Below are 128,320 nucleotides of genomic sequence, written 5' to 3'. Positions count from 1 at the left end.
TTAATTTACTTATATATGACAACCATTCCGTTTTAAGTTACTTGTATGTGACAACCATTCCGTTTTAATTTACTTATATGTGACAACCATTCCGTTTTAAGTTACTTATATATGACAACCATTCCGTTTTAATTTACTTATATGTGACAACCATTCCGTTTTAATTTACTTATATGTGACAACCATTCCGTTTTAAGTTACTTATATATGACAACCATTCCGTTTTAAGTTACTTATATATGACAACCATTCCGTTTTAGTTTACTTATATGTGACAACCATTCCGTTTTAAGTTACTTATATATGACAACCATTCCGTTTTAATTTACTTATATGTGACAACCATTCCGTTTTAAGTTACTTATATATGACAACCATTCCGTTTTAGTTTACTTATATGTGACAACCATTCCGTTTTAATTTACTTAGATGTGACAACCATTCCGTTTTAGTTTACTTGTATGTGACAACCATTCCGTTTTAGTTTACTTGTATGTGACAACCATTCCGTTTTAGTTTACTTATATGTGACAACCATTCCGTTTTAAGTTACTTATATATGACAACCATTCCGTTTTAATTTACTTATATGTGACAACCATTCCGTTTTAAGTTACTTATATATGACAACCATTCCGTTTTAATTTACTTATATGTGACAACCATTCCGTTTTAAGTTACTTATATATGACAACCATTCCGTTTTAATTTATTTAGATGTGACAACCATTCCGTTTTAGTTTACTTATATGTGACAACCATTCCGTTTTAAGTTACTTGTATGTGACAACCATTCCGTTTTAAGTTACTTATATGTGACAACCATTCCGTTTTAATTTACTTATATATGACAACCATTCCGTTTTAAGTTACTTGTATGTGACAACCATTCCGTTTTAATTTACTTATATATGACAACCATTCCGTTTTAAGTTACTTGTATGTGACAACCATTCCGTTTTAGTTAACTTGTATGTGACAACCATTCCGTTTTAGTTTACTTAGATGTGACAACCATTCCGTTTTAATTTACTTAGATGTGACAACCATTCCGTTTTAATTTACTTAGATGTGACAACCATTCCTTTTTAAGTTACTTGTATGTGACAACCATTCCGTTTTAATTTACTTATATGTGACAACCATTCCGTTTTAAGTTACTTGTATGTGACAACCATTCCGTTTTAATTTATTTAGATGTGACAACCATTCCGTTTTAAGTTACTTGTATGTGACAACCATTCCGTTTTAATTTACTTATATGTGACAACAATTCCGTTTTAAGTTACTTGTATGTGACAACCATTCCGTTTTAATTTACTTATATGTGACAACAATTCCGTTTTAATTTACTTATATGTGACAACCATTCCGTTTTAATTTACTTAGATGTGACAACCATTCCGTTTTAAGTTACTTATATGTGACAACCATTCCGTTTTAATTTACTTATATGTGACAACCATTCCGTTTTAATTTACTTAGATGTGACAACCATTCCGTTTTAGTTTACTTGTATGTGACAACCATTCCGTTTTAAGTTACTTGTATGTGACAACCATTCCGTTTTAATTTACTTATATGTGACAACCATTCCGTTTTAAGTTACTTGTATGTGACAACCATTCCGTTTTAAGTTACTTGTATGTGACAACCATTCCGTTTTAGTCTACTTAGATGTGACAACGATTCCGTTTTAGTTTATTTATATGTGACGACCATTCCGTTTTAGTTTACTTGTATGTGACAACCATACCGTTTTAATTTACTTATATGTGAAAACCATTCCGTTTTAGTTTACTTAGATGCGACAACCATTCCGTTTTAAGTTACTCATATGTGACAACCATTCCGTTTTAATTTATTTAAATGTGACAACCATTCCGTTTTAATTTATTTAAATGTGACAACCATTCCGTTTTAGTTTACTTTGATGTGACAACCATTCCGTTTTAAGTTACTTATATGTGACAACCATTCCGTTTTAAGTTACTTATATGTGACAACCATTCCGTTTTAATTTATTTATATGTGACAACCATTCCGTTTTAATTTACTTAGATGTGACAACCATTTCGTTTTAGTTTATTTGTATGTGACAACGATTCCGTTTTAGTTTACTTGTATGTGACAACCATTCCGTTTTAATATGGTTTTGAGCTATAATGATCAATCTATTAAGAAAACAAAAATACTATACATGTATTATGTGGTGGATAATATTTCATTTAATATTTGATTTTTGTTTTAAAACAAGACCGACTTTCAAGTTTCATTTGAGCGACACAATCGTTAAAGCCACTCCAGTACATTAACAGATCGTTTACACCTGGGTAGACGTAATTGAAAAATAAGTTTAAAAATACAATAAAGATTAAATGTGTTTATAACATGTTGGTATAATTATCAGCTAACCTATTTATTAATTCTAGATAAAGGGATCATAATAAACAATTAACATACCTACAGGTCATTAAATGTCCAACAAGATCTAGGATGGATTGATAACCGGATCATTTCATAAGCTGGTCTCCTGTACTTTTACCCGAATATAGTGTACAACCATTTAAAAGATACTTAAATACGACTTATCATAGGGGCGGATTGACCGCCAATCCTATTATTTCTGATACAGGGCATAACATATATTAATTATAAAGACATTGCTTTTCACAAATAAAATGACAGATTAAACAGACGAAAAACCGTCCAATATCTAAGTCATGTATTTGTAGTTATAAATTGAATTATGATTGTAATGAACAACATAGTACTGGTCTGTATATAATAAAGATAGGATGAATGGCGGTCATTTGACGGGAAAAAATTAAATCAGTTTTCCTGAATTTATATTTTTTCGTCAAACTACGGACGTCATATGATTATTTCCATAAAGTTACGATACTCAATTAAGGATATTTACTGGATTTGTTTAATAAAATTAAGTTCTTGGGACCTAGTTAAACCAAACTGAATAACGCACTTGTGCTCACTTTAACGGTGTTCAATGGTATAACATCCCAAACACCTACTACAGCTAGCTAAAGGTCTCTGGCCATCTTTTGGTTCTGACGCCAGCCGACATTTAGCAACCGAACCCTATTTGACACTGCGCAAGTTCCGTCCTGATTTCAGGGCGGAAAGATTGAGACAAAGATATCAGTATGTATAAGTTGGCATTGGTTGTAAAAAATACGGAATGTGTATACCAAGCGAAACAAATATAATGTACATACATGTACTTTATATTCCATTTTTGTATTGATAGGGCCGCCATTTTCAATCCGAGTTGTTCCCGGAATGATACATGAATATGTAAATAATCGTGTTAGTGTCCTTGACTGTTATTTTTGTGAATTTAATGATGTATTCACGAAAAAGAGGTAATAACATGACACCGTTAAAAACTTAAACGTAAATCAGCTGCTTGACATGATCAAAATCCTGACTTTGAAAAAATTGACATTCTGCGCAGTGTCTGCCTTGGGAAGTTAGAGGTTACACGGCGCCTGTCATAAGTTTCTCTCTGTGTTATCCTCTAACATTGTTGGAGTACCCAAACACCAAAAGTCCTATCACTGACAAAATCAATCACTCTATATTGACGGAAGTCTGCGGCATCTTTAACCACGTGATATCAATTGTCGCTTATTGTTTATAGATCAGACACGTTGAAGACAGGGATAACTGATATCGAAACTATTATGTCTGGAGTAGTGGACTTCAGTGGATTATGTCTGGAGCAGTGGACTTCAGTGGATTATGTCTGGAGCAGTGGACTTCAGTGGATTATGTCTGGAGCAGTGGACTTCAGTGGATTATGTCTGGAGCAGGTGACTTCAGTGGATTATGTCTGGGGCAGTGGACTTCAGTGGATTATGTCTGGAGCAGTGGACTTCAGTGGATTATGTCTGGAGCAGTGGACTTCAGTGGATTATGTCTGGAGCAGTGGACTTCAGTGGATTATGTCTGGAGCAGTGGACTTCTGTGGATTATGTCTGGAGCAGTGGACTTCAGTGGATTGTCTGGAGCAGTGGACTTCAGTGGATTATGTCTGGAGCTGTGGACTTCAGTGAATTATGTCTGGAGCAGTGGACTTCAGTGGATTATGTCTGGGGCAGGTGACTTCAGTGGATTATGTCTGGAGCAGTGGACTTCAGTGGATTATGTCTGGAGCAGTGGACTTCAGTGGATTATGTCTGGAGCAGTGGACTTCAGTGGATTATGTCTGGAGCAGTGGACTTCAGTGGATTATGTCTGGGGCAGGTGACTTCAGTGGATTATGTCTGGAGCAGTGGACTTCAGTGGATTATGTCTGGAGCAGTGGACTTCTGTTAATTTCCTTTTCCGTTAAAACCCACAAAGTAAATTTGCTACAATCTTGGATCAAAGTTGACCTAGAGGCACCAGATGTTTTGTGTAGTAAATTGACAACAGTTATTACCGAAGTGTTTCTCCAGATGTGTACTGTTGTCAATATTTCACCAGATTTGTACTGTTGTTGATATTTCACCAGATTTGTACTGTTGTTAATATTTCACCAGATTTGTACTGTTGCTAATATTTGTCCAGATTTGTACTGATGTTAATATTTCACCAGATTTGTACTGTTGTTGATATTTCTCCAGATTTGTACTGTTGTTAATGTTTGTCCAGATTTGTAATGTTGTTGATATTTCACCAGATTTGTACTGTTGTTAATATTTCACCAGATTTGTACTGTTGTTAATATTTCACCAGATTTGTACTGTTGTTAATATTTCACCAGATTTGTACTGTTGTTAATATTTCTCCAGATTTGTACTGTTGTTAATATTTGTCCAGATTTGTACTGTCGTTGATATTTGTCCAGATTTGTAATGTTGTTGATATTTCACCAGATTTGTACTGTTGTTAATATTTCACCAGATTTGTACTGTTGTTTATATTTCACCATATTTGTACTGTTGTTAATATTTCACTAGATTTGTACTGTTGTTGATATTTCTCCAGATTTGTACTGTTGTTAATATTTCACCAGATTTGTACTGTTGTTGATATTTCACCAGATTTGTACTTTTGTTGATGTTTGTCCAGATTTGTAATGTTGTTAATATTTCACCAGATTTGTACTGTTGTTGATATTTCACCAGATTTGTACTGTTGTTAATGTTTCACCAGATTTGTACTGTTGTTGATATTTCACCAGATTTATACTGTTGTTGATATTTCACCACATTTGTATTGTTGTTAATATTTCACCAGATTTGTACTGTTGTTAATATTTCTCCAGATTTGTACTGTTGTTGATATTCCACCAGATTTGTACTGTTGTTGATATTTCACCAGATTTGTACTGTTGTTAATATTTCTCCAGATTTGTACTGTTGTTGATATTTCACCAGATTTGTACTGTTGTTAATATTTCACCAGATTTGTACTGATGTTAATATTTCACCAGATTTGTACTGTTGTTAATGTTTCACCAGATTTGTACTGTTGTTAATGTTTCACCAGATTTGTACTGTTGTTAATATTTCACCAGATTTGTACTGTTGTTGATATTTCACCAGATTTGTACTGTTGTTGATATTTCTCCAGATTTGTACTGTTGTTAATGTTTCACCAGATTTGTACTGTTGTTAATGTTTCACCAGATTTGTACCGTTGTTAATATTTCACCAGATTTGTATTGTTGTTAATATTTCACCAGATTTGTACTGTTGTTAATATTTCTCCAGATTTGTACTGTTGTTGATATTTCTCTAGATTTGTACTGTTGTTAATGTTTCACCAGATTTGTACTGTTGTTAATATTTCACTAGATTTGTACTGTTGTTAATATTTCACCAGATTTGTAATGTTGTTGATATTTCACCAGATTTGTACTGTTGTTAATGTTTCACCAGATTTGTACTGTTGTTGATATTTCACCAGATTTGTACTGTTGTTGATGTTTCACCAGATTTGTACTGTTGTTAATATTTCACCAGATTTGTACTGTTGTTAATATTTCTCCAGATTTGTACTGTTGTTGATATTTCACCAGATTTGTACTGTTGTTGATATTTCACCAGATTTGTACTGTTGTTAATATTTCTATAGATTTGTACTGTTGTTGATATTTCTATAGATTTGTACTGTTGTTGATATTTCTCCAGATTTGTACTGTTGTTGATATTTCTATAGATTTGTATTGTTGTTAATATTTCACCAGATTTGTACTGTTGTTAATATTTGTCCAGATTTGTACTGTTGTTTATATTTCTCCAGATTTGTACTGTTGTTGATATTTCTATAGATCTGTGCTGTTGTTGATATTTCACCAGATTTGTACTGTTGTTGATATTTCTATAGATTTGTATTGTTGTTAATATTTCACCAGATTTGTACTGTTGTTAATATTTGTCCAGATTTGTACTGTTGTTTATATTTCTCCAGATTTGTACTGTTGTTGATATTTCTATAGATTTGTGCTGTTGTTGATATTTCACCAGATTTGTACTGTTGTTAATATTTGTCCAGATTTGTACTGTTGTTTATATTTCTCCAGATTTGTACTGTTGTTGATATTTCTATAGATTTGTGCTGTTGTTGATATTTCACCAGATTTGTACTGTTGTTAATATTTGTCCAGATTTGTACTGTTGTTGATATTTCACCAGATTTGTACTGTTGTTAATATTTCACCAGATTTGTACTGTTGTTGATATTTCTCCAGATTTGTACTGTTGTTAATATTTCACCAGATTTGTACTGTTGTTAATATTTCACCAGATTTGTACTGTTGTTGATATTTCTATAGATACGTTACCGTAAATGGTGTTATATATAGATACGTTACTGTAAATGGTGTTATATAGCGACACGTTACCGTAAATGGTGTTATATATAGATACGTTACCGTAAATGGTGTTATATATAGATACGTTACCGTAAATGGTGTTATATATAGATACCCTACCGTAAATGGTGTTATATAGCGACACGTTACCGTAAATGGTGTTATATATAGATACGTTACCGTAAATTGTGTTATATATAGAAACGTTATCTTAAATGGTGTTATATATATGGTGTTATCAAAGGATATGTAACCGTAAATAGTTAAATAGGATACGGTATGTAAATGGTGCTATATAAGGACAAATTACCGTAAACCATACTGTAAAGAATAAAAGATAAAACATTGGATTTAAATAAATAACAGTTTATTATATTATGTCCAAGAATCTGTAATATCAACGCACAAAGCCAGTAATGAGAAGTGAGTGAGTGCTAGCAGTAGTACCTCACGTGGCATGTCAAGTTGTACATCACGTGGCACCTCAAGTGGTACATCACGTGGTACCTCAAGTTGTACATCACGTGGTACCTCAAGTGGTACATCACGTGGCACCTCAAGTGGTACATCACGTGGTACATCACGTGGTACCTCACGTGGTACATCACGTGGTACATCACTTGGTACATCACGTGGTATATCACTTGGTACATCACGTGGTACTCAGTTGTTCCAAGGTACAAGGTAATTCTATCAATCTCTGTATAGAAACATTAAAGGGATTCACCAGTTTGAGGGTTTTGATCTTCAAATAAAGATATTTAAAGGAAGACAACTCAATATTGATTTGCTATAATAATAACATATCACGTGACCATCACATGGCTGTCACATGATAGAGATTTTCTGATTGGTAGACATTATCTTGTGGACTTGGAACAGCTGGTGCTGATACAGCACTTTGTACCAACTATCCTAGACTGGAGTAGACCCGTTTGGTTACAGCAAGTGCTTCCATCTTTTTATCACCAGTTCGTTTTAATAAATGTAGGATGAAGAAATATCAATGTAACACACAGACTCCGATAGTTGAGCCACACAATTTGTATTCGGAGGTTTTCAGTCCTCGCTTCTAACACAATGTATACATTTTGTTTTTGTATATGATCCATTGTTTTTAACAATTTTCGACAATGAGTGCCCGATAAGTTATTTTGAGAAGTACCATTGTGGATCGTCAGATCTTTTTATGTAAAGTCTACTCCTTTCTAGTACACCACTTTTGATCACAAGCCGTAACAATGATACACCTCTACAACAACCGGTATTAGTCGTCACCCAGGAATCCCGGAATACAACATTGATACATTGTTACCATTGTCATGGTAACCCTCAGCAGATACTGGTAGTATGATGCTACCGCATTGGTGTGTAAAACGTAAACACAATATTACGTATGTTATACCGACATTCAGCCTGGATTACCTGCCTTAGTACCAGTTCTCTCCGCTAGGCTGCGCTCGTGAAAATTTTCGAAGCGAAACCTAGCGGAGAGTGTAAAAACCACGACATATACTCCAGTCTATACTGACTTGTCATTAGATGTATATATGGGATATAGGTAACACAATTCAGCAATGTCTTACCAAAAACATTAATGAGAGTGCTGGCGGCACGAGTGACAGTCAACCGTGAAATGATGAGACGAAGTAACGAATGCACGAAATACTAGTGAAACTCTGTGTATATAACACAACGTCATTAATTATGCAAATAATGTAAGGTTCGAAAATACGCCCAGTTGGTTTATGAAACATCCTCAGGAAATGATTACAACAGAGTCCCAATAGGACACTGGGTGCTATTGACATCACTGTAACAGGATGTAACGGAATCCAACTTAACTACCTTCAGAAAAAAAATCGACATGTAAAATGGTATTGCTTTAATTATGCATACAGTTTTGATAACTTTGGATTTTAAATCCAGATATAATTGATTTAAAATCAGATAAAACAACGTAGATATGTGTTGGTTGTCAGCAGTAGCAGATTACAGAATTTCCAATAATAATAATAATAATGAAAAAATAAGCAAAAAAAAAATATAATCAAGTCTTGGGATCTTATATTGGAAAACATTGACAGATAATATTTCATTTTATAGACATCGATGTTGTAAAAATGTCGAACGATTTGGTCGAATATTGAATAACTAGTGTTTTAATAACAACTGACGATCTGTGTCAACACCCAGGACGTCATCACTACCTTGTTATACCGACTCTGTGTTAACACCCAGGACGTCATCACTACCTCGTTATACCGACTCTGTGTTAACACCCAGGACGCCATCACTACCTTGTTATACCGACCCTGTGTTAACACCCAGGACGTCATCCCTACCTTGTTATACCGACTCTGTGTTAACACTCAAGACGTCATCACTACCTTGTTATACCGACCCTGTGTTAACACCCAGGACGTCATCACTACCTTGTTATTCCGACTCTGTGTTAACACCCAGGGCGTCATCACTACCTTGTTATACCGACTCTGTTAACACCCAGGACGTCATCGCTACCTTGTTATTCCGACTCTGTGTTAACACCCAGGACGTCTTCACTACCTTGTTATACCGACTCTGTGTCAACACCCAGGACGCCATCACTACCTTGTTATACCGACCCTGTGTTAACACCCAGGACGTCATCCCTACCTTGTTATACCGACTCTGTGTTAACACCCAGGACGTCATCACTACCTTGTTATACCGACTCTGTGTTAACAACCAGGGCGTCATCACTACCTTGTTATACCGACTCTGTGTCAACACCCAGGACGCCATCAATACCTTGTTATACCGACTCTGTGTTAACACTCAGGACGTCATCGCTACCTTGTTATACCGACTCTGTGTTAACACCCAGGACGTCATCGCTACCTTGTTATACCGACTCTGTGTTAACACCCAGGGCGTCATCACTACCTTGTTATACCGACTCTGTGTCAACACCCAGGACGCCATCACTACCTTGTTATACCGACCCTGTGTTAACACCCAGGACGTCATCCCTACCTTGTTATACCGACTCTGTGTTAACACTCAAGACGTCATCACTACCTTGTTATACCGACTCTGTGTTAACACCCAGGACGTCATCACTACCTCGTTATACCGACTCTGTGTTAACACCCAGGACGTCATCGCTACCTTGTTATACCGACTCTGTATTAACACTCAAGACGTCATCACTACCTTGTTATACCGACCCTGTATTAACACCCAGGACGTCATCGCTACCTTGTTATACCGACCCTGTATTAACACCCAGGACGTCATCGCTACCTTGTTATACCGACTCTGTATTAACACACAGGACGTCATCACTACCTTGTTATACCGACTCTGTATTAACACACAGGACGTCATCACTACCTCGTTATACCGACTCTGTATTAACACACAGGACGTCATCACTACCTTGTTATACCGACCCTGTATTAACACCCAGGACGTCATCGCTACCTTGTTATACCGACTCTGTATTAACACACAGGACGTCATCACTACCTCGTTATACCGACTCTGTATTAACACACAGGACGTCATCACTACCTTGTTATACCGACTCTGTGTTAACACCCAGGACGTCATCACTACCTCGTTATACCGACTCTGTGTTAACACCCAGGACGTCATCGCTACCTTGTTATTCCGACTCTGTGTTAACACCCAGGACGTCATCGCTACCTTGTTATACCGACTCTGTATTAACACCCAGGGCGTCATCACTACCTTGTTATACCGACTCTGTGTTAACACTCAAGACGTCACCACTACCTTGTTATACCGACTCTGTGTTAACACCCAGGACGTCATCACTACCTTGTTATTCCGACTCTGTGTTAACACCAAGGGCGTCATCACTACCTTGTTATACCGACTCTGTTAACACCCAGGACGTCATCGCTACCTTGTTATTCCGACTCTGTGTTAACACCCAGGACGTCATCACTACCTTGTTATACCGACTCTGTGTCAACACCCAGGACGCCATCACTACCTTGTTATACCGACTCTGTATTAACACCCAGGGCGTCATCACTACCTTGTTATACCGACTCTGTGTTAACACCCAGGACGTCATCACTACCTTGTTATACCGACTCTGTTACACCCCAGGACGTCATCACTACCTTGTTATACCGACTCTGTGTTAACACCCAGGACGTCATCACTACCTCGTTATACCGACTCTGTGTTAACACCCAGGACGTCATCACTACCTTGTTATTCCGACTCTGTGTTAACAACCAGGGCGTCATGTCATCACTACCTCGTTATACCGACTCTGTGTTAACACCCAGGGCGTCATCACTACCTTGTTATACCGACTCTGTTAACACCCAGGACGTCATCGCTACCTTGTTATTCCGACTCTGTGTTAACACCCAGGACGTCATCACTACCTTGTTATACCGACTCTGTGTTAACACCCAGGACGTCATCACTACCTTGTTATACCGACCCTGTATTAACACCCAGGGCGTCATCACTACCTCGTTATACCGACTCTGTATTAACACACAGGACGTCATCACTACCTTATTTCACTGACCACGCCTAACCAGAGGAAGTGATATCCACACCAATCGTCGCCTTTATTGCTACATTAAATTCATTCCCTCACACAATATCCGGTTCATGCTGCTCACGGAGGCTGCGGCCATTATAGTTAATATTTATCGTCGTGGACAGTACTCATCACGTTATCAGGTCAGTATCTACAGCATGGAATTAAAAAAAAACGTTGATGACATCTTGTCGTATTTGTAAATCTTTCAACAATATTCAATTAAAAAGGTATGAAATCCCTTATATGCGAGACATATATATTATTTCTACAAGCTTTTTCTGAACCCTAATGTCACTTCAGTATGACCCCACGTTAGTTTCGATATACCGTAGATAAAACCCTATTAGTCAGTAGAATTGGATCCTGGCGGTTGTTATAAATCTGTTTGTAGCGGGGATATATTGTAATTTTATCAGCGATGTTATCATACTCCTGTTCGTCCGAAAATAACAGTGTCAGTAAATACATCTAAGTTTGTCAGTTGACTGGGTACGTCGTTAACCAGTACAAAGTGACCTTACACCCCCAGATTACACAGGTGATGAAATGTTCGCCATTACGATGTCATTCGATTCCCAGTTCATATATATGAAATATCCTAGAACGATCGATAATGATTTAACATACACGTACAGTCCCGCGCGCTTATCTATGTTATTCTTTGAGCTGAAAGAACTTTTGAATTGATCCCAGAACATGAGAAGAACTGGTTATTATAATACCGATAATTTGGTTTTCAGCCAATGCTGTGTAAATGTGTCAATGTCTCAACATTGTTAACACGACGGGAAATCTGGCCTCACACCGGCGATGTGGGGTCGAAAACTGGCCTCACACCGGCGATGTGGGGTCGAAATCTGGCCTCACACCGGCGATGTGGGGTCGAAAACTGGCCTCACACCGGCGATGTGGGGTCGAAATCTGGCCTCACACCGGCGATGTGAGGTCGAAAACTGGCCTAACATCGACGATTATGGAGTCAACATTAACTGGTATATCTTACAGATAACAAAGCTATTTACAATAATTTTTCGATAAAAAATCGCAAACAATTATGACTCATTGATATTATGCTTTATAATCGTGCCGTAATGTATAGACCACAACTAATGAAGGTATTCATTGATATTTCCCAGGGCCAGCACTCTCTGATGTTGAAAAAATGGCTAAACATCATTTTTGTGTGACGTACACATCGTTTTTTACATTATGTATTACATGCATGAACAATTTATGACGATGATTGGCCTCTTAGTCTACAGAGTAAGCTTAGAACTCGTTTCAATTAAAACATTCAAAACATCCAAGCAAACAATTGTCATAGGGTCTACGATATTCACGTGAGAAATAAATTTCCAGTTTAATGGGAATTGATAAATTAAAAAAAGAAAAGTCACTTTGTTTTTTGTTTTAGTGTCGGTGTCGTAATTAAGAAAATTTTGACGATTGTTTTCCGTCAACTCATCATCGCACCGATAATAATTAACTACCAATTTTGAACATATACAAATCGCATTTCACGAGTTAAACTCAAGGTAAGAGAAACTTTCACATTTTTTGAAATTACATTACATTGGTTACATCAAATAAAAAGGACGATGTTTTGGTGACGAAATATCGTAGATCATATGTTTTTTTTTAAAATATTTGACTGAAGAATGGCTGACATCTTCCTATTGTTTCATTAACATCTAACTATTAAATCAAAAGTAAGCGGAAACATATTCAATACGCACAAATACGAACATATTTGTCTGGCAATAAAGTATAAACAGTTACCTAATTAATTATTTAAATTGCATTGAATAAAATCGGTTGCACTAGTTTGTATCACTGTCACACATAAACAATGTCAATATACACGTATATCGGACTAATGGGACAATGTTCTAAGCAAACTTTGTAATGGACAAGAGGGCGCTTCGTGGACTCACTGTTTGTATAACTCTAAAAAAACATGGCAAGGGCAATAACTCTGGCGTATAAGTCTAACAACAATGTCTTATAAACGCTTGATGGATAACAAGGTCCTATAAACGCTTATTGATGGATAACAAGGTCCTATAAACGCTTATTGATGGGTAATAGGAGGGGTGCCATCAGTTATGTAGTTTTAAGATCTAATCGTTACTGTTCATGGGTCCAAAACATAACCAAGTGTATGGATTCGATTTTTTTTTCAATTCAATTTTTACGTTTGAATATAAAGAGTGTGGATTAGCGTTATCACATAAATGTAGACACCCCGCCAATCTATCACAGTACATCAACAATGGCAACAGTAGACAATTTAATCTGAAGCACATACTTACAGTGCACGTCACCCATTCAGGCAATTTAAGGCATAACGATATACTTTCTATATACAACATGACGTCATTCGTGACGCCGAATGTCAATGACATCACAGAGATATATTTAATATATCTCTGCAAGTCGTATTGCTCTTTACTAACAAAACTCGACAGAGTGACGTTTAATATGTCTCTAATATTTATAAGTTATGGTGTGTATGTGGTTAGAATCCTAACAATTGGCACATTCGTATTTACCATTTGATGGCATTGCTTTCACTTTCTATGACAGTATCGTTTTAAATAAATACGAGCTCGTCACAGCTTACTCTCATCCGGACATGCATTACCGTTTCCGACATGCACAATAGTGTGTCCTTGGCTGTTGTACCTGACGATCGTCTCCGTGGGAGGCCGTAAACTGTCTCGGAAGGTTGGATCGGGTCCGTATTGTTCCACATAACTTTCCGAGCGAATGCGAGAATTTATACCCTTACATCGGAAGCATAAAATTTCTTTAAATGGAGTTCTAAACTCTCTATTGAAACGTGCGTAGATTAAAGGGTTTAAAAATGAGTTAAAATACCCTAGCCACACGAAAACACTACCTAACCACGGCGGGATGGAACAGTATTGCTCCTGGGCACCGCAGAATGGGCGGATTACCGCCAGGATGAAGAAGGGAAGCCAGCAGGCAACAAAGCCACCCATTATTACCCCAAGTGTCTTTGTAGCTTTCGCCTCTTTTGAGGACGACACCATCTTGGTACTTTTAGTAAGGAACGACCTCAGTGTAAATCTCCTCTTCCCGTTACTCGCCTTTACATTGTTAGTGTGTCCTAACATCTCCATCGATGGGTCGTCACCATCGTAATTTCCGTTTTTCAGATTTCCATTGCCCACTATAGTATTTTCACTTATTCCGCTACTTTTCGATGACTTTTTAGAAGGTAAGTATATTTGGTCATTACCTTTATCAATGCTCCCCAATTTCGATTTGTTTTCCGATTTCATAAGTCTTGAAGATACTTTCCAGATTCGGAAATATACGACTAACATAACAGTAAGAGGGAGGTAAAAGGCACAGAGGGTTGCATAGATTTGGTATCCTATTTCTTGGCTTATTAAACAATGCCATGGCGGCCGTTCTGTTTTCCACCCCAGTAAAGGCGGGATAGAAATAACGACAGAAGTGCTCCACACACCGGCAATCATCAGACCCATGAGACGCGGCGTCCTTCTCATGGCGTATTTGAACGGCCTGGTGATGACGAAGTAGCGGTCAACACTGATCATACAGAGGTTCAGAATGGAAGCTGTACACAAGATAACATCCAATGACGTAAAGAGGTCACACACGACCTCACCTAGTGACCAATATGACATCACCTCGTAGGCGGCATTGAAAGGCATCACACAAATCGCCACCAGCAGGTCAGACACCGCCAGTGACAGGATGAGGAGGTTGGAGGGCGTCTGTAGGCGCTTCACAATGCCTACTGCTATACACACGAGCGAGTTTCCTATCACAGTCCCCGTGGTCAACATTACAAGGACCATCGTGATCAGCACTTGTTGCCAAACCTCGTACCGAGAATCGGGACGAGGGGGGTACCCTTCGGCAATTGTCGTATCATTTCCTGGAAATGCCGAACTGTTGCCCGATAAGCTAGAGTTAAATCTAGTTGTGTATATCACCGCTGTGTCGTTATCCAAGGCAAGGTCTGGTAAAACTGCTAATGTTTTATTGAACACCAAATTTGCCATGGTTTTTCTCTTCCTCAGGAGCTATTGGCAAGAATGGAAGTGACAGAGGTTTGAATCATCATAGAAAAAACTGTCCAAACAGCAGTATTTTACTGTAAGAAGTCATAATAGCACGAAGTTACGATCCACGTCACAGAATATCCGAACACACGAGATTGTTTACATTTCAGTACAGGCAACAGCCGAGGACATCTAACGGACATTTCTGTCATGGAAAGTAAACAAACACACTTTTCCAGATAGTTATAAAAAGTTTAACAACGGTCATCGGCAGTTATAAACACAAATCCAAGTTTAATATCAGAATCCCGTCACGTGTGTGTTAAAAACCGGATAAATTGTATTTTGAGTCCATTTGAGGGTACATTTTTTTCCACATACAAGGCGATGAAAATACTCCCCGTTATAGGGGGTGTATGGCGATCAATACTCGTAATAATGGAGCCGTCCGTTACTCTCTCAGTCAAATCACGAACCCTGCTTCCAATATCGATCCCCGTCAACAGTAACACGACCAGACAGGATGAGGTGTGGACCAATAATTCCCAAGGACTCCTTACATGCCAAATTGGAAATATAGTCGCTGAGGTTTGCACCCATAATCAGTTTCCACAAAAACGTGTGTAGGCTTTAATTCCATGGCGAAAAGACTCCATACACTTTTTGACACAATTAGGAACATATCTGGAAGACCATTTTGGACATTTTTTCCAGGAATGTCATTAGACTGTTCCAAATTTACGATTCACATGATATTTAACTTACACCGAACTCTACATCGCCGACATGTAATGGGTTATAAAATGATTGTTCACCGTGTACGCCTCCAACTATGACCGAATACTATTGTCCCCGACAGATGATGTTGTAATGAACCCTTCGTCCTTTTTTAGATTGTCACTTTATATACTGCTGAATATACTCGTGTGTTGTACTCCAACTGTACAAACGAATTAGACGTTAATCCTCCTGTCGCCCACAGATTAACGACCCCAGTGTGCTATATACACGTATTATGTTATCAAAACCTTAAATCACATCAGCGATTTCACCATAACACTCTCCAAAATATATCACTTACGTTGTAACATCATGTAATATCAGAACTGGTCCTCTCTAACAGCGAAACGTCAAATTCACCACATCAAATATCTATATACACATACGATATATTATGTACAAAATATGGAATCCCACTGGTCTAAGCTTGATTCTTTGTTGTAATTATTTATAATCCTCTACAGTTAGCGAAAATGTGTATCACACTTGGTTTAATCTGTTTTCTGAAGTCGATGATCGAGACGGTGTTTTCCGGTTCAATAGAGCCCTTCGCATAGTAGGCGACACCAATATACGACTGTGCCGCCTTAGGCAGCCGGCTCCACAGTACCACTTATGGGACAGTTTACCCAGTTAGACTCTGGATTCTTTAATGATTCACCTATTTAGGAGTTAGAGATGCAGTAATATTAGAATTAGATTTGTACGATGCTGCCTAATTCTGGATCTCCAATACACTTGATCAACACATATAAGCGGTCCTACTTAGACCCTTTCACTCCGATATAATCCCTATATAGGTCCTCTGTAAGTCACGTGACTGGTTGACCAGAGATGCAGAGAGTCTTTATAATTGGATCAACACTGCGCGATACTACTACATTAATTATAGATCGAGCACCTGTCAGGTAAGAGTTACCACGTCATGGAAGCTTTAGTATCTCGGTTACAATTCTTATCCAATAATTGTTCGTCCGAACGTACTGATACAGACACGTATTAATTGGCTGAAGGCGAGCTCCGTGACGTGCATCATCCCCAGTCGAAACCTGGAACAGAAATACAAACGGTAAAATGTTGGTAGCCACATAAACATGTGGATATGAACAGGATTTAAGAATTAAGTATATATGAATGCCGACCAGATTGACTAAATATAGCATTAATAAACCGTCAGAGCCAACTCTAATCTGATATACTATACACAGTCGGTTTAACATAGCGCTTAGTATCCCCGTACAAATGTTCGAGACGGATTTACATGTACATACCATTTATACAAAACATATGCTTAAAACTTCTCTTCATATTGTAACTTTTAAGCTACATAACCAAATATTACCACGAGTAATGAATCTACAGGTATAACCGCGAATATACAATAAAATCACAATTATTACAATCTTAATGTCAATTTGTTTTCCATTTAGCGAGCTGGAAATTACTTCTTTTTATTGAAACCCAGTAAAATGTTGTTATGACCCCATAGATTGTACCGAAGGAATTAGTTGTCAAGTCTAAAGCAAATGAAAAAAAGCATGTTTTGGTACAAGACTTTGGAGATATGACAGGTAAGTCGTTACATAGAGCATACAGATTGTTTACTTGGTAACAAATTACAGACGGCACAAACTATAAACTGTGTGATTAAATCTGACACATTACAATGAAATCTACCTGAAAGGCTTTCGGTGTTAACATATTCACATAAAAAACTGACAATGGAAAACGTGTAGGATATAGTGTTGATACATTGTCAGTCTATGTAACTATGTCTTAATACAGAAACAGTGTCAGTCTATGTAACTATGTCTTAATACAGAAAGAGTGTCAGTCTATGTAACTATGTCTTAATGTAGAAACAGTGTCAGTCTATGTAACTATGTCTTAATGTAGAAACAGTGTCAGTCTACGTAACTATGTCTTAATACATAAACAGTGTCAGTCTGTGTAACTATATCTAATGTAGAAACAGCGTCAGTCTATGTAACTATGTCTTAATGTCTTAATACAGAAACCGTGTCAGTCTATGTAACTATGTCTTAATACAGAAACAGTGTCAGTCTATGTAACTATGTCTTAATGTAGAAACAGTGTCAGTCTATGTAACTATGTCTTAATGTAGAAACAATGTCAGTCTATGTAACTATGTCTTAATACAGAAACAGTGTCAGTCTATGTAACTATGTCTTAATGTAGAAACAGTGTCAGTCTATGTAACTATGTCTTAATACAGAAACAGTGTCAGTCTATGTAACTATGTCTTAATACAGAAACAGTGTCAGTCTATGTAACTATGTCTTAATACAGAAAGAGTGTCAGTCTATGTAACTATGTCTTAATGTAGAAACAGTGTCAGTCTATGTAACTATGTCTTAATGTAGAAACAGTGTCAGTCTATGTAACTATGTCTAAATACAGAAACAGTGTCAGTCTATGTAACTATGTCTTAATACAGAAACAATGTCAGTCTATGTAACTATGTCTTGATACAGAAACAGTGTCAGTCTATGTAACTATGTCTTAATACAGAAACCGTGTCAGTCTATGTAACTATGTCTTAATGTAGAAACAGTGTCAGTCTATGTAACTATGTCTTAATGTAGAAACAATGTCAGTCTATGTAACTATTTTTTAGAAACAAATTTTAACATCATCAAAAAGTGAACATTGTTCAGATTCTGGCTGGGAAAGATTGATCATGTTATAAGATAACGCCGATACAAATTGGACAAAAGCTGGCCAAGAACGTCAACATAAAGATCGCGGACCAACAACACTGTAATTCACGGCCAGGACGTGTAATCACACTGTGGACCAGGGTTCCATGGCGCCAGGAGTCACCATGTGGTTGTGTAGTGGTATGGCTGACACACAGTACTAACTTAACTAACATTTTGGGACCATATTGTGGTGATGCACATCCATGTCATGACATCCAAGGTTTGTGGTTTACGATAGATTTGGCAGCCAATTACAATCAGCTTCCAAAAACAATAAATTTTCATAGTTCGCACGTGAAGATGAAAAAGTATACCATTACACACACAAAACTAGAATCAAAACTAAAGAGCGACGGAAACTGTCGGCGGGTTCCTTACTTAGGCCAGATAAAACACGAATACCAATCCCGAAACAGATACTAAAATCAAATTGTATTTAAGCTGTAGACCCGTGCTCGGTAACATGACTTATTGAATGGAACTGTTGTTTCTTATCTAAAGGCACTAACTAAGAAATATCAATCAATGAATCAATCGATCAATCAATCAATCAATCAATCAATCAATCAATCAATCAATCAATCAATCAATTTATTTATTTAAGGGCCATACATCACAATTACATTGTACAAGTATATAGTTACAAAGTATAAAACATAATTTAATATCGAGGATCAGTCATCTTAACCATTATAAAATATAGAATAGTGATATTCTAAAAAGGTCTGTTGAAATAATATATTTTTGTTTAGATAAATAAAACCGATAACAAACTTACAAATTCCAATTGTCATTGGCTAGTTGTCGTTGGCCGGTTGTCATTGGCTAGTTGTCGTTGGCCGGTTGTCATTGGCTAGTTGTCGTTGGCCGGTTGTCATTGGTTAATTGTTGTTAGTCGGTTGTCATTGATCAATCATTAATGATAAGTTGTCATAAGTTAGTTACCGTTGGCCGGTTGTCATTTGCAGATTGTCATTGTTAATTGTCAATTACCGTTTGTCATTGGTTAATTGTCGTTGACTAGTTGTCAATGGTTAGCTGTCGTTGGCCGATTGTCATTGTTAATTCTCGTTGGCCGGCTGTCATTGGTCAGCCGTCGTTGGCTAATTGTTACTGGTTAGTTGGCGTTGGCCGGTTGGCAGTGCTCATTGTCGTTGGCCAGCTTTCATTGGTTAGTTTATAATTGTCGGGCTGTCATTGGTTAGTTTATAATTGTCATACTGTCATTGGTTAGTTTATAATTGTCGGGCTGTCATTGGTTAGTTAATAATTGTCATGCTGTCGTTGGTTAACTGAAATCGATGTCATTACATGTGACAAACAAACCCGTGCTGTACGTCACAGAAAAATGAGGACAATGTTCCTAAATAATAAATATAGAGTGGTTCCAAATGGTCCATGTAACATCCAATAGTATGTTTTGCAATCTTATGTACTAAATGGACTCTCAAGATAGGTTATCGAATTTTGTTAATGTATAAATCATCACCGAGGATGTCTGTACTCAGTGACATCGCTGTTGATGGAAATAATAAGTTATCACATAGATATATATAAGTCAACATTGATACAGTTATTTAGCCGTCAGATACAAGATTGTGTAAACAGGCAAACATAGATAACATAGAAATGACTTTAAAATACTTTTCCTTCCGTAAGCGATAAATCGAACTTCCGTAAGCGATAAATCGAACTTCCGTAACTCAGTGAAGGCCAGTATATCAGGTTTTTATTCCAGGAATCCAGAAAAAGATATGAACTTAAATCAATTTAATTTTGTAAATAAAAGAAGTCACAGCATCTTATAAAACAGTCGTAAGATATATATAGTTTATGGAGTTTATACAATAGTCGTAAGATATATATAGTTTATGGAGTTTATACAACAGTCGTAAGATATATATAGTTTATGGAGTTTATACAACAGTCGTAAGATATATATAGTTTATGGAGTTTATACAATAGTCGTAAGATATATATAGTTTATGGAGTTGATAAAACAGTCGTAAGATATATATAGTTTATGGAGTTTTTACAATAGTCGTACGATATATATAGTTTATGGAGTTTATACAACAATCGTAAGATATATATAGTTTATGGAGTTGATACAACAGTCGTAAGATATATATAGTTTATGGAGTTTATACAACAGTCGTACGATATATATAGTTTATACAACAGTCGTAAGATATATATAGTTTATGGAGTTGATACAACAGTCGTAAGATATATATAGTTTATGGAGTTTATACAATAGTCGTAAGATATATATAGTTTATCAAGTTTATACAACAGTCGTAAGATATATATAGTTTATGGTGTTTATACAACAGTCGTAAGATATATATAGTTTATAGAGTTTATACAATAGTCGTAAGATATATATAGTTTATGGAGTTTATACAACAGTCGTAAGATATATATAGTTTATCAAGTTTATACAACAGTCGTAAGATATATATAGTTTATGGTGTTTATACAATAGTCGTAAGATATATATAGTTTATGGAGTTTATACAATAGTCGTAAGATATATATAGTTTATGGAGTTTATACAACAGTCGTAAGATATATATAGTTTATGGAGTTTATACAACAGTCGTAAGATATATATAGTTTATGGAGTTTATACAATAGTCGTAAGATATATATAGTTTATGGAGTTTATACAATAGTCGTAAGATATATATAGTTTATGGAGTTTATACAACAGTCGTAAGATATATATAGTTTATGGAGTTTATACAATAGTCGTAAGATATATATAGTTTATGGAGTTTATACAATAGTCGTAAGATATAATATTTATATAGTTTATCAAGTTTATACAACAGTCGTAAGATATATATAGTTTATGGTGTTTATACAACAGTCGTAAGATATATATTGTTTATGGAGTTGATACAACAGTCGTAAGATATATATAGTTTATGGAGTTGATACAACAGTCGTAAGATATATATAGTTTATGGAGTTTATACAACAGTCGTAAGATATATATAGTTTATGGAGTTTATACAATAGTCGTAAGATATATATAGTTTATGGAGTTGATACAATAGTCGTACGATATATATAGTTTATACAACAGTCGTAAGATATATATAGTTTATGGTGTTTATACAACAGTCGTAAGATATATATAGTTTATGGAGTTGATACAACAGTCGTAAGATATATATAGTTTATGGAGTTTATACAACAATCGTAAGATATATATAGTTTATGGAGTTTATACAATAGTCTTAAGATATATATAGTTTACGGAGTTGATACAACAGTCGTAAGATATATATAGTTTATACAATAGTCGTAAGATATATATAGTTCATGGAGTTGATACAACAGTCGTAAGATATATATAGTTTATGGAGTTTATACAATAGCCGTAAGATATATGGTATGTCCTGTAATACCTATATCCGGGTAATTCCTGTAATATCTATATCCAGGTTATTTCTGTAATATCTATATCTGGGTATTTCCTGTAATATCTATATCTGGGTATTTCCTGTAATATCTATTTCCGGGTATATCCTGTAATATTTATATCTGGGTATTTCCTGTAATATCTATATCTGGATATATCCTGTAATATCTATATCCGGGTATTTCCTTTAATATATATATCTGGGTATTTCCTGTAATATCTATATCCGGGTATGTCCTGTAATATCTATATCCGGGTATATCCTGTAATATCTATATCCGGGTTATTCCTGTAATATCTATATCTGGGTAATTCCTGTAATATCTATATCCGGGTATTTCCTTTAATATATATATCTGGGTAATTCCTGTAATATCTATATCTGGGTAATTCCTGTAATATCTATATCCGGGTTATTCCTGTAATATCTATATCCGGGTATGTCCTGTAATATCTAGCTACAGTCTGTATCTCGTGATCAAAGCCATCATATTAAGCGCCATGATGAGGGTCATTGCGTTCTTCATGATCAATTACGACAGTTAGAAATGTTAGAACATAAACGTGATATCATTAGAGTGGTCTATCGGTGGACGGGATTACATCAAATGACGAGTGACGCTGAACGACTCGTCATTGTAGAACGTTAGGAAATTGGACAAGATATTGATGTTAATTGGAAATAGCTAGAATCTGGTATTGATTTGTAATCGCAGATTAAGAGAGATTAGATGATTTATAAATGGAAATGAATTATATAAAAATCTGCAATTGATCTGATTAAAATAGTTTTAGCGAAAGGAGTGCGAGTTGTGTCTTGGACGATTTTGAATATGGACTGTAAAATGTCATCGGACGTGAACCGGGCACTACATCAGGGCTAGATCGTCCATTTAATATTGTGTGATAATAATCAACTACAGCAAGTACTCACAACCCAATAACTACACAACGGTCTACATTAATTAGGATCCTCGTCAATAACGGGGGTGTTAAATACACAACAACCTGTGACAGACAGTGACAGTTACCAACTGTTACAAAGACTGCAAGGCTAATGTTTTACAACTCACTCAATGGTCCTACACAACACCCATATCTTCATCTCTATACGTACTAACAACCCACTCAATGATCCTACACAACACCCATATCTTCATCTCTATACGTACTAACAACCCACCCAATAGTCCTACACAACACCCATATCTTCATCTCTATACGTACTAACAACTCACCCAATGGTCCTACACAACACCCATATCTTCATCTCTACGTACTAACAACCCACTCAATGGTCCTACACAACACCCATATCTTCATCTCTCTACGTACTAACAACCCACTCAATGGTCCTACACAACACCCATATCTTCATCTCTCTACGTACTAACAACCCACTCAATGGTCATACACAACACCCATATCTTCATCTCTCTACGTACTAACAACTCACTCAATGGTCCTACACAACACCCATATCTTCATCTCTACGTACTAACAACCCACCCAATGGTCCTACACAACACCCATATCTTCATCTCTCTACGTACTAACAACCCACTCAATGGTCCTACACAACACCCATATCTTCATCTCTCTACGTACTAACAACCCACTCAATGGTCCTACACAACACCCATATCTTCATCTCTCTACGTACTAACAACCCACTCAATGGTCCTACACAACACCCATATCTTCATCTCTCTACGTACTAACAACCCACTCAATGGTCATACACAACACCCATATCTTCATCTCTCTACGTACTAACAACCCACTCAATGGTCCTACACAACACCCATATCTTCATCTCTATACGTACTAACAACCCACTCAATGGTCCTACACAACACCCATATCTTCATCTCTCTACGTACTAACAACCCACTCAATGGTCATACACAACACCCATATCTTCATCTCTCTACGTACTAACAACCCACTCAATGGTCCTACACAACACCCATATCTTCATCTCTATACGTACTAACAACCCACTCAATGGTCCTACACAACACTCATATCTTCATCTCTCTACGTACTAACAACCCACTCAATGGTCCTACACAACACCCATATCTTCATCTCTATACGTACTAACAACCCACTCAATGGTCCTACACAACACCCATATCTTCATCTCTACGTACTAACAACCCACTCAATAGTCCTACATAACACCCATATCTTCATCTCTACGTACTAACAACCCACTCAATGGTCCTACACAACACCCATATCTTCATCTCTCTACGTACTAACAACCCACTCAATGGTCCTACACAACACCCATATCTTCATCTCTCTACGTACTAACAACCCACTCAATGGTCCTACACAACACCCATATCTTCATTTCTACGTACTAACAACCCACTCAATGGTCCTACACAACACCCATATCTTCATCTCTACGTACTAACAACCCACTCAATGGTCCTACACAACACCCATATCTTCATCTCTCTACGTACTAACAACCCACTCAATGGTCCTACACAACACCCATATCTTCATCTCTATACGTACTAACAACCCACTCAATGGTCCTACACAACACCCATATCTTCATCTCTATACGTACTAACAACCCACTCAATGGTCCTACACAACACCCATATCTTCATCTCTATACGTACTAACAACTCACTCAATGGTCCTACACAACACCCATATCTTCATCTCTCTACGTACTAACAACCCACTCAATGGTCCTACACAACACCCATATCTTCATCTCTCTACGTACTAACAACCCACTCAATGGTCCTACACAACACCCATATCTTCATCTCTACGTACTAACAACCCACTCAATGGTCCTACACAACACCCATATCTTCATCTCTCTACGTACTAACAACCCACTCAATGGTCCTACACAACACACATATCTTCATCTCTACGTACTAACAACCCACCCAATGGTCCTACACAACACCCATATCTTCATCTCTATACGTACTAACAACCCACTCAATGGTCCTACACAACACCCATATCTTCATCTCTCTACGTACTAACAACCCACTCAATGGTCCTACACAACACCCATATCTTCATCTCTCTACGTACCAACAACCCACTCAATGGTCCTACACAACACCCATATCTTCATCTCTACGTACTAACAACCCACTCAATGGTCCTACACAACACCCATATCTTCATCTCTACGTACTAACAACCCACTCAATGGTCCTACACAACACCCATATCTTTATCTCTATACGTACTAACAACCCACTCAATGGTCCTACACAACACCCATATCTTCATCTCTATGTACTAACAACCCACTCAATGGTCCTACACAACACCCATATCTTCATCTCTATACGTACTAACAACCCACTCAATGGTCCTACACAACACCCATATCTTCATCTCTATGTACTAACAACCCACTCAATGATCCTACACAACACCCATATCTTCATCTCTACGTACTAACAACCCACTCAATGGTCCTACACAACACCCATATCTTCATCTCTACGTACTAACAACCCACTCAATGGTCCTACACAACACCCATATCTTCATCTCTATACGTACTAACAACCCACTCAATGGTCCTACACAACACCCATATCTTCATCTCTATGTACTAACAACCCACTCAATGGTCCTACACAACACCCATATCTTCATCTCTATACGTACTAACAACCCACCCAATGGTCCTACACAACACCCATATCTTCATCTCTATACGTACTAACAACCCACTCAATGGTCCTACACAACACCCATATCTTCATCTCTATACGTACTAACAACTCACTCAATGGTCCTACACAACACCCATATCTTCATCTCTACGTACTAACAACCCACTCAATGGTCCTACACAACACCCATATCTTCATCTCTCTACGTACTAACAACCCACTCAATGGTCCTACACAACACCCATATCTTCATCTCTACGTACTAACAACCCACTCAATGGTCCTACACAACACCCATATCTTCATCTCTCTACGTACTAACAACCCACTCAATGGTCCTACACAACACACATATCTTCATCTCTACGTACTAACAACCCACCCAATGGTCCTACACAACACCCATATCTTCATCTCTATACGTACTAACAACCCACTCAATGGTCCTACACAACACCCATATCTTCATCTCTCTACGTACTAACAACCCACTCAATGGTCCTACACAACACCCATATCTTCATCTCTCTACGTACCAACAACCCACTCAATGGTCCTACACAACACCCATATCTTCATCTCTACGTACTAACAACCCACTCAATGGTCCTACACAACACCCATATCTTCATCTCTACGTACTAACAACCCACTCAATGGTCCTACACAACACCCATATCTTTATCTCTATACGTACTAACAACCCACTCAATGGTCCTACACAACACCCATATCTTCATCTCTATGTACTAACAACCCACTCAATGGTCCTACACAACACCCATATCTTCATCTCTATACGTACTAACAACCCACTCAATGGTCCTACACAACACCCATATCTTCATCTCTATGTACTAACAACCCACTCAATGATCCTACACAACACCCATATCTTCATCTCTACGTACTAACAACCCACTCAATGGTCCTACACAACACCCATATCTTCATCTCTACGTACTAACAACCCACTCAATGGTCCTACACAACACCCATATCTTCATCTCTATACGTACTAACAACCCACTCAATGGTCCTACACAACACCCATATCTTCATCTCTATGTACTAACAACCCACTCAATGGTCCTACACAACACCCATATCTTCATCTCTATACGTACTAACAACCCACCCAATGGTCCTACACAACACCCATATCTTCATCTCTCTACGTACCAACCCACTCAATGGTCCTACACAACACCCATATCTTCATCTCTACGTACTAACAACCCACTCAATGATCCTACACAACACCCATATCTTCATCTCTATACGTACTAACAACCCACTCAATGGTCCTACACAACACCCATATCTTCATCTCTATACGTACTAACAACCCACTCAATGGTCCTACACAACACTCATATCTTCATCTCTATACGTACTAACAACAACCCACTCAATGGTCCAACACAACACCCATATCTTCATCTCTACGTACTAACAACCCACTCAATGGTCCTACACAACACCCATATCTTCATCTCTATACGTACTAACAACCCACCCAATGGTCCTACACAACACCCATATCTTCATCTCTCTACGTACTTACAACCCACTCAATGGTCCTACACAACACTCATATCTTCATCTCTATACGTACTAACAACAACCCACTCAATGGTCCTACACAACACCCATATCTTCATCTCTACGTACTAACAACCCACTCAATGGTCCTACACAACACCCATATCTTCATCTCTACGTACTAACAACCCACTCAATGGTCCTACACACCACCCATATCTTCATCTCTCTACGTACTAACAACCCACTCAATGGTCCTACACAACACCCATATCTTCATCTCTCTACGTACTAACAACCCACTCAATGGTCCTACACAACACCCATATCTTCATCTCTCTACGTACTAACAACCCACTCAATGGTCCTACACAACACCCATATCTTCATCTCTATACGTACTAACAACCCACCCAATGGTCCTACACAACACCCATATCTTCATCTCTATACGTACTAACAACCCAACCAATGGTCCTACACAACACCCATATCTTCATCTCTCTACGTACTAACAACCCACTCAATGGTCCTACACAACACCCATATCTTCATCTCTACGTACTAACAACCCACTCAATGGTCCTACACAGCACCCATATCTTCATCTCTCTACGTACTAACAACCCACTCAATGGTCCAACACAACACCCATATCTTCATCTCTACGTACTAACAACCCACTCAATGGTCCTACACAACACTCATATCTTCATCTCTATACGTACTAACAACCCACTCAATGGTCCTACACAACACCCATATCTTCATCTCTCTACGTACTTACAACCCACCCAATGGTCCTACACAACACCCATATCTTCATCTCTACGTACCAACAACCCACTCAATGGTCCTACACAACATCCATATCTTCATCTCTCTACGTACTAACAACCCACTCAATGGTCCTACACAACACCCATATCTTCATCTCTATACGTACTAACAACCCACTCAATGGTCCTACACAACACCCATATCTTCATCTCTACGTACTAACAACCCACTCAATGGTCCTACACAACACCCATATCTTCATCTCTCTACGTACTAACAACCCACTCAATGGTCCTACACAACACCCATATCTTCATCTCTACGTACTAACAACCCACTCAATGGTCTACACAACACCCATATCTTCATCTCTATACGTACTAACAACCCACTCAATGGTCCTACACAACACCCATATCTTCATCTCTATACGTACTAACAACCCACTCAATGGTCCTACACAACACCCATATCTTCATCTCTACGTACGAACAACCCACTCAATGGTCCTACACAACACCCATATCTTCATCTCTACGTACTAACAACCCACCCAGTGGTCCTACACAACACCCATATCTTCATCTCTATGTACTAACAACTCACTCAATGGTCCTACACAGCACCCATATCTTCATCTCTCTACGTACCAACCCACTCAATGATCCTACACAACACCCATATCTTCATCTCTACGTACTAACAACCCACCCAATGATCCTACACAACACCCATATCTTCATCTCTACGTACCAACAACCTACCCAATGGTCCTACACAACACCCATATCTTCATCTCTCTACGTACTAACAACCCACTCAATGGTCCTACACAACATCCATATCTTCATCTCTCTACGTACTAACAACCCACTCAATGGTCCTACACAACACCCATATCTTCATCTCTACGTACTAACAACCCACTCAATGGTCCTACACAACACCCATATCTTCATCTCTACGTACTAACAACCCACTCAATGGTCCTACACAACACCCATATCTTCATCTCTCTACGTACTAACAACCCACTCAATGGTCCTACACAACACCCATATCTTCATCTCTATACGTACTAACAACCCACTCAATGGTCCTACACAACACCCATATCTTCATCTCTACGTACCAACAACTCACTCAATGGTCCTACACAACACCCATATCTTCATCTCTACGTACTAACAACCCACCCAGTGGTCCTACACAACACCCATATCTTCATCTCTATGTACTAACAACTCACTCAATGGTCCTACACAGCACCCATATCTTCATCTCTCTACGTACCAACCCACTCAATGGTCCTACACAACACCCATATCTTCATCTCTACGTACCAACAACTCACTCAATGGTCCTACACAACACCCATATCTTCATCTCTATACGTACTAACAACCCACTCAATGGTCCTACACAACACCCATATCTTCATCTCTCTACGTACTAACAACCCACTCAATGGTCCTACACAACACCCATATCTTCATCTCTCTACGTACTAACAACCCACTCAATGGTCCTACACAACACCCATATCTTCATCTCTATACGTACTAACAACCCACTCAATGGTCCTACACAACACCCATATCTTCATCTCTACGTCCTAACAACCCACTCAATGGTCCTACACAACACCCATATCTTCATCTCTATACGTACTAACAACCCACTCAATGGTCCTACACAACACCCATATCTTCATCTCTATACGTACTAACAACCCACTCAATGGTCCTACACAACACCCATATCTTCATCTCTACGTCCTAACAACCCACTCAATGGTCCTACACAACACCCATATCTTCATCTCTATACGTACTAACAACCCACTCAATGGTCCTACACAACACCCATATCTTCATCTCTATACGTACTAACAACCCACTCAATGGTCCTACACAACACCCATATCTTCATTTCTACGTACTAACAACCCACTCAATGGTCCTACACAACACCCATATCTTTATCTCTATACGTACTAACAACCCACTCAATGGTCCTACACAACACCCATATCTTCATCTCTCTACGTACTAACAACCCACTCAATGGTCCTACACAACATCCATATCTTCATCTCTACGTACTAACAACCCACTCAATGGTCCTACACAACACCCATATCTTCATTTCTACGTACTAACAACCCACTCAATGGTCCTACACAACACCCATATCTTTATCTCTATACGTACTAACAACCCACTCAATGGTCCTACACAACACCCATATCTTCATCTCTATACGTACTAACAACCCACCCAATGGTCCTACACAACACCCATATCTTCATCTCTATACGTACTAACAACCCACTCAATGGTCCTACACAACACCCATATCTTCATCTCTACGTACGAACAACCCACTCAATGGTCCTACACAACACCCATATCTTCATCTCTACGTACTAACAACCCACCCAGTGGTCCTACACAACACCCATATCTTCATCTCTATGTACTAACAACTCACTCAATGGTCCTACACAGCACCCATATCTTCATCTCTCTACGTACCAACCCACTCAATGATCCTACACAACACCCATATCTTCATCTCTACGTACTAACAACCCACCCAATGATCCTACACAACACCCATATCTTCATCTCTACGTACCAACAACCTACCCAATGGTCCTACACAACACCCATATCTTCATCTCTCTACGTACTAACAACCCACTCAATGGTCCTACACAACATCCATATCTTCATCTCTCTACGTACTAACAACCCACTCAATGGTCCTACACAACACCCATATCTTCATCTCTACGTACTAACAACCCACTCAATGGTCCTACACAACACCCATATCTTCATCTCTACGTACTAACAACCCACTCAATGGTCCTACACAACACCCATATCTTCATCTCTCTACGTACTAACAACCCACTCAATGGTCCTACACAACACCCATATCTTCATCTCTATACGTACTAACAACCCACTCAATGGTCCTACACAACACCCATATCTTCATCTCTACGTACCAACAACTCACTCAATGGTCCTACACAACACCCATATCTTCATCTCTACGTACTAACAACCCACCCAGTGGTCCTACACAACACCCATATCTTCATCTCTATGTACTAACAACTCACTCAATGGTCCTACACAGCACCCATATCTTCATCTCTCTACGTACCAACCCACTCAATGGTCCTACACAACACCCATATCTTCATCTCTACGTACCAACAACTCACTCAATGGTCCTACACAACACCCATATCTTCATCTCTATACGTACTAACAACCCACTCAATGGTCCTACACAACACCCATATCTTCATCTCTCTACGTACTAACAACCCACTCAATGGTCCTACACAACACCCATATCTTCATCTCTCTACGTACTAACAACCCACTCAATGGTCCTACACAACACCCATATCTTCATCTCTATACGTACTAACAACCCACTCAATGGTCCTACACAACACCCATATCTTCATCTCTCTACGTACTAACAACCCACTCAATGGTTCTACACAACACCCATATCTTCATCTCTATACGTACTAACAACCCACTCAATGGTCCTACACAACACCCATATCTTCATCTCTACGTAACAACAACCCACTCAATGGTCCTACACAACACCCATATCTTCATCTCTCTACGTACTAACAACCCACCCAATGGTCCTACACAACACCCATATCTTCATCTCTCTACGTACTAACAACCCACTCAATGGTCCTACACAACACTCATATCTTCATCTCTACGTACTAACAACCCACCCAATGGTCCTACACAACACCCATATCTTCATCTCTCTACGTACTTACAACCCACCCAATGGTCCTACATAACACCCATATCTTCATCTCTCTACGTACTAACAACCCACCCAATGGTCCTACATAACACCCATATCTTCATCTCTCTACGTACTAACAACCCACTCAATGGTCCTACACAACACTCATATCTTCATCTCTCTACGTACTTACAACCCACCCAATGGTCCTACATAACACCCATATCTTCATCTCTCTACGTACTAACAACCCACTCAATGGTCCTACACAACACCCATATCTTCATCTCTACGTACTAACAACCCACTCAATGGTCCTACACAACACCCATATCTTCATCTCTACGTACTAACAACCCACCCAATGGTCCTACACAACACCCATATCTTCATCTCTCTACGTACTTACAACCCACCCAATGGTCCTACATAACACCCATATCTTCATCTCTCTACGTACTAACAACCCACCCAATGGTCCTACACAACACCCATATCTTCATCTCTACGTACTAACAACCCACTCAATGGTCCTACACAACACCCATATCTTCATCTCTCTACGTACTTACAAACAACTTAATGGTCATACATGACTTCAGCATTATATTTTAATGTTATGAATTAAATGATTGGCACTATTATGGAAACCTTGTCTCGTCAGTATTAACGGAAGTAAGTGCTGTAAGGTACAACGGTTATAATTTGGCAGCATGTTTCTCCTGCCAACTCACTAACCTGTAAGTTGACACTACGAACATTTCTGTGTAGTTGTCTATATTTCATTAACGGGATGTTATCGTAAATACAAGAAAATTATATTTCTGTTATAAAAGCTAGGATGATTTACATCAACTAACACAGGACAAAATTAGCTGGAACATCGGCGTCAAATTGCTTCACAGCAATGATTCTGGCTCTCAAACGTTTAACCCAGTGAGGACTACTCTCTGTTCTAGATTAACTCTACATTACATCCGGGTCTACATTACATCCGGGTCATTGCTGATGGAGCTTTCGATTACGTCATCCAAGATGGCTTTTGTGACAAACATCCAGTGACTGGTATTATTTTTTCACGGCAACAATTTGTTACGCTACCTACTAAATTGAGAAACTAAATATAGAAAATGTTTGTAAACACATTTATATGTGTAGATCTATGTCCCCGCAAAGCCTGTAAAGCGGAAAATAATTCACAGTGACCTACATTTGATATTAGTTTCAAACAGATCTATCGACAAATGGTGCATGGTAGAATTGAAAGTTCGGATATGTGACGTTCGGTTAATTAATGTAGCTCGGATATGTGTTGATGCGATAATTGAAAGTTCGGATATTTGAAGGTCGGTTAATTGAAAGTTTGGATATCTGAAGGTCGGTTAATTGAAAGTTTGGATATGTATTTGTGTAGTTCTGATAATTGAAAGTTCGGATATGTGTAGTTCTGATAATTGGAAGTTCGGATATGTGTAGTTCTGATAATTGGAAGTTCGGATATGTGTAGTTCTGATAATTGAATGTTCAGATATGTAAAGGTTGGTTAACTGTAAATTCGGATATGTCAATGTCGGTTAATTGAAAGTTCGGATATGTAAGGGTCGGATAATTGAAAGTTCGGATATGTCAATGTCGGTTAATTGAAAGTTCCAATATATATAGTTACGATAATTGAATGTTCGGATAAGTGAAGGTCGGATAATTGAATGTTCGGATATGTGTAGTTCCGATAATTGGAAGTTCGGATATGTGTAGTTCTGATGATTGAAAGTTCGGATATGTGTAGTTCTGATAAAGTTCGGATATGTGTAGTTCCGTTAATTGAAAGTTCGGATATATGAGGGTGGGATTATTGAATGTTCGGATATGTGAAATTCGGATACGTAGTGATAGACAATACCACGACAAAAATGGAAAGAACGATCCAAAAAGGAGCAATTTGTCCACCAACTATGTGTTAACCTATTGAAGAGGACAGGGTTTGTAGTATCTGATAACAGTACATTTGTCATGGTAACAACCAATCCCGAAGCCCAATAAGTCCACATGGCTATTTATCTACTTATAGTCGAAAGGCTTGAAGGACTAGAACAATGTAGTTGTGCTGGGCGGACACGTGAATTATTCGTCTCGGGAATCCGTCCGGGATTTAGCGAGTCTCGGCGGCACTGTATGGAGCCGATGTCAGACAATGTCAGGGAATTGGTAAAGCTTCCTATGGAACTTTTGTTACATCGCGTTAGAACCAAGTGCTCCCTTCTATAAGGCGATCGAGTACCCCCTTACAGTATGAATACGTCATGCCAAAAGTAATTTCGTCCTTCGTCTGTGGGTGTACTGCCCCCCCCCCCCCCCCCCCCTTCGTCCATCTGGGCGAATTAAAGAGGGACAAACATAAGTTGGCTATGTGTTATCATTTTGAAGTGATTTTATGTTTGTATAGCAGACAGTGGAAGGGAGATTGGCTATTTTCATAAGAGAAATGCTCATGTATCAGATATTGCTATGGGCTATTAATCTGCGAGCATTGAATGATAAAATGACCATTATTTTTAATGTATGACCTAACTTCAATAAAAACATTAACACAGTTTATGTTAACAGTTTATATTAAAATTATTTCGGTAAGTGATTTAAATAATGCAATGCATGTATATTGGTTCATGTATTTATATGAAATCTGGCAATATGGTCTTAAGATAAAACTTAGATAAACATTGATTGTATCACATGGAATACAAGAAAATAGAGAAATACTTTCAATCTACTAAACATCTATGTAATTTCCGTGCTTCTCTTTGTTTTTATCGACGTCATCAGAGACGTTCCGAAGGTGATGTCTTTACTGACGTCACCAGAGACGTTCTGAAGTTAATGTCTTTTTTGACGTTAGACTGGATTACCTGCATTAGTACCATTTCTCTCCGGTAGGCTGCGCCCATGAATACTAGTTGTATTTTCGAAGCGAAGCCTAGCGGAGAGTAGAAAAACTACGGTAGGTAATCAAGTTTATTCTGACGTCACCAGAGACGTTCCGAAGGTGATGTCTTTACTGACGTCACCAGAGACGTTCCGAAGGTGATGTCTTTACTGACGTCACCAGATATGTTCCGAAGGTGATGTCTTTACTGACGTCACCAGAGACGTCCTTAAGGTGATGTCTTTACTGTTGTCACCAGAGACGTCCTTAAGGTGCTTGTAAGTTGAGCAGTTGGGCATTCAACATTAAACCAAGAGTTAACCGCCATTAATCGGAGAACACATATTTTGTTACATTTGGATCTGGGTTGATGAAGTAGGGTTTAGGTGACTGTAGGACAAATCGTCCTGTATCATCCTGGATAGCCCCCAAATCTATTCACTCCGTGTTTACTTACACGGAGTCGCTCTATCTTGGTAACAATAAAACAACCCGTATTCTCCAATTCATCTTATATCATAAAAGCACTGTAGTTGAAAGATTACAATACATATATTTACATAACAATGGTTTATGTCGATCTTCCGTAAAGTATTGTGATAACTAGCGAATCACATTTCAACATGATTTGTTCGATTTCCTGAACGGAACATGTACGTAGTTACGTGTCCGCTGACGTGAGTTATCTCCCCCTATAGGCCAGCAAGAACAATACATTTATGGTGGTGACCTGATAATGAAAGGTATTAATGAGTTCCGAGTTGTGGAGGTTTCCGTTTGGAGAGGGTTCAGAATGAACGGGTATTGAGCAAAAGGTATCGGGGTCGGGGTGACCAGTAAATGAAGATGAGTTGTTTTTTTGCCAAGTTTATCCGTCAGACTTAACAAACATCTTGGTACATTGTAAAGAATAAACGTTTACCCCGCACGAATCATTGTTTTAATTCAATGTCTAGAAGATGAACTTCCCGACGGCTTTCTTTAAACACGAGGTGTGCCAAATATTGATTTCCAACATCAATTTATCATTTTTCTTTCTCCAATATGCCTGGAATTCGACCAGACACGGTGTAAGTCGTAACTGTGACATAAGTATGGGATCAATACAGGAAAACACTGGTAAACTGCCGCAGCATTCGGCAATAAGTACATGTCAATCCGAGTCCAAGGTGTTGGGTAGAATAAAGGAAGGTAGAAGGAAATATACCACAAGTCGGACGGGTAGGGGGTGAGGTGGGGGATGGGTGGGAGAGACGGACAGGGGTGGGGGTGGGGGTGGGTGGGAGAGAGGACAGGGGTGGGGGTGGGGTGGGGGTGGGGTGGGGGTGGGGGGAACGACGGCGGAGGTTGGGGGTGGGGGTGGGGATGGGTGGGAGAGAGGACAGGGGTGGGGGTGGGGGTGGGGTTGGGGGAAAACGACGGCGGAGGTTGGGGGTGGGGGTGGGGGTGGGGGATGGGTGGGAGAGAGGACAGGGGTGGGGGTGGGGATGGGGGAAAACGACGGCGGAGGTTGGGGGTGGGGGTGGGGGATGGGTGGGAGAGAGGACATGGGTGGGGGTGGGGGTGCTGATGGGGGGAAACGACGGCGGAGGTTGGGGGTGGGGGTGGGGGATGGGTGGGAGAGATGGACAGGGATGGGGTGGGGGTGGGGATGGGGGGAAACGACGGCGGAGGTTGGGGGTGGGGGTGGGGGATGGGTGGGAGAGATGGACAGGGGTGGGGTGGGGGTGGGGATGGGAGGAAACGACGGCGGAGGTTGGGGGTGGGGGATGGGTGGGAGAGACGGACAGGGGTTGGCTGGAGGTGGGGGAAACGACGGCGGAGGTTGGGGGTGGGGGATGGGTGGGAGAGGCGGACAGGGGTGGAGGTGGGGGAAACGATGACGGAGGTTGGGGGGTGGGGGTGGGGGGTGGGGATGGGGTGTTGTTTTAAAATAACTGATATCCGACTAGTCACTGCCTTATGTTCGAAAGCGATCCCATAAAAGAAGGTCATGAGTCGAACGTAAACTATCGTCTGTTCACGTAGCTGTTCTAACCACTGAATTAGTTAGAAAATGACATAATTCACTTAATAATGGAAGAACGACAAGTGACTATGAGATACAACGAAATATTATGTTTTTATGACAATGAAAATGACATATTTCTTGTGTGAAAGGTTTTACTTATCAAAAATATCCACAGGGACTTGTATTTTTCACGGTTAACATGAATTTCTATGAATTTAGTTTTTTGTAAAATAGATATTTGCAAAGGACTTGGCACCCCACGGTTCAAATAAGATATACATGTATATTGTATTAATGGACTGTGTATTGGGAATTCGGGCCAAATCCCTGTACAAAGATATATTTTACAAAAACTAACGACGTACATTTTGTATAAAGTCATGTTTGCTCTGAGAAATAAACTGACATGTAAGTTTGGCGAATGACCACCTGTTACACTCCTCACAGAAGACTTAATTTAATATTAATGTCCCCTCGTGACACTGATGTCGACCTGTATTGGATTTGTAGGTGTCTATCTCGTTACATCATTAATTCGTATATTCCTATAATTAGCGTGGTTAACGACACAACCGGAAGTAACAGCATTACTAACAAACCCAGTCATTTTCACAGAGAGTGTTATTTAATTATAAAGTAGATCATCAAGCTGAATTGATAATAATCGATATACACTGTACTTTGTTATAAGTTCGGGTACCAACCGTCCTTGTACAATATATTATAGTTCTGAGTTCATCCATGGTTAAATTACAAACTATCTCTTCTATACAAGTCAAGTACTCTCCCAAGTCGACGTACATCCGGCCGAGCACACCCTCTCGTCCACTTGTGAGTAGCGACCTAGCGCACGATTTCGCCCAGGTACATCAAAGAACAATGCTCTGTTAAGCATGCACTGCCGCCGACGTGTGTATTATCGTCCAACAACTCTCTCACGCCGACGTATATATACCGTCTAAGCACTCTCTCACGCCGACGTATATATACCGTCTAAGTACTCTCTCACACCGACGTATATGTACCGTCTAAACACTCTCTCACGCCGACGTATATATATCGTCTAACCACTCTCTCACGCCGACGTATATATACCGTCTAACCACTCTCTCACGCCGACGTATATGTACCGTCTAAGCACTCTCTAACGCCGACTTATAAATACCGTCTAAGCACTCTCTCAGTCCGACGTATATATACCGTCTAAGCACTCTCTGACGCCGACGTATATGTACCGTCTAAGCACTCTCTCAGGCCGACTCATAAATACCGTCTAAGCACTCTCTCACGCCGACGAATATATACCGTCTAAGCACTCTCTCTCGTCGACGTATATATACCGTCTCAGCACTCTCTCACGCCGACTTATATATACCGTCTAAGCACTCTCTCACGCCGACGTACATGTATATGTACCGTCTAAGCACTCTCTCACGCCGACGTATATGTATCGTCTAAGCACTCTCTCACGCCGACGTATATGTACCGTCTAAGCACTCTCTCACGCCGACGTATATGTACCGTCTAAGCACTCTCTCATGCCGACGTATATGTACCGTCTAAGCACTCTCTCAGGCCGCCTCATATATACCGTCTAAGCACTCTCTCACGCCGACGTATATATACCGTCTAACCACTCTCTCACGCCGACGTATATATACCGTCTAACCACTCTCTCACGCCGACGTATATATATCGTCTAAGCACTCTCACACGCCGACGTATATGTACCGTCTAAGCACTCTCTCACGCCGACGTATATGTACCGTCTAACCACTCTCTCACGCCGACGTATATATACCGTCTAAGTACTCTCTCACGCCGACGTATATATACCGTCTAAGCACTCTCTCACGCCGACGTATATATACCGTCTAAGCACTCTCTCACGCCGACATATATATACCGTCTAAGCACTCTCTCACGCCGACGTATATATACCGTCTAAGCACTCTCTCACGCCGACGTATATATACCGTCTAACCACTCTCTCACGCCGACGTATATATACCGTCTAAGCATTTCCCCCACGCCGACTTATAAATACCGTATAAGCACTCTCTCATGCCGACGTATACATACCGTCTAAGCACTTTCTCACGCCGACGTATATATACCGTCTAAGCACTCTCTCACGCCGACGTATATATACCGTCTAACCACTCTCTCACGCCGACGTATATATACCGTCTAACCACTCTCTCACGCCGACGTATATGTACCGTCTAACCACTCTCTCACGCCGACTTATAAATACCGTCTAAGCACTCTCTCACGCCGACGTATATATACCGTCTAACCACTATCTAACGCCGAATTATATGTACCGTCAAAGCACTCTCTCACGCCGACGTATATATACCGTCTAACCACTCTCTCACGCCGACGTATATATACAGTCTAAGCACTCTCTCACGCCGACGTATATGTACCGTCTTACCACTCTCTCACGCCGACTTATAAATACCGTCTAAGCACTCTCTCACGCCGACGTATATATACCGTCTAACCACTATCTAACGCCGAATTATATGTATCGTCAAAGCACTCTCTCACGCCGACGTATATATACCGTCTAAGCACTCTCTCACGCCGACGTATATATACCGTCTAACCACTCTCTCACGCCGACGTATATATACAGTCTAGGAATCTCACGCCGACGTATATATACCGTCTAAGGACTCTCACGCCGACGTATATATACCGTCTAAGGACTCTCACACGCCGACACTTTCCCCCGAACAACACAAGAGGTCAAATATTCTCTATATTCGGGAGAAATGTTTTTTCTGATACAGAATTTTGAATCAAGCATCTTGAATTTAAAGAATTTTAAGTCATGCTAACCACGTCAATGTCACAAGAATCTTACACCCCGGCCGATGTCACGAAACTTACTCACTGGATCGAGATAACCTATCGCCCTAAATCAGATGATCTTTTTTATTTCCTCATGGTCGTTATCACACGCTTTCAGTTGGGGGTGTTTCCAACTAACCTCGTTAATACGCATGACATGGAATTTTGAAGCGAAAAGTTATCTGGATAGGTGATGAATTCAATGTAATTTATAACCATTTCAAAAGCCGAGTTACTAGTTTTGCCTTAAAAGAGGGACGCGGTGGTGTTGCTAGTGTGTGTGGGTTGGGGGTGGGGCTGAGAGTGTATGTGTGAGGAGAGGGATGGGGATGGGGGAAGGGGGAGGGAATAGGGGGCGTGGGGGGGGGGGGGGGGGGGGCATATGGACAACACCTTTGTCCATGTTAAATGTTTTCGCTGTCCACAATTGATGTACTTTTACAGCAATGGTTATTCGGTTATTGAAATCAGATTAGATATCGTTTTATCAACGTCATTTGAAACAGACGTGTGTTAGAGTTGATATCGTTAACAGCTGACAGCAGAAACGGAAACGATTGCTATCAGAGTTCAAAATTGTAGTCGAGTTTAAAACTTAAAATCAAAACTGCGATATTATCAAGTAGACGCTGAGCTCTCGTTAATAACCACGTGACCGCCAATCACGTGATAGGGAACTGGCATAGATATACACGTCAGATGTATTCCGGATGGCTCGAGAGCTTTATAGATATACAAGTCAGATGTATTCCGGATGGCTCGAGAGCTTTATAGATATACAAGTCAGATGTATTCCGGATGGCCCGAGAGCTTTATAAATGGTCAGAAAGCTTTATAGAAGTACACTGTATCTGTTCAGTGTTATTTCATAAAGTAAAATCAAGAAATTGGCGGTAAAAATTCCTGAATTTTCCAATAAACGTAGTCATTGGTTGAAACCGTTAGATATGCAAATTATTTCCGAGTGATTTAAGCATCTCTAAGTCTATGTCGGGGTCATTGACACGTATTGGCAGAGGTCATGGTATATAACACGTATTGACAGAGGTCATGGTATATAACACGTATTGACAGAGGTCATAGTATATAACACGTATTGACAGAGGTCAATGTATATAACACGTATTGACAGAGGTCATGGTATATAACACGTATTGACAGAGGTCATGGTATATAACACGTATTGACAGAGGTCAATGTATATAACACGTATTGACAGAGGTCATAGTATATAACACGTATTGACAGATGTCATGGTATATAACACGTACTGACAGAGGTCATAGTATATAACACGTATTGACAGAGGTCAATGTATATAACACGTATTGACAGACGTCATGGTATATAACACGTATTGACAGAGGTCATGGTATATAACACGTATTGACAGAGGTCAATGTATATAACACGTATTGACAGAGGTCATAGTATATAACACGTATTGACAGAGGTCATGGTATATAACACGTATTGACAGAGGTCATGGTATATAACACGTATTGACAGAGGTCATGGTATATAACACGTATTGACAGAGGTCATGGTATATAACACGTATTGACAGAGGTCATTGTATATAACACGTATTGACAGAGGTCATGGTATATAACACGTATCGACAGAGGTCATGGTATATAACACGTATCGACAGAGGTCATGGTATATAACACGTATTGACAGAGGTCATGGTATATAACACGTATTGACAGAGGTCAATGTATATAACACGTATTGACAAAGGTCATGGTATATAACACGTATTGACAGAGGTCATGGTATATAACACGTATTGACAGAGGTCATGGTATATAACACGTATTGACAGAGGTCATGGTATATAACACGTATTGACAGAGGTCATGGTATATAACAGGTATGGACAGAGGTCATGGTATATAACACGTATTGACAGAGGTCATTGCATATAACACGTATTGACAGAGGTCATTGCATATAACACGTATTGACAGAGGTCATGGTATATAACACGTATTGACAGAGGTCATGGTATATACCACGTATTGACAGAGGTCATGGTATATAAGACGTATTGACAGAGGTCATTGTATATAAGACGTATTGACAGAGGTCATGGTATATAAGACGTATTGACAGAGGTCATGGTATATAACACGTATTGACAGAGGTCATGGTATATACCACGTATTGACAGAGGTCATGGTATATACCACGTATTGACAGAGGTCATGGTATATAAGACGTATTGACAGAGGTCATGGTATATAACACGTATTGACAGAGGTCATGGTATATAACACGTATTGACAGAAGTCAATGTATATAACACGTATTGACAGAGGTCATGGCATATAACTCGTACTGACAGAGGTCATGGTATATAACACGTATTGACAGAGGTCATGGTATATAACACGTATTGACAGGGGTCATGGTATATAACACGTATTGACAGAAGTCAATGTATATAACACGTATTGACAAAGGTCATGGTATATAACACGTATTGACAGAGGTCATGGTATATAACACGTATTGACAGAGGTCATGGTATATAACACGTATTGACAGAGGTCATGGTATATAACACGTATTGACAGAGGTCATGGTATATAACAGGTATGGACAGAGGTCATGGTATATAACACGTATTGACAGAGGTCATTGCATATAACACGTATTGACAGAGGTCATGGTATATAACACGTATTGACAGAGGTCATGGTATATACCACGTATTGACAGAGGTCATGGTATATACCACGTATTGACAGAGGTCATGGTATATAAGACGTATTGACAGAGGTCATTGTATATAAGACGTATTGACAGAGGTCATGGTATATAAGACGTATTGACAGAGGTCATGGTATATAACACGTATTGACAGAGGTCATGGTATATACCACGTATTGACAGAGGTCATGGTATATACCACGTATTGACAGAGGTCATGGTATATAAGACGTATTGACAGAGGTCATGGTATATAACACGTATTGACAGAGGTCATGGTATATAACACGTATTGACAGAAGTCAATGTATATAACACGTATTGACAGAGGTCATGGCATATAACTCGTACTGACAGAGGTCATGGTATATAAGACGTATTGACAGGGGTCATGGTATATAACACGTATTGACAGAGGTCATGGTATATAACACGTATTGACAGAGGTCATGGTATATAACACGTATTGACAGAGGTCATGGTATATAAGACGTATTGACAGATGTCATGGTATATAAGACGTATTGACAGAGGTCATGGTATATAACACGTATGGACAGAGGTCATGGTATATAACACGTATTGACAGAGGTCATTGTATATAAGACGTATTGACAGAGGTCATGGTATATAACACGTATTGACAGAGGTCATGGTATATACCACGTATTGACAGAGGTCATGGTATATAACACGTATTGACAGAGGTCATGGTATATAACACGTATGGACAGAGGTCATGGTATATAACACGTATTGACAGAGGTCATTGTATATAAGACGTATTGACAGAGGTCATGGTATATAACACGTATTGACAGAGGTCATGGTATATACCCCGTATTGACAGAGGTCATGGTATATAACACGTATTGACAGAGGTCATGGTATATAACACGTATTGACAGAGGTCATGGTATATAACACGTATTGACAGAGGTCATGGTATATAACACGTATTGACAGAGGTCAATGTATATAACACGTATTGACAGAGGTCATGGTATATAACACGTATTGACAGATGTCATGGTATATAACACGTATTGACAGAGGTCAATGTATATAACACGTATTGACAGAGGTCATGGTATATAACACGTATTGACAGAGGTCATGGTATATAACACGTATTGACAGATGTCATGGTATATACCACGTATTGACAGGTCATGGTATATAACACGTATTGACAGAGGTCAATGTATATAACACGTATTGACAGGTCATGGTATATAACACGTATTGACAGAGGTCATTGTATATAACACGTATTGACAGAGGTCATGGTATATAAGACGTATTGACAGAGGTCATGGTATATACCACGTATTGACAGAGGTCATGGTATATAACACGTATTGACAGAGGTCATGGTATATAACACGTATTGACAGAAGTCAATGTATATAACACGTATTGACAGAGGTCATGGTATATAACACGTATTGACAGAGGTCATGGTATATAACACGTATTGACAGAGGTCATGGTATATAAGACGTATTGACAGAGGTCATGGTATATACCACGTATTGACAGAGGTCATGGTATATAAGACGTATTGACAGAGGTCATGGTATATACCACGTATTGACAGAGGTCATGGTATATAACACGTATTGACAGAGGTCATGGTATATAACACGTATTGACAGAGGTCATTGTATATAACACGTATTGACTGAGGTCATGGTATATAACACGTATTGACAGAGGTTATGGTATATAACACGTATTGACAGAGGTCATTGTATATAACACGTATTGACAGAGGTCATGGTATATACCACGTATTGACAGAGGTCATGGTATATAACACGTATTGACAGAGGTCATGGTATATAACACGTATTGACAGAGGTCATGGTATATAACAAGTATTGACAGAGGTCATGGTATATAACACGTATTGACAGAGGTCATGGTATATAGCACGTATTGACAGAGGTCATGGTATATAACACGTATTGACAGAGGTCAATGTTTATAACACGTATTGACAGAGGTCATGGTATATAACACGTATTGACAGAGGTCATGGTATATAACACGTATTGACAGAGGTCAATGTATATAACAGGTACTGACAAGAGGTCATGGTATATAACACGTATTGACAGAGGTCATTGTATATAACACGTATTGACAGAGGTCATGGTATATAACACGTATTGACAGAGGTCATAGTATATAACACGTATTGACAGAGGTCATGGTATATAACACGTATTGGACATAGCCAACAACGATATATAATTACTGGCAATGATAAGCTTGAATAAATGTATCAATGTAGTATTTCATTATTACATTTGTATAGCTAATTGTGATTATCTCAAGTTTCTTTAACACGAAATGGTCACACTCTATCCTGACGTGGAACACCCCTCCAGCATTCTGTTTCAACTGGAAATGTCATATTAGAAGCTAGAATTTTACTTAAACATTTAAGTATTTTTCATAAATGAATTCACCTTTGAATAAATTATACAATTTTTTCACGAGATGCATGATTCCATATAAAATTCATACCTGTATTATCTACGATATACTTCACATAACAAATTAATTTCAAATAGTAATCTGTACATTTTAAAAATAGATTATTTTCCTCTGTGACTAACTCATACGAAAACATGTTTATTCTACTTTGAATGAAAGCCTCCCACTGTTTTTTAGTTTGAATATTCAATGATACGAACACGTCAGCTTTACTTAGCATTTCATCATCGCCATAGAAAAATATATTCTCATGTTATCCACTTATACTTGATATTTACAACGTCTTTTGATTTTCACTCCAGACAAATTATTTAGGTCTCACGATATCAGTATAGTTAGGCCGTGGTGACCGAAACAAGTTATCTATCACTTAGTCATCAACAGCAATAATTAGGATCGCCACATGTACATCCAGTGGGAAAAAAAGAAGAAAAAAAGAAAAAACAAAACAAAACAATTCATCAGGTGTGCTTTTAGAAAAAAATAGTTATATGAATATCTAAGGCTACTGAACGTGTAGGTACCCCGTACTAGTCCGTGTCATTGTGTATGCAACGTTACTTTCGTAAAGAACATATTTCGTCAAAAGATTTTCTATTAAAAGAGACCGTGTTATAGTTAACTACGCGGGCGGGACTAATACCCTCTAAGTCGGCTAAGAGAGAATATAGACAGACATTCACTTCAGTCAATATTTAGAATTTAGACTCGATCAAATCGTTCAGCTGGAATGTGTGTGAAGTGGGAGGTAGGAAACTTATCGTAATTCATGAATATTTCAATATTACAAACACTTTTTCTAAACTGTTTCGGTGATCAATCAAAAATCGTCACCTTTAAATTATCGGATGAATGCACGTTAGAATTTCAGTTTCATTAAGCGTAGGTTTACACATACACACACAAAAAAGACTTCATACAAATACTGAAAGGTGTGGGAAACAAAATAAGGTCGGCACGCATTAATATCTAGACCAGCAATTCAGTCTCCAGTAACATTGTAACAAAACAAGGCCGCCACACATTATTATAGACCGAGTAATTTAGTCTACAGTAACATTGTAACAAAACAAGGCCGTCACACATTATTATAGACCGAGTAATTCAGTCTCCAGTAACATTGTAACAAAACAAGGCCGTCACACATTAATATAGACCAGTAATTCAGTCTACAGTAACATTGTAACAAAACAAGGCCGTCACACATTAATATAGACCAGTAATTCAGTCTACAGTAACATTGTAACAAAACAAGGCCGTCACACATTAATATAGACCAGTAATTCAGTCTACAGTAACATTGTAACAAAACAAGGCCGTCACACATTAATATAGACCAGTAATTCAGTCTACAGTAACATTGTAACAAAACAAGGCCGCCACACATTATTATAGACCGAGTAATTCAGTCTACAGTAACATTGTAACAAAACAAGGCCAAGGATACAGACAGAGGGTGATATCAGTAGGATACAGATAGAGGGTGATATCAGTAGGATACAGATAGAGGGTGATATCTGGGTAGGATACAGATAGAGGGTGATATCAGGGTAGGATACAGATAGAGGGTGATATCAGTAGGATACAGATAGAGGGTGATATCTGGGTAGGATACAGATAGAGGGTGATATCTGGGTAGGATACAGATAGAGGGTGATATCTGGGTAGGATACAGATAGAGGGTGATATCTGGGTAGGATACAGATAGAGGGTGATATCAGTAGGATACAGATAGAGGGTGATATCAGTAGGATACAGATAGAGGGTGATATCTGGGTAGGATACAGATAGAGGGTGATATCTGGGTAGGATACAGATAGAGGGTGATATCAGTAGGATACAGATAGAGGGTGATATCTGGGTAGGATACAGACAGAGGGTGATATCAGTAGGATACAGATAGAGGGTGATATCTGGGTAGGATACAGATAGAGGGTGATATCAGTAGGATACAGATAGAGGGTGATATCTGGGTAGGATACAGATAGAGGGTGATATCAGTAGGATACAGATAGAGGGTGATATCAGTAGGATACAGATAGAGGGTGATATCTGGGTAGGATACAGATAGAGGGTGATATCAGTAGGATACAGACAGAGGGTGATATCTGGGTAGGATACAGATAGAGGGTGATATCTGGGTAGGATACAGATAGAGGGTGATATGTGAGTAGGATACAGATAGAGGGTGATATCTGGGTAGGATACAGATAGAGGGTGATATCTGGGTAGGATACAGATAGAGGGTGATATCAGTAGGATACAGACAGAGGGTGATATCAGTAGGATACAGATAAAGGGTGATATCTGGGTAGGATACAGATAGAGGGTGATATCAGTAGGATACAGATAGAGGGTGATATCAGTAGGATACAGATAAAGGGTGATATCTGGGTAGGATACAGATATAGGGTGATATCTGGGTAGGATACAGATAGAGGGTGATATCTGGGTAGGATACAGATAAAGGGTGATATCTGGGTAGGATACAGATAGAGGGTGATATCAGTAGGATACAGATAGAGGGTGATATCAGTAGGATACAGATAGAGGGTGATATCTGGGTAGGATACAGACAGAGGGTGATATCAGTAGGATACAGATAGAGGGTGATATCTGGGTAGGATACAGTCAGAGGGTGATATCAGTAGGATACAGATAGAGGGTGATATCTGGGTAGGATACAGATAGAGGGTGATATCAGTAGGATACAGATAGAGGGTGATATCAGTAGGATACAGATAGAGGGTGATATCTGGGTAGGATACAGATAGAGGGTGATGTCAGTAGGATACAGATAGAGGGTGATATCTGGGTAGGATACAGACAGAGGGTGATATCTGGGTAGGATACAGATAGAGGGTGATATCAGTAGGATACAGATAGAGGGTGATATCTGGGTAGGATACAGATAGAGGGTGATATCTGGGTAGGATACAGATAGAGGGGGATATGTGAGTAGGATACAGATAGAGGGTGATATCTGGGTAGGATACAGATAGAGGGTGATATCTGAGTAGGATACAGATAGAGGGTGATATCTGAGTAGGATACAGACAGAGGGTGATATCTGGGTAGGATACAGATAGAGGGTGATATCTGGGTAGGATACAGATAGAGGGTGATATCAGTAGGATACAGACAGAGGGTGATATCTGGGTAGGATACAGATAGAGGGTGATATCAGTAGGATACAGATAGAGGGTGATATCCATCTGTTATTCAGAACCACCAGGTAAAACCATTTATTTTACAATGTCAGTTTTTTTTACGGTTACAAGCACGTGACGGCATTTGTATATTAAATAAAAACTACAGATTGGATAAGTTCCTCTGACATTGACAAAGTTAGATAAACACAAACTGTAATGTCCTCGTTTACAAGCCAGAGTATCAATGTTGACCGCGGTACTTAACTCCTGGTATAAGTCCTGAGATCTTACCGAGTTTATACTCCACTGACAAAAGTCCATAACTTACACACACTTCATTGATAATATCGCTACCCGTTTGAGCTGAAGATTGATACTTGAATTACGCTATAGTCCGTAAGGTGGCGACACTGGTCGTTTATTGTGTATATAAAAAGTTAAAATATTATCACAGAAACGATAATCGGATTAAGTTTTTTTTTTTCATAATCACATTTTATTCATATCGCATGTTTACTATACATGCTACATTGTCACAACATACCACAATCAACTCTCGCCATTCCTGTACTACTATTCCAATGGGAAAATACAATACTAGAAGTATGGGCGGTGTCAACTATGGGTACTTTCAAACCATAGGTAGAATATGTATGTTTGCAACAGTGATGTTAGCCAATTATTGTTTAAAATAATTAAACAAGATGTTCTTTTATAATCAAGACATGCATTACATTTTGTCCAATACATCCTCAATAATTGTCCATTTTGTCCTTATATATTCCCTCGATGAGTCATAGTATGATAGACTGTGTTCCATCAACAATTGTCGGAATAGTTTTCCTTTCTTTACAATAATATATATATATATATATATACATCTAAGTAGTAACATTACATAATTGACTTCATATTCATTATTAATACAAAGCACAACAGACATTGGATGACGAGGAATCATAATACCATCAGTTTCTTCTATTTTCTGTACTAATGAAAGCCAAAAGAACGTAACATGGCAGCACTCCCAGAAATGAGGCAAACTAGTTTCCCTGTCATAAAAACGAAATCTACATCTCAACGAATCTACTAAACGACACTAACGTTAGCTTGGTATTGGTAAATACAATTTCATGTCACAGTTTGAATTGAAAGTTTTGTAATTTTGTCTCGTCTGTGATACTACATGGAATTGAATTGAAATGTCTCCGTGTTTCCAGAGGTATGCCCGTGTGTAGCGAGTCCTACCATTTTAATTGACTGGTTGCTGGCAAACTTTTCAGTGAGTCAATAAACATTGTAAAAATGCTTTGTGACTTTGTAATGAATAGATACATACAAAATTAATTAACAGCACTGAATATTAATATTTCCAATGTAATTTCTAATCAGATTTTTCCGACTGTGTTGGAATATCACTTCCAACATTATAGTATTCTGTGAAAGTAACTTCCAAAGTATATTTTTCGTTTAATACATCAAAGGATAGCAGTGTATTATTATCAGCAAACAAGTCTTTAATGAAGTATATACCTCGATCACTCTATCTTCTGTAGAAGAAAAAAGTATTATTCACTTTGATATTATTGTTTTGCCATAATGGTGGAGAGAACAAATCTTGTGGGATTGTAGGGGTGCTGTATTCACTACGGAAACCCCTACCAGTAAAATTTCCAAAAAACATTAAATGCATTTAAATCGTCATTATTCCTTCCTTGTTAGGGTTAAAGACTATATCAGCACCAAAGATTTCAAAATTATCCAGAGGATTTTCATGGTGAAAAATTATTATCATCTAGCAACTTTTTCACCCATGACATTTTAGTGCATTACAGAAAGACAAAATATGCGGCATTCGAAGTCCCACCTTCGCTATAAACACCATACATAACCGTACGTCTAACTGTATCCACTTTACTATTCCAAAAGAAATAAAGAAATGACTGTTGTAATTGCTTTATGATTTTGTCGGAAGGATCTGGAAGGATAGTGTATGACTATCATGTTAGGAAGCCCTAAGGTTTTTATAACTGTTACTTTCCCTATATATGATAAAGAACGCAAAGACCAGTCATTCAATGATTTTTCGACCAATTTCACTTTTTCAATAAAGACATTCTCATATATATTGTCTTTTCCAAAATTGTACGTGATTCCAAGAATTTTAAATTTCCCTTCTTGGTTCCAATTCCAGTTCCTATTTGGTAATAGTTCCTCTCCACAAACCCTTTTTGCCCCAAGTAATCGGATTACGTTTATATTAATACTACAGTTGAGTAGAAGTCCTGCTCGAACGGAATTCTAAAATAGTTAAACTTTGAATACCAGAGCGATTGATCCTACAATATAGTTATAAAGTTATGATATTTTGTACATGGTATACGTCAGCATCCTCGAATGTGAAGTCTCGGAGTGAAATCTCGTATGTAAGAGTGAAATCTCGTATGTAAATCTCGTTTGTAAGAGTGAAATCTCGTATGTAAGAGTGAAATCTCGTATGACAGAGTGAGGTATCGTATGTTAAACTGAAGTCTCGATGCGAAGTCTCGTATGTTAAATAAGAGGTCCCTGTACACCGATGTGAGGAGGTCCCCGTACACAGATGTGAGGAGGTCCCCGTACACTGATGTGAGGAGGTCCCCGTACACTGATGTGAGGAGGTCCCCGTACACTGATGTGAGGAGGTCCCCGTACACTGATGTGAGGAGGTCCCCGTACACCGATGTGAGGAGGTCCCTGTACACCGATGTGAGGAGGTCCCTGTACACCGATGTGAGGAGGTCCCCGTACACTGATGTGAGGAGGTCCCCGTACACTGATGTGAGGAGGTCCCCGTACACAGATGTGAGGAGGTCCCCGTACACTGATGTGAGGAGGTCCCCGTACACTGATGTGAGGAGGTCCCCGTACACTGATGTGAGGAGGTCCCCGTACACTGATGTGAGGAGGTCCCCGTACACCGATGTGAGGAGGTCCCTGTACACCGATGTGAGCAGGTCCCCGTACACCGATGTGAGGAGGTCCCCGTACACCGATGTGAGGAGGTCCCCGTACACTGATGTGAGGAGGTCCCCGTACACCGATGTGAGGAGGTCCCTGTACACCGATGTGAGGAGGTCCCCGTACACCGATGTGAGGAGGTCCCCGTACACCGATGTGAGGAGGTCCCTGTACACTGATGTGAGGAGGTCCCCGTACACTGATGTGAGGAGGTCCCCGTACACTGATGTGAGGAGGTCCCCGTACACTGATGTGAGGAGGTCCCCGTACACTGATGTAAGGAGGTCCCCGTACACCGATGTGAGGAGGTCCCTGTACACCGATGTGAGCAGGTCCCCGTACACCGATGTGAGCAGGTCCCCGTAAACTGATGTGAGGAGGTCCCCGTACACTGATGTGAGGAGGTCCCCGTACACCGATGTGAGGAGGTCCCTGTACACCGATGTGAGGAGGTCCCCGTACACCGATGTGAGGAGGTCCCCGTACACCGATGTGAGGAGGTCCCCGTACACCGATGTGAGGAGGTCCTGTACACCGATGTGAGGAGGTCCCGTACACCGATGTGAGGAGGTCCCCGTACACTGATGTGAGGAGGTCCCCGTACACCGATGTGAGGAGGGTCCCTGTACACCGATGTGAGGAGGTCCCCGTACACCGATGTGAGGAGGTCCCCGTACACCGATGTGAGGAGGTTCCTGTACACCGATGTGAGGAGGTCCCCGTACACCGATGTGAGGAGGTCCCCGTACAGCTGATGTGAGGAGGTCCCCGTACACCGATGTGAGGAGGTCCCCGTACACCGATGTGAGGAGGTCCCTGTACACTGATGTGAGGAGGTCCCTGTACACCGATGTGAGGAGGTCCCTGTACACTAATGTGAGGAGGTCCCGTACACCGATGTGAGGAGGTCCCCGTACACTGATGTGAGGAGGTCCCTGTACACCGATGTGAGGAGGTCCCCGTACACCGATGTGAGGAGGTCCCTGTACACCGATGTGAGGAGGTCCCCGTACACTGATGTGAGGAGTCCGTACACCGATTTGAGGAGGTCCCCGTACACCGATGTGAGGAGGTCCCAGGTACACCGATGTGAAGAGGTCCCTGTACACCGATGTGAATGAGGTCCCGTACCCGATGTGAGGAGGTCCCCGTACACCGATGTGAGGAGGTCCCCGTACACCGATGTGAGGAGGGTCTCCTGTACACCGATGTGAGGAGGTCCCCGTACACCGATGGAGGAGGTCCCTGTACCCGATGTGAGGAGGTCCCCGTAACACCGATGTGAGGAGGTCCCATGTACACCGATGTGAGGAGGTCCCCCGGAGTGAGTGGGTCCACGTTACACCGATGTAGGAGGAGTCCAGTGTAACACCGATGTGAGGAGGTCCCTGTACACCGATGTGAGGGGGGTCCCTGTACACCGATGTGAGGAGGTCCCTGTACACCGAGTGAGGAGGTCCCTGTACACCGATGTGAGGAGGTCCTGTACACCGATGTGAGGAGGTCCCGTACACCGATGTGAGGAGGTCCCTGTACACCGATGTGAGGGAGGTCCCCGTACACCGATGTGGAGGAGGTCCCCGTACACCGATGTGAGGAGGTCCCCGTACACCGATGTGAGGAGGTCCCCGTACACCGATGTGAGGAGGTCCCCGTACACCGATGTGAGGAGGACCCCGTACACCGATGTGAGGAGGTCCCTGTACACCGATGTGAGGAGGTCCCCGTACACCGATGTGAGGAGGTCCCTGTACACCGATGTGAGGAGGTCCCCGTACACCGATGTGAGGAGGTCCCCGTACACCGATGTGAGGAGGTCCCTGTACACCGATGTGAGGAGGTCCCCGTACACCGATGTGAGGAGGTCCCCGTACACCGATGTGAGGAGGTCCTGTACACCGATGTGAGGAGGTCCCCGTACACCGATGTGAGGGAGGTCCCTGTACACCGATGTGAGGAGGTCCCCGTACACCGATGTGAGGAGGTCCCCGTACACCGATGTGAGGAGGTCCCTGTACACCCGATGTGAGGAGGTCCCTGTACACCGATGTGAGGAGGTCCCCGTACACCGATGTGAGGGGGTCCCCGTACACCGATGTGAGGAGGTCCCTGTACACCGATGTGAGGAGGTCCCTGTACACCGATGTGAGGAGGTCCCCGTACACCGATGTGAGGTCCCTGTACACCGATGTGAGGAGGTCCCTGTACACCGATGTGAGGAGGTCCCTGTACACCGATGTGAGGAGGTCCCCGTACACCGATGTGAGGAGGTCCCTGTACACCGATGTAAGGAGGTCCCCGTACACCGAGTAGAAATCCAATAAATCTATCAGACAACAAACTTAGACTACAATCACAGCCGAATTTAAAACAGTTGTAATTAAAGGGAGAATTTTCGGATTCAAAACATGTACTTAATTGAAAATGTGCTTAATTGGAAGTTAGACGAAACCGAAGCGCTATAATCGAGTTTAGAACTCATTAATTGAGGAATGGAAAGGCGGATTTAGAGCTAGTATCCATTTTAAGAAAAGGGATACAAATACCAACGTATCGTAACACACTATCTTACACTCTGTTACGGAAACTGTTTTAAGTCAAACACACAATTAAAGATGCAAACACGAGATCTGTTCAGTTTAATTACACCGTGATCAGGGTTCCATCACGCACTGTACTCCTAGCGAGGACGGAACATCAGATGCCCATAGCAAGCCGGAGGTGGCAAATAAGCGCACGATTCTGACCGGAAATGACTTGATGTCACCAAATGAAGATATACTACATGTACTAAACACGTGGCAGATTCGAACGGCATGGCGGGATTGCAGGTCGCGGGAAAGATTAATGGTGGCAAAAACGATTAATAAAAAGTAAAGTCTGGGAACTGATTCGGACTAGCGTGCGGCGACTCTAATTAATTGATAAAGATCGATGGCAAAAGGACATAACGAGATGTGCATGCGGCAAAAATTAAAACTTTTGATGACTAAAATAAAACATAACTGTGGTGATTTAACTGTCAGGTCGTATGAACCTAAAGATGTTTTCATTACAACCCCTTCCACAGCGCCACCCACGTGCATAATCCACATCAAATTGTTCACCTAGTTTTAACAGAAAAAAAGTTTACACAGACATAAACGTTTAACTACGTATTGACAGTAACAAGTTAAAGTTTACACATATATAAACGTTTAACTACGTATTGACAGTAACAAGTTAAAGTTTACACAGATATAAACGTTTAACCACGTATTGACAGTAACATGTTAAAGTTTACACAGATATAAACGTTTAACTACGTATTGACAGGAACAAGTTAAAGTTAACACATATATAAACGTTTAACTACGTATTGACAGTAACAAGTTAAAGTTAACACAGATATAAACGTTTAACTACGTATTGACAGTAACAAGTTAAAGTTTACACAGATATAAACGTTTAGCCACGTATTGACAGTAACAGTATAACGTTTACCCAGATATTAACGTTTAACCACGTATTGACAGTAACAGTTAAAGTTTACCCATATATAAACGTTTAACCACGTATTGACAGTAACATGTTAAAGTTTACACAGATATAAACGTTTAACTACGTATTGACAGTAACAAGTTAAAGTTTACACAGATATAAACGTTTAACCACGTATTGACAGTAACAGTTAAAGTTTACACAGATATAAACGTTTAACTACGTATTGACAGTAACAAGTTAAGTTTACACAGATATAAACGTTTAACTACGTATTGACAGTAACAAGTTAAAGTTTACACAGATATAAACGTTTAACCACGTATTGACAGGAACAAGTTAAAGTTTACACAGATATAAACGTTTAACCACGTATTGACAGGGACATGTTAAAGTTTACACAGATATAAACGTTTAACTACGTATTGACAGTAACAAGTTAAAGTTTACACCGATATAAAAGTTTAACTACGTATTGACAGTAACAAGTTAAAGTTTACACAGATATAAACGTTTAACTACGTATTGACAGTAACATGTTAAAGTTTACACATATATAAAGGTTTAACCACGTATTGACAGGGACATGTTAAAGTTTACACAGATATAAACGTTTAACTACGTATTGACAGGGACATGTTAAAGTTTACACAGATATAAACGTTTAACTACGTATTGACAGGGACATGTTAAAGTTTACACAGATATAAACGTTTAACTACGTGTTGACAGTAACAGTTAAAGTTTACCGAGATACAAACGTTTAACTACGTATTGACAGTAACAGTTAAAGTTAACACAGATATAAACATTTAACTACGTATTGACAGTAACAAGTTAAAGTTTACACAGATATAAACGTTTAACCACGTATTGACAGTAACAAGTTAAAGTTTACACAGATATAAACATTTAACTACGTGTTGACAGTAACAGTTAAAGTTTACACAGATATAAACGTTTAACCACGTATTGACAGTAACAAGTTAAAGTTTACACAGATATAAACGTTTAACCACGTATTGACAGTAACAAGTTAAAGTTTACACAGATATAAACGTTTAACTACGTATTGACAGTAACATGTTAAAGTTTACACAGATATAAACGTTTAACTACGTATTGACAGTAACAGGTTAAAGTTTACACAGATATAAACGTTTAACTACGTATTGACAGTAACAGGTTAAAGTTTACACAGATATAAACATTTAACCACGTGTTGACAGTAACATAGTTAAAGTTTACACAGATATAAACGTTTAACCACGTATTGACAGTAACAAGTTAAAGTTTACACAGATATAAACGTTTAACTACGTCTTGACAGTAACAAGTTAAAGTTTACACAGATATAAACGTTTAACCACGTATTGACAGTAACAAGTTAAAGTTTACACAGATATAAACGTTTAACCACGTATTGACAGTAACAAGTTAAAATGTACCCAGGTATATTCTCAGTGAATTGATTACTACATCACTGTTCGGAGATTTAACGTACGGAAGTGTTCCGTGTGTATAAGGACAGTGACACTCCAGTCGTCACTAGGAATTAGAACACTGCTGTGGGCGGTCTCATAACGTGTATAGTAGATACATATACAATTGTCTACACACATCGGCTCAGTTTTCTTAGGCTTTACAAGTCTCGTTAAATAGAACTTGCTCAATTAATTTTTTTTTGTAAATATTCTGCTGTGTTTATAATTTGTCATTTAATTCATAAAATACAAAATTTTAAAATATATCTTTAAATAGATTTTTAATTTGATATTTAAAATGTGATGAAAGCAGGTAACACATAAAAGCAGGTTAAACAAACACGTGTATAATCTGTCAGAGTGACCTGATACAAGGTGAAAACTGGGTGACACGGAGTACTCTAGCTATCATTGACTGATTGATATACCAGAGGTTAAGCTGAGTCTAGGTAAAAAGCATCAGGTAAGCTGAGTCAAGGTATCACAGTACCGGGTAAGCTGAGTCTAGGTAAAACAGTACCGGGTAAGCTGAGTCTAGGTAAAACAGTACCGGGTAAGCTGAGTCTAGGTAAAACAGTACCGGGTAAGCTGAGTCTAGGTAAAACAGTACCGAGTATGCTGAGTCTAGGTAAAACAGTACCGGGTAAGCTAAATCTGAGTAAAACAGTACCGAGTAAGCTGAGTCTAGGTAAAACAGTACCGGGTAAGCTGAGTCTAGGTAAAACAGTACTGGGTAAGCTGAGTCTAGGTAAAACAGTACCGGGTAAGCTGAGTCTAGGTAAACCAGTACTTGGTAAGCTGAGTCTAGGTAAAACAGTACCGAGTAAGCCGAGTCTAAGTAAAACAGCACCGGGTAAGCTGAATCTAGGTAAAACAGTACCGAGTAAGCTGAGTCTAGGTAAAGCAGTACCGGGTAAGCTGAGTCTAGGTAAAACATCACCGGGTAAGCTGAGTCAAGGTAAAACAGTACCGGGTAAGCTGAGTCTAGGTAAAACAGTACCGGGTAAGGTCGGTCTAGGTAAAACAGTACCGGGTTAGCTAAGTCTGAGTAAAACAGTACCGGGTAAGCTGAGTCTAGGTAAAACAGAACCGGGTAAGCTGAGTCAAGGTTTCACAGAACGGGGTAAGCTGAGTCTAGGTAAAACAGTACCGGGTAAGGTCGGTCTAGGTAAAACAGTACAGAGTAAGCTGAGTCTAAGTAAAACAGTACCGGGCAAGCTGAGTCAAGGTAAAACAGTACCGAGTAAGCTGAGTCAAGGTAAAACAGTACTGGGTAAGCTGAGTATAGGTAAAACAGTACCGGGTAAGCTGAGTCTAGGTATCACAGTACCGGGTAAGCTGAGTCTAGTTAAACAGTACCGGGTAAGGTGAGTCTAGGTAAAACAGTAACGGGTAAGCTGAGTCAAGGTAAAACAGTAACGGGTAAGCTGAGTCTAGGTAAAGCAGTACCGGGTAGGCTGAGTCTAGGTAAAACAGTACCGGGTAAGCTGAGTCAAGGTAAAACAGTAACGGGTAAGCTGAGTCTAGGTAAAACAGTACGGGGTAAGCTGAGTCTAGGTATCACAGTACCGGGTAAGCTGAGTCTAGGTAAAACAGTACCGGGTAAGCTGAGTCTAGGTAAAACAGTACCGGGTAAGCTGAGTCTAGGTAAAACAGTACCGGGTTAGCTGAGTCTAGGTAAAGCAGTACGGGGTAAGCTGAGTCTAGGTAAAACAGTACCGAGTAAGCTGAGTCTAGGTAAAACAGTACCGGGTAAGCTGAGTCTAGGTAAAACAGTACCGGGTAAGCTGAGTCTAGGTAAAACAGTACGGGGTAAGCTGAGTCTAGGTAAAACAGTACCGGGTAAGCTGAGTGTAGGTATCACAGTACCGGGTAAGGTGAGTCTAGGTATCACAGTACCGGGTAAGCTGAGTCTAGGTAAAACAGTACCGGGTAAGCTGAATTTGGGTAAAACAGTACCGAGTAAAGCTGAATCAGGGTAAAGCAGTACCGGGTAAGGTGAGTCTAGGTATCACAGTACCGGGTAAGCTGAGTCTAGGTAAAACAGTACCGGGTAAGCTGAGTCTAGGTAAAACAGTACCGGGTAAGCTGAGTCTAGGTAAAACAGTACCGGGTAAGCTGAGTCTAGGTATCACAGTACCGGGTAAGGTGAGTCAAGGTATCACAGTACCGGGTAAGGTTAGTCTAGGTAAAACAGTACCGGGTAAGCTGAGTCTAGGTAAAACAGTACCGGGTAAGCTGAGTCTAGGTAAAACAGTACCGGGTAAGCTGACTATCCTATGTCTATCTTTTGTCCATTACCCGCTTATATTGTCATCGAGGGAAGGATTTGGAACAAAGGTTAAACCGGACTTGTAATTCATAGAATTGAGGCTGACCAAGGGTCCCTGTCCTTAAGTCCGATTGTATGTACGGGGACAATACAGTCGTTTTCACGTGGAATTTCCTACCATCCTGGATACTGAGATATCCAATATATAATCACATACTGAGTCGGGATACAGCGTGGTGATATATAGTAGTAAGTATGTTTATGGCTTACCTGTCGGCCTGGTCAGTCCCGGAACTGGACATGGAACTGGACATGTGTCAGATTGGACAGTCCCCTCGTCCTCACCTACAATTACACACACAGACTTGTCAACAGTAGCTTTACACATACAGCATACATCTGGTATTAAATCCACCGGTTTGTGTCCAACATTGGCCTTTATCCACTCAACCGTCCTGGGCGAGTGACCATATATATAAGCCACTGAAAAACATCTAAAGTTTGTGTTGTGTGTACCGGCCACTTCGACATTATATCCAATACACCCAAACTGTGCCGGTGAATAGAAAGTTTAATCTGCTTGTTGTAAGTGTGATAACACGTGTACAATGGTGACATGCTGTGCAAACTTCACGTTTGTATGTACTTTGGACATAACGATAAATAACAACTATCTAAACTACATATTGTAGCGTCGGTCAAGCGCGAAACCATCACTAGTGTAATCATTCAATCGGAACAGCTGAGTATAATAACAGGTCGATATAGGTTTACAATATCGTCAAAATTAAATACAGTTTCACAAATTTCTATTCAATAATGTACGCTTCTGCTATGTACACTCCGCCAAGGTATTCAAGACAGTCACACGGTAGTTATATAAAACATATTTGACTAGAATAAATCGGTTGACCAGCTGCTATATTGACCAACAGGAAAGGTATTGCTATATTGACCGACAGGAGAGGTATCGCTATATTGACCAACAGGAAAGGTATCGCTATATTGACCGACAGGAGAGGTATCGCTATATTGACCAACAGGAAAGGTATCGCTATATTGACCGACAGGAGAGGTATCGCTATATTAACCGACAGGAGAGGTATCGCTATATTGACCGACAGGAGAAGTATCGCTATATTGACCGACAGGAGAGGTATCGCTATATTGACCGACAGGAGAGGTATCGCTATATTGACCGACAGGAGAGGTATCGCTATATTGACCGACAGGAGAAGTATCGCTATATTGACCGACAGGAGAGGTATCGCTATATTGACCGACAGGAGAAGTATCGCTATATTGACCAACAGGAAAGGTATCGCTATATTGACCGACAGGAGAGGTATCGCTATATTGACCGACAGGAGAGGTATCGCTATATTGACCGACAGGAGAGGTATCGCTATATTGACCGACAGGAAAGGTATCGCTATGTTGACCGACAGGAGAGGTATCGCTATATTGACCGACAGGAGAGGTATCGCTATATTAACCGACAGGAAAGGTATCGCTATATTGACCGACATAGAGGTATCGCTATATTGACCGACAGGAGAAGTATCGCTATATTAACCGACAGGAAAGGTACCGGTGACTGATGACGTTTAGGCGGTAAGATTAATGTTTGGTTGTCTGACGACATCCCTCTTATATGAAACAGAAACGTACCTGTCGCACAACAGAAAGCAGCATCCGCGGTACGTTCAGGTCAAGGAAGGGTCAATGGACCCCATCGGGCCTATCTAACTGACGGCGCGAGGTGTTTTATAGAGGTCACAGGTCACATGTACATATTTACATGTACGTAGATATGAGTCAACTAGATCTTAATTCTGATGTATTATCTTACATAATATACACACACCTACACCTCTATAATGTCACCTACACACACTACGTGAACACATGCAGATACTGCACTGTTAAATAGAAAGTGGCTATTCTAGAGTATACAGGTCAAATTCCATCATTCCTACGTTATCTATCATGCTGGGTCAACTCCGTTCCTTAAGCACGTCGGACGGGTTCGTCTGAGGTGACAACGGAGAGTGTGGCATCAAGGCCCAAGTCTATTACTCAATAAAGAAATGCTCTGCTTTGTATCTCCGTTGACAAAGTCGAGTGCTCGTCGTTATGAATTTTTATTGGCGTGTGGACACAAAGAACAGACCAATCGTACGGCAGATATATGTCATTTGAATAAAAATGTCCAACGTGCAAGTTAAAACAAATCGACTTTACCTTCATCCTGCCGCGGATTCATTTCCGCAACAGTTTTCAGACAAGTGGACCATTCACCCTAAAGGTCGCACATATAGAAACTTCAATGTTGTCATGGTTCCTAGAGGAGTTATATTGAGTGCAGAACCCCTTGATTTAGGAGTTGTGTAAATATGATTCCACATCCGTTAACACACTACCCGCAGTACGACAATAGAAGCGACTAAGATGAAAACTCTTCGTTCTCACACCAATGAAGCTTGTCACGTGTAAGACGAACGATACACGGTCAGAGAACAACAAAGAACAACACGTCCTATATGTCATGACATCTTATCTGTTCATCTAGCCTTGACACCGGCAGTGGAATGTCCCTGATACTTTGACGTCGCTCATTCACGGCCGAACGTTTAAGTATGAGACCACAAAGAGCCCCACTTTCCGGTATAGAAGTATTGGGTGATGTTTCTACTGAAGATCTTGGTTTGAGAACTAAACGTTTGGTTGAGCAGTGCTGACTTTGAGAACTCGTGTGACTCTTTATTATCGTACGTCAAACTCTGTCGTATCAGGGCCAACCTGGTGAGAACGATGCAATGTTACTAGTCAAGTGATACAAAGATTTGACCACATGGGGACCGTCCGAGGTACACCTGTTATGTGCGATCACGTCCGACACCTTTAGGCACAATTTTACCTTTGTACCGGAAGTGTATCAATTACTTATAAACCAGAGAATAAGAACATGTGTACAGACTTGGAAAAATATCTTTTCCTGCAAAAACATCTGCATATTTATCAGATACACGTGTCTTTGTTGATCCGTCCAGATTTTACCTCTAATTATACATACCCCAGTCCCTCGTCGTCTCGTGCGCATCACTGACTGGACAACATCTTTGAATATTGATGAGCTTCTATTTAAATGGATAGGGAAGAGTTTTTGTGACAATTTTAAATAGCCACAAGAGAACATTGTGTCACCTATTTATTTGTTCGAAAATTAATGATAGCTGAAAGGAGTACACACGATTACGTTGCTCGAGTAAAATTGGACAGTTTCATTTCCACCTTCCTAAATAGTTTAACAACACTAACTGACAGAATCAGCAATACAATAACAGTATCGAGGGTATTGACTGGAGATCATCAACACCATTGTTTTCGGAAATGTTATTTCAATAATTTCATGTTCAAATTTTCAATGATTGGTTTAAAAAAACGCATGAATAAACGGAAATTTCCTTCGCTCTGCCATCACATTTATACATTCCCTGGGAGGGGTGTAAGGTAAGCTACGTCAGACGTCCTCGACGTTTTACGCCGATGTGACGGACGTTTAACGTGTAGTCCGAGCAGTGTTCCAATTTAGATAATAACCTGATTAATATAATCTCTTCTGGGAGGGTCTTTATGGGAGGGACTTTATGGGAGGGACATTATGGGAAGGCCTTTATGGGAGTCACATAATTGGAGGGCCTTTATGGTGGGGGGGGGGGGGGGCATTATGGGAGGGATGTTATGGGAGTCACATAATGGGAGGGTCTTTATGGGAGGGACATTATGGGAGGGCCTTTATGGGAGGGACTTTATTGGAGGGACATTATGGGAGTCACATAATGGGAGGGCCTTTATGGGAGGGACATTATGGGAGGGACATTTTGTGAGGGATTGTATCGGAGGGCCTTTATAGGAGGGATTTTAAGGGAGGGACTTACTTGGAGGGATATTATGGGAGGGCCTTTTTGGGAGGAACTTTATTGGAGGGATTTTATGGTAGGGACATTATGGGAGGGCCTTTATGGGAGGGACTTTATGGTAGGGATCTTATGGGAGGGCCTTTATGGGGGGATCTTAATTATGGGAGGGCCTTTATGGGAGGGACTTTATAAAAAAAAAAGGGATTGGGGCTGGCGACGGTGAAATAAAATGATTTGATCGTTCATGGAAGAATTGATGCAAACCAGAAAAGCTGAGTTTAGCTAATCAGGGACCTAAATGATAAATGAAAATTTAGGTACTATATCAGAAAATGCATTGAATCGACTGTAACACAATATAACTATTTACAGTGAAGTTCTGGAATTATAACAGGCAGGAATGTTTGTTATTGACGGCCATGTAAGTAAGTCTATCCAGGCCAGGCATACCATTATTGAAATTAAGCCCGATTTCCTAACTAAACTTTTAATGTACTACTATTACGGGAATAAGGGGATTAGTCATAGTACGGACCAATCGTCTACACACGGAAATAAGCTGGTCGATTCCGGACAACGAGGTTAACAGGGGGATAAACTTGTCGATTTCGGACAGTGAGGGTCAACAAGGGGTCCACTGGTTATTTTCGAAAAGGACAATAACGAAATCTAGATGAGACTGACCTGTCTTGAAAGCCATCACGATGGGGATAAGTTAATGGCCAATGGTAGTCAAATTACTATACACGGACAACTTCCCTGTCAAGACTATACATGATAATAACATACCTTTATTCCAAAACTTAATTTATTCAAATACGTTTATTTCTAATTTTTGTGTGAAGAGAAACAAATTCGGAGGTAAACTAGTCGGTTCCGAACAACAAAGTTCGTGATTTAACAGAGAATCGTCGAACGAGTAAAATACAGAATTTATAATTGTAGTTCAATATATCAGTGATGGTAGTGTGGGTTGTCTGTATACAATGTGGTGATGGTAGTGTGGGTTGTTGTCTGTATACAATGTGGTGATGGTAGTGTGGGTTGTCTGTATACAATGTGGTGATGGTAGTGTGGGTTGTTGTCTGTATACAATGTAGTGATGGTAGTGTGGGTTGTCTGTATACAATGTGGTGATGGTAGTGTGGGTTGTCTGTATACAATGTGGTGATGGTAGTATGGGTTGTTGTCTGTATACAATGTGGTGATGGTAGTGTGGGTTGTTGTCTGTATACAATGTAGTGATGGTAGTGTGGGTTGTCTGTATACAATGTGGTGATGGTAGTGTGGGTTGTCTGTATACAATGTGGTGATGGTAGTGTGGGTTGTCTGTATACAATGTAGTGATGGTAGTGTGGGTTGTTGTCTGTATACAATGTGGTGATGGTAGTGTGGGTTGTCTGTATACAATGTGGTGATGGTAGTGTGGGTTGTCTGTATACAATGTAGTGATGGTAGTGTGGGTTGTCTGTATACAATGTGGTGATGGTAGTGTGGGTTGTCTGTATACAATGTGGTGATGGTAGTGTGGGTTGTCTGTATACAATGTGGTGATGGTAGTGTGGGTTGTTGTCTGTATACAATGTGGTGATGGTAGTGTGGGTTGTCTGTATGCAATGTGGTGATGGTAGTGTGGGTTGTCTGTATACAATGTAGTGATGGTAGTGTGGGTTGTCTGTATACAATGTGGTGATGGTAGTGTGGGTTGTCTGTATACAATGTGGTGATGGTAGTGTGGGTTGTCTGTATACAATGTGGTGATGGTAGTGTGGGTTGTTGTCTGTATACAATGTGGTGATGGTAGTGTGGGTTGTCTGTATACAATATGGTGATGGTAGTGTGGTTTGTCTGTATACAATGTGGTGATGGTAGTGTGGGTTGTTGTCTGTATACAATGTGGTGATGGTAGTGTGGGTTGTTGTCTGTATACAATGTGGTGATGGTAGTGGGGTTGTCTGTATACAATGTTGGTTGATGCGTAGTGTGGGTTGTCTGTATACCATGTGTGTGTGGTTTAGTGTGGGTGTGTTGGCTGTATACAATGTCGGTTGATGGTTGTGTGGGTTGTTGTCTGTATTACAATGTGGTATGGGTAGTGTGGGGGGTTGTCTGTATACAATATGGTGATGGTAGTGTGGTTTGTCTGTATACACTGTGGTGATGGTAGTGTGGGTTGTCTGTATACAATGTGGTGATGGTAGTGTGGGTTGTCTGTATACAATGTGGTGATGGTAGTGGGGGTTTGTGTATCGGATAAAATGTGGTGGAGGGTAGTGTGGTGTTGTAGGATACAATGTGAGGATCGGTAGTGTGGGTTTGTCTGTCCTAAAATGTGGTGATCGGTAGGGTGGGGTGTATGTATTACAATGTGGTGCGATGGTAGTTTGGGTGTTGTCTGGAAAAATGTGGGGAGGGGAGGGTGGGGGGGGAGGGATAAAATAGGGTGATGGTAGTGTGGTTTGCGTATACAATGTGTGATGGTATTAGTGGGGTTGTTGTCTGTATACAATGTGGTGATGGTAGTGTGGGTTGTTGTCTGTATACAATGTGGTGATGGTAGTGTGGGTTGTCTGTATACAATGTGGTGATGGTAGTGTGGTTGTCTGTATACAATGTGGTGATGGTAGTGTGGGGTGTCTGTTACAATGTCGTGATGCGTGTGTGGGTTTTGTCGATATACATGTGATGATGGTAGTGTGGGTTTGTCTGTATACAAATGTGGTGATGTAGTGTGGGGTTGTCGGTTATACAAAGTGTGGTGATGGTAGTGTGGGTTGTTGTCTGTATACAATGTGGTGATGGTAGTGTGGGTTGTCTGTATACATGTGTGATGGTTGTGTGGTTGGTCTGTATACCAATGTGGTGTGGTAGTAGTGGTCGGGTTGTTGTCTGTATACAAGTGGTGATGGTAGTGTGGAGTTGTCTGTCATACAAGTGGTGATGGTAGTGTGGGTTGTCTGTATAACAATGTGGTGATGGTAGTGTGGGTTGTTGTCTGTATACAATGTGGTGATGGTAGTGTGGGTTGTCTGTATACAATGTGGTGATGGTAGTGTGGGTTGTCTGTATACAATGTGGTGATGGTAGTGTGGGTTGTTGTCTGTATACAATGTGGTGATGGTAGTGTGGGTTGTCTGTATACAATGTGGTGATGGTAGTGTGGGTTGGTCTGTATACAATGTGGTGATGGTAGTGTGGGTTGTCTGTATACAATGTGGTGATGGTAGTGTGGGTTGTCTGTATACAATGTGGTGATGGTAGTGTGGGTTGTCTGTATACAATGTGGTGATGGTAGTGTGGGTTGTTGTCTGTATACAATGTGGTGATGGTAGTGTGGGTTGTCTGTATACAATGTGGTGATGGTAGTGTGGGTTGTCTGTATACAATGTGGTGATGGTAGTGTGGGTTGTTGTCTGTATACAATGTGGTGATGGTAGTGTGGGTTGTCTGTATACAATGTGGTGATGGTAGTGTGGGTTGTCTGTATACAATGTGGTGATGGTAGTGTGGGTTGTCTGTATACAATGTGGTGATGGTAGTGTGGGTTGTCTGTATACAATGTGGTGATGGTAGTGTGGGTGTTGTCTGTATACAATGTGGTGATGGTAGTGTGGGTTGTCTGTATACAATGTGGTGATGGTAGTGTGGGTTGTTGTCTGTATACAATGTGGTGATGGTAGTGTGGGTTGTCTGTATACAATGTGGTGATGGTAGTGTGGGTTGTTGTCTGTATACAATGTGGTGATGGTAGTGTGGGTTGTTGTCTGTATACAATGTGGTGATGGTAGTGTGGGTTGTTGTCTGTATACAATGTGGTGATGGTAGTGTGGGTTGTCTGTATACAATGTGGTGATGGTAGTGTGGGTTGTCTGTATACAATGTGGTGATGGTAGTGTGGGTTGTCTGTATACAATGTTGGGATGTAGTGTGGGTTGTCTGTATACAATGTGGTGATGGTAGTGTGGGTTGTCTGTATACAATGTGGTGATGGTAGTGTGGTTGTCTGTATACAATGTGGTGATGGTAGTGTGGGTTGTCTGTATACAATGTGGTGATGGTAGTGTGGGTTGTTGTCTGTATAACAATGTGGTGATAGGTAGTGTGGGTTGTCTGTATACAATGTGGTGATGGTAGTGTGGGTTGTCTGTATACAATGTGGTGATGGTAGTGTGGGTTGTTGTCTGTATACAATGTGTGATGGTAGTGTGGGTTGTCTGTATACAATGTGGTGATGGTAGTGTGGGTTGTCTGTATACAATGTGGTGATGGTAGTGTGGGTTGTTGTCTGTATACAATGTGGTGATGGTAGTGTGGGTTGTTGTCTGTATACAATGTGGTGATGGTAGTGTGGGTTGTCTGTATACAATGTGGTGATGGTAGTGTGGGTTGTGTTTGTATACAATGTGGTGATGGTAGATGTGGGTTGTCTGTATACAATGTGGTGATGGTAGTGTGGGTTGTCTGTAATACAATGTGGTGATGGTAGTGTGGGGGTTGTCTGTATACAATGGTGGTGATGGTAGTGTGGGTTTGTCTGTATACAATGTGGTGATGGTAGTGTGGGTTGTTCTGTATACAATGTGGTGATGGTAGTGTGGGGTTGTCTGGATACAATGTGGTGATGGTAGTGTGGGTTGTCTGTATACAATGTGGTGATGGTAGTGTGGGTTGTCTGTATACAATGTGGTGATGGTAGTGTGGGTTTGTCTGTATACAATGTGGTGATGGTAGTGTGGGTTGTCTGTATACAATGTGGTGATGGTAGTGTGGGTTGTTGTCTGTATACAATGTGGTGATGGTAGTGTGGGTTGTTGTCTGTATACAATGTGGTGATGGTAGTGTGGGTTGTCTGTATACAATGTGGTGATGGTAGTGTGGGTGTTGTCTGTATACAATGTGGTGATGGTAGTGTGGGTTGTCTGTATACAATGTGGTGATGGTAGTGTGGGTTGTCTGTATACAATGTGGTGATGGTAGTGTGGGTTGTCTGTATACAATGTGGTGATGGTAGTGTGGGTTGTCTGTATACAATGTGGTGATGGTAGTGTGGGGTTGTCTGTATACAATGTGGTGATGGTAGTGTGGGTTGTCTGTATACAATGTGGTGATGGTAGTGTGGGTTTGTCTGTATACAATGTGGTGATGGTAGTGTGGGTTGTCTGTATACAATGTGGTGATGGTAGTGTGGGTTGTCTGTATACAATGTGGTGATGGTAGTGTGGGTTGTCTGTATACAATGTGGTGATGGTAGTGTGGGTTTGTCTGTATACAATGTGGTGATGGTAGTGTGGGTTGTCTGTATACAATGTGGTGATGGTGGTGTGGGTGTTGTCTGTATACAATGTGGTGATGGTAGTGTGGGTTGTCTGTATACAATGTGGTGATGGTAGTGTGGGTTGTCTGTATACAATGTGGTGATGGTAGTGTGGGTTGTCTGTATACAATGTGGTGATGGTAGTGTGGGTTGTCTGTATACAATGTGGTGATGGTAGTGTGGGTTGTCTGTATACAATGTGGTGATGGTAGTGTGGGTTGTCTGTATACAATGTGGTGATGGTAGTGTGGGTTGTCTGTATACAATGTGGTGATGGTAGTGTGGGGGTTGTCTGTATACAATGTGGTGATGGTAGTGTGGGTTGTTGTCTGTATACAATGTGGTGATGGTAGTGTGGGTTTGTCTGTATACAATGTGGTGATGGTAGTGTGGGTTGTTGTCTGTATACAATGTGGTGATGGTAGGGTGGGTTGTCTGTATACAATGTGGTGATGGTAGTGTGGGTTGTCTGTATACAATGTGGTGATGGTAGTGTGGGTTGTCTGTATACAATGTGGTGATGGTAGTGTGGGTGTTGTCTGTATACAATGTGGTGAATGGTAGTGTGGGTTGGTCTGTATACAATGTGGTGATGGTAGTGTGGGTGTTGTCTGTATACAATGTGGTGATGGTAGTGTGGGTTTGTCTGTATACAATGTGGTGATGGTAGTGTGGGTTGTCCTGTATACAATGTGGTGATGGTAGTGTGGGTTGTTGTCTGTATACAATGTGGCTGTATACAATGTGGTGATGGTAGTGTGGGTTGTTGTCTGTATACACTTGTTGGTGATGGTAGTGTGGGTTGTCTGTATACAAATGTGGGTGGATGGTTTAGTGTGGTTGTCTGTATACAATGTGGTAATGGTAAGCCTCCAGTCGGGCTCTCGCGAGTGGGTCCTGCCTCGTCGCGGGGAACGCCTCGCCCGTCCCCTTGAGGGACCGCCTTCGACCAGGTATCTGGCTCGCGGATGCCACCTCCTCTAGTGCTAGCGGCGCGTTGCCGGGCTCCGGGACACACGCCTTACCCGCCTTTTGTCTCCTCCCGTCGGACTCCCCTCTACACACCCCCCCCGGCCAGTTGGTCCAACCCACGCTTTCAACAACTACTCAGCTCCCACCGTCGCAACGTCCACCGTCGGTTCCTTATCCTCGGCCCCACCCACGCAGGGGGCTCGGATCCCCTCAACCACTCTTACGTGCCTCAACGCCTCTTCCGCCCCCTTCTATCAGCGTCAGCTTTACCACTCTCGCCATCCCGTTACGCCTGTAGGATGAGCCTGGTAGCTGACCACGCGGCCCCCTGTCCCTTCCCAGTTTCGGTTGCGTCGTGGTGGCGGTTGTTCCCTCGTTCCTCGCCGGCGCGTTCAGATCGGCCATTTTCCACACCATCTACTCCCTCGGCGCCCCTAACAAGGTAGGACTCGAAGGATTGCGGCTCCTATGGTTCCTTCCAGACCCTCCCAGCCCTGAAGTTCTCCCAACACGTCTCGGCTTCCACCGCCACGCCCCGTCCCGCCACGCACTCCCGGACCGCACTGATTTCGCGCCGCACGCGCGCCTCCCTTGTCCACCCCCACAGCTGCCGCTCCCCGTCGACCTTAAGCAACAGCCCCGCCTTCTGCCTAGACATCAGTACCCCCACCCTCCTTGTCGGGCGCGCACTCCCCGTCCCGATGCCCAGTGTTGGCCCCGCTCTGCTGGCTGTCCGATGCGCGGCACTGTCCGTCGAGCCCGGGCCCCCCTATCGCCTGGCGTCCTACGCGTGGACGTGAAGTACTCGACCAATAGCTCGGGCCCCCCCTCTCTTATGGCCGTCCCCATCTGGGCCCGGCCGCTGCTCCGTCGGTATATGGCTTCCTTGAATCCGTTGTCATGTAATTCGGCCGCCGCTCTAAGACCTCGCTCCTGCGAACTCTTCTTTGAGAGTACTGCACCTACCTCGCCCTAGATTCGGCGGGTCTGTGATTCTTTCTCGTTATCGGCGCCTCCCCGCTGCCTTCACCCCAGCTCCTCTGTCGTCACGGGGCATTTGTGGTTTCTGGTTGGGGTTGTCGTATACAATGTGGTGTGATGGTAGTGTGGGGTTGTCGTAGACAATGTGGTGATGGTTAGTGTGGGTTGTGTATGTATACCAATAGTGATGGTAGTGTGGGTTGTCTATATACAATGTGGTGATGGTAGTGTGGGTTGTCTGTATACAATGTGGTGATGGTAGTGTGGGTTGTTGTCTGTATACAATGTAGTGATGGTAGTGTGGGTTGTTGTCTGTATACAATGTGGTGATGGTAGTGTGGGTTGTCTGTATACAATGTGGTGATGGTAGTGTGGGTTGTCTGTATACAATGTGGTGACGGTAGTGTGGGTTGTTGTCTGTATACAATGTGGTGATGGTAGTGTGGGTTGTCTGTATACAATGTGGTGATGGTAGTGTGGGTTGTCTGTATACAATGTGGTGATGGTAGTGTGGGTTGTCTGTATACAATGTGGTGATGGTAGTGTGGGTTGTCTGTATACAATGTGGTGATGGTAGTGTGGGTTGTTGTCTGTATACAATGTGGTGATGGTAGTGTGGGTTGTCTGTATACAATGTAGTGATGGTAGTGTGGGTTGTCTGTATACAATGTGGTGATGGTAGTGTGGGTTGTCTGTATGCAATGTGGTGATGGTAGTGTGGGTTGTCTGTATACAATGTGGTGATGGTAGTGTGGGTTGTCTGTATACAATGTGGTGATGCTGTCTTTTCCCTCCTGTATTATGCGGACGATGTCCGTGTATTATGGTCGCTGAGACTCACAGTATTAACATCAAGTACCTGTGTAGATGTAAATAAATTCGATATTTTATTATAGTTATTGATATTGGATGTTAAGTTTGTATTATCAGCTGGTCATTGTCTATAAGGTCCGTGTTTTAGTAATATTTAGACAGCTGATTCTCTCTCACACAAACACAATGGTAGACTGATGGGTTTTATCTGAAAACCAGAAATAGTAACACTTGATCATACCTCACGAGCTAATGAATATTCATTATAAAGGCATTACTGTAGGCTAGACAGATAAAATGTTCAAAGTTTCACAAAATTAAAGATATTCGAAAGATTGACAAGGATTAGGGCAGCATTGTAAAAGAATTTTTCAGAATGTCTTCAGAGCATAATGTTCCTATTTATAGCCAAGTAAATTAAATTTGGAGTACAAATCGCTTTATTGAAGTATTACAGGGAGGGCTACAGTACATACATTTGCTAATATCGCGGAATGAATTTAATCAGTAATTTTCTGTGATTATAAAACACATCAACGGTAATCTATTTCTAAAGCCATTTGATGAGCAGGGAGCACATCTCATTAATCACACTGTTGGTCCCTTACACTGTTGGTCGTGTGGGGTGACGTTTTAAATATAAAAATGGCCTCGACGTGTTCCCGTTCTACAGGATTCTGGTAATAATATTTTATGGGGGTAATAGGATGATTGACACGTTAAATTTCCAATGAAATGTGTTTATTTACGCGTGCAGTGCAAGTATCTCACCTTTTTTTCAAACTGTCACCGGGATTAATATTCAAGAATTGGTTAATCTCTTTATCACACCGTCACCTCGGAATGGAATTCTGACGAGTGTTACTGGCGGACACTGGCGGAGAAGGAGGGTGGAAGGAGTGAGAGAGGAGAGAAAGAAGGGGAGGACGGGAGGAGGGGAGCAAAGGAGCAAGGGGATAGTGAAAGGGTGAGAGGAGGGGGATGGGAGGAGCAAGGGGAGAGTGGCAGGGAAGGCATGGAGGGAAGGAAGACAGGGGAGTGGGAGGGAGGGAGGAGGGAAGGGGAGGGAGGGCGGGAGGAGGGAAAGGGAGAGAGGGAGGGAGGGAGGAGGGGAGGGGGAGGAGGGGAGGGAGAAGGAGGGTGGAAGGAGTGAGAGAGGAGAGAAAGAAGGGGAAGACGGGAGAAGGGGAGCAAAGGAGCAAGGGGATAGTGAAAGGGTGAGAGGAGGGGGATGGGAGGAGCAAGGGGAGAGTGGCAGGGAAGGAGGAGTGGAGGGAAGGAGGACAGGGGAGTGGGAGGGAGGGAGGGAAGAGGGCAGGGGAGAGGGGGGAGGAGAGGGGAGGGAGGGAAGGAGGGAGGGAGGAGGGGAGGGAGGAGGGAGAGAGGGAGGAGGGGGGAGAGGGAGGGGGAGAAGGCGAGGAGAAAGGAGGGAGAGGGGGGGGAGAGGGGAGAGGCGGGGGAGGGGGGGGGAGGGAAGGTGGGAGGGGGGGGAGGGGGGAGAAGGGGAGAGGGGAGGAAAGGGGGGAGGGGGGGAAAGGGGATGGAGGGGCGGGGAGCGCGGCAGGGAAGGGGGAAGGGGGGAAGGAGGACAGGGGAGTGGGAGGGAGGGAGGGAAGAGAGGGAGAGGAGCAGGAGAGGGGGGAGAGGGAGGGGAGGGGAGGGGGGAGGGGAGGGGGAGGAGGGGAGGGGGGAGGACTGGGAGGGAGGGAGGAGTGGAGGGGAGAATGGGAGGGGGAGGGAAGAAGGGGAGGGAAAGAGGGAAGGGAAGGAGTGGTGGGAAGGGGAGGGGGAGGAGGGAGAGTGGGAGGGAGGGAGGAGGGGAGGGGGAGGAGGGGGAGGAGGGAAAGGGAGGGAAGAAGGGGAGGGAAAGAGGGGAGGGGAGGGAGGGAGGGAGGGAGGGGGAGTGGGAGGGAGGGAAGTAGGGGAGGGGGAGAGTGGGAGGGAGGGAGGGGGAGGAGGGAAAGGGAGGGAAGAAGGGGAGGAAAGAGGGAAGGGAAGGAGGGGTGGGAAAGGGAGGGGAGGGGGGAGTGGGAGGTAGGGAGGAGGGGAGGGGAGAGAGTGGGAGGAGGGATGAGGGAAGGAGAGGAGAGAAGGAGCAAGGGGGGGGGGGGCAGGGAAGGAGGGAGGGAAGGAGGGGAGAGGGAGAGTGGGAGTGAGGAGGAGGAAAGGGAAAGATGAGGAGAGGGGGAAGTAAGGGAAAAGTTGGTAGGGAGGAAGTCAATTTGCTTTCTATATTCCTCGACTAACACCGTTTTCTAAACTCACATATACAGTTGGGTAATAAAACATCGCAGCTGTCACTTTCAAACATTTCAGAAATCAAAATCAAAACTGATTAATGTTTGCTCAATGTAATCGTATTAATTGCTTGAAGTAATCGGATTGGGGAGACATCCCGCATAGTTACGCGAGAACTGGCATTGATGTGAAGGCGCGACGCATTGAAATCGACATCGATCACATAACAGTTGTCAATCAAACCTTCACCTCCCATAATCCTACATACTTCCGCCTTTTTCAGCTGGAACCAACGTCTACATTATGCACCGCGTGGCCTTTCTCTTAGAGGCACAAACAGAGGTTTTAATAATGCGAAAATCTATTCATGTTTTATAAACAACGACGACGACGACGACGGGTTTACATTATAGCCTACCTACCTTACGATGTATGTAAAATTACGTTGTTTTTTTTTTTACATTTGAAGCAGTGATCACTTAATAAAAACACCACGTGACACCTTTGAACAAATGATTTCTAGACACTCTTGACCTGCCTTCCATCATTTCCTACCTCCAGAAACAAATTACATAGATGATCCGCTTCCTGTATCGACGACCATCGGAAACATGACGTCAGTGATACTACCATGCTAGACAGGGGGTGTGTCAATAACAAATTTTATCGACAGGATTTTTCAGCTGCGGCCATCAGACTTCGATGATTTACAGATTGGTTTGATCTTGAGATGACCCCCATAATACCCATGTCTGACATTTCCTATTCAACCCGATTTACTGTTTGACATCTGAGACGTGAACGGTCACGTGCGCTGATCTTACACAGTTTATTAATACCACTTTCATATAGAAACCTATTGATTTATAAATGTTGGGTCTAACGGGAATGTTTGAACCCAATTCGCTCTATCCGCCACGGTCTGATAGGATCGGGGTGTACAGGGAGACGGATTCAGTATCAATAGCTATGATTTTGGCATGATTGGGTATTGAGATGACCTCAGGTGACCTAAATACGATTGGTATTAAGATGACTAAATCAGTATGTACTTCTTTGGTGTTGTCGAGCTTTAGCAGAGAATACCGACGTGTGGCCATTAAAATCGCAATCTAATTAAAATCTAGATGGTCATTCTCATTACGTTACATATAAATTTGACTAAAAATGGCTAAAAAGGTGGCAAAATATAAACAGACGTAAGACTTTCAAGACGACCATTGAAAAAAGCAAAAGTAGATTACCGTGTTTAGGAAGGTTGGGTGTCTTCTGCCTCAGCGACGCAGGTAAATCTAGGTCAGACGCAAGTTATATTGCCTCAACCACACTGGCAAATCTAGGTCAAACGCAAGTTATATTGCCTCAGCGACGCAGGTAAATCTAGGTCAGACGCAAGTTATATTGCCTCAGCCACACTGGCAAATCTAGGTCAGACGCAAGTTATATTGCCTCAGCGACACAGGTAAATCTAGGTCAGACGCAAGTTATATTGCCTCAGCGACACAGGTAAATCTAGGTCAGACGCAAGTTATATTGCCTCAGCGACACAGGTAAATCTAGGTCAGACGCAAGTTATATTGCCTCAGCGACGCAGGTAAATCTAGGTCAGACGCAAGTATATTCACAAAACTCGGACCTGACTAGTGACGACAGAGTCGGTAACTTATATATCGAGATTATTATGTCCTCGTCCACACCTCAAAAATGATTCACTTTAAATGGTCCGCGTCTGAGTCCTGTTTTACAAAGCAACCAAATGGTTTATCATCTTAATGTCTTACACAATGCCACGATCTCTTTTAATCATGTAGAATTTGTGCGTCAAGCTCAAGAACGTTGTGACGTCATAGGCGAGTATCCTGAAGTCCCCGTGATTTTCTTGATGTTTTTGAAGAGCATTGCGAGGGAATGGAATTGACAAAGATCGTTGTTACCACAGAACGACAGCATTTGTTTTCGTGCATATTCATCATCTTTTGAATTAAATAATGAAATCCAATCTGCTAGAGGCCATTTAACAACGGCATCTCATTGTGTGGACAACGCTCAAGGTTGGTGTCTTTGACCCTCTAGCTCACACCAGTCTCGGCGCACGAGCCTAAAACACGCCACCTGGTGTTGCGTCTTTCCATCAAATGATACAATCGGGTTGTTTGTAAAGGGAATGATGCGTTTTGTAGACGCTTCATCACCAAAACAAAGCCAAGAATCGTATAAAAAATACAAAGCCGTGTCACCATGGTACAGCACGTGCTGACGCATGCTCACTACCAGATCAATTCGTCGGGGAAGTAGAAATGGGGATGTGGGTTGTGATTTGACGGCAACAGGAGGAACGTTAAAGTCAATACTCATTCATACAAATTACAAACGTTTTCTTCCCATCTCCGAGAATCTCCCGATCGGATCTGTACTGAGTCTACATTTATGCATGTCGACAGGGAACAAGGCATCGTAGAGAAGAACAAAGTAGGAACCTGTTACGTCATACAGAGTATACATGTACCTGTATCATCGGGTGCATACGTTCGCATATACATGTAAGCCACACTATTTGCCGCGAATGTTCTCGAGCGACCACGAAGAGATAAGCAGGTTGTTGACTCCACTAGTAGACTTCATCCCCGAGATCTGTTGTAACCTGTATGCCACATTTTAGCCACGTATTGGTCTTTCAACTTTTTGAAATCGAACATTGAAAAATTATTGAATTCTTGGGTTATTGCACTTCAAAATCTCAGCAATTTTAATTTCCTAGGACTCCCAAAAATATTTGGTATTTAGCCCCTGATCATCACTGACGAGCCCCAGAAAGACGAACCAGCAAGTTTCTTTTGGTTTGTTTGTTTTTGTTTAACGTCCTATTAACAGCCAGGGCCATTTAAGGACGTGCCAGGTTTTGGAGGTGGAGGAAAGCCGGAGTACCCGGAGCAAAAACATCGGCCTACGATCAGTACCTGGCAACTGCCCCACGTAGGTTTCGAACTCGCAACCCAGTGGTGGAGGGCTAGTGTTAAAGTGTCGGGACACCTTAACCACTCGGCCCCAGCTAGTTTCTAACTACCAGACTGTATTGTAAAGTACTGATATCGTCTGTGTCAGACTGTATTGTAAAGTACTGATACCGTCTGTGTGAGACTGTATTGTAAAGTACTGATATCGTCTGTGTCAGACTGTATTGTAAAGTACTGATACCGTCTGTGTCAGACTGTATTGTAAAGTACTGATACCGTCTGTCAGACTGTATTGTAAAGTACTGATACCGTCTGTGTCAGACTGTATTGTAAAGTACTGATACCGTCTGTGTCAGACTGTATTGTAAAGTACTGATACCGTCTGTCAGACTGTATTGTAAAGTACTGATATCGTCTGTGTCAGACTGTATTGTAAAGTACTGATATCGTCTGTGTCAGACTGTATTGTAAAGTACTGATACCGTCTGTGTCAGACTGTATTGTAAAGTACTGATACCGTCTGTCAGACTGTATTGTAAAGTACTGATATCGTCTGTGTCAGACTGTATTGTAAAGTACTGATATCGTCTGTGTCAGACTGTATTGTAAAGTACTTATACCGTCTGTGTCAGACTGTATTGTAAAGTACTGATATCGTCTGTGTCAGACTGTATTGTAAAGTACTGATATCGTCTGTCAGACTGTATTATAAAGTACTGATACCGTCTGTCAGACTGTATTATAAAGTACTGATACCGTCTGTGTCAGACTGTATTGTAAAGTACTGATACCGTCTGTGTCAGACTGTATTGTTAAGTACTGATACCGTCTGTCAGACTGTATTGTAAAGTACTGATACCATCTGTGTCAGACTGTATTGTAAAGTACTGATACCGTCTGTGTCAGACTGTATTGTAAAGTACTGATATCGTCTGTGTCAGACTGTATTGTAAAGTACTGATACCGTCTGTCAGACTGTATTGTAAAGTACTGATACCGTCTGTCAGACTGTATTGTAAAGTACTGATACCGTCTGTGTCAGACTGTATTGTAAAGTACTGATATCATCTGTGTCAGACAGTATTGTAAAGTACTGATATCGTCTGTGTCAGACTGTATTGTAAAGTACTGATACCGTCTGTGTCAGACTGTATTGTAAAGTACTGATACCGTCTGTGTCAGACTGTATTGTAAAGTACTGATACCGTCTGTCAGACTGTATTGTAAAGTACTGATACCGTCTGTGTCAGACTGTATTGTAAAGTACTGTTACCGTCTGTGTCAGACTGTATTGTAAAGTACTGATACCGTCTGTGTCAGACTGTATTGTAAAGTACTGATACCGTCTATGTCAGACTGTATTGTAAAGTACTGATACCGTCTGTGTCAGACTGTATTGTAAAGTACTGATACCGTCTGTGTCAGACTGTATTGTAAAGTACTGATACCGTCTGTGTCAGACCGTATTGTAAAGTACTGATACCGTCTATGTCAGACTGTATTGTAAAGTACTGATATCGTCTGTGTCAGACTGTATTGTAAAGTACTGATACCGTCTGTGTCAGACTGTATTGTAAAGTACTGATACCGTCTGTGTCAGACTGTATTGTAAAGTACTGATACCGTCTATGTCAGACTGTATTGTAAAGTACTGATATCGTCTGTGTCAGACTGTATTGTAAAGTACTGATATCGTCTGTCAGACTGTACCGTCTGTCAGACTGTATTGTAAAGTACTGATACCGTCTGTGTCAGACTGTATTGTAAAGTACTGATACCGTCTGTGTCAGACTGTATTGTAAAGTACTGATACCGTCTGTGTCAGACTGTATTGTAAAGTACTGATATCGTCTGTGTCAGACAGTATTGTAAAGTACTGATACCGTCTGTGTCAGACTGTATTCTAAAGTACTGTTACCGTCTGTGTCAGACTGTATAGTAAAGTACTGATACCGTCTGTCAGACTGTATTGTTAAGTACTGATATCGCCTGTGTCAGACTGTATTATAAAGTACTGATATCGCCTGTGTCAGACTGTATAGTAAAGTACTGATACCGTCTGTGTCAGACTGTATTGTAAAGTACTGATACCGTCTGTCAGACTGTATTGTAAAGTACTGATACCGTCTGTGTCAGACTGTATTGTAAAGTACTGATATCGTCTGTGTCAGACTGTATTGTAAAGTACTGATATCGCCTGTGTCAGACTGTATTGTAAAGTACTGATACCATCTGTGTCAGACTGTATTGTAAAGTACTGATACCGTCTGTCAGACTGTATTGTAAAGTACTGATATCGTCTGTGTCAGACAGTATTGTAAAGTACTGATACCGTCTGTCAGACTGTATTGTAAAGTACTGATACCGTCTGTCAGACTGTATTGTAAAGTACTGATACCGTCTGTGTCAGACTGTATTGTAAAGTACTGATACCGTCTGTGTCAGACTGTATTGTAAAGTACTCATACCGTCTGTGTCAGACTGTATTGTAAAGTACTGATATCGTCTGTCAGACTGTATTATAAAGTACTGATACCGTCTGTCAGACTGTATTATAAAGTACTGATACCGTCTGTGTCAGACTGTATTGTAAAGTACTGATACCGTCTGTGTCAGACTGTATTGTTAAGTACTGATACCGTCTGTCAGACTGTATTGTAAAGTACTGATACCATCTGTGTCAGACTGTATTGTAAAGTACTGATACCGTCTGTGTCAGACTGTATTGTAAAGTACTGATATCGTCTGTGTCAGACTGTATTGTAAAGTACTGATACCGTCTGTCAGACTGTATTGTAAAGTACTGATACCGTCTGTCAGACTGTATTGTAAAGTACTGATACCGTCTGTGTCAGACTGTATTGTAAAGTACTGATATCATCTGTGTCAGACAGTATTGTAAAGTACTGATATCGTCTGTGTCAGACTGTATTGTAAAGTACTGATACCGTCTGTGTCAGACTGTATTGTAAAGTACTGATACCGTCTGTGTCAGACTGTATTGTAAAGTACTGATACCGTCTGTCAGACTGTATTGTAAAGTACTGATACCGTCTGTGTCAGACTGTATTGTAAAGTACTGTTACCGTCTGTGTCAGACTGTATAGTAAAGTACTGATACCGTCTGTCAGACTGTATTGTAAAGTACTGATATCGTCTGTGTCAGACTGTATTGTAAAGTACTGATACCGTCTGTGTCAGACTGTATTGTAAAGTACTGATACCGTCTATGTCAGACTGTATTGTAAAGTACTGATATCGTCTGTGTCAGACTGTATTGTAAAGTACTGATATCGTCTGTCAGACTGTATTGTAAAGTACTGATACCGTCTGTCAGACTGTATTGTAAAGTACTGATACCGCCTGTCAGACTGTATTGTAAAGTACTGATATCGTCTGTGTCAGACAGTATTGTAAAGTACTGATACCGTCTGTGTCAGACTGTATTCTAAAGTACTGTTACCGTCTGTTAGACTGTATTCTAAAGTACTGTTACCGTCTGTTAGACTGTATTCTAAAGTACTGTTACCGTCTGTGTCAGACTGTATAGTAAAGTACTGATACCGTCTGTCAGACTGTATTGTAAAGTACTGATATCGTCTGTCAGACTGTATAGTAAAGTACTGATACCGTCTGTGTCAGACTGTATAGTAAAGTACTGATACCGTCTGTGTCAGACTGTATTGTAAAGTACTGATACCGTCTGTCAGACTGTATTGTAAAGTACTGATATCGTCTGTGTCAGACAGTATTGTAAAGTACTGATACCGTCTGTCAGACTGTATTGTAAAGTACTGATATCGTCTGTGTCAGACTGTATTGTAAAGTACTCATACCGTCTGTGTCAGACTGTATTGTAAAGTACTGATATCGTCTGTGTCAGACTGTATTGTAAAGTACTGATACCGTCTGTGTCAGACTGTATTGTAAAGTACTGATACCGTCTGTGTCAGACTGTATTGTAAAGTACTGATACCGTCTGTCAGACTGTATTATAAAGTACTGATACCGTCTGTGTCAGACTGTATTGTAAAGTACTGATACCGTCTGTGTCAGACTGTATTGTAAAGTACTGATACCGTCTGTATCAGACTGTATTGTAAAGTACTGATACCGTCTGTGTCAGACTATTGTAAAGTACTGATACCGTCTGTCAGACTGTATTGTAAAGTACTGATACCGTCTGTCAGACTGTATTGTAAAGTACTGATACCGTCTGTGTCAGACTGTATTATAAAGCACTGATACCGTCTGTGTCAGACTGTATTGTAAAGTACTGATACCGTCTGTGTCAGACTGTATTGTAAAGTACTGATACCGTCTGTGTCAGACTGTATTGTAAAGTACTGATACCGTCTGTGTCAGACTGTATTGTAAAGTACTGATACCGTCTGTGTCAGACTGTATTGTAAAGTACTGATACCGTCTGTGTCAGACTATTGTAAAGTACTGATACCGTCTGTGTCAGACTGTATTGTAAGGTACTGATATCGTCTGTCAGACTGTATTGTAAAGTACTGATATCGTCTGTGTCAGACTGTATTGTAAAGTACTGATACCGTCTGTGTCAGACTGTATTGTAAAGTACTGATACCGTCTGTGTCAGACTGTAATATAAAGTACTGATACCGTCTGTGTCAGACTGTATTGTAAGGTACTGATATCGTCTGTCAGACTGTATTGTAAAGTACTGATATCGTCTGTGTCAGACTGTATTGTAAAGTACTGATACCGTCTGTGTCAGACTGTATTGTAAAGTACTGATACCGTCTGTGTCAGACTGTATTGTAAAGTACTGATACCGTCTGTCAGACTGTATTGTAAAGTACTGATACTGTCTGTGTCAGACTGTATTGTAAAGTACTGATACCGTCTGTGTCAGACTGTATTGTAAAGTACTGATACCGTCCTGTCTTCCGTAAAAAACCTTTTTTACCGGTAACTCATTAGACAAGATTACGGGTGCGTACAAAATCCATGACAATTTTGTCCTACCGATCACAATAATGGTTGATGGAATTTGAAATATTGAATTATTTCCTGCAAACACATTCCTTTTATAAGTGAAAACAGAATTTTTGGGAAAATAACGTTGCAGCTCCGATATATAAAATACTAAAACGTCGTCCGCTTCGGAAACATGCAGGAAAGCAATGTTAACAAGTTACTGATTTTTAGATGTTTTTTTCTGATTTTTTTTCTTTATCTGTTTGAATTATCTATACTTGATGAATATATCAAGATTTATTTGATGTATGTTTGTTTTATTGTTTTAATACAATCTTATATTATATTATGTATACTTATTAATGATTGATATTTCACATATTTTCAATCTCAAATTTACATAGTACAGTACGTCAAAAATACTAAAACGTGACATCGCTTTCAACAAAAATGCAAATTAGGTATTTCAATTGCTTTATACGCAACCTTTGTGTAATAAAACAAGGCTATAACAAAATTTGAGCGTCCCTGGTTCCACCTGGTTTCATCATGCTAATTTCTTTTATTAGTTTTATCATAACTTATTTATATATCGTCTAAGCAAACAAATATTTTGGAAACACGGGTTGTCTAGCCTATTCCGACTGATGGCGACAATTGTAATGTAACCCTAACCATATCAAAATATCTTTAATATACATTTGTTGATATATTTAAATTGATAGTAGTGTTATTATTTTATTGGTATAAATGTTGTTAAAAGGAATTCCTTTACAGAGTGGTCAGCTGTATAGAACCAGTTTTAGTTTAACTAATCCATGTTATCAGTTGATTAGAATCCAATAACGATTGTATACCTAACCTCAAAGAATAGTTCTTTTTTAATCTTCCATGACCACGGGGGTAGACGTGGCAGGATTTTAGATAATATGTAAATGGTTATTACCAATTGGCTTGTATTAATAGTGATACAATTAAAAACCAGTATTTCCGAATAGGTACATAAACATTTTTATCCTGCAACTGCCGCCGAATTGTCGGGATACACACCCCACATATATTTGTGCTGTATACGGCAGTGACGGAAAACAGCTGTTTTTTTCGATCTTAGCACGTGCGTTAATTCTACTGACCTACTTCAAAGTGAAACAACGTTTAAGAGGCGAACATATTTGGATTATTGTTGATACTGTTCACTTCAAATTGATTATTTTTACTAAATGTTGCAGGATAAATAGAATACATGGTCAGTGCTTAAAATATAAGCTGTATTTTTGGCTCGGGACAGAAACACCAAATACAGATTACATTTTAAGACACTGACCATGTCTTCTCTGACCAAAATGCATTGTGGTCTATATATAGCTATGTTGTATTTGTATTCAGCATACCTAATGATTCGCGCTACTAACCATGAACGTCGGATAGTATAAGGGGAATCAGGATTGGTTTGGTTTGTTTTTGGTTAACGTCCTATTAACAGCCAGGATCATTTAAGGACGTACCAGGTTTTGGAGGTGGAGGAAAGCCAGAGTACCCGGAGAAAAAACACCGGCCTACGGTCAGTACCTGGCAACTGCCCCACGTGGGTTTCGAACTCGCAACCCAGAGGTGGAGGGCTAGTGATAAAGTGTCGGTACACCTTAACCACTCGGCCACCGCGGCCCCTGGGAATCAGGACGCCTCCCATTACTAAATATAATTAAATGTAGAATTATTTCATTTTGGCACAAATTAAGTACAGATGACAAATTATCAAGTAAGTTATATGACATTATATATGCAATGTATGAAATTGATTTATTCATTCAAAATGGTTACAATTTGTAAAAACAAGACTCAGTGACTAAGGTTTGACATATGTATGGTTTTCCAAATACTAGTTTAGATCGGCAAAAACTGAAATATATAGTAAAACAAAAGCTAAATGATCACGCTGTTCAAAAGTGGTTTGTGGATATCGAGAAGAGTAGTAGAGGGCAACGTTATTTATTATTTAAATATAACTTTGGTTTTGAGAGCTACTTATTTGACTAAATTAAATAAAAGAGATCGCCTAGTGATTTGTTAGTTCCGCACGCCTAACTTCCCTTTGTCTATGGAAACTGGTCGTTTGATAGGAATCCCCCGCGATGAAAGAAAATGTACACTATGTAAAGAAGATGAAGTAGGAGATGAATATCATTATTTGTTTAGATGTAAAAAAGAATCAATTTGTCAGATTAGGGAAAAAATTGTACCGAAATATTACTATACAAATCCAAATGTTAACAAAATGAAAGGATGTTTGCAATATGTAATGTACGATTAATAAAAGGGATAAATATATTTCTTGCAAAATTACGTACAATTCTAAAAAAACAGTTGAAATTTATTTCTTGTGTATATGATAATGTCATCATTTCATTACAGCTTGTTGGATCTGTCAATTTGTTCATCTACTCTCTTTGCCATGTTATACAATTGATATATATTGTTTTACCTCTTGTTACACACTTAAAAGTGTCAGAGTGAAATAAAAAATCTTGAAATCTTGAATCTTGACATACTATATAGACCGTGCAACGCTGTGGATCTGTGAGATCTGTGACGTCACAGTCTACACAACTAGACTACAAAATATGTCGGGGCTACGCCACTACAATTTCTTTGTTATATTTTTGTTCCTTTTCAATCACGAACACTTCTCTATAGTGGAATTACAACTAAGATTAAACAATAACAATGAATAAATAAATAAATAAATAAATAAATAAATAGATAAATTAGTCACTTATTGAATACCCAATATTGTACAGATAGGGGGCGTAACTCGTGAGCTGATCCACACCAAGCCAGTCAATACAATAGCGTGTTATGTAGATATTAACTAACCATGCCAGCTGCATCGAAAATATATAAGAGACATCATCTGTATATCATGCACTTTTCTTACGGCCGAATTGCAACACCAGCAAACTAGCATACTAGTATTTACCCAGGGTTACATTCAAATCACTGTCTCCGCTAGGAATCGAACCCGGGACCTCTGGCTTACTAGTCTTATGCCTAAAGAGAAGATCCATCCCTCTAGTCGAGCGGTATATTACGACTAGTATTTACCAGAGTTACAATCACTAAGGTGTTGCTAACGTCATTTTGCTAGTTTGCTGGTGTTGTAATTCGGCCGTAAGAAAAGTGACGTCATGTCTAGGTATTTACATTTTATCTGACGTCACAGGTATATATATTCGAGAACTGCCGTCTGATACGTGGTATTTGTTGACAGACTAAACACTTGGTTACAGACTTATACCGAATGATTTTTGTTTAGTTTTCCTCGTGTGCAAAATCCAAACTTATCATATCAGACCGAAATCCTTTGATGGCGTTACCGCCTACAGAGGAAGTTTATCATTCTCTGATCTCCATGACAACTACGCATAAAAATGAAAACGAAACAATACAAGTTAAGTGACATCTATAACCAGCGTTTTATATCACTGCTGTCCATTCAAAACACCCGATAGAACTACGTACATACCTAACTGTTGTCCATCGATTAATCGTGGCCGAACCAATTTTGCGCGAGATATAAATCCACTAAGACCTCGCTATTATCGGCAAGCGTCTGTCGGAAGGAGATTAAAACCGGATGTTGGTCGGGACAGCTCCAGACCGATCCTCCGTGTCACTGGCAGTGCCTCATAGGATTAGAGGTCAACTGAATGTCAAGGAATCATCATCCTATCCTCCAAGAGGTTAACAATGAGACAGGAGTAGAGGAACTTAATGTCTGCTGGCCCCTTCCATCACCCAAAATATCGTCAAAAAGGAATCTGAAATGATATACAAATAACACGTGGGTAGCTCCTCTAAATATGAATTTGTAAGGGAATGCTGAATAGGGAGTATAAAACGACATCATATGGATGGTTCGTCTTTTTAGGACTCGTCAGTGATGTTAGGGACATCGTACGGATGGTTCGTCTTTTTAGGACTCGTCAGAGATATTAGGACATCATACGGATGGTTCGTCTTTTTAGGATTCGTCAGAGATGTTGGGGACATCATACGGTTGGTTCGTCATTTTAGGACTCGCCAGTGATGTTAGGGACATCGTACGGATGGTTCGTCATTTTAGGTCTCGTCAGAGATGTTAGGGACATCATACGGATGATTCGTCTTTTTAGGACTCGTCAGAGATGTTAGGGGCATCATACGGTTGATTCGTCATTTTAGGACTCGTCAGTGATGTTAGGGGCCAAGCGTTTGGTAGTCCAGAAGTGGACTCAGGATAGCCAAACTTGGTATAAATAAATTTACGAAAAAAGTGGTCCATTACACTTTAATGAACGCTACACCAGTACCATTACACCCAAACTGGTATAAATGTCATCTGACAACATGAGCTCGGGCTCAATGTTGAAGACAATTGGGGCTGGCTGAATGATAGAGGGCGCCACATTCAGAACTACCACACAATGCTTTGTTTTGTTGTCATTCACTGGATTCCTGCAAATAATCAATGAATTCCAAGAAAATGCAAGAGGTTTCATTTATTTGGAGAGGTTTAGAATTGTAATTCATGGAAAGCACACGGAGTCTTAAACTTGAATATGTTCCTGATAACAATCGTGTTTGATCGGAACAAGACCTTCCAGTAAGCCCTTACAAGTGAAACTCACCTCGACGGTGAACGCTGTTTCCTGAAAAATCAATTTCGCTATCAATAATTTATTTGAGACTTTTCTCTCGGAAATGTTTAAATCTGTTTAAAGCCTTTATGTATAAATCAGCATTCCCTTGAAATCGCAGTACATCAGATGTTTACTGGGTCTCGACCAAATATCGTGATGTATTATCCACGAGAATGATTGTTTATACAGTTTGTATGTGAATTTCTCCATACATTTCCCTCAATCGCTCATCTTGGTTAACATAAAGACATATCACGAAGTCTGGTTCAAGTCATGAACACAAACGGCAGTGAAGGCGGAGAAACACGAGAAACCAACACGAAAGGGAGAACAACATGATACACAATCAAGGTGTGCAAATTCTATAATTGACATCAATAAGCATTCTTTGTAGATCGATTGAAATATGAATCAGCAAATCAGAAGATTATATATGATACAGGTAACACTAAAAATGTGTCCATACAAGTAACGGCCAAATGTATGGCTCAAAAAATTATATATCATAACATTTTTCTAATCCTTTGTAAGTTTCTGTAATTTCTGTACCACGTACGAATTATTCGGTATTTAGCTTTACGTTTTTCCGAAAAAGAAAATCTAAATAGATGATGATAAACACTTCAAACCATACATTAAAAATCGATAGAGATGGATTGGCCTTAACTTGACAAAAGGAGCACGTGTTTAGAGGGTAGATAATTTTATAGTATATATGAATTCCATGAATAACTGACGCAAATGTCCGACAGAAAATGTATAAAAACGAGGAGATGAAGCCTTCGAGTGATGTAAACAGCTCAATTATCGCCCGGTACGGGAGTATGGCGAGCTATCACCAAATCGGGTTAGCCGGAGTGACAGGAGAGCCATCAAGATGGATGGCCACCAAGCCCCACATAGCACAGTCACTTCAAATATGGCTGAGAGATGCTTATTGAAAAATGTTCGATCCATGCATTTCGTGGAGTTTTCTTAGCGTCGTCATATAAAAGACGAATTTTAAATTTTGACGATTGACAGCATTGCTTAATGTGTAGAATGAATACCATTTTCGAGCCGTCATTTCAGGGGATAAGCTATCGCAGCTTGTTAGGACAGACGTACAACTCCCCACACATACTTAGCGACTTCTTATTCGCTCTCGGCTTGTTACTGCGCGAATTTAACGTCGCTGAGAAATAAACGAGCGAAGCTGTGCACGGTCAACGGTAATTACTTTAGACAGCCGAGTCTACACGCGTAGTTCCTCGGGGTGGCGTGCGCTTTGTCCCAGGCAGGAACATGGATGGCGATATTACCCCTGGACGTTGTTTGTCAAACTGTGTCCAGCGTGCCTATTGACAGGGTCTAAACTGGCGCTATATAGTGTCTCGTACAACTATTACAACTGATCAATGACTTAATCAATGAATAGCCAATCTTTTGTCGCCGTCCACAATTCGTCCACACAAAAGGGACGCCTGTTTTTTCATTGGAAGTATCTCGTTTGGTCAAACGCGATCGTGACCTTGATTAGCAAGGGCTTCTGGGAATGTATATTTCCTGTTCAAATAAAATACATTACAGAAATTACATTAATTTTCTATGCAAACACAATAGAAGATTTCTGGTTCAGAAGGTTTTCGGAGCGATAGACTTTGATTCTGTAGAACACCGGGGAGACATTCATTGGTTTGACAAGTATCGGTGTGATTTGCTCACTTCTCCTGAGATACACAAGACATTGTCAATATATACATTCATTTCCCAAGAAAGACCCAGATTACGTTGAAGTCAAGTGGAAATCAATGGATGGTCAATTCAAGCTGACGACGTTTAAAGGAGCTGTTCTGAGCCCGCTGCCATGTTTAAGTAACCGCGGAGTAGACCTACTGTGAACGCTTATTTACTGTTTAAATAAAACTCTCTTTCAGGGGAACATCCAATGATATCCAAATGAAAATATCTAGAATTAATTGTCGACATCATATTTAGCCAAACGCATTCGTGACTTTGATTGCAGCTGGAAGGTCTGATCTTCTTTTCTTGTTCAAACAACGTGAATAAGGCTGGAATTCCCTGGTGTCCGAAGGTTACAATAATACAAACGTCATAGCGTAACAGTGTCTAATCCAATCAAACACTCCCCTGACCTTGATTACAGTAATAATTCCCTAGCAATCTTTCCATGAGGATCTCACTTTGATGCGAGTGTTGTACAAATACATGAAAGGCGGCCGCATCGTCATACATGAAAAAACCCCACAAGAACGACCTTGTTGGTGAAATCTATGTCCTAATGCTTCTCGAGGCTCTTCATTTATATAAAAAAAAATATTAACTTACTTGTGGTGTGTGAACCACAGAAGACAGAATTACATATTTATTCTACATAGTGCATGTTTGGGTTGATTGTACGGATATGGTTTTAGCGATTCAATGCTAGCTCTACAGATCGCAGGTGACGGGAATCTCGCGTGACTACCGGGAAATGTAGATAGACAGGGGTTCACGTGCGTCTATACGAGTACACTCGGGGTGTCAACTAGTGTTTACACTCGTAACACATGCGCATGCGTGACGAATTGTAGTTCAAACAGGTGCACGTTATTCGGATACCTCATTGTCAATGATGGATTTCTGCTAAATAATGGTAATCCGACATTAAGTAGAAATTGTTTCTTTAGTCAACACCATAACGACTATTCAAACACCTGTCAGGGATCGTATTTTGGGTTGCAGAGTTATTGTGCCTTTTTGAGGTGTTGGAAATTATGTCAGAAGGGCTTGGGATGAAATGTTCGCGGTTGTAATCACAGGACAGACTTATACAGTAAATGTAGAAAACAACACGCCTCCCCTTCTCTCTTCTGTTGTACTCCATTGACCTTTATCATTGGGGTGATACATGTATATAACGACTGTTATTATGATATCTTTAACAGTTTAAATGATATAGCTGATAACTGATGCAACTATGCTCTCCCCGAATTCCATCAAAATATATTCAACGGTTTAAAATGTTTGTCTCGGGCAAAAATTACTAAGTACTGTAAATTTCAAGTATATTTGACCTTTGATATTGAGGTCAAGGTCACAAGAAGAAGAAGAAGAAGAAGAAGAAGAAGAAGAAGAAGAAGAAGAAGAAGAGGGGGAGAAAAAGTAATGATTATAGACAATAATGCCAGGCGAGGACAGTGTAACATTGTTCGGGTTTCCACCACAAATCCAAATAATTCCTCAGACGCTAACAAACAATTATCTTTGAGTTATTTTTAAACAAAACAAACCTAATCTAAGCTATCTATTGTTACGTTATTATCTGGGGGTCTACTGTTTGGTTTTCGTGATGTTTGCCAACTAATATGTTTTTAAATGTGTATACACTACTCCTATTCAAACGAGTATGCGTGTGTTTCTCAAAGGAAATGGTCGGAAGAAGATGGCGTCGGTAAGGGTTTGGAGACGGTGACAACCGGAACAGTAGGAGACATTCGCCACCACCTCGATACGAAATCTCGACACCGTCTTTTTTATCTTGCATCAATCAGTTCGGAAAACTTCATCTATCATTCTGTCTTAAATCTTCTCATCCAGAATTGATCCAAACGAACAAAAGCCAAACGACTGGAGTATGTGCTTCAAATGTCCATGAAAAATGATTCAAATATGTATGGTATTTATTCCAGTTTGAAAGCCTTCAGATGATTGAGATGCTCGTGGAGGAAAATTGATTTCATGTCAATTAGTACTTTTTCGGAAAATGCAGGCTTGAATATATTATAGATATTGTTTGTTGAAAGCTGACTAAAATACCAAGTGAAATACACGTGTAGTGTAGAGTGTGCGCGGTTCTACCTGTATAACACTACCCAGTGAAACAAGTCAATGTATTGACTAAGGTCAATGGATCCAATGTTGAAATGTTGAATAAATTCTTTGATTAACTATGATCTGTCGTACGTCCTGTCTCTATACCTATAGTTTGTTGTTTACTTGTCCTCCTGTCGTACGTCCTGTCTCTATATCTATAGTTTGTTGTTTACTTGTCCTCCTGTCGTACGTCCTGTCTCTATATCTATAGTTTGTTGTTTACTTGTCCTCCTGTCGTACGTCCTGTCTCTATACCTATAGTTTGTTGTTTACTTGTCCTCCTGTCGTACGTCCTGTCTCTATACCTATAGTTTGTTGTTTACTTGTCCTTCTGTCGTACGTCCTGTCTCTATATCTAGAATAAAGGGATGGGTGGAGGACAGATGGACTAAGGGGATGGGTGGACGAGAGATATACTAAGGGGATGGGTGGACGACAGATAGACTAAGGGGATGGGTGGACGACAGATAGACTAAGGGGATGGGTGGACGACAGATAGACTAAGGGGATGGGTGGACGACAGATAGACTAAGGGGGATGGGTGGACGACAGATAAGTTTCATAGAAGGAGTAGCAGGCCATTAACGATAATATATTGTACAGAGGTTCACAGATTACTCGCGTGTTATAAGGTTTCCACTAAGGTTGATTACTATCATTGATGAACGTCAGGAATCGCGGAATTGATTACTGCGATGAAATGATATAAATGTAGAAACTGCTGATGGTGTTCCAAATAGATGTCCCAGCTTACATAAAACCCAGTATTTCACCAGGAGATACTAGCCGATATCCTAAACAAACGGAGATATTCGCCAATTGGAAGCTTACATGGCTTTTTACAGAGAGGAATAAATGACTTAATTTTCATAAAACGATATGTTCTTCCGAGTAGAGCAAACAATTTGAGTAAACTATTACTCCCATGTTTTCCTCTTCTGTGGCCGTTTACAAGGGTTTTCCATCGAAATAGTAAGAACGTGTTGGCGCTTTTCCGGGTGCATTCTCAACAGCCAGGTGTTGCTCCAATTGTACATTGTATCAATATCTTCCTGGATTTTATTGTTATCATGATTGATTTTTATTATTCTAAATGTTTTGATGTCGCCAGGTAATAGATACGTACCTGAATGTACAGATGGTGGAAGATCATTTATAGATAATAAAAATAAAAGTGGCCCTAGTCCTGAACCTTGAGAGATCCCTGATTTTACCTCCGCACTTTGTTTGACAAACACGGGATCAGTATGTAAAAAGGAGCTAGCGAACTAAATGTCATTTTAAAATCTGTATTAGGCAGGAGTAATGAAAAATCCATCCGCTCTGCGGCTCGAACCTCAATCATCGCTGTAGTGAAACAAAGGGAAGTAACTCTGATAGATCAGAATGCGAACTACCGACCGCTCGCTCTCCGAACGGAGCGGACATCCTTTCGGAGCTAGAAAGGTGACCTTATCCTAATTAACCGCATCAATATAATGACAGATATCAAAATGGAATTCTAACTTTTTATTTGGTACTCCGGCATCGTTTTGGTTCTATTTTCGTATTCCATTTCACACTGTTAATGAAGTAAGATCATTGGGTACAAACAAATAAAGACAAATGCCTATTGTAAACGTATTTGTAAAATATCGGTGTTTTCAATTAACATACAGTAAGCAGCGAATGCTATTACACAGGTGTCGCTGGCGTTTATAACTCAATGAAGAGTTCGCCTGATATATGCCACATGTCTAAAGAGGGATAAAATACGGAATCTGTTAGGATTCACCATGATTTGATTTTATGGAAACAATGCAGGGGTAAATAATCGACAAATAATTCAGTTTCAAGAAATAAATTAACGATGTCTAATTTCCCCAGAGATACAGAAGTAAAAACAATAAGAATATGAGGATATACTTTAATTCGGAATGCTTCCGTGGATTGTTTCTTTATTAGATTAAACTGAGAATGTCAAAACAGCCATTACTACAGTAGGTATATTGTAAATGGAGACAGATGAGAAAGTTGATGTAGTAAACGGTTACCAAAACAAGCTAATGGCAGAGCCTCGAGTATTTGTTCCTGGAGAAATGGCTATTTAAGTGTCACACGCGACAAAGTCTCGTTATAAAGGTTTGACACCTACATATCTCCATTTGGAACTGCTCCCGTAATCATTCAATCAACATAAAAAATGTATAGAATCGTGAACATCCATGATATAAAGATTGATATGTGATAACATGTGGAAACTGATTATATAAATACGATTCTACCATGTTTGCTATGTAACGCTAGTTTTGATTGGTTTAAAACCATGTATTATTTTCCAATAACCCACGCTCGTGCCAATAATACACGGTCGTGATCACGGCTGTTACAATTTTAAATATCTAATATTCACCCGTTTCATAAAAGGTTATTATAGCCGAGTGGGCTAATGGGTTAGGCTTTCAGTATATTTTTATCACGACGCGAGTTCGAATCCTACGGAGGCCGCCCCCCCCCCCCCCCCCCCCCTCTCTATCCTTTTTTTTTTTAAATTTTCAAAATCAATGCCATATGATAGATGCTCTTGATCGTAGTACTGTATTGCCTGTATATTTCATCAACAAATAATGTAATACTCAAGAAATAAATTACAAGGTTTTCCCGGGGTTTCTTTGCTGTTTTTCTATTAGAAAGAGGTCGATCTCAGAACTAAACCGTACATGGTAGAATAGAAATAATCAACTTTGACTCGTGTATTGTTGCAGGATATACAACTCGGACTCGGATATTTTGCAATTTTAATTAATAACTCAGGCCTGCGGCCTTCGTTATTAATTTAATTGCAAACTATCCTCGTCCTCGTTGTATATCCTGCAATAATACACGAATCATCGTTAATTATTTCTTAAATAATCAGAAACACACGATACGAGTTACCTCGTGTCAGTGGAAAACATAAATATCATTGTCTTGTAGAGTGTCTCCCCTAGCACCAGGTCTGTCCGCATTTTGACGGTTTATAGCCTTTTTGTTTCTATCAGTCTTCCAGGCCTCAAATGACTGCCTGTCCAGTTTACCATGGTATTCAGAAACTGGCGGTTATGTTGGTTCTCCAATGTATGCTCTGTTTCCTACATTGCTTGATTATATTCCTGTTCCGAATCGATTGCACACGATATATATCCGAAAGAAGATCACTTTTGCGGTCAAAAGTAATGTTAGTTTTTGTTTTTGTGAGAACTTCTCTACAGTACTGTGCACAGTCCTCCATGATGAACAGTGAAAAATGAACTGAGTAAATGTTTCAATAGTAGCACCATAGAAATAGTCAGATTCCATACAAAGCATGATGCATGTTTTTTAGTGAGGTTAATTAAGTGAAAAAGGTCTCAGAGTGTAACAGGTAAAGGTTTACCTTGAACAGTGGAACAGTTGGACAATACACCTGTGTAACGTAACAGGTAAAGGTTTACCTTGAACAGTGGAACAGTTGGACAATACACCTTTGTAGCAGGTAAAGCTTTACCTTGAACAGTGGAACAGTTGGACAATACACCTGTGTAACGTAACAGGTAAAGGTTTTCCTGGAACAGTGGAACAGTTGGACATAACACCTGTGTAATAGTCAAGTCTAATGACGCCATGTTTTAAGTATGAGAAAGAGCTCAAACTGTGGAATAGTAAAGAAAATGCATAGTTCTCAGACCTGATGGGCCTCGAACTATCCATTATCAGACCTGACGGGCCTCGAACTGTCCATTATCAGACCTGACGGGCCTCGAACTATCCATTATCAGACCTGACGGGCCCCGAACTGTCCATTATCAGACCTGACGGGCCCCGAACTGTCCATTATCAGACTTGACGGGCCTCGAACTATCCATTATCAGACTTGACGGGCCTCGAACTATCCATTATCAGACCTGACGGGCCTCGAACTGTCCATTATCAGACCGGACGGGCCTCGAACTGTCCATTATCAGACCTGACGGGCCCCGAACTGTCCATTATCAGACTTGACGGGCCTCGAACTATCCATTATCAGACTTGACGGGCCTCGAACTATCCATTATCAGACCTGACGGGCCTCGAACTGTCCATTATCAGACCGGACGGGCCTCGAACTGTCCATTATCAGAACTGACGGGCCTCGAACTGTCCATTAACAGACCTGACGGGCCTCGAACTGTCCATTATCAGACCTGACGGGCCTCGAACTCTTCATTATCAGACCTGACGGGCCTCGAACTGTCCATTATCAGACCTGACGGGCCTCGAACTGTCCATTATCAGAACTGACGGGCCTCGAACTGTCCATTATCAGACTTGACGGGCCTCGAACTATCCATTATCAGACCTGACGGGCCTCGAACTGTCCATTATCAGACCGGACGGGCCTCGAACTGTCCATTATCAGAACTGACGGGCCTCGAACTGTCCATTAACAGACCTGACGGGCCTCGAACTGTCCATTATCAGACCGGACGGGCCTCGAACTGTCCATTATCAGAACTGACGGGCCTCGAACTGTCCATTAATAGACCTGACGGGCCTCGAACTGTCCATTAACAGACCTGACGGGCCTCGAACTGTCCATTAACAGACCTGACGGGCCTCGAACTGTCCATTAACAGACCTGACGGGCCTCGAACTATCCATTATCAGACCTGACGGGCCTCGAACTGTCCATTATCTGACCTGACGGGCCTCGAACTATCCATTATCAGACTTGACGGGCCTCGAACTGTCCATTATCAGAACTGACGGGCCTCAAACTCTTCATTATCTGACCTGACGGGCCTCGAACTATCCATTATCAGACTTGACGGGCCTCGAACTGTCCATTATCAGACTTGACGGGCCTCAAACTCTTCATTATCTGACCTGACGGGCCTCGAACTGTCCATTATCTGACCTGACGGGCCTCGAACTATCCATTATCAGACTTGACGGGCCTCGAACTGTCCATTATCAGAACTGACGGGCCTCAAACTCTTCATTATCTGACCTGACGGGCCTCGAACTATCCATTATCAGACTTGACGGGCCTCGAACTATCCATTATCAGACTTGACGGGCCTCGAACTGTCCATTATCAGAACTGACGGGCCTCAAACTCTTCATTATCTGACCTGACGGGCCTCGAACTGTCCATTAACAGACCTGACGGGCCTCGAACTGTCCATTATCAGACCTGACGGGCCTCGAACTGTCCATTAACAGACCTGACGGGCCTCGAACTGTCCATTATCAGACCTGACGGGCCTCGAACTATCCATTATCAGACCTGACGGGCCTCGAACTGTCCATTATCAGACCTGACGGGCCTCGAACTGTCCATTAACAGACCTGACGGGCCTCGAACTGTCCATTATCAGACCGGACGGGCCTCGAACTGTCCATTATCAGAACTGACGGGCCTCGAACTGTCCATTAACAGACCTGACGGGCCTCGAACTGTCCATTATCAGACCGGACGGGCCTCGAACTGTCCATTATCAGAACTGACGGGCCTCGAACTGTCCATTATCAGAACTGACGGGCCTCGAACTGTCCATTATCAGAACTGACGGGCCTCGAACTGTCCATTAACAGACCTGACGGGCCTCGAACTGTCCATTAACAGACCTGACGGGCCTCGAACTGTCCATTATCAGAACTGACGGGCCTCGAACTCTTCATTATCTTCACTATTCCACAGTTTTCGGTGTTTCTCCAATACATAAATAAAGTATGCTCAATCGTGATGTATGAATATTCTGATACATGTACATTGGTAGTTTGATTTATAAAACATAAACATCTTTGTAATGACATGAAGTAAGTGTTAGACTGAGTCCACGTTTGTATCGTCTACAAGAGTCAGTAATAACATCTGACTCTACCAAATTCTGTCATTTTGAAACTTCCATACATCAGGTGAAAATGTTCTGATTTTATTGCTATTTCTGAGCATCTTTTAATGTGGACCTTTAGGTATAATGATTTTATGACAATATTACCGAGAATACTGTTATAGTGTAGTAGACAGACGTACCGACACAATATTACCGAGAATACTGTTATAGTGTAGTACACAGACGTACCGACACAATATTACCGAGAACACTGTTATGGTGTAGTACACAGATGTACCGACACAATATTACCGAGAATACTGTTATAGTGTGGTACACAGACGTACCGACACAATATTACCGAGAATACTGTTATAGTGTAGTACACAGACGTACCGACACAATATTACCGAGAATACTGTTATAGTGTGGTACACAGACGTACCGACACAATATTACCGAGAATACTGTTATAGTGTAGTACACAGACGTACCGACACAATATTACCGAGAATACTGTTATAGTGTGGTACACAGACGTACCGACACAATATTACCGAGAATACTGTTATAGTGTGGTACACAAACGTACCGACACAATATTACCGAGAATACTGTTATAGTGTGGTACACAGACGTACCGACACAATATTACCGAGAATACCGTTATAGTGTAGTACACAGACATACCGACACAATATTACCGAGAATACTGGTATAGTATAGTACACAGACGTACCGACACACTATTACCGAGAATACTGTTATAGTGTAGTACACAGACGTACCGACACAATATTACCGAGAATACTGTTATAGTGTAGTACACAGACGTACCGACACAATATTACCGAGAATACTGTTATAGTGTAGTACACAGACGTACCGACACAATATTCCCGAGAATACTGTTATAGTGTAGTACACAGACGTACCGACACAATATTACCGAGAATACTGTTATAGTGTAGTACACAGACGTACCGACACAATATTACCGAGAATACTGTTATAGTGTAGTACACAGACGTACCGACACAATATTACCGAGAATACTGTTATGGTGTAGTACACAGACGTACCGACACAATATTACCGAGAATACTGTTATGGTGTAGTACACAGACGTACCGACACAATATTACCGAGAATACTGGTATAGTGTAGTACACAGACGTACAGACACAATATTACCGAGAATACTGTTATAGTGTGGTACAAAGACGTACAGACACAATATTACCGAGAATACTGTTATAGTGTAGTACACAGACGTACCAACACAATATTACCGAGAATACTGTTATAGTGTAGTACACAGACGTACAGACACAATATTACCGAGAATACTGTTATAGTGTAGTACACAGACGTACCGACACAATATTACCGAGAATACTGTTATAGTGTAGTACACAGACGTACAGACACAACATTACCGAGAATACTGTTATAGTGTGGTACACAGACGTACAGACACAACATTACCGAGAATACTGTTATAGTGTAGTACACAGACGTACAGACACAATATTACCGAGAATACTGTTATAGTGTAGTACACAGACGTACCGACACAATATTACCGAGAATACTGTTATAGTGTAGTACACAGACGTACCGACACAATATTACCGAGAATACTGTTATAGTGTAGTACACAGACGTACAGACACAACATTACCGAGAATACTGTTATAGTGTGGTACACAGACGTACAGACACAACATTACCGAGAATACTGTTATAGTGTAGTACACAGACGTACAGACACAATATTACCGAGAATACTGTTATAGTGTAGTACACAGACGTACAGACACAATATTACCGAGAATACTGTTATAGTGTAGTACACAGACGTACCGACACAATATTACCGAGAATACTGTTATAGTGTAGTACACAGACGTACAGACACAATATTACCGATAATACTATTATAGTGTAGTACACAGACGTACAGACACAATATTACCGAGAATACAGTTATAGTGTAATACACAGACGTACAGACACAATATTACCGAGAATACTGTTATAGTGTAGTACACAGACGTACCGACACAATATTACCGAGAATACTGTTATAGTGTAGTACACAGACGTACCGGCACAATATTACCGAGAATACTGTTATAGTGTAGTACACAGACGTACAGACACAATATTACCGAGAATACTGTTATAGTTTAGTACACAGACGTACAGACACAATATTACCGAGAATACTGTTATAGTGTAGTACACAGACGTACAGACACAATATTACCGAGAATACTGTTATAGTGTAATACACAGACGTACCGACACAATATTACCGAGAATAGTGTGGTACACAGACGTACCGACACAATATTACCGAGAATACTGTTATAGTGTAGTACACAGACGTACCGACACAATATTACCGAGAATAGTGTTATAGTGTAGTACACAGACGTACCGACACAATATTACCGAGAATACTGTTATAGTGTAGTACACAGACGTACAGACACAATATTACCGAGAATACTGTTATAGTGTAGTACACAGACGTACCGACACAATATTACCGAGAATACTGGTATAGTGTACTACACAGACGTACAGACACAATATTACCGAGAATACTGTTATAGTGTAGCACACAGACGTACCGACACAATATTACCGAGAATACTGGTATAGTGTAGTACACAGACGTACCGACACAATATTACCGAGAATAGTGTAGTACACAGACGTACAGACACAATATTACCGAGAATACTGTTATAGTGTAGTACACAGACGTACCGACACAATATTACCGAGAATACTGTTATAGTGTAGTACACAGACGTACAGACACAATATTACCGAGAATACTGTTATAGTGTAGTACACAGACGTACAGACACAATATTACCGAGAATACTGTTATAGTGTGGTACACAGACGTACAGACACAATATTACCGAGAATACTGTTATAGTGTGGTACACAGACGTACAGACACAATATTACCGAGAATACTGTTATAGTGTAATACACAGACGTACCGACACAATATTACCGAGAATACTGGTATAGTGTAGTACACAGACGTACAGACACAATATTACCGAGAATACTGTTATAGTGTAGTACACAGACGTACCGACACAATATTATCGAGAATACTGTTATAGTGTGGTACACAGACGTACAGACACAATATTACCGAGAATACTGTTATAGTGTGGTACACAGACGTACAGACACAATATTACCGAGAATACTGTTATAGTGTAGTACACAGACGTACAGACACAATATTACCGAGAATACTGTTATAGTGTAGTACACAGACGTACAGACACAATATTACCGAGAATACTGTTATAGTGTAGTACACAGACGTACAGACACATTATTACCGAGAATAGTGTTATAGTGTAGTACACAGACGTACCGACACAATATTACCGAGAATACTGTTATAGTGTGGTACACAGACGTACAGACACAATATTACCGAGAATACTGTTATAGTGTAGTACACAGACGTACCGACACAATATTACCGAGAATACTGTTATAGTGTAATACACAGACGTACCGACACAATATTACCGAGAATACTGGTATAGTGTAGTACACAGACGTACAGACACAATATTACCGAGAATACTGTTATAGTGTAGTACACAGACGTACCGACACAATATTACCGAGAATACTGTTATAGTGTAGTACAGAGACGTACCGACACAATATTACCGAGAATACTGTTATAGTGTAGTACAGAGACGTACCGACACAATATTACCGAGAATACTGTTATGGTGGAGTACACAGACGTACAGACACAATATTACCGAGAATACTGTTATAGTGTAGTACACAGACGTACAGACACAATATTACCGAGAATACTGTTATAGTGTAGTACACAGACGTACCGACACAATATTACCGAGAATACTGTTATAGTGTAGTACACAGACGTACCGACACAATATTATCGAGAATACTGGTTATAGTGTAGTACAGAGACGTACCGACACAATATTACCGAGAATACTGTTATAGTGTAGTACACAGACGTACCGACACAATATACCGAGAATACTGTTATAGTGTAGTACACAGACGTACAGACACAATATTACCGAGAATACTGTTATAGTGTAGTACACAGACGTACCGACACAATATTACCGAGAATACTGTTATAGTGTGGTACACAGACGTACCGACACAATATTACCGAGAATACTGTTATAGTGTAGTACACAGACGTACCGACACAATATTACCGAGAATACTGTTATAGTGTAGTACACAGACGTACCGACACAATATTACCGAGAATACTGTTATAGTGTAGTACACAGACGTACAGACACAATATTACCGAGAATACTGTTATAGTGTAGTACACAGACGTACAGACACAATATTACCGAGAATACTGTTATGGTGTAGTACACAGACGTACCGACACAATATTACCGAGAATACTGTTATGGTGTAGTACACAGACGTACCGACACAATATTACCGAGAATACTGTTATGGTGTAGTACACAGACGTACAGACACAATATTACCGAGAATACTGTTATAGTGTAGTACACAGACGTACCGACACAATATTACCGAGAATACTGTTATAGTGTAGTACACAGACGTACAGACACAATATTACCGAGAATACTGTTATAGTGTAGTACACAGACGTATCGACACAATATTACCTAGAATACTGTTATAGTGTAGTACACAGACGTACCGACACAATATTACCGAGAATACTGTTATAGTGTAGTACACAGACGTACAGACACAATATTACCGAGAATACTGTTATAGTGTAGTACACAGACGTACAGACACAATATTACCGAGAATACTGTTATAGTGTAGTACACAGACGTACCGACACAATATTACCGAGAATACAGTTATAGTGTAGTACACAGACGTACAGACACAATATTACCGAGAATACAGTTATAGTGTAATACACAGACGTACCGACACAATATTACCGAGAATACTGTTATAGTGTAGTACACAGACGTACAGACACAATATTACCGAGAATACTGTTATAGTGTAGTACACAGACGTACAGACACAATATTACCGAGAATACTGTTATAGTGTAGTACACAGACGTACCGACACAATATTACCGAGAATACTGTTATAGTGTAGTACACAGACGTACCGACACAATATTACCGAGAATACTGTTATAGTGTAGTACAGAGACGTACCGACACAATATTACCGAGAATACTGTTATAGTGTAGTACAGAGACGTACCGACACAATATTACCGAGAATACTGTTATGGTGGAGTACACAGACGTACAGACACAATATTACCGAGAATACTGTTATAGTGTAGTACACAGACGTACAGACACAATATTACCGAGAATACTGTTATAGTGTAGTACACAGACGTACCGACACAATATTACCGAGAATACTGTTATAGTGTAGTACACAGACGTACCGACACAATATTATCGAGAATACTGGTATAGTGTAGTACAGAGACCTACCGACACAATATTACCGAGAATACTGTTATAGTGTAGTACACAGACGTACCGACACAATATAACCGAGAATACTGGTATAGTGTAGTACACAGACGTACAGACACAATATTACCGAGAATACTGTTATAGTGTAGTACACAGACGTACCGACACAATATTACCGAGAATACTGTTATAGTGTGGTACACAGACGTACCGACACAATATTACCGAGAATACTGTTATGGTGTAGTACACAGACGTACCGACACAATATTACCGAGAATACTGTTATAGTGTAGTACACAGACGTACCGACACAATATTACCGAGAATACTGTTATAGTGTAGTACACAGACGTACAGACACAATATTACCGAGAATACTGTTATAGTGTAGTACACAGACGTACAGACACAATATTACCGAGAATACTGTTATAGTGTAGTACACAGACGTACAGACACAATATTACCGAGAATACTGTTATAGTGTAGTACACAGACGTACCGACACAATATTACCGAGAATACTGTTATGGTGTAGTACACAGACGTACCGACACAATATTACCGAGAATACTGTTATGGTGTAGTACACAGACGTACAGACACAATATTACCGAGAATACTGTTATAGTGTAGTACACAGACGTACCGACACAATATTACCGAGAATACTGTTATAGTGTAGTACACAGACGTACAGACACAATATTACCGAGAATACTGTTATAGTGTAGTACACAGACGTATCGACACAATATTACCTAGAATACTGTTATAGTGTAGTACACAGACGTACCGACACAATATTACCGAGAATACTGTTATAGTGTAGTACACAGACGTACAGACACAATATTACCGAGAATACTGTTATAGTGTAGTACACAGACGTACAGACACAATATTACCGAGAATACTGTTATAGTGTAGTACACAGACGTACCGACACAATATTACCGAGAATACAGTTATAGTGTAGTACACAGACGTACAGACACAATATTACCGAGAATACAGTTATAGTGTAATACACAGACGTACCGACACAATATTACCGAGAATACTGTTATAGTGTAGTACACAGACGTACAGACACAATATTACCGAGAATACTGTTATAGTATAGTACACAGACGTACCGACACAATATTACCGAGAATACTGTTATAGTGTAGTACACAGACGTACAGACACAATATTACCGAGAATACTGTTATAGTGTAGTACACAGACGTACCGACACAATATTACCGAGAATACTGTTATAGTGTAATACACAGACGTACCGACACAATATTACCGAGAATACTGTTATAGTGTAGTACACAGATGTACAGACACAATATTACCGAGAATACTGTTATAGTGTAGTACACAGACGTACAGACACAATATTACCGAGAATACTGTTATAGTACACAGACGTACAGACACAATATTACCGAGAATACTGTTATAGTGTAGTACACAGACGTACCGACACAATATTACCGAGAATACTGTTATAGTGTAGTACACAGACGTACAGACACAATATTACCGAGAATACTGTTATAGTGTAATACACAGACGTACCGACACAATATTACCGAGAATAGTGTTATAGTGTAGTACACAGACGTACAGACACAATATTACCGAGAATACTGTTATAGTGTAGTACACAGACGTACCGACACAATATTACCGAGAATACTGTTATAGTGTAATACACAGACGTACCGACACAATATTACCGAGAATAGTGTTATAGTGTAGTACACAGACGTACAGACACAATATTACCGAGAATAGTGTTAATATCCAAAGAACAGTGATGTGACTATACCTCTCATGGTTAATAAAATAAAAATAACTGCAATGTTGCAGCTGTGCCTTTTGTACTTTACAGACACAACCTAGTGTATTTAAATTATTTTTTTTTGTAATTTTAATTAAGTCTCCGAATTTTGTTAAAAGCTATATCTTGAGGCTACGCGGTACTCGCGCTAATGAACAAGAACATGGAAATGCATTGTAATATAAGAGGCTTGTTTCTAAATGTAAACTGTCTGATTACAGGCACGTTTGGAAATATTGATAAAAAAGAAGATTTGAGAGGGTGCGGTCATATAAAGTAATAAACAAATGTCTTAATATAGCCTTGTCTTCCCGTTCTCATTAACGTCCGTATCAGCCTTGTCTTCCCGTTCTAACTAACGTCCGTATCAGTCTTGTCTTCCGTTCTCACTAACGTCCGTATCAGTCTTGTCTTCCCGTTCTAACTAAAGTCCGTATCAGTCTTGTCTTCCCGTTCTCATTAACGTCCGTATCAGTCTTCTTTTCCCGTTCTCACTAACGTCCGTATCAGTCTTGTCTTCCCGTTCTCACTAACGTCCGTATCAGCCTTGTCTTCCCGTTCTCGCTAACGTCCGTATCAGTCTTGTCTTCCCGTTCTCATTAACGTCCGTATCAGTCTTGTCTTCCAGTTCTCATTAACGTCCGTATCAGTCTTGTCTTCCCGTTCTAACTAACGTCCGTATCAGTCTTGTCTTCCTGTTCTCACTAACGTCCGTATCAGTCTTGTCTTCCCGTTCTCATTAACGTCCGTATCAGTCTTGTCTTCCCGTTCTCACTAATGTCCGTATCAGCCTTGTCTTCCCGTTCTCACTAACGTCCGTATCAGACTTGTCTTCCTGTTCTAACTAACAACCTTTAACGTGTCCATACCGTTATAAGATCATATTATCTTGAGAGCATTGTAAGTTTCTAGCCTCGGCAGTGTATTTTGATAACTTTTAGAATGTCACAGTAACACTGTTATATGTCCACATTGCTGTTAGTCGTTACAAAAGGTCAGTATGTTTTCTGTGCTTTCTGATTGAATCAACCGATCATGCTCTATCCATAATAAAGATATTGTTTTGTTGTCTTTACCACAGTTACTTCCCCTTTCTCTGTTGTGATTGATATCTATACCCAAAACCAAATCTCAAATCGTGATCTGACAATCACAGTGGAGATTTCCCCGGTGACGGCTCCACACTAGGCTATCTCAGAGACAAACCGCTTAAGTCCATCCTAGCGGCAAGACTTTCAATGTCCTGGTCTCTCCATGTTCTGACCTCTCCATGTTCTGACCTCTCCATGTTCTGACCTTTCCATATTCTGACCTCTCCATATTCTGACCTCTCCATGTTCTGACCTCTCCATATTCTGACCTCTCCATGTTCTGACCTCTCCATATTCTGACCTCTCCATGTTCTGACCTCTCCATGTTCTGACCTCTCCATGTTCTCAGACTTTCCATATTCAGACCTCTCCATGTTATGGCCTGTCCATGTTCTGACCTCTCCATGTTATGGCCTGTCCATGTTCTCTCTATGTTCCTATCTCTAGAACTGCCGACGTACACGAGATGAATCGGAAAACTGTATCTAGATAAGAAATAGTCAGTCCTCACGAGAAAAGTCAATCGATTGTTTATTAAATATGAACACATATCAACATAGATAAATCACACGATCGCGTGCGCACGATCCTTCCGGTTGTGCATGTCCAGTCTGACCGTAACAGACACTCTATTTCCAGACCTGAGTGATGATGCGTGCACATGTGACCATTGATATGTATCTCTGTAGTACAAATCTCCAACACAAGAGGCCCAGAGGGCCTTTATCGCTCACCTGGATTCCATGAGATATGAAACAAGAATGATGATTAAGTATAAATCTCCAACACAATAAGTGTGAATATAGAAACGAATTGTTACAGCATGCCACTATGGTTGTATAAAAATAACTGATCTCCACGTCTATAAACATAGTACACGATACACAATAACTGGTCTCCACGTCTATAAACATAGTACACGATACACAATAACTGGTCTCCACGTCTATAAACACAGTACACGATACACAATAACTGATCTCCACGTCTATAAACACAGTACACGATACACAATAACTGATCTCCACGTCTATAAACATAGTACACGATACACAATAACTGATCTCCAAGTCTATAAACATAGTACACGATACACAATAACTGATCTCCACGTCTATAAACATAGTACACGATACACAATAACTGATCTCCACGTCTATAAACACAGTACACGATACACAATAACTGATCTCCACGTCTATAAACACAGTACACGATACAGACTAACTGATCTCCACGTCTATAAACACAGTACACGATACACAATAACTGATCTCCACGTCTATAAACATAGTACACGATACACAATAACTGATCTCCACGTCTATAAACATAGTACACGATACACAATAACTGATCTCCACGTCTATAAACATAGTACACGATACACAATAACTGATCTCCACGTCTATAAACACAGTACACGATACACAATAACTGATCTCCACGTCTATAAACATAGTACACGATACACAATAACTGATCTCCACGTCTATAAACACAGTACACGATACACAATAACTGATCTCCACGTCTATAAACACAGTACACGATACACAATAACTGATCTCCACGTCTATAAACACAGTACACGATACACAATAACTGATCTCCACGTCTATAAACATAGTACACGATACACAATAACTGATCTCCACGTCTATAAACATAGTACACGATACACAATAACTGATCTCCACGTCTATAAACACAGTACACGATACACAATAACTGATCTCCACGTCTATAAACATAGTACACGATACAGAATAACTGATCTCCACGTCTATAAACACAGTACACGATACACAATAACTGATCTCCACGTCTATAAACATAGTACACGATACACAATAACTGATCTCCACGTCTATAAACATAGTACACGATACACAATAACTGGTCTCCACGTCTATAAACATAGTACACGATACACAATAACTGATCTCCACGTCTATAAACATAGTACACGATACACAATAACTGATCTCCACGTCTATAAACATAGTACACGATACACAATAACTGATCTCCACGTCTATAAACATAGTACACGATACACAATAACTGGTCTCCACGTCTATAAACATAGTACACGATACACAATAACTGATCTCCACGTCTATAAACATAGTACACGATACACAATAACTGATCTCCACGTCTATAAACATAGTACACGATACACAATAACTGATCTCCACGTCTATAAACATAGTACACGATACACAATAACTGATCTCCACGTCTATAAACATAGTACACGATACACAATAACTGGTCTCCATGTCTATAAACACAGTACACGATACACAATAACTGATCTCCACGTCTATAAACATGGTACACGATACACAATAACTGATCTCCACGTCTATAAACACAGTACACGATACACAATAACTGATCTCCACGTCTATAAACATGGTACACGATACACAATAACTGATCTCCACGTCTATAAACACAGTACACGATACACAATAACTGATCTCCACGTCTATAAACATAGTACACGATACACAATAACTAATCTCCACGTCTATAAACATGGTACACGATACACAATAACTGATCTCCACGTCTATAAACACAGTACACGATACACAATAACTGATCTCCACGTCTATAAACATGGTACACGATACACAATAACTGATCTCCACGTCTATAAACATAGTACACGATACACAATAACAGATCTCCACGCCATAAACATAGTACACGATACACAATAACTGATCTCCACGTCTATAAACACAGTACACGATACACAATAACTGATCTCCACGTCTATAAACATAGTACACGATACACAATAACTGATCTCCACGTCTATAAACATGGTACACGATACACAATAACTGATCTCCACGTCTATAAACATAGTACACGATACACAATAACTGATCTCCACGTCTATAAACACAGTACACGATACACAATAACTGATCTCCACGTCTATAAACACAGTACACGATACACAATAACTGATCTCCACGTCTATAAACACAGTACACGATACACAATAACTGATCTCCACGTCTATAAACACAGTACACGATACACAATAACTGGTCTCCACGTCTATAAACACAGTACACGATACACAATAACTGATCTCCACGTCTATAAACATAGTACACGATACACAATAACTGATCTCCACGTCTATAAACACAGTACACGATACACAATAACTGATCTCCACGTCTATAAACACAGTACACGATACACAATAACTGATCTCCACGTCTATAAACACAGTACACGATACAGAATAACTGATCTCCACGTCTATAAACATAGTACACGATACACAATAACTGATCTCCACGTCTATAAACACAGTACACGATACACAATAACTGATCTCCACGTCTATAAACACAGTACACGATACACAATAACTGATCTCCACGTCTATAAACACAGTACACGATACACAATAACTGATCTCCACGTCTATAAACACAGTACACGATACACAATAACTGATCTCCACGTCTATAAACACAGTACACGATACACAATAACTGGTCTCCACGTCTATAAACACAGTACACGATACACAATAACTGATCTCCACGTCTATAAACATAGTACACGATACACAATAACTGATCTCCACGTCTATAAACACAGTACACGATACACAATAACTGATCTCCACGTCTATAAACACAGTACACGATACACAATAACTGATCTCCACGTCTATAAACACAGTACACGATACAGAATAACTGATCTCCACGTCTATAAACATAGTACACGATACACAATAACTGATCTCCACGTCTATAAACACAGTACACGATACACAATAACTGATCTCCACGTCTATAAACACAGTACACGATACACAATAACTGATCTCCACGTCTATAAACACAGTACACGATACACAATAACTGATCTCCACGTCTATAAACACAGTACACGATACACAATAACTGATCTCCACGTCTATAAACACAGTACACGATACACAATAACTGATCTCCACGTCTATAAACATAGTACACGATACACAATAACTGATCTCCACGTCTATAAACATAGTACACGATACACAATAACTGATCTCCACGTCTATAAACACAGTACACGATACACAATAACTGATCTCCACGTCTATAAACATAGTACACGATACACAATAACTGATCTCCACGTCTATAAACATAGTACACGATACACAATAACTGATCTCCACGTCTATAAACACAGTACACGATACACAATAACTGATCTCCACGTCTATAAACATAGTACACGATACACAATAACTGATCTCCACGTCTATAAACATAGTACACGATACACAATAACTGATCTCCACGTCTATAAACATAGTACACGATACACAATAACTGATCTCCACGTCTATAAACACAGTACACGATACACAATAACTGATCTCCACGTCTATAAACATAGTACACGATACACAATAACTGATCTCCACGTCTATAAACATAGTACACGATACACAATAACTGATCTCCACGTCTATAAACATAGTACACGATACACAATAACTGATCTCCACGTCTATAAACACAGTACACGATACACAATAACTGATCTCCACTGTCTATAACACGTAACGAAGTACACGATACACAATAACTGGTCTCCACGTCTATAAACATAGTACACGATACACAATAACTGATCTCCACGTCTATAAACACAGTACACGATACACAATAACTGGATCTCCACGTCTATAAACATAGTACACGATACACAATAACTGATCTCCACGTCTATAAACACAGTACACGATACACAATAACTGATCTCCATGTCTATAAACACAGTACACGATACACAATAACTGGTCTCCACGTCTATAAACATAGTACACGATACACAATAACTGATCTCCACGTCTATAAACATGTACACGATACACAATAACTGATCTCCACGTCTATAAACATAGTACACGATACACAATAACTGATCTCCACGTCTATAAACATAGTACACGATACACAATAACTGATCTCCACGTCAATAAACACAGTACACGATACAGAATAACTGATCTCCACGTCTATAAACACAGTACACGATACACAATAACTGATCTCCACGTCTATAAACACAGTACACGATACACAATAACTGATCTCCACGTCTATAAACATGGTACACGATACACAATAACTGATCTCCACGTCTATAAACATAGTACACGATACACAATAACTGATCTCCACGTCTATAAACACAGTACACGATACACAATAACTGATCTCCACGTCTATAAACATAGTACACGATACACAATAACTGATCTCCACGTCTATAAACATAGTACACGATACACAATAACTGATCTCCACGTCTATAAACACAGTACACGATACACATAACTGATCTCCACGTCTATAAACACAGTACACGATACACAATAACTGATCTCCACGTCTATAAACACAGTACACGATACACAATAACTGATCTCCACGTCTATAAACATAGTACACGATACACAATAACTGATCTCCACGTCTATAAACATAGTACACGATACACAATAACTGATCTCCACGTCTATAAACATGGTACACGATACACAATAACTGATCTCCACGTCTATAAACATAGTACACGATACAGAATAACTGATCTCCACGTCTATAAACACAGTACACGATACACAATAACTGATCTCCACGTCTATAAACACAGTACACGATACACAATAACTGATCTCCACGTCTATAAACATAGTACACGATACACAATAACTGATCTCCACGTCTATAAACACAGTACACGATACACAATAACTGATCTCCACGTCTATAAACACAGTACACGATACACAATAACTGTATCTCCACGTCTATAAACATAGTACACGATACACAATAACTGATCTCCACGTCTATAAACATAGTACACGATACACAATAACTGGTCTCCACGTCTATAAACATAGTACACGATACACAATAACTGATCTCCACGTCTATAAACATAGTACACGATACACAATAACTGATCTCCACGTCTATAAACATAGTACACGATACACAATAACTGATCTCCACGTCTATAAACACAGTACACGATACACAATAACTGATCTCCACGTCTATAAACATAGTACACGATACACAATAACTGATCTCCACGTCTATAAACACAGTACACGATACACAATAACTGATCTCCACGTCTATAAACATAGTACACGATACACAATAACTGATCTCCACGTCTATAAACATAGTACACGATACACAATAACTGATCTCCACGTCTATAAACATAGTACACGATACACAATAACTGATCTCCACGTCTATAAACATAGTACACGATACACAATAACTGATCTCCATGTCTATAAACACAGTACACGATACACAATAACTGATATCCACGTCTATAAACACAGTACACGATACAGAATAACTGATATCCACGTCTATAAACACAGTACACGATACACAATAACTGATCTCCACGTCTATAAACATAGTACACGATACACAATAACTGATCTCCACGTCTATAAACATAGTACACGATACACAATAACTGATCTCCACGTCTATAAACATAGTACACGATACACAATAACTGATCTCCACGTCTATAAACATAGTACACGATACACAATAACTGATCTCCATGTCTATAAACACAGTACACGATACACAATAACTGATATCCACGTCTATAAACACAGTACACGATACAGAATAACTGATCTCCACGTCTATAAACATAGTACACGATACACAATAACTGATCTCCATGTCTATAAACACAGTACACGATACACAATAACTGATATCCACGTCTATAAACACAGTACACGATACACAATAACTGATCTCCACGTCTATAAACACAGTACACGATACACAATAACTGATCTCCACGTCTATAAACACAGTACACGATACACAATAACTGATCTCCACGTCTATAAACATAGTACACGATACAGAATAACAGAACGTGACAGGTCCGATACATCAGTACCGATTACCACGAGCCTGAGTCTGCGTCTAGGACAAATGTCGTCAGATGGGAACATGTTCTTTATGTGTACATAACAGGATGTATTGATATAGGGATAATACCCTGATGATGTGATACCTGACCTTTTCATTTCAATTTCTCCACTTCACGATTATACATAAAGCATTGATACATCATCGCTAGAGCGCGGGGGAGGCTGCGTGTTAATGCTGCGGCACGAGATGGATCGCACTCTTCTTATAGTAGCACTGTTGTCTCCAAAGACACTTCGGCGAGTTCTCGTGAATATAACTACAAAAATGACGTCCAAGTCAATGTGATTGTCCGTAGGTGTGGGAGAAATCTAGATTGATAAGTATTTGTTGATTGCGTGACCTATAACGATACATGTCACGTGATCTCGGGAGTAGGTAATGATCTAGGTCCTGACAGTGATATGATACAGTGTATCTATACACACGACGGAGACGGAGACAGGTCAATATGACAGACACACAAGGGTACTAAATCGGACAGACGGACATACACACAAGGGTACTAAATCGGACGGACGGACAGACACACAAGGGTACTAAATCGGACAAACGGACAGACACACAAGGGTACTAAATCGGACAAACGGACATACACACAATGGTACTAAGTCGGACGGACGGACAGACACACAAGGGTACTAAATCGGACAAACGGACATACACACAATGGTACTAAATCGGACAAACGGACAGACACACAAGGGTACTAAATCGGACAAACGGACAGACACACAAGGGTACCAAATCGGACAAACGGACATACACACAATGGTACTAAATCGGACGGACGGACAGACACACAAGGGTACTAAATCGGACTGACGGACAAACACATATGGGTACAAAATCGGACGGACGGACAAACACAAAAGAGTACTAGATCGGACAGACGGACACATACACAAGCATAATAAATCGGACAGAAGAGCAGGCACAAAATGATACCATATAGGACAGAAGGACAGATAACTGTCCCTTCGTACACTTGTCTGTATGTTGTGATTGGATTTCTAACCACGCGTGTCTAATGTGATGAGATAAATGACCTCACGAGTGGTCACGTGATTAATTGGATTAATAATTATACTTTGTATCATTTATGCAATGTCAGTAATTAAAACAGGAAAATATAACAAATGATATGACACGTTTCTCATCTGATGCAGAATTATGAACAAAAACCAAGGTTCCTTGTAGAATGAAACCGCTCCAACCTCTCCATACCTCGACTTTCTGTTGTTAGATAATTTACGTCTACAATCCTTCTAATGTTGTCTACACCAGTTATAACCATGTTTAGATGGACGCTGATCCAATAGACCGAATATACTATTTATGTACCAAGAGATTTATAAACAAAATATTGGAAACTCCGGTCAGCTATACACACGAGACAAACGATTTTACTATTGTTTCCAACACGCATTAGGCATCTATACGATTCTTAAATGTGATCAGTTTTCTAAATACATAATAATGTAGGCACGCGCAAGACATTGATAAATCATATAGTTTTTACAGAAAAGTATGAACTCTGTAAAATAATCTTCATTTGACAACGTCACTGAAGTAATGAACCCTTTACTGTACACGTTCCATTGGCTACATACATTCCTGTATTTACGAGGCACCAGTGTTGATGATAAATGACACTACAAGACAAAAGGTTGCACGGAGTAATTCTGAATCTAGCAACTATAAAATCTCTTTAATAGAACTAGAAGCTTTAACCTTTAAGAGGAAATTAAGCTTTTCGATGCATTGTAAGGGCCTCCGGTAATGGCGGTCTTAGCGCGTTCCGCCCGTGACAAATTGGGTTACGGAGGTAGATGTCGCTGCCGTTCAAGCCTTGAGCGCGAGACCCAGAGTCTTCCTTACTAAAGACGACCTCTTAGTGGATTTAAATGATAAAATTTTATTACTTTTTAATCTCTTTATAAAGATTGTAACAAACTATAATTTGAACAAATGTAACGAGCTATTTTTATTAGTGCTTACTGGTGTTCTGCAAGGTACCACGTCTACAAACATTGGATGTTCTAGCTGACCAGACTGAAGCTTTCACGTGCCTGCCACGCGAGGGTCGCGAGAGCTAAGCGCCCCGTCAGACGTGGGACAGTAATGGTCAATTTACTTGCAAAATGGAATGAAAAGAAAATGACAGTTGGAAGATCAGAGATTTGCGATCGATGTCGGGGTAATTGGTTGTATTCGGTTGTGAAATCTTACTTACTCGCGTCAAAACGCGCTTTGATTTTGTTCAATAACATAAAAGTTCTGCCCAGCCTAGTCAGTAATGGCTTGTTGTCGGCTGTAAAATCTGGCCAGGTCTGATCTATGTGGAATATGTTTACGCGGAATTTATGTATGTTTCTGTTTTGCCGGGAATCATTCTGATGTTAATGGAGTGTAGTCAAGAGGAGAGCCGAACTAATAGTAATAGGCCGGGTCATGCGCAATGTAATATTTTCAGGTTAAACAAATCTTATTGTAAATCTATTAAACGTAACGAGAATAAAAACAGCTGTATGATGTCACTAACATCACTGACGTGTCCTAGAAGGACAAAACAGCTGTACGATGTCACTAACATCACTGACGAGTCCTGGAAGGACAAAACAGCTGTACGATGTCCCTAACATCACTGACGAATCATAGAAGGACAAAACAGCTGTATGATGTCACTAACATCACTGACGAGTCATAGAAGGACAAAACAGCTGTGTAATGTCACTAACATCACTGACGAGTCCTGGAAGGACAAAACAGCTGTACGATGTCACTAACATCACTGACGAGTCCTGGAAGGACAAAACAGCTGTACGATGTTCCTTACATCACTGGCGAGTCCTAGAAGGACGTACATGTAACAGCTGTATGATGTCATTAACATCAATGGCGAGTCCTGGAAGGACAAAACAGCTGTACGATGTCACTAACATCACTGACGAGTCCTAGAAGGATAAAACAGCTGTACGATGTCACTAACATCACTGACGAGTCCTAGAAAGACAAAACATCCGTATTGTGTCCCTAACATCACTGGCTTATTTTTTATCCTAAAATCGACCTGTTATCGAGTTAATTCGTCCATGTAATATTTTTTACATATGTCACTATTGTCATATAACCTGAAGCGATTTTCAATGACTGAACCAGTCGATGTTATATCTTATTTTATATATCATTTTATTTATAAATTATCTATTATATTACATTATTTATTAGGTAAAAATGTATAAGTGGTTTCCCACGCAGTAGTCACAAAAGGACACAGTTTACGAGTGTTTCATCATTCACCGCCTTTTACGATTTCTTCTCGAAATCTCTGACCTGCAATAATATATATGATTAGAATGTTCTTCATGTTTGGTGTATTTCCAAACAAATGTCATTTGAAGAGTTAAGTCAATGACCACTAAACGTGGGATGTTGTCTTTGTTCTTAACAACTTGCTCCTACATAATGCTCACTTTGACATGGTTTATCTTTGGCCTTTAATCGAGCATTCGCCCATTTGGAAGGCTTTGAGTTAGGGGGTTAGGGTAAGGGTTAGGGTTGTGAGAGTTAACGCTGGGGCATTATAACAATGGTTCGCCCGTTATCCGCATCATGTGACCGGGTGAGGTGTTCTCTTCGGCAGTATGCTTCAGTGAGGTAGCGCTATGAAGTCGGTATTAGGTCCGCGAAATCAAACTCAGACAAACACCAACATACCCCCCTAAACACACACCACGCGCAGGCGTCTAGTTAAACAATACCAAACCAAACCGTGCACGGCTAGTAGGTAGACATCGTGATGGCGAGGCAGCTCGGGAAATACCCTGTCACATTGTTGGACGCGCAAAAGTGCGTGTAGTATAACGATATGACTGATTTAGACCGTCTTATGTGATAATTTCGTAGTCTAAATCAAATGTATTTCACGTAAAGCTGGGATAAGGTAACACCTTGTGAGTGGCCGGCCAGCGGGGCCGAACCCGTCACTGAGGTGTGGAATGATGACTCGCGGATACGATTGGTGCCGCGAGGGCAGTCAAACGTCACCTTCATCACCCCCAACCCACGCTTGCTCGTGGTATAATAATGATATCTTTTGTTTTGATTTCGTTAATCTATTTTTCTTGGTTGTATACGCCGAAACGAAAATGGATTCGTACGAATACAGTTTGTTGGTTATGGAGGAACACAATATTGATTTTTATTTTAAAAATAAATATTTTCATTACTAATTATTCATGACTGCTAGTCTTTAATTAAACGTCATGTCATGTTTTATTATGTATCATATACATTTCCATGGTATGCCTTCGTTATCTACCAAAGGGAGACGACAGTCCACTAAAATTACACGCTATACACTATATAAGGAAAGTAAATAGAAAGTCGACAATTAACAATATATTTCCTTACACACTAAATTAAGGTGAATTCTACTATAAATAGCTTTTACCAGAAACTGTGTTGGTTTACAACATTAACTATAAGAAGGAATCAAGATACGGAGAGTGACGTTTTAACTTTTAGAATTACGTCCCAGCCCCACCAAACATTGTCGTATTCCAGGAGAGATGTCCCGGTCTCCTGTAAATTGTGATCAACACAAGACATGCATACCATGAGTTTACATCTATTGTACGTATCAACCGACAAACGATATAGGGACTGAGCAAGATACTAGCGACTTTGTGGAGAAGTGCAATGATCGATTTTAAACGTAACGAGATTTTAAACGGTTCAGCGTCGCCGGTAAAGGGGAGGTACGAAACGTGTAGCTCGCGGAGATATTTTCTTTCCGTATTTACCACGGTGGCTTTTAACTAAACCTTGTGCTGTAGATGCTTCTGTCAGCTTGTTTTTTTTTCTCATTTATGTTAATAACACATAAACAGAGTGACGACTCCGGGCGGAACAGATACCAAACCAGGAATTAACGGAAATCGACAGAGTGCGAGGCATCTCCGCCCCGGGAAACACGTACACAACACTTACAGGGGAGTACATGTTTTATCTACCAACAAAAATAACATCCTCACTAACAAGTTCCTCGTAATGTCCTGTGTGGTGTAACCAGTAAGTACCGTAGGAGCTGGTGTGGTAATATAACACTTGTTTATGTTCCATTTGATAGAAGTAAAAACATTTATCACGAAAAAAATGAACTCTAAGTAAAGTCAAGCATACTGATGTAATAGCATAATGTAATCAGTTAGTAAGTGTCGCCACCTGGTGTACACAGGGGAGATAAATAGTAAATTCAAGAAAATGTGAGGCAAGACTGCAGAACATCGTGACGTCATTGGTGCTCACTCAAACACATATTAGTATATAGGTCTCTGTTAATACAACTAATATAAAAATGGACCACATAATTAATACCACACAAATAGGATTTTTTTTTTTTTTATTAAAATGATTACTCTTTTAATTTTATTTAAAGTATGTAGAGGCCAGTGAGTTTGGTAGGTAGAGGATTCCCGATCAACTGTCTCTGTGCTATTTATTTTACAATCTTGATTTATAATTGGAAATTAACTGTTTTAAAAGATTTCATGATAACATTTAATGCCCTTTGTTTGGAAAAATGATATCATTTTATTCTAATACTCTTATAAACTCTTGTCTGAAATGATACTTGTGTTTATTCTAAATCCTGTAATTTATGAGGAACTTTATAATTGTTTATTTATCAGTGATATCTCTTAATGTATTATTTGTTGTGTCTAATTCTGTGATCATACGTATGTTTGTGGCAATGAGAGCTGGCACGAGTTAATGTTCTTTGTTGATATGTATGCGACGTTAAATAAAGGTTCCTGTATCTTGTATCTACAAATTGGTTCATTAAAATATCGGATTGAGCCCGGGGCCTATCAATCCTTGCAAAGTTGTTGAGAGGTTAGTTTATCGTAAGACAACGTTGGCTCGACTATGTTTTTCAGAAGTATCATTTACGAACTACATGGTCCAACTTGTACAATACGTTGTGTAACACACAATCATAACTATTGATAGTAATACCTGGTCCACATTCTGCTGGTTACACAGTGGTGGTACATCGGAGATATGTTTGTCTGGAACGGTGGTTGGTGTGTGTCTGTCAGGGTGGACTCTCATTAAATACTACGTCGTGGAGCATTTGAGATATGTTTGGTTCAAAAGTGACATGCTTCAGTAGACAGATAATGTTAATGGGTAATCTGAATCACAGATACGCTTCAGTAAAGATAATATAAATAGGTAATCTGTATCACAGATACGCTTCAGTAAAGATAATGTAAATCACAGATACGCTTCAGTAAAGATAATGTAAATCACAGATACGCTTCAGTAAAGATAATGTTGGTGCGTAATCTGTGTCACAGACATGCTTCAGTCAGGATAATGTTAATGGGTAATCTTTACCCCATACATGCTTCAATACACAGAAAATGGTAATGGGCAATCTGTGTCACAGACATGCTTCAGTAGACATATAATGTTAATGGGTAATCTGTATCACAAACAAGCTTCAGTAGAAGAATGATGTTAATGGGTAATCTGTATCACAAACAAGCTTCAGTAGACATATAATGTTAATGAGTAATCTGTATCACAAACAAGCTTCAGTAGACGAATAATGTTAATGGGTAATCTGTATCGCAAACAAGCTTCAATAGACAGATAATGTTAATGGGTAATCTGTATCACAAACAAGCTTCAGTAGACGAATAATATTAATGGGTAATCTGTATCACAGACAAGCTTCAGTAGACATATAATGTATAAGAAGTCGACTTTCTACCAGTATTGCAATCGTTCATGAGCAGCATGCTTTAATCCGACGAGTATCAATATACTCTAATTAAACTCGGAATAAATCGGACATCGCCCTGTCTCTTCCATTCCAGTGTCCGGGGACACAGTATTACACTCTATCGCCTCTCCCTAACCAGGTCATTTCTTATGTGTTCATACATACACGTAGGATTTTGTCAATTAATGATTTAACAAATTCAGCTTTTACGACGATGGTACGACGGTGATTATAGCTTATCAGACATTTCTAGTTTTACGATTCCTTTCTCTCCGCTAGAGGTAGCGTGCTTGCCCCAAATAAATCGTCCGGACTATTTCATAGCATGAATTATACTATCTGAATCGAGAAACAGCCTCTGTCGCCCCGGAGACATGCAGCAAGAGAGGCGAGAGGCGATACTTTCGCATACTTTTAGACTTGGAGTGTTAGCATACGTTCATCTATATGTACGTGTAGCAAGTACGTCGGAGTAGGTTTGAATGACATGCGTGCTGTCCGCGCGCAGATATCGACAGTGAATGTGACACTTTGTCAGGGATAGGGCTGACTCTTAGATATTATTCAAGTCAATCCGTTTTATATCATACAACAATAGTTAACAAGTCCATATTGCATACCGGTTGTTTCTGTTGTCACTACCCCAGTAATCCCTTTGAGGACATGACATTACCTTTTTAGACCTAGATTTACAAGGCTGTCCCTGTTGTCACTACCCAAGTAATCCCTTTGGGGACATGACATTACCTTTTTAGACCTAGATTTACAAGGCTGTCCCTGTTGTCACTACCCCAGTAATCCATTTCAGGGCGTGACATTACCTTTTTAGACCTAGATTTACAAGGCTGTCCCTGTTGTCACTACCCCAGTAATCCCTTTGGGGACATGACATTACCTTTTTAGACCTAGATTTACAAGGCTGTCCCTGTTGTCACTACCCCAGTAATCCATTTCAGGGCGTGACATTACCTTTTTAGACCTAGATTTACAAGGCTGTCCCGGTTGTCACTACCCCAGTAATCCCTTTGAGGACATGACATTACCTTTTTAGACCTAGATTTACAGGTCTGTCCCTGTTGTCACTATCCAAGTAATCCCTTTGAGGACATGACATTACCTTTTTAGACCTATATTTACAAGGCTGTCCCGGTTGTCACCTTTTTAGACCTAGATTTACAAGTCTGTCCTTGTTGTCACTACCCCAGTAATCCCTTTGAGGACATGACATTAGCTTTTTGACCTAGATTTACAAGGCTGTCCCTGTTGTCACTATCCCAGTAATCCCTTTGAGGACGTAACATTACCTTTTTTGACCTAGACTTACAAGGCTGTCCCTGTTGTCACTACCCCAGTAATCCCTTTGAGGACGTAACATTACCTTTTTTGACCTAGACTTACAAGGCTGTCCCGGTTGAAGCTGAGGACGCTTACACTTCCGGAACACCTAGTACTTTTAAAGAATGTTCATGTAAATCTATCCTGGGCTCATATTAAGCCCTCCTTATACAGTTATCCAAAATTGGAAATCAAGTCACCTCTTGGACGGAATTAGGATTTATCTTTAGACAACCAATTCATCAGCGCTTATATCGACAATCCGTATATAGTAACTGCTTGTTGTTATCCAGATCACCTGTTTACAAACCAATCATTACATGTAAATTGGTCAATGTTTTGCTGTCTTGAACAACACACCAAAATAAATGAACTTTGTTGGTGGTTGGGAATCGATAGATGTAAAAAACGAACATACAATACCGGGCAAAACCACCCAGCTGTGTTAGAACTTGTAATGGTAAGTGTGACCGTGTGCTCGTGACTTAAGTTCACAGACTTACTAGGAAGATAACCATATAAGACAATATTAAAGGTGAACGACTTCCTTAGGGTGCGTTCCGTACAGTAAATTGTAAGTGATATTTGGAAGGTGCGGGTTTGCGTAAAACAAAGCTCCTGATATCATCATGTCGACTATCGACGGGTAAGCTCGAGGTAAGGAACGTGGGAACACTGGGTAGTCGTCAGTTAGGACGAGGTATGGGTCCTCGTGGGAACACTGGGTAGTCGTCAGTAAGAACGAGGTATGGGTCCTCGTGGGAACACTGGGTAGTCGTCAGTTAGGACGAGGTATGGGTCCTCGTGGGAACACTGGGTAGTCGTCAGTTAGGACGAGGTATGGGTCCTCGTGGGAACACTGGGTAGTCGTCAGTTAGGACGAGGTATGGGTCCTCGTGGGAACACTTGGTAGTCGTCAGTAAGGACGAGGTATCAATACTGTGACAAGGAGAAGTTCCGTTACATTGATAATGTGACAACGGGAAATTCCGTTACATTCATACTGTAACAAGGGAAAGTCCGTTACATTCATACTGTGACAAGTGGAAATTCCGTTACATTCATACTGTAACAAGAAGTTCCGTTACATCAAAGGGAAGTTCCGTGAAGAAAATTAATGAGCTGATGTTATTTTACTGAACAATGATATCTTCCCTTGTAACATTACCCTGGAGAAGAACAATACAATGACGTCACGATATAGTAAATCTTAACGTGGTACTTCTTTTTTTATACGACAGTAAATGATCTAGATATTTAATATGGACTATTTCCTGGAGAGTTGTACAGATGACCACATGCTCCATTAATATGGATGTTTGCGGTGTCTCACTTGATTTTTGTCTTTTGAAGCTTGTTTACGATTTCTATTTTATTTTGATGACGTAGTTTTGCCAGTAAGTACTGTTTCATGTTATAAAGACACAGTCGAGTGGCAATCAATGATACATAACAACATGGCATTGATCAGCACGCCTTGCCCACGTAATCCGGACGTGCATCATCTCATTAAGGTGTCCGCCCGCTCAATAAGCTTGTACCGACCAGCCGTAATGGAAATCAACACCGTCTACATACCAATATGTGTATCAACAGGCCTTTTATACCAAAATTCCGGATAATGTATCACATACTAAAATATACCCCGATACACCGGATATGGTATCTCAATACACCGGATAATGTATCTCGATACACCGGATATGGTATCTAACATCACTCGAAAACGGATACCTATACCCGTGATATCTTACTCATACACCGGTTAGTATATCTAAAATCACCCGAAGTGGGGCGAAAAAGTTTCCAATACATGTACCTGGGTTAACAATACCAATACATTGTATAACAATGCAAATACATGTGTATCTGTACATGTATATATAATCTGGACGTGTATTATAAGTATATATAATCTGGACGTGTATTATAAGTATATATAATCAGGACGTGTATTATAAGTATATATCATCTGGACGTGTATTATAAGTATATATAATCAGGACGTGTATTATAAGTATATATAATCTGGACGTGTATTATCAAGTCTATATAATCGGGACGTGTATTATCAAGTTTATATAATCTGGACGTGTATTATAAGTATATATAATCTGGACGTGTATTATAAGTATATATAATCTAGACGTGTATTATAAGTATATATAATCTGGACGTGTATTATAAGTATATATAATCTGGACGTGTATTATAAGTATATATAATCTGGACGTGTGTTATAAGTATATATAATCTAGACGTGTACATGTATATATAATCTGGACGTGTATTATAAGTATATATAATCTGGACGTGTATTATAAGTATATATAATCTGGACGTGTATTATAAGTATATATAATCAGGACGTGTATTATAAGTATATATAATCTGGACGTGTATTATAAGTATATATAATCTGGACGTGTATTATAAGTATATATAATCTGGACGTGTATTATAAGTATATATAATCTGGACGTGTACATGTATATATAATCTGGACGTGTACATGTATATATAATCTGGACGTGTACATGTATATATAATCTGGACATGTAATGTATATATAATCTGGACGTGTACATGTACATATAATCTGGACGTGTACATGTATATATAATCTGGACGTGTACATGTATATATAATCTGGACGTGTATTATAAGTATATATAATCTGGACGTGTATTATAAGTATATATAATCTGGACGTGTATTATAAGTATATATAATCTGGACGTGTATTATAAGTATATATAATCTGGACGTGTACATGTATATATAATCTGGACGTGTACATGTATATATAATCTGGACGTGTACATGCATATATAATCTGGACGTGTACATGTATATATAATCTGGACGTGTACATGTATCCATAATCTGGACGTGTACATGTATATATAATCTGGACGTGTACATGTATATATAATCTGGACGTGTATTATAAGTATATATAATCTGGACGTGTATTATAAGTATATATAATCTGGACGTGTATTATAAGTATATATAATCTGGACGTGTATTATAAGTATATATAATCTGGACGTGTATTATAAGTATATATAATCTGGACGTGTACATGTATATATAATCTGGACGTGTACATGTATATATAATCTGGACGTGTACATGTACATGTATATATAATCTGGACGTGTAAAATACGTCCGTCACGGTTAAAATCGTGTATCTCAGGACCCAGTTTAGTCACAACAACGACCCAGTTAGTCTGAACACAAGTCCAGGTTAGTCACAAATCAAGGCCCAGTAAGTAACAATACAAAACCCAGTTAGTCATATTTAGTCACATCACAATACCCAGTTAGTCATAGTTAGTCACATCACAATACCCAGTTAGTCATAGTTAGTCACATCACAATACCCAGTTAGTCATAGTTAGTCACATCACAATACCCAGTTAGTCATAGTTAGTCACATCACAATACCCAGTTAGTCATAGTTAGTCACATCACAATACCCAGTTAGTCATAGTTAGTCACATAGTCACATCGCAATACCCAGTTAGTCATAGTTAGTCACATCACAATACCCAGTTAGTCATAGTTAGTCACATCACAATACCCAGTTAGTCATAGTTAGTCACATCACAATACCCAGTTAGTCATAGTTAGTCACATCACAATACCCAGTTAGTCATAGTTAGTCACATCACGATACCCAGTTTGTCATAGTTAGTCACATCACAATACCCAGTTAGTCATAGTTAGTCACATCACGATACCCAGTTTGTCATAGTTAGTCACATCACAATACTCAGTTAGTCATAGTTAGTCACATCACAATATCCAGTTAGTCATAGTTAGTCACATAACAATACCCAGTTTGTCATAGTTAGTCACATCACAATACCCTGTTAGTCATAGTTAGTCACATCACAATATCCAGTTAGTCATAGTTAGTCACATCACAATACCCAGTTAGTCATAGTTAGTCACATCACAATACCCAGTTAGTCATAGTTAGTCACATCACAATACCCAATTAGTCATAGTTAGTCACATCACAATACCCAGTTAGTCATAGTTAGTCACATCACAATACCCAGTTAGTCATAGTTAGTCACATCTCAATACCCAGTTAGTCACATCACAATACCCAGTTAGTCATAGTTAGTCACATCACAATACCCAGTTAGTCATAGTTAGTCACATCACAATACCCAGTTAGTCATAGTTAGTCACATCTCAATACCCAGTTAGTCACATCACAATACCCAGTTAGTCATAGTTAGTCACATCACAATACCCAGTTAGTCATAGTTAGTCACATCACAATACCCAGTTAGTCATAGTTAGTCACATCTCAATACCCAGTTAGTCACATCACAATACCCAGTTAGTCATAGTTAGTCACATCACAATACCCAGTTAGTCATAGTTAGTCACATCTCAATACCCAGTTAGTCACATCACAATACCCAGTTAGTCATAGTTAGTCACATCACAATACCCAGTTAGTCATAGTTAGTCACATCACAATACCCAGTTAGTCATAGTTAGTCACATCACAATACTCAGTTAGTCATAGTTAGTCACATCACAATACCCAGTTAGTCATAGTTGTGTAACTATTGATATGTAATGATAACGATAAATGACAGTCATTTACATTCTGAACGCCGTGTTAATATGTTTGGCGCCTCGCGGGCATGTTTTGTATCGTTTGTAAGATCAACAATTTAGTTGAGCATTTTCCATAAATAGTATTGATACAGAGCTATTGGTGGTGATTAAGCTAGCTGCACGTGAATTCCAATTTAACCGCGGTTATAAAAACAAATCTGCCACGCCTGGATCACAGTAACACTAACCGCAATAACCTACAGCACACACCACGACAAAATCCATATGGATTATTAATTAAATAACATAATTAGGAGAATAGAAAATGTCGATATTTGATAATAGCAATCTGACTTCTCTGGGATCGGTCGATATGACCACATAGAAATTAGAAATGTTGCATTTTTACTACTTTTGTTAACAAAAGTCTTGTGTACCCCAGCAGCTGAAGGGAACTCACTCCCTCAACAAGTCAAAAGATATTTATATAGTTTGTCAACCAGAGATTTATACCGGCCGTCATTATACTGAACCTAGAGTGGTTCAAGTTTATAAAGATAAACCGGCCGTCATTATACTGAACCTAGAGTTGTTCAAGTTTATACAGATATACCGTCCGTCATTATACTGAACCTAGAGTGGTTCAAGTTTATAAAGATATACCGGCCGTCATTATACTGAACCTAGAGTGGTTCAAGTTTATACAGATATACCGGCCGTCATTATACTGAATCTAGATTGGTTCAAGTTTATACAGATATACCGGCCGTCATTATACTGAACCTAGAGTGGTTCAAGTTTGTAAAGATATACCGGCCGTCATTATACTGAACCTAGAGTGGTTCAAGTTTATACAGATATACCGGCCGTCATTATACTGAACCTAGAGTGGTTCAAGTTTATACAGATATACCGGCCGTCATTATACTGAACCTAGAGTGGTTCAAGTTTATACAGATATACCGGCCGTCATTATACCGAATCTAGATTGGTTCAAGTTTATAAAGATATACCGGCCGTCATTATACTGAACCTAGAGTGGTTCAAGTTTATAAGATATACCGGATCAGAAACCAGGAGAAACTTAATTCTAACGGAAATAATCATCATATTGAATATCACGAGTTATACATGTACATTATAATATTCAAAGGTGAAGATATTGGTACGATCTGAAAAAAACTGAATTCTAACGGAAATAGTCGTAATAAATATCATGCTGTAACGAGTTGTACATATGACATATATAAAGGTGTAGATGGGATCTAGAAAACTGAATTTTAACAAAAGATTCACATTAAATATGCGGTAACGCACATGTATCATATTTAAAGGTGAAGATACTAGTATGGTCTTGAAATTCTAACGGAAATAATCATATTAAGTATCATGCGGTAACGAGTTGTATCATATATATCTGTTAAATATCAAACCAACAAAATTTTAAGATGTTAACGACGTAAATCGAGATAAATAACACGTAGATAGCGACGATATTACTGTCAAATGGAAACCCTGGAGAAAATATATGGAGACGTCTCCGAGTAATTGAGTATCATTAGTATATAGTAACGGTATTTATAGTCTATCAGGACCATCCTCATACATCAAACTCGATCAGTCTCCCCTCACACAATCACACCAGAAGGTACTTACGTTAAACGTTAAATCCCACGTAACCACGAGGTATAAATTCACAGTTGTTGTCAGGGTACAAAACACATCATTTCACAACACTCAGGAGGCACAGAATGAAATTCCTTATCCTTTGCTGTTTCTTACTGCCAATCACGGCTGATGTGATGGTGGGAAATCGATTGGGTACAGTGGCCCTGCAAAATACATATAATATTTCATTTATACCAAGGTCCGACTACCCCTCACACCGCCTTAATAAAATACATTAAGGTATAGCATGCGGGTCAACGTTGACACCGATACTGGAATCAGAAACAAGGTTCTATTAATGCTATTTACTAGCAGATGACACTAACTATTTACGTCGATAACATGCCAGCGGTCGTCAACTCGCTTCCAATGGTCACCAGCGGTCAGTGTTTTGGCTGACCATTTTCACGAAACCTGGTATTGAAAATCTGTACAAAACACTGCGTTTCCTGTTTATTGTGGAGGTAACACGTTTCTGTTATATACCACTTTAAGTGTTAACGTATTAACGTATTCCTATATCGCTTCATTTTAATCCCATCTGGTATCGACATCATTCGCCGACTCTATTGTCTCGTGTTACCGTCTTATCCACGTTTGTCGTATTCGCGAAATGACGTCACACCTTTTCTTGGACATTGACATGTTTGCTGATTTACTGCCGTCAAATCTTTGCCCTTCATCCACACATCATCTCTGAGATTAACGTCATTTTTACCAGCTGGTGACCCAAGCTTGTTAGTTAGGGACCAGGCGAACTGATCATCACTAATATCGTTAGTTTCCGGCCAATGTCAGCATTTGACATGTTTGGCCTTGTTTAACGTTCTACCACCAGCTTATATCATTTAAGGACGGTCTCCCTTGCGTGCCTTCCGCACAGGGGCACTAAAGGCCAAACGTGATGCACTGTCAAGGGAGACACCAGGATTTTCTTTCTTAAAAAAAGAGGGAAAAAAATAATATTGCAAATTTAGGAGCCTCTTTCAAAATTCTTACGCCCTACTATGAGAGAGAAGGTACAATGTACCTCTTTAACGCCCTGCCTACAGGACAGCTTTGGCACAATATGTGTGGTTGAATATATCTACATTTTGTATTTTCTATGTATGTACAGTATGTGTATATATCTATTTTTTCCAGTTTCCTCACCTCCATCCAACATAATATTTCCCAAATTATTTTTTCTATAATTTACGTAATTAGATATATACAACGACGTAAGCTTATAGCCTATAATAGAAATCTATACCATATCTATTTAATAACATTCTATATAGGGCGAATATATCCGTGTGTTGATTGCCGTGTCTGTTCGTCCTGTCGAGTGTTGATTGCCGTGTCTGTCCGTCCTGTCGTGTGTTGATTGCCGTGTCTGTCCGTCCTGCCGTGTGATGATTACCGTGTCAGCCCGTCCGTCCCGCCCGTACGGCATTATCATATGATGATTGCCGTGTCCGCCCGTCCGTATTGTGTGATGATCGCCGTGTCCGTCCGTCCGTCCATATCATGTGATGATTGCCGTGTCCGCCCGTTCGTATTGTGTGATGATTGCCGTGTCCGTCCGTTCATATTGTGTGATGATTGCCGTGTCCGCCCGTCCGTATTGTGTGTTGATCGCCGTGTCCGTCCGTCCGTCCATATCATGTGATGATTGTCGTGTCCGCCCGTCCGTATTGTGTGATGATTGCCGTGTCCGCCCGTCCGTATTGTGAGATGATCGCCGTGTCCGTCCGTTCATATTGTGTGTTGATTGCCGCGTCCGCCCGTCCGTATCATGTGATGATTGCCGTGTCTGTCTGTCAGTAGAATTCGAGTTATATCGGTCCGTACCGTGTGATGATTGCTGTGTGCGTCCATCCGTATAAAATAAAGTAACAACAAACTTCTGCCTCCCAGATTCGTGTTGCTAGTTTATGGTAAGCAATTAGCTTCTAATTACCGTGCACGAGATCGCTGTGTATGCTTTGATTAACGTTTGTTTTTTATGGAAGTTGTGGCCGCTACCACGATGTGTAATATTGACGTATATTGTATAAAATGTACATCATTGTAGTTTTATACACATTTATATGCACGTGCGTCTATATTGATTTATGCACGTGAATACGACACCATTACATCTGGGTTTCAGTCATGACAATAGGTCATTTACATAATTTCCTCCCAACACGTTAGTTGTAGCTATTATATATTCGTGACGTGAACTGGATATCACTGAACATTCATACACTTATGAACAGCGTTGCTGTGGTTACGTTTTCGCGCCGGTTTATATTCATTTTGACACATGTTCCTCTATCATCTCCTAATCTTAACGATGAAATTATAACCTTTTTATAGGCAAATGTTCATGTTAACACATTGAAATTAAAAGAAGCCTTTCAAAAGGAAATTGCGGGTTTGCTTTCGCATTGTTTAACGTCCTATCAACAGCTATGGTCTATTATTTGTCTACTGTGATAGCGCCGACTTTATAGCGCTATATCATACAGACAACCCCACCCGGTCACATTATACTGACAACGGGCCAACCAGTCGTCCCACTCCACCCGGTCACATTATACTGACAACGGGCAAACCAGTCGTCCCACTCCACCCGGTCACATTATACTGACAACGGGCCAACCAGTCGTCCCACTCCACCCGGTCACATTATACTGACAACGGGAGAACCAGTCGTCCCACTCCACCCGGTCACATTATACTGACAACGGGCCAACCAGTCGTCCCACTCCACTCGGACACATTATACTGACAACGGGTGAACCAGTCGTCCCACTCCACCCGTTCACATTATACTGACAACGGGAGAACCAGTCGTCCCACTCCACCCGGTCACATTATACTGACAACGGGCGAACCAGTCATCCAACTTCACCCGGTCACATTTTACTGAAAATGGGTCAACCAGTCGTCCCACTCCACCCGGTCGCATTATACTGACAACGGGCGAACAAATCGTCCCACTCCACCCGGACACATTATACTGACAACGGGCGAACCAGTCGTCACACTCCACCCGGTCACATTATACTGACAACGGGCGAACAAATCGTCCCACTCCACCCGGTCACATCATACTGACAACGGGCGAACAAATCGTCCCACTCCACCCGGACACATTATACTGACAATTGGCGAACCAGTCGTCCCACTCCACCCGGTCACATTTTACTGAAAACGGGCCAACCAGTCGTCCCACTCCACCCGGACACATTATACTGACAACGGGCGAACCAGTCGTCACACTCCACCCGGTCACATTATACTGACAACGGGCGAACAAATCGTCCCACTCCACCCGGTCACATCATACTGACAAC

The 128,320-nt window shown here is 40.3% G+C and overlaps 1 protein-coding gene across 13 annotated transcripts; it reads right to left on the bottom strand.

The window, feature by feature from the left end:
• Nucleotides 1–7,173: 7,173 nt before the first annotated feature.
• On the bottom strand, nt 7,174–59,147 carry LOC117339113 (5-hydroxytryptamine receptor 1A-like). 13 transcript variants are annotated; one of them, XM_033900508.1, is made up of 6 exons: nt 58,886–59,147; nt 11,113–17,292; nt 10,963–11,052; nt 10,740–10,919; nt 10,617–10,651; nt 10,344–10,561 (listed from the first exon to the last, which is right to left on the bottom strand). In XM_033900508.1, exon 2 carries the CDS (start codon nt 15,461–15,463, stop codon nt 14,015–14,017), a length of 1,449 nt encoding a protein of 482 aa, XP_033756399.1. In that variant the 5' UTR covers nt 15,464–17,292; nt 58,886–59,147; the 3' UTR covers nt 10,344–10,561; nt 10,617–10,651; nt 10,740–10,919; nt 10,963–11,052; nt 11,113–14,014. The 13 variants fall into 13 exon arrangements, 11 of the variants coding, with proteins under 11 accessions (XP_033756409.1, XP_033756399.1, XP_033756397.1 ...); XM_033900506.1 differs by having other exon boundaries at nt 10,607–10,919; XM_033900507.1 differs by having other exon boundaries at nt 10,617–10,919.
• Between the last annotated feature and the right edge of the window lie 69,173 nt (nt 59,148–128,320).

This window comes from Pecten maximus, chromosome 12 (genome assembly GCF_902652985.1).
Source record: "Pecten maximus chromosome 12, xPecMax1.1, whole genome shotgun sequence".
Taxonomy (NCBI): domain Eukaryota; kingdom Metazoa; phylum Mollusca; class Bivalvia; order Pectinida; family Pectinidae; genus Pecten; species Pecten maximus.
The sequence above is the reverse complement of the archived record's forward strand: the minus strand, read 5'-3'. Positions and strand labels throughout refer to the sequence as shown.

Bases quoted from the DNA above. Each gene is read 5' to 3' on its own strand.
- LOC117339113 (XM_033900518.1), bottom strand. From the start codon at position 15,463: ATGGCAAATTTGGTGTTCAATAAAACATTAGCAGTTTTACCAGACCTT.